This window comes from Manis pentadactyla, chromosome 2, assembly GCF_030020395.1.
Source record: "Manis pentadactyla isolate mManPen7 chromosome 2, mManPen7.hap1, whole genome shotgun sequence".
NCBI lineage: Eukaryota > Metazoa > Chordata > Mammalia > Pholidota > Manidae > Manis > Manis pentadactyla.
In genome coordinates this window covers 18227066-18371244 of record NC_080020.1, presented here as the reverse complement: position 1 = coordinate 18371244, position 144179 = coordinate 18227066, and the positions used below count along the sequence as shown (strand labels likewise).

At 45.5% G+C, this 144179-nt stretch overlaps 2 long non-coding RNA genes across 2 annotated transcripts; one reads left to right on the top strand and one right to left on the bottom strand.

Annotated features, from left to right (window-relative positions):
- Nucleotides 1-59408: 59408 nt before the first annotated feature.
- Nucleotides 59409-64130, bottom strand: LOC130680228 (uncharacterized). The gene is made up of 2 exons (XR_008993237.1): nucleotides 63692-64130; nucleotides 59409-59444 (listed from the first exon to the last, which is right to left on the bottom strand). It is a non-coding gene; the product is annotated as an uncharacterized LOC130680228 (long non-coding RNA).
- A 14940-nt stretch (nucleotides 64131-79070) lies between these two features.
- Nucleotides 79071-124865, top strand: LOC130680225 (uncharacterized). Its single transcript, XR_008993236.1, has 3 exons — nucleotides 79071-79374; nucleotides 119855-120274; nucleotides 120537-124865. It is a non-coding gene; the product is annotated as an uncharacterized LOC130680225 (long non-coding RNA).
- The last annotated feature ends 19314 nt before the right edge of the window (nucleotides 124866-144179 follow it).

Genomic DNA, 144179 nt, shown 5'->3' with positions numbered 1-144179 from the left:
GAGTTTGGGAGTATTCTCTGCTCTTCTATTTTTTGGAAAACTTTAAGGAGGATGGGTACTAAGTCTTCACTAAATGCTTGATAAAATTCAGCAGTGAAACCATCTGGTCCAGGGATCTTGTTCTTAGGTAGTTTTTTGATTCCCAATTCAATTTCATTGCTGGTAATTGGTCTATTCAGATTTTCTGTTTCTTCCTGGGTCAGACTTGCAAGGTTGTATTTTTCTAGAAGGTTTCTTCTAGGTTACCCAGTTTGTTCCCCAGTTTGTTAGCATATAACTTTTCATAGTATTCTCTCATAATTCTTTGTATTTCTGTGGTGTCCATAATGATTTTTCCTTTCTCATTTCTGATTCTGTTTATGTGTGGAGACTCTTTTTTTTTCCTTGATAAATCCGACTAGGGGGTTGTCTATTTTGTTTATTTTCTGGGAGAACCAGCTCCTGCTTTCACTGATTCTTTCCATTGTTTTATTCTTGTCAATTTTATATATTTCTGCTCTAATCTTTACTATGTCCCTCCTTCTAATGACTTTGGGCCTCATTTGTTCTTTTTCTAGTTTTGTTAATTGTGAGTTTAGACTGTTCATTTGGGATTGTTCTTCTTTCCTGAGGTACATATGTGTTGCAATATACTTCTCTCTTAGCATAGTCTTTGCTGTGTACCACAGATTTTTGTGGTGTTAAATTATTGCTGTCATTTGTCTCCATATATTGATTGATCTCTGTTTTTATTTGGTCATTGATCCATTGATTATTTAGGGGCAGATTATTAAGATTCCATGTGTTTGTGGACATTTTTGTTTTCTTTGTGTAATTTATTTCTAGTTTCATACCTCTATTATCTGAGAAGCTGGTTGGTACAATTTCAATCCTTTTGAATTTACTAAGGCTCTTTTTGTGACCTAGTATATGATCTATGCTTGAAAATGTTCCATGTGCACTTGAGAACAATGTGTATCCTGTTGCTTTTGGATGGAGTTTTCTGTAGAAGTCCATTAGCTCCATGTGTTCTAATACGTTGTTCAGTGCCTCTGTCTCCTTACTTATTTTCTGTCTGGCTGATCTGTCCTCTGGAGTGAGTGGTGTGTTGAAGCCTCCTAAAATGAATGCATTGCATTCAATTTCCTCCTTTAATTCTCTTAGTATTTGTTTCACATATGTAGGTGATTCTCTGTTGGGTGCATAGATATTTACAATAGTTATATCCTCTTGTTGGACTCACCCCTTTATCATTATGTAATGTCCTTCTTTGTCACTTGTTACTTTCTTTGTTTTGAAGTCTATTTTGTCTGATACAAGTACTGCAACTCCTGCTTTTTTCTCCCTATTAGTTGCATGAAATATCTATTGCCATCCCTTTACTTTCAGTCTATGTATGTCTTTAGATTTGAAGCGAGTCACTTGTAGGCAGCATATAGTTTTGTCTTATTTTTTTACTCACTTAGTGACTCTATGTCTTTTGATTGGTGCATTCAGACCATTTAAATTTGGAGTGGTTATCGATAGGTATGTACTTATTGTCATTACAGGCTGTAGATTTATGGTTTCCAAATGTTTAAGGGTAATTCCCTATCTAACAGTCTAATTTAACTCACTTAGTATGCTATTAAAAATTCGACATAAAGGTTGTTTTTTCCCTCCTTTTTCTTTCTCCTCCATTCTTTATATATTAGGCACCATATTCTGCACTCTTTGTCTATCCCTTGATTGACTTTGGGGGTAACAGATTTGATTTTGCATCTGCTTAGTAATTAATTTTTCTACTTTGTTGTATTTTTTTCCCCCTGATGCCAGCTATTTAGCCTTAGAAACACTTCCATCTATAGCAGTCCCTCCAAAATGCACTGTAGTGGTGGCTTGTGGGAGGTAAATTCTCTCACCTTTTGCTTATTTGAACATTGTTTAATCCCTCCCTCAAATTTAAATGATAACCTTGCCAGGTAGAGTATTCTTGGTTCAAGGCCCTTCTGCTTCATTGCATTAAATATATCATGCCACTCCCTTCTGGTCTGTAAGGTTTCTGTTGAGAAATCTAATGATAGCCTGATGGGTTTTCCTTTGTATGTGATCTTTTTTCTTTCTCTAGCTGATTCTAAAAGTATGCCCTTATCCTTGATCTTTGCCATTTTAATTATTATATGTCTTGGTGTTGTCTTACTTGGGTCCCTTGTGTTGGGAGATCTGTGGATCTCCATGGCCTAAGAGACTATCTCCTTCCCCAGATTGAGGAAGTTTTCAGCAATCGCCTCCTCAAAGACACTTTCTATCCATTTTTCTCTCTCTTCTTCTTCTGGTATCCCTGTAATGTGAATATTGTTCCATTTGGATTGGTCACACAGTTCTCTCAATATTCTTTCATTCTTATAGATCCTTTTTTCTCTGTGCCTCAGCTTCTTTTTATTCCTCTTCTCTAATTTCTATTCCATTTACCATCTCTTCTACTATAGCTAATCTGCTTTTATATCCCTCCATTGTATGTTGCATTTCAGATATGGAATTTCTCAATGATTGAATCTCCATCCTAAATTCATCCCTGAGTTCTTGAATATTTTTCTGTACCTCCATGAGCATGTTTATTATTTTTATTTTGAACTCTCAGGAAGATTGGTGAGTTCAGTTTCATTTGGCCCTTTTTCTGGGGTTTGTGAGATTTTCTCTGAACCAGGTTCCTTTGACATTTCATATTTCTATGTGGCGCTCTAGTCTCTGGGGCTGCTTAGGCCCTCGAGTGAAGTTGGGGGTCACAGGGGAGTGGCGCTGGTGCACTGTTTGGTGAAGTCTGCTCTTTTCTCCAGGGGTATGCAGTCTGGTGCAGCCTTCTTTCCTGTTGCTCTTTCAGGATTAGTTGTATTAACTATATTTTCATATTATATGTTGTTTGGGGATGAGGTCTCTGTCTCACCTCTCACACCGCCATCTTGAATCGATCTCTCTCTATCTGGATAACATAATGGCTAAGAACATTTGAATTTCATGTTGAATCAAGATTTTGCTTTTAGTCTGGTTCTGTGATGTTTAACTATTTCAATTCTTTAAGCTCATTTTCTTTCATCAGTTTCCTTAGAAACAGAGACTTAGCAAGGGTTATAGTTTTAGCAATTTTGTGTGTGATTTCAGTAGAAGGAAAGTTGCAGGAATTGAATAGGACAGGGAAAGGATCGAAGCAAGCCAGTGATCATATCTAGAGGTTAACTGCTGCACCCCATGTTACAATCTTTTCAATTACACATTAGAGTCAGACCTACAGTGGGGCAAGGCAGCTGATCTTTCATATCCCAATTTATTACTTAGTGATACCACCCAACGGTAATCATAGCCTTCTGAAGCAACATTAGCATCTACCATACTCAGTTTCATTATCTATAAATGGGCATAATTAGATTATCTCAGTCATATGATTGTGACACAGTTGACTTCCTTAGTGAGAAAGCATTCAGTTTTAATAAGAAAAAGAAACTCCAAGTATAGTTTGACCAAACAATAAGGAGAATTATCTTTAGTTACAAGAGCTTGGAGGTGGAGTTGTCCCAAAAGAGTGGGGATTCATTCTGTTCTCCATGAAGAGCCTTGACTGAGGATTACTTCTTGTCAGGGTCACCAAGTTGTGGCAGTAAATGTAGGTGCCATACTCAGAAATGATGCCCAGAGAGAGACACCTGGCCTCTCTGGGAGTCACCCAGCTGATATCTCTCTACAGAGAGATATTTCTCTGTAGTGGGTTGAATGTTGGCCCTCAGAAAGCTATGTCCACTCTCTAATTCCCCTAATTTGTGAGTATTAACCTATGATAAAGGATGGGTATATTGATTTGGAAAAGGATATTTGCAGAGGATGAATTTATTCTGTATTATCTGGTTGGTCCTAAATGTTATCACATGTACGCTTTTAAGTTTGACAGAATGGAGAAGATACAGGGACACGAAGGGAGCCTTGAAGAAACTCATCAACAGGATATGCTCCTATCAGGATGCTTCCTACAAAAGCAGCAGTGTAGCCATGGAGACAGAATTTGGATTGATTCATCCAGTATCTGATCACTCCTGTCCTACAAGAATGTTATTACCTCCAGACTCTGATGGGTCACTTGATGACCCTAGTGTGTATCTATGAATTGCTGAATACAGTTCCTTCTTTTTCACTTTGTCGAAGTTGGAAACGAATGAATAAATTGTTTATCTTGTTTGTTATTCTTATCATTGTGTTTCTGAGATACAATCATGTTGTGTTTAACAGTTAGCTACTGAATTTCAATACCCCTTTTTTTAATGATCTTTATTTTATATTATGTATGGTGTCATTTAAAAAGGAGCTTTTGAAAATTCAAAAGATATGTTGCTTTTTTCTAACTTTATTGAGGTGTAACTTACAAAACTATATACTTAAGGTATAAAATGTGATGATTTTATATGTGTCCATTGTGAACTGATTACCACAATCAAATTAATGAATACATCCGTCACCTCACCTACATACCATTTATTTCAGTTAGAACACTTAAGATATACTCTTTTCACAAGTTTCAAGTATACAATAGTGTTATCAAGTGTAGTTACCATGCTGTACATTAGATCCTGGAACTTATTCATCTTACAGTGAAAGAGTGTACCCTTTGACTTCCATCTCCTCATTACCCAAACCCCCTGTACGTGGAAACCACCATTCTATTCTGTTTTTGGATCACATTGCAGAAATAGGTTGAAACTGTAATTAAGTCTCAGTTTTGGGGAGAAATTACTCTATTTTGGTTCATCATTTCTTTTTTTTTAATAATGGTTTCTTTTGCTGTACATATTCTTTCTAGTTTGATGTCTTTGACCCACTTAGTATTTTTTGCAATTACTACCTGTGCTTTCAATGTCATAATTGTTGCCAAAACCAAAGTCAAGGAACTTTCTACCCATGTTTTTTCTAGGCATTATATGGTTTCAGGTCTTACGCTTAAGCCATCAATCCATAATTAGTTAATTTTTGTGAGTGAAGTAAGAGATGATTCTGATTTCACTCTTCTGCATGTGGTTATGTGTTTTTTCCAACACCATTTATTGGAGAGACTATTAATTTCCCCTTTGTGAATCCTTGGCTCCCTTGTCAACTATATACGATTTGGATAATTTCCAGGCTCTCAATTCAATTATTTTGGTGTAGATGTCTGATTTTATGCAAGTACCACACAGTTTTGATCATAGCTTTGTAATATAGTGTGAAATCAGGAAGTCTGGTACCTCCATCAGAAGTGTCCAGAAGTGATTTCAGGCTTCCATAGGAACTTTAGTAGATCTAGGGACAAGCTGGTTTGAGCCCAAACCTTGAGCAGCAGTAGGAAAAATATGTAATGAAACCCCTCCTGGGGATAAAGGAGAAATCTTGTGCTTTTACCTCCCTGCTCTGTACTAAGTGAGGGGAAGAACCATGGAAAGCACTCCTGTACCATTTAAAAAATGCCTCTTTTTTTCTGTGGTATTGCATAACTTGCAAATGCCAAGCAACATTGGCTCTAAGAGCTACATTGTTTGGGAGCTAGTCTCTGAATTCTTCCATAAAAGTTGGGGCCTCAGGCATGTGTTCCAAACCCTTCACTCCTCAGGGATGAGCTGTGTTGGGGATTCTCTCCTGGTTGCAAGGTGCTATGCCAGGGGTGGGCTTATGGAGTGAGTATCAAATACTGGCTGCATCAAGTATCTGTCTCCGCAATCACATTACCTTCCCCTTTCATCTCCTCCCCTTCTATTTTATAAGAATACATGTGGTTATACTTAGTGCCCACCCAGATAATGCAATAAAGTGCATCTTCTGCAAAGATCCTTTTCCCAAATAAGGAACATTCAACCTTTTATCATATTTGTTAATCACAAATTAGGGGGGTTTAGGGTGTGGGCATCATATTGATGCCCACAATGTAACACACTACAGATGTCATTTGGTGGAGCCCATTGAAAGGCCTATTATCATCTGACAGGAGAAGGACAGCTTTCTGTCTCTGGGCATCGTGTCCAAGGTGGCATCTGTATTTGCTGCCACCACCTTGTGAACCTGAGGAGAGCCAGTCTTAGGATGAAATCACCAAGGAGAGGAATGAGGAATCCCTACTTCCTTAAAGTTTTATTTGTTCCCATCTCTGAAACCTTTGTAAGGACAGGCAACTCTGTTTATTCTTTGACCATACTAGAGATAAGTATTTTTGTTCTTATGAGAACTGCAGGCTTCCTTACTGATAAAGTTCAAATATCTCACCATCATCTCAGCCCACTGAGATGAAATAATTATGCCACTTTTATAGATAATGAAACCGAGTATGGTTGAATGGTTGATGTTAATGTTGCCTCAAAGGAATAAAGTTTGCCACCGGCTGGTCTCCATAATTTTTAAGTTGGGATATGAAAGGTGAGCTCCCTTGCCTCCACTGTCAACCTAACTGTGGGTTTCCGTGGACATGGTTCTATCACAGGAGTGGGTGTAAGCCTGTCTCTAGACATGACCACAGCTGCACTTCCATCCTGCCCTACACTATCCACCTTCTACAACTTTCCTCCCTCTGAGAGTCACCCACCAAATATTAATGAGCTTTAACCCCTGCGATTGAGTCTGCTTCTATGGAACCTGAGAAAAAATTGAATAAACAACTGAAGTAATTTGTCAAACATAATAGGCAAAAGTAATAGTCAGGTTTCAACACCAATTTAAAACACACTTGCCCATTGTTATCTAGTCATTTAAGAGCATTTAGTGACAAAAGAGTCAATCAATCTGGTTTTCCCAAGATTCCTGTAACCTTGATTCATTCCAGAAACTCGGCCTAAGGTAAATGGCACAGTACAGAAAAGAAGGCATCTTACTGACAAGCTTCCTTAAGGCACCCTGCAGGTCACTATTCCTCAGATTGTAGATAAAGGGGTTCATTACTTGGGGAATCAAAATATACATAACTGAAGCCAGTGAGGTCTTCCTGAAGGAGCCATTAACTTCAGATTTAATGTACACTCCAATAGCTGTGCCATAAAACAAGGAAACAATGGACAGGTGAGACCCACAGGTGGAAAAAAGTTTATCCTTTCCACCCCCAGATGGCATTTTCAAAACAGAGGAGACAATTTAGCATAAGAGAAAATGACCCCAGACAGAGGAACACCCCCAAATAAGCCAGCCATAAAATATATCAGGATGTTATTGATGGAGGTATCTGTGCAGGCCAGCTTGATAACCTGAGCAAGTTCACAGAAGAGGTGGGGAATTTTTCAGGTCCTCGCAGAAGGACAGCCGCAGCACCAGCAGACTGTGGAGCGGGGCGCTGGCGGTGCTAATGGGCAGAGAGAGCAGAGTCAGCAGGACACAGAGGCGGGGCTTCATGAGGACCAGGTACACCAGTGGGTGACGTATGGACACACAGCAGTCATGGGCCATTGCTGCAGGAAGAAAACTTTCCAAACCACCAAGAATCAACACAGAGCAGGTCTGGGTGAGGCAGCCCATATAACTTACATGCTGATTCTGTGTTTGGATGTTACCAGCATTTGGGGAATCGTGGTTGTGCTTCAACAGATGTCAGTAAAGGACAGGTGGGAGAGGAAGAAGTGCCTGGGGGTGTGGAGGTGGGATTCCAAGCTGACAGCCAGGATGAGGAGCAGGTTCCCCAGGATGGGGACCAGGTACACAGACAGGAAGAGCCCAAAGAGGAGGGGCTGCAGTTCTGGACCCTCTGTCAATCCTAAGAGAAGGAATTCTGAAAATTCTGTGTGATTTCTGGGTTTCATGTAGTTAATAAATCTGATGGGAAATGCGGTGAAAAAATAATAATAATCTCCAAATGAGCAGCAGTAGCAGCATTTGGAAACCTGTTGAAGTGCTAATTCTTGGTGCCACTGCAGACTTCATGTGAGGAACTCAGGGAAGAAGACCAGCAGTCTATGTTTTAGCCAACAGATGATTCAACGGATGCTATAGTTTGAGAACCAGTGCTTACATAAAAATGTTTAGAACACTCTGTATATTGTGAAGCAGCTGATTATTCAAATCTTTCCCTTTGCTACTTTCTCCTTCCATCACCATCTCTCACACCACCTCTTCCCTCCACTCCCTCTATTGTCCCTTATTTTTACTGATCATCAACTCTGTTGTACACCCTGTGGCAAATGCTGGACCTAAGACAAAGAGTAAGACCTGGAATTTCCTTGAGAAATATGTCTTGCCTCAAATAAATAGAGGGGATGAGGCTGTCTGCGCTCTCCTGTCGAGTGTGCTGCCCACCCTGCGGCACACCTCCGAGTCCTCCAGAAACCTCACTGTGTCACTGCTGAGTTATACCATGCTGCCACTAGGGTAAAGTGAGTTTACATCCTGGACAAGAAGTACACAGTTCATTCGTGGCAAAGAACTCTGAACTCAGATGATCTGACTGATAGTGCAGAATTAGCATTCTTAAACTATCCCCCAAATTTCATAAATTCCCTTTAATAGTTTCATCTTGAAAAATGCCTTAAAGCTCTTACCTTACCTACAAGCTATGTCTACCTCCACCAATGAGAGCGAGTGTAGCAGGTTATGGCATCCACCCAAGTGTACCCTCTGCACACCTGCACATAGGTTTAAAACTTTTATCTATAAACTTGAAGCTCATAGAACTCCATGAAAATGCTACTCACCTGCATTAATGATTCCTTCTGAGAGAAACTGGACAATTGTGTCACTGATATTCTCTAACTCATTTCCGCTAAGGCAATAAGTGGTATATCATTTTTTTTAAATAATTAAATGAGAGAAAGAATGAAATGCATAGGCTCTTAGGAAAATAGATGAAAATAGCAACAATTGGTCTTTGGAAGGCAGAGACTTATAAGATCATGCAGACATGTATGATACTTATAATCAGGTGTCCTACAGGATTGTCCCTATAAAGCGGGGTCTTCACTCTCCTGGGATGACACAGGGGACCACGACAACCTTTATCATTTTGTGTATGACTTAGACCCACACACTCTGAATTTAACACAAACCAGCACTTACTTTGTGAATGGGGAAAGGTATTTGTATGAAAAGCCTGGTATGTCCTTATTTGTATCATGGGAACCCACATAGAACCTTGTGATGCTGCAGTGATCAGCGGTAAACAGGAGAAAAGCGGACAGCACAGCCTTCAGCAGGCGGGAGCTTTGCGCCGACATTTCCTCTTGTGTGTGTGGACTTTTGTCCATGAGTAACAGCACCTGGTGTATTTCTTTCCTCACAAGGAAGCAGGAGGGGTGAGGTGAGAAAGGACAGTAGGAAAAGAATGCATCCCCACCACGATAACTGCAGATGTCAGGGAGAGTTGATGAGCTGAAACGCCGACTGGGAACACTTATTTCAGTGACAGGGAGTGAAGTGAACATTAAGGATAGCGATATTCATTTGCTTTGGACGTGCCGAGATATACAGCAATTAAAGCAAATTAAATAATAAAACAATCCAGATACCTGAATTGATACAGGTAATGAAAACCTATTAAAATCTTGTATGACAAAAAGTCTGCAGCATAAGGAAAATTTCAATATATATTGAAATCTCTCAGGTAATAATCCATAATAAATATAAACCTAAGCAAAACAGAAAACAGAGGTAACAGTGAAGGGCTGAGTTTCCCACTAGTCAACATTATCAAATTCACACACCTCACTGTTCTCATTTTGAGTGTTTTTAATGCAATAAATAATATAGATATATGTGAAACCTTCCATAATGTATTTGCACAATATTGATAATTTTCCTTCCCCAGGGGAACCATAACTTCATATATGTTGTACCCTGTAATTTTTATGATAATTTTATTATCATTCTATAAATAAGTCTTTCTTTTGCATTTTAAAAGCTTCATTCTTTTGCATTTTAAAAGCTTCATATAAATGGAACCATACAATCCATGTCATTTATAATTAGCATGGTTATATAATTAACATTTTTCAATTAATGTTTATACATGTAGTCTCACTTCATTGATTTAATTCCCAGAGAGAATTCTGTAACTGTATTGTTACATCAGAATGTATTTCTCCATTTCCTAGCTGATAGGTATTGTGGATATTGCCTTTTGTCCTTTGCATGTTTTTGAAGACATGGGAAATCTAAAGTCATGCATGAGGGTTATCTTCATATCCTAGATGATGCGTTCTTTGGGAAAAGAGGAAAAAATATGGGGATACATGACATGTACCTCTGTAAGATATTATTTTGTTCCTTTTTTAAAAAGATCTGAAGCTGATAAAGCAGAATGTCAACATTTGTTAATTCTGGAATGAATTGGTAGGTGGTCATTTTTTTATTATGTCATTTATTTTTACCATCTCTGCTGTTCTTGTATATAATATTTCTTTATTTTATAAATAGAAGTAGGTGTACTAGAAGGTAGCCCTCTAGATCTCTCTGTATCTGGAGTTTCTTCCCTGCATCCTCAAGCACAGCTACAGGATGACACAAACACACTTCTGTGCAATGGTGCATCAAGAGCCAGGAATGGAGAGAAAAGTAAAAGCTTACCAAAACCCTTCCCATGATAACACAAGAATTCGAGTCAATGCCAGAAGTTTTATATGAGTCAGCAAGTTTCAGAAGCAGCAGATTTCTGCTCAGAAGGAAAACAGGTTCTGCCTATTTTAGAAAAATGGGTAGACTAGGAGATTGAGAACTGGCTGGGGAATGGCTTCAAAGGCACATGAAAAGTACTTGTCAACAAGAAGACAGGCTGGAGTCCATGGGACACTTGGTTTTGATCATTCACACATGTCCTGTCCTCATTGTTTCTCCTGGATGACACTATAGTAAAACCTGTCCTCATTTCCAAAGCACTAACTAAGGGACTTTAAGTTACCTGGCTGATATCGTTGCAAAACAATACTTGGCAAGTCAGCTGTGCATTAAGATGTACCATCTTTACTGAGGAAGGGCAGAAACACAGTGAGGCATGGGGCTCCTGGTCAAGAAAGATCACCCTGCATGCAGCATGAGCAAGAGCTTCCTGACTGGGTGAGGCTCTTGATGGCAGCAGTTGCAGGCTGACTTTTTATTGTCTCTACATCCCTGAGGGACCAATATCCGCAGCCCTTCAGTAGGCTAATATTTTCAGTGTCATTCTGCTCCCTGGAGCTCTGAAAATCCATACAGACCAAGACAATGCAAGAGAAGAATTCATGATGGCTGATCTATAACATATTACTGAAGGACATGTTATAAAGAAAACCTAAATAAAGTGAAAGCATATTCTAATTTTTGGAGAGACATACATGAAAGCTTTGTAAAGAATCAAAATAGGTTTATATACTTCATGAAAATTCTGGGATGTTACTGTATTCGAGAGATTTTTTAATTGATATGAAAGAGTGGAAGAGAAAGAATATTTGATTTGGTGGCAAATGAGAACAAAGTGGAGTAACTACTCTACCAATACCAAGACCAATAATGGGGATATGACAACTAAAATGGGATGGTTCTAGAGCAGAGTGAAACCAGAGCAGTTGACACCTGTGTGCATGTGGCAATTTTATCGAAGATCCAAGCCTGGGACAGACTCTCAGGGAAAGGTGGGGCCACCCAGGAAACATCAGTGTGGGCTCCTCAAAAGCCTACAGGTTTTAAGACTCAAAGTATTTAAATACAAATTCCTTAGCAGGGAATGGTTTTGTTGAGTGGGAAGTCTTCGTAACATAAGATTATCAGGATACCTGGTAAAAGAAATTTGCCAAATTCCTTAACTTTCCCAAATCATGTTGGCTGATTACCCCCACTGGGAGACCAAGAGAATGCTATGCTTCTCTCCATCTCTTTTTTTGAAAAAAATCTTTATTTAAGATGTACAATAGGATGATTTGATATACACACAAAATGAAATTATTACATGTGTTACTAATGAACACATTCCTCTCCTCACATAGTTGCCATTTCTTGAGTGAAAATTGCACCTGAACTCTAAGCCAAGGCTAATCCTCTGGCTGTAGGGACACCCTTGCTTGGCTTTGTCCCCTACCCTATATTCTGTCACTAACATTCTCCTGAGAACATTCCCCATAAAACAACTAGAAAGAATCCCTTACTCCAGTTCTACTTTGACGGAACCTGCCCAAAAAAGCAAGTTCAGAGAGTTCACATAAATTTCCCAGAACCGCAACATTAGAGAAAACCAAAATCAGTTTTCAAATCTATGATTAGCTACCCTGCGTTATTATGCTAGTGACCACTGTACTTAAGAACTTGGTAGAGTCAGCCATTCTGACTCACCCGTATCCCAGTATTCCTGTGCTTTGACTCATTGTAGCTCAAACCCAAGACAGATGACACAATACTCAAAAAGAGATGTTCCTCAGAGGAGTGTCCTCAAGGCCCACTTCATATCCCTGTTCCTCAGACTGTAAATAAACAGGCTCAGCATTGTAAGGAAGATGGCACACATCACAGGCGTGACTGCAGGGTCTGTGGAAGAGTAACAGCGGAACTAATGAATGCCCCAAATGCTGTCGCATAGAACAAGGAAACAATGCACAGGGGAGACCCACAGGTGGAAAACGCCTTAAGCTTTCCCTCCAATGATGGCATTCTGAAAATGGAGAAGAATTTGAGTATGAGAGAACATCCCAGAGAAAACATCCCCAAATAAACTAGCCACAAAATATATCAGGATGTTATTGAGAAGGGTAGGACCTGAGCAAGTTCACAGAAGAAGCAGGATTTCCAGATCCTTTCAGAAGGACAGTGCAACCCCATCAGACTTCATGAGGGCATCCATGATACAGGTGACCAGGGAGAGCAGAACCAGCAGGCCATGGATGCAGGGCTTCACGATGACCATGTACCTCACTGGGTGGAATAATGGTCATAAGCCACTGCTGCAAAGAGAAAGTTTTCCAAGCCTTCAAAAATCAGGATGAAGCCAAGCTGGGTGAAGCGGCCGCTGTGGCTGATGGATTTGCTCTTTGCCTGAATGTTCACCAGCATCTTGAGGACTGTGGTGGTGCTGAAACAGGAGAGTGAAGACTATCTGGGAGAGGAAGAAGTACATGAGGGTGTGGAGGTGGGAATCAGAGATGATGCCAAAATAATCAACAGTTTTCCCAGCACAGTGACTAGGTATACGGTTAGGAAAAGTCCGAAGAAGACAGGCTGCAGTTCTGGGTCTAGGAATCCCAAGAGGAGGACTTGTGCTACAAATCTGTTTCTCTGATTCCATGTTGTGGATGTCTGATGGGAAAATTTGGGTGATGGGACACTTGACAGATGTACAAGGATCCCTCGTTATAAAACATTCTGGCATCTGTATTGTGAGCTGTAGTGAATATTTCTTATCTTTTCCTTTGCTTTCCGCCTTCTCTCCATCTCTCTTCCTTCTCAGCCTCTTTTGTCTCTGTCCTCCTCTTTCTTACATTACCCAATTACCCAAATATTATGTACTCTTTTCCCACACTGTGACAACTAATAGGAATAAGATAGGCAACAACATGTAGCTTTTTCCTTGAGAAACTGCCAACGTTCTGATTAGCAAGCTGGAATCTCAAAACAACGTTAAATCTGGGTTTTTCCACAGAGTTTCTCAAACTGTGCCTGCAGGCTTTGTTAAAAACCCATATTGCTGGCTCCAAACTCAAGAATATGAAATTCGGAAGATTGGGTATGGGGCTGAAAATTTGTCTTTCTAGCAAAATCCTAAATGTTGCTGCTTCTGGCCTGGGTTTTACTGAGGAGCATACATGTAATCATAGATGGTCATCCACAGGTTGGAGCAGATCCAGTATAGTTAATGAGGAAAATGGTGATCTGATTCATTAATGCTCTTCAGGGTGAATTGGCTGAGAGTTCCAGTCCATGACTCAAGGCTTTTCATTTTCAATAGGTTATCAGAATCTGTCCGTTTAGTTCCCCGTTTCTGTTTCAGTATGTCATCACAGGATTCTTACTACAAAACCCTTGCTATGATTGCTTAATTAATAACTATGTTAACAGACATCATAAAAATGAATATAATAAGTACTACAAACCGCTCACACTACTGTCAGTGCAGCGTCTATTGCCAGGCATCATCCTTAGCTCTTTTCTCCTACTAACTAATTTTATTCTCTCTACTGACCCATGAGCAGGTGTTCTACCATCTTCCTGTTGACTCGTGACCTCACACAAAGAAAAAGGCCAAGTGGCTACAAAAACTTGACACTCCAGTAAGATGTGCTGGAGGATTTGATTGCAGGCTTCCAGACTTTGAAGCTAAACTCATAACATCCCATGATGTAAACTCTGACTCCTGCAGACTGAGGAATCCTGAAGGGCTGATTGCATTTCATCACTTGTCTTTTGAAAATTTTCCCCTGAAAGTACAAGTGCTTTCCTTGATTTTGAGGTTCTAATTTCTGACCACATAGGTAGTACGTGGCAGGTGACACCATCAAAACAGGATCCACAGTCAGAACTGGAAACTAAGTTGTATGGTTGGTACGTCAATGAGATTCACTTTTCTCCCAGTGTTAGAATATTAGAACATTCTGATAAGGTGATACACAGCACATCACTGTTTTTTCCCACCAAACTGAAGAATTGGAGATAAGAAGAAATGCACAGGGCCTGGAAAAGAATGAAAAAAAGATTTTAAAGTGTCACTTTGTTTAAAGCAGAATCCTGGGATTAGAAAGATAAAATCTGCTGACACAAATGTCCAGGCTGAGAGGAGTGTCACAATAGTAAGATGAGAGAGAAAATTGCCAAATTAGCTTTAGGAGGGAAAAAGGAAATTGAGGAAGTGTATCTGGATATTTCAAATGCCCTGTGAGTCATCAGAATTACACACACACACACACACACACACACACAGTAGTGTATGAAATAAATACATGCCCACTCTTTTCCGTTTAACTGCCAATCACATTTTTACATGCAAAGCGATAGAAAAAGACTACATATCAATTAAAATTTTAAACTAGAAGAGTAATAATTCTCTCCATTAATAGGTAATTATTTCTAAATCTATTTTTCCTTTTCTTTTCTCCCTTCCAAGTTGGCCCATTGAGATGTGTCCCTGCTTTTCATTTCCCTCTTTTTATGGTGGACTATGGAAATAATTAATCACTTGCTATTCAGCAGTTTGATGGATTCTTTTTTTTTTTTTTGACACTTCTCTCTCCATTGTATAATAGCCAGCCAATGTTAGGGGAAAAAATGTTGAGAGCCAATCATGGAAGTTCAGATCCTTGCTCTGTGTTAGGCCCCATCAAGGTCTGGGTCAGGCAGAGCTGGCCACTTGTTTCCAAAGAAGTCCTTAGTTTATATATTAAGAACAACTCAAGGACATTCCTTTTTCCTGTGTTTTGGTGAGTTCCTGAGAATATAGTCATTGGATCACCTAAAACGGGCCAGAGGTAATTGGCTATGTCCTGGGTATTTCAATGGGCCTGCCAAATATCTTTATGAGCCAACGTTTTAGAAAAAATCTTCAAAGGTGTCTCTCATGTGAACAGCAGGTTAGGACATAATGTCTAAAACTGAATGGACCTAGGTGAGTTCTGTTTCCCCTGTGAGAACATATGGGTGCTTCACATGGAGTCACAAAAACAAGGAGCCATGAAAACAGCCATCAAGATTTCAACTCAGACATACATGAGTTTCTGTCTCTGGGACATTTTAAAACATTTTTTAAATGAAATAAGAAAATAATTTCATTTACAATAGCATCAAAGAATAAAATACAAAGAGTTTAGGAATACATTTTAAAAAGTATTGTAAGATTTGTTCACTGAAAACAGAAAGCATTGTTGAAAGAAATTTTAAAAGACCTAAATACATGGAAAAGCATGCCATGTTTATGGATCGTTAAACTGGCAATACTCCCTGAAATGATCTACAGATTAAATGCAACCCCTATCAAAATCCCAGTTTACTCTTTTGCAGAAATTAACAAATCGGTCCTAATCTTTATATGAACTGCAAGGGACCTTGAATAGCTACGCCAATATTGAGAAAGCACAGAGCTGAACTCCATTTCTCAATTTCAAAATTTACTACAAAGCTACAGCAATGTGAGAATACTGTCACTGGTCCAAACTCAGTAAGTGGGCACAGAGACAAAGAGAACAGTGGAACGAGGCTCTGCTGGTGGTCTTGCAAGTTCGGGTGCCTGGTGAGCAGGACCAGTCAGGGGGTTACACCAAGCAATTTATTCCTTACCACGCAAGTCTCTCTGTGGTTCCTCATTGGCTGAGTGTCACAGGGTTCACAGCCTCTCCTGGACGTCACCTAAGCAAGTTATATCCATATTAGGCTTTCTTTACATTTGTCTTAATTTTATTGGCTGGTTCAAAACATTTTCTGCATTTTTCTGAACTGATGCACAGCCCACTCTTTCTCAATCTCCCTCCCCCTCCCAGCCGGAGTGACTCCCTGGTACATGTTCTGACATGCAGGCTTCTTGTCAGTACACTTTTGTATAAACGATAAATTTCTCTGGGAACAAATCACATTTAGCTTTATGCCATTTCTAACAGGTGACCAAAAACAGTTTGCCACCGGCATAAGGATAGACATACAATGGAATTGAATCTAGAATCCAAAAACAAACTCATGCAATCATGGGCAACTGATTTTCAACACGGGTGCCAAGACAATAGGGAAAGAATAGTCTATTTGACAAGTGGTGTTGAGACAAATAGTTATCCACTTACAAAAGAATGGAGTTGGTCCCCTATCTAACAACACAGACAAAAATGAACTCAGAACAGATTAAACACATATATGTAAGAGGTAAAATTATAAAACTCTTAGAATAAAAGAGGTGTAAATCATGTTGAACTTGAATTAGGAAAAGTTTTCTTAGATACGGTACTAACAGCACAAAGAACCAAATGAAAAAATTTCATTGAGATTCATCAAAATAAAAAATGGCTGTACTTCAAAGGACTGTGTCAAGAAGGTGAGAAGGCAACCTGCCAAATGGGAGAAAATATTTGTGTATCAACAGCCCTTCTGAGTCCTCAGCTCTGGCGGCTAGGACTCCTCCTACTCCCCGCCACTCTTTGGCTCAGAGTAGAGACTCAATGGAACACGCAAGCCAGTTGTTTCAGTCCCGCTGGGAGGACCCCTGGGGATTCACACTAGGTGAGCAGGCACTCCAGAAACACTATGGACAATAGCTCAGAAGCCTCTGACTGCACTGGGAGGCATCTGGCTCCCTTTCAGTGGGGATGGGGGTTGCCCAGGGCAGGGCCAGGTCCTTTCCTCAAGGCCCTGGACTCACAGGGTCTGAGAGGCCTGGCCTTGCTGGGCAGCTTCAGACCCCAGACCAGGCTCATTCTCTTGTTTCTGGGCAGCCTCAAAACCAAGGGAATAAGCCTACAGAGAAGAACCAGGCAGGCCCCAAGGCCTGGCACCAGCATCCTCCACGGAGCTCCAGGGGTTCCCGCTTGCCCAGCTGCAGAAAGCTCCCCATCTTCAAGGCCTCCCTGCAGCCGCCTGCCGCCCCTGCTGAGTCCCAGCTACCTGCCCTGTTTCCCACCTGCTGTGCCCCGGGAGCCCACGTGACAGGCCTGGGTGCGGTGGGGTCAGGACCCAGGTCTGAGGGGAGACCCTTCCTGCTGACCATGTGGCTGACAAGACACACATCATTGCCCCATCCAGAACGACCTTCCAGGGAGGTGCACCAGGGGAGGCTGAGTCACTGCAAAGAAGGGTGCTGGATGTGACCGTGACCAGTCCAGGAAACTCTGCAGACACCCAGGACTCCTGCCCCCTGAATCTCCTCACCTAGGGTAGGGAGTTCAGGACCCCAGCCCAGGAGGAGGGAGGACCCTGAGGACACCCAGGTGGGATTCCCTAGATGCACCCCACCCTTGTCCTGTGGCAAACAGTGTGGCTGCTGGTTCAGGACCTAGGCCCCCAAGGTCATTCCCCCAGGCTGAATCCTGTGTCCATCTCACTCTCTTCTCACTCTGGTCTACTCCCTATCCTACCCCCTCATGTGGGTGCCATGCTTGGCACAGCACTGGGAACATGCCCCAGGTGGCCACCTCTCCCAGTGAGCACACACTCATATCTATAAGCCTGGTGAAACACCGTATATTCACAGCAGGCAGCTCATGACTGGGAGGCTTCTTGGAGGAGGTGGCACTTGAGATGGACCTGGAAGGGTGGAGGAAGCAGAGATGGGGTAGGGCTTCCTGGAGGCTGGAAAGGGCTGAACAGCAAGGCACAGCACAGAGAAGGGAAGCCTGTGACTGTGAAGGGAACCAGCACCTGCACGGAGGAGCTGGAAGGCAACAGCCTGCATTCTTCTCTTTCACAACCTCAATTGCAGCTGGACTGTATGCACGCAGACGTGGCCCTTTGTGGGGCATAGGGAGCCTGTGTGGAGCTGGCAGGCCAGCCCCTGTGGCCCAGGTCAGACAGGAGCCTGAAGCAAATGGGTGCCAATGCCTCTGCCCTGCACCAATCTTGCCCACTGATTCTTTGCTCGTCCGGGTTGTTCGCTATGAGACAACTTGGCGCAGAAGCCTGTTGATCTCCGTGCCTTGCCCCCGAGGTGCCTCACATGCTTCATCCCGGCCCAGCCTTGCCCCAGGCACCTGTGGCTGGGACCCAGTGCATCCCAGGAGCCAGCACGGCTCTGGGCACTGGGCCTGGGCCTGGCAGAGGGCACGGACGGAGACTGTCTCTGCTGCACTTTCTGTTCCCTGCTTCACAGAAACCAAGTCTGGGAAACAAGTCTGCCCCTTGCCACTGGTCTGGCCAAAAGCTAGGCTGGGGGCTCTGTCCTCTGCCCCTGCCGCCACTGTGCAGTGCAGGCAGTGACAGGACACCACTAGGTGGGAGGGAGGGTGGGGGATACCATGAGGGGCTGGAGAGGGCCAAGGGGATGGGGGGTAGTGATGGCACCACGGCAGAGGGGAATAGGAACCTGGGGTCATCCTACCAGGCCATTTCACCCTCCCTCTGGGTGCCCCTCCTGCCCTTATGCACAGTCCCTTCTGTGGGTGAAATGAGGGTCCTGTGGCCGGGATTCGATTCTCACCTTGGTTGGTTGGCTAGCTCATTACACACGTGTGGGCTATATGTTGCTATTGACTCTATATAAAGAGCTCTGCCCAGTTCTCTGGGTGACACGGTGGCAGGGCTGCAAGGCTGCAGGAGAACAGAGCAGAGGCTGGAGTGGTGGCAGCACCAAGGACAGAGGCCCAGAGGATGGCTGTGCGGGACAGCTGTGTGGGCTTAGAGGCCCAGACGCATAGACCAGCTTGCTGCATGCAGACTTGCTCCGAGTGAGTGGGATTCTAGTGACTGACCTGCAACCATGGAAATAAAGTTGGATATAACCCTTTCACCCCAAGAACATTTTGCTGTCATTTTCTTTGGTCACATTGAATCCATACTGAACTTGCCCAGGGCTGAAACCCATTGGCAAGACACCTCCCTACATCTGCCAGCCTCCTCACCACACCAAATTACCATCCCTCCTCCCTTAGGAAAATAAGGCCCCATCATGGAAACAGACTTGAACCCCTAAAACATAAGCCCGTCCTGCCCTGTCCCCAGGTCACCCCAAGGCACCACCTGTCCTGGGCTCCCTTAACTCAGACCTGGCCTCTGCAATCCAGAGAGATGGGGAAGGAAGTGGACAGTGACCCCATTCGGCAGGCTGCCCCTCAGCCCTCCCTTCTGGGGACCACCGGCCCACCACTCCACACCCCAAACCCTGTGGTTCTTCCCCAGGTTCCTTGCAGTCTCCCCAGCTGCAGGCAGCTGGTGGACCCTGGCTGGGTCCTCCAGGCTCAGACCCCAGGCAGCAGCAGCTCTTGGAGCAGGGCCTGGCCAGCGTGCGGAACCCTGTGCTGCTGGCCCCGCCGTGCATGGAGCCCCAAACCAGGTGGACAGGCATGTCCTCAGGCACCATATGGCACTGGGGCAGACTTCATGAAGCTCTAGTCTGCTGGAGATGCACGCTCAAGTCTTGTGGGCTGGGATGACAGGGTGTCTGGGATTTGCCTGGAAGCCTCGATGGGGGAGGGGCTGCACGTGAAACAAGTCTGGGGAGTTGGTTACTGTGGGGCCGGACACCAGGGACACGGAGATCTCTGAACTACACTCCTTACTTCAGTGTATATTTGAAATTTTCCATAATATATCATTTATAAAAATAGAGGAAATGTTGTAGGAATGGTGGCAACTACGAACAAGGAGTCAGAACACCAAGCCGTTTGGCAAGGAGCAGTTTATTAGCACCGGCACTGGCTCTGCAGGTTCCTACCCAAAGGCTGAGCCCTGGGCACAGCGGGGCAGTGCCTGTTATACACTCACCACAAGGATAAAGGAGAGTCAGCCCCCAGGAATGTCGCACTGGGAGCTGTTAGTGTCCTATAGGTTCAGCCAGAATGCTAGTTGGGTTTTAACCCATCTCAATAAAGGGTACCCAGATACCTTGTTATAAACTAATGGGCCTACATGACTATGATCAACAAGCTGTTCCATATCACTGGGTCACGGTGGGGGTACATTGTTACACTGCCTCAAACTCAAGCACCCTGGTATTCCTCTACGGTCCTGAAGCCTTAAAGAAACATTGTCCCTTTTCTTAGCTTGGCTTCCTGACGCGGTCCGGCGGCGCCGAGTGGAGCAGGTCCTGAAGTGCGGTGAAGGGGGGCGAAGAAAACAAAGACAGAAAGAACTGGGAGGGCTGACGCTCCTGCGCGTCGCCAGCAAAGCTTTATTGGGTACTACACGATTTCAGAAAATAGTCTTATCCAATAAACAGTCAAGCACAGTATTGACGTCAGCGGTAGCCGGGCAAAGGCAGGCACAGCAGGGCTCCTTCAGTTGCTCCTGGAATGCGTGAACAGGATGCTCTTTATTCTCCATTCCCGCCACATCAGCAAGTGGGGGAAGGGCATAGCCCGCTCCCAACAGCTTCCTACCAAAAAACAAGTTGCATGGCTGCGAAAGGGTCTGCAGAGGCAAAGCCCATTGCTGTGTGGACAGACAAAGGGACGTGGAGCCAGGGGGCTGGCTGCTGCAAGTACAGCTTGTTGGCCTGAGGCCCCTCAACCTGAGACTTGGTCTATGCCAGGCCCCATGCTGTCCTTCCCGAGCCTGACCTGCCCCTACCAGCGAGGGGCCTCTGGAATGATCTGTGACTCTTCTCTGGAAACTAGGTCAGTCTCTGGGGTGCCACTCACTAGGCTATGGCAGAGAGAGGACTGCACCGTGGGAAATGGGGGTGCAGAGAAGGCCAAGGCCTCCTCACCGTGGGGGTGGGGCACAGTGTCTCTGCCACCTCTGGGGGACACACAGTGAAAGGTCCTCCCGTGAGAAGTGACCCTACCACAGGCTGTGGGAGACCCCCCCGGCCCCCTGCCATTCCAGTCCCCTCTTACTAGAAGTCTTGCAGCCGTGCCCTGCGGCTGCCACCTTCCTCACTCGGAGCCCCACCACCCAGCTGCAGGGTTCCTTCTTCTTACTTGTCTCTGCACAAAAGTCACTGTGTGGCCTCTGTGACCCTGGGCTTCTCCTCGTCATCCAGTCACTCACTCATTCATCCATGCTTGTGTGCTAGTGCTGTCGGCAAATGCCAGGGAGGGGGGAGGAGTGCTGCTAAGGTTAAGAGTGGGGGGCGGCAGGGGCACAGGCTGAGGAAGCACCCAGCAGCACACCCTCAGGGCCTGGCCGTGCCTGGGGACATGGGACACGACCTGGAGCTGTGGCCAACCTTTACTACCTGCTGTGTCACTGCAGGTGCTTGGGACTGATTCAGTGGAACGCAGCAAGAGACAAAAGAGGAGCCCGGATTGGAAGTATCAAGGAGGACACAAAAGCCGCTGGCCATAGCACCTGCCTGCCCTTGGCCTCTGGCCTCTGGCGTCCACCCCAACCTGGGCCCTGCCTGGCCAGGGAGGCTGCAGACACAACACAGGCCCAGGCCTGGGACGCAGGATCTGAAGGGTACCCTGAGGATAGCTGCCTACTTCCAGAAGCTAGCAGGCAGGTACACGGCAGGCAGGTCGTGTCATCCTCTGGTCAGATGGCCACTCAGGACCACACACCAGCACACGCTGGCCAGTGGACAGAGGCCGCAGGACTTGGAGTCACAGCTCTGGCTTCCAGCCATCATGGGCACCTGCCCTGCCCTGCAGACCCCTCAGCACCCAGACACTCCCCATCTTCAGCCACACTTTCCCTTGGATCTCCTCCTGGGACCCTTCACCCGACACCCCACAGAGCCTGACAGAGGGTCTGGCCAAGCCAGGTGCTCAAGCATGTCCATGGTCCTCTCCACATAGAGATCTGGCCTGAAAAATGTGGAGCTATGCCAGGAGGGAGACCCTACCACAGGACAGCAAGGGACTGTGGGCACCTCCGGGTCCTGAGGGGATCCTGCAAACTTCTGAAGGGTCCTGAGGAACCATGGCTGGCCTCCTTAGGCTGCTCCCACTGTAGATCCTGGTCACACTGTCCGGCCCCCAGCACACCCACAGATGTAAGAACACCCAGCCCAGCAAGGGGGCAACCTCACCCATGCCCCGTCCCTCCTCACACCACCCCTCCCTTCTCCAGCAGCCTCTGCCCTGGCATACTGAGGGCCAAGGCACTGGAGTGCCTCAGAAGCCCTCACCCCAGGGCACCTGTGTCCCCAGCCTGCAGCCTGGGGCATTTGGACTCTGACCAAAAACAGGATTGCCCCACCTGCAGCATCACCGCCCACTACGCCCTCACCCAGGAGGTTTTGTGTAAAACTGCAGTATTTCCAGAATCTCTCACCTGGCCTTAGTACATCTCTGTATCAATAGGTGTTTCCTAGGGGGCAGAGAAGCAGGCCGTCTCCATATCAATAGGTAATTATGAGGGTGAGCATGGGGCATATCTGGACTGGAAGGGGGGTCTCTTCTTCTGCAGACAGTTGTGAGAGACTCAAGATGACTGCTTATAAGAAATGAATGGGTTTCTCCCACTTTTTTTTTTCCTCCTTTTGACTGATTTCGGTTTCAAAGGTACTTTACTCTGGGATTATCCCCCTGGAGTTAGAGGTCCTCCAGGGAGAACACAGCAGGGGCTGGTGAGGCCCAAGACGCCCCTGGGCTGAGGACACCTTCCCGGCTGACCCCCGCTGTATCCGGGTAGGCTCCCCACCCGGGCAGGCTCTGGATGGGCTGCCAGCCTGCTTCCTGGGCTGTTCGGAGCCCCTCTGGGGGTGGCAGGGGCAGAGGGTGGCCGTGAGTCCCACCTCTCCCTAGCCACTCCCTGCTCTTGCTGCCCCGAGTCACTCCTCCGCCCTCCCTGGTCTCCTTCCCCTCTCTCTGCCAGAGGCTTTCTCCGAATGGAAAGCAGAGCAAACTCATTGCATTCCTGCCAGGAGGCCCGCTACTGGGCCTGCTCCTGGCCGGCTGAGCCAGAGCCGGAGGTGGATCTGAAGAAGCCCCCTGCCCTGCTCGGGCAACAGAGGCAAAGACCCCGGCATCTCCTGGTTCATCATCTGGCACACACAACACAAGGGAGCCACAGCATGTGCGATGAGCAGTTTTTCTGAGAGTACAAAACAGCTTGAGGAACAGAATAAACCACTAAATCTCGGGCAGTGGTTACCTCCACATGTACTGACAGGGAATGTAATAGGAACAGATTCTCATGGGGACTCATTTCTGTCATGTTTTTAATTTGTTTAAGCATTAACATGAAAACAGTGAACTGAGTATCCTATCCATATGGAATCTTGTTCAGAAATTTATCAAGAATCTGAAGAAGAGAAAAACCATTTCCCTACTTGGAAGCCTGTGTCTGGAATTCAGAGGTCTTGGGGCTTTCTTAGGGTCACCATGCCTGCAATGGAAGTCAATGGAAAAGTCCAAGAAAACCATCCAGGCAGGCTGACAGAGAGTCAGACCCTTCAGGAATGCAGGGTCAGGGTGCCCAGCCAGGCGGAGGACCATGACCAGCTAAGGTGCCTGCTGAGAGCAAAGGGCGCAGGAAATGGACAAAGGGGGCCAGTGATCAGCACCTCAGCCATGGGAAGGGGACCCTGCAAACACAGGCGCTTGACTGATTTCTTTTTGTTACAAATAAGTTTCACCTTGTGAGGATTTAGTAGTTAAATTTACATGAATCTAAAACAAAATCTCCCGTGAGGTATAGTTCCAGGAGGAGGGGTTCCCCACCCGGGGCAAAGTTTCCTATGAATTCCGCGAGAGCAAAGGAAAGCAAGGGCAAGAAGTTGGAAATTGAAAAGTTTATTCTCACAGCTCAGCCTTTCCCAGATCACAGCAGCGGCTCTCCGAGCCCCCTCCCCATCCGCACAACTCCGAACCCCAGCCGTCCTGCCCTCTCCCCCGCCGCCCAGAAGCCCCTCCCTCCAGGGCGCCCTCAGCCCCCACCCGACAGCCGGGAGGCACTCTGTAGGTGGTCCCTGGTGACTAGCAGGAGCCTGACCAATTACACACCAGGTCAAGGAGGGGAGAATAGGTGTTTCCTCTCCCCTACCCTGCACAGGCAATCCCATGACTGACTGGCCACTCTGCACCCAGTAAAAAACACCCCATAGATGTGCAAATAGGATACTTATTCGGGGAGGCAGGAATCCTGCTCATAAAGTTCCATTTTCCCCACCACATGGGACCCTTCCTGCAAGCATGGGTCTCTTTGGAGTGACTCATTATGGTGAAACTTGTTCAGTCAATGAACACCCAAAGATGCAACTAACTGTCACCTCCTGACACTGGGTGGGCACAGGACTTACTATTCCCAGAGGCTGGGTCTGCTGTCAGGAGCCGCAGCCCAGCAGGCGACACCCCTCTGCCCTGGGTGCCGTCCTCCCGGCCCTGGATTAATGCTGGGCCCTGGCACTTTCCTTTCTCACTGGAGGGAAAGCAGATACCCACCAGACTTTTCTTTCCTGGAAAAATCACTCTCCTGGATGCTGGACCACCAGGAAGGGCCTGAGCTGTTGGAACCAGGATTTATCCTGAGTGCTGACTGTCCTTAAAAGCACTCCCAGCAGAGGCCAGCCTGCAGTGTGTCCCTTTCAGTCATCACAAGATGCAGTTACCTCAGAAGCACCACCAGTTCATCAGAAGGCCCTCGCTCTTAGCCACTTTTTCCAGGGGACGATATTCACCATACCAGGTGAGCCATTACCTGCGGATCACAAGGTGGGCACTTGGAGTGAGCTCAGAGCATCGTGTGTTTGCCACCCAGAGAGAAGCGTTTCTGTATTTTACTGGAAAGGCTATGTCCATGCATGTCCACAGAGCATCAGTTTGGTGGTCTTGCCCTGTTGGACCCCCTGCCTATGACCGTCTCATTCCACATCTTTCAAACCTCCCAACAGGAAAGCTTCACACTCCGAAGATATGACCACAGCCCAAGACCATGGAAGAGAACACAGCCATCCCTGGGCTGCACAGTGTACAGGCTCACACCGACTGCTCCTTTAGGACATGGTGACAATACAACTGAGCACTGAAACTGGTGATTGTTGAGACCATGGAGCCCAGAACCACATGGGCCTGAGGTCACCCTGGGCAACATTCGCTGATGAGGACGATGGTCCCTTAACCTGGCAGCGGCGCTCACTCCATGGTCTATCAGGCCTCAGCCATGGAGGAGGGGCCACAACACGCCTGATGGAGAAGCTGTGAGGCAGAAAAACAGATACAAGCGGGGTGGAGAGAGAATAAGGCCAGTAAATCCCACTAGAAGGGACACAAAGAGTTAACCAGTTAAAAATAGAGAGCCAGAAAAGACTCAGAGTTAATGAGTTAATCAGTTAAAGCTCCAAAGGCCAGGAATAACTTGGAATGTCCAAATATTCCCCAGATCAAGAAAAGTATCCCAGCATAGCCCAGGTCTTCACTGTGTCAATTATATTATGCCATTGTAAGATTTACTTTATCCTGCTAGAAGGCCCAGCTTATTCTTTAACTTAACCTATATGTTGTTTTTCCTCCTCCAGCCCCTAATCAAGTAACTTGCAAGCTGGGCAGGAGGCAAGCATCATGATTAATTTAGCAAACAAGCCTAGATATAAACAGCACAGCAAAAACAGGAAAGATTCCATCTTAAAGCTAAGATTGCATTTTAAAACCCAGGTAGTTAAGAAGTAAGATTCTTCACATACGCAAATAAACAATAACTTGGCCCGCCTCTGGGGTAGGGCAGGTAATAAGTTGCCAGAGGGAAGCTGCTATCCTGGGGAGGAACTGGATCAGTAAATTTCTTGTGTTCAGTTAATTTTGCAAAATGACCTGGAAGACTGATAATAGAAGAGAAGAGAATAATGTCTTTCATCAAAGATAAACACTTTGAGACCACTTAAGTCAACATCCCCTAGCCCTTTGTCACATTCCTAAAAAAAATCCTTAAAAGGGGGGACCCCCAATCTTTCAAGGCCTGCCTCCTCTCTGAGGTCACCTGCTCTTTTTCTCAGCCTTTCAGGGCGCCCCTTCTCTCTGAGGATGCCTTTCTGTACTTTACTGTTTCTAAGGGTGCGGGGGCCACTTTCTAAATACGTAACTTTGAACTTTTACTCCGCTTCACTGCTGTCTCTGCCCTTCTTTATTGCAGCTGGGTCAAGGACCAAGGGAAATGAACCCCACCCCCCAACAAAGTCAGGGGCCTTCTGTGGAATTTCTGCCCTAAGACCAATTAGGTATGCAGGGAGACCAGAAGCCCTAGGTCACCGGGAGCAGTGGGTTGAAGGACTGAGGCCTCGTCTTAGCCCTAAAGACCACCTCACACATCTTTCCCTGGTAGGAAACACACAGGAAAGGGAACTTGGAGGTCAAGGACAGGATTCCAGGAAGATTCGGATCTGGGAGAAGGGTGATCATGGGGCCCCTAAGGGGACCTGAGGACGGAAACTGCTGCTGCCTCAAGCCCTTCTTTACAAATGCTCTTCCTCTGGCCTTGTGCTTTCCACAGGCACGTTTGGGTCTTTGTACATCATTTTCCCCCTTTAGTGCTGATGCAGTTTCAAGTACTGAGCTAGAAAACTACAAGTTTCTAACATTTGCTCCAAAGGAACCTCAGTGAGAAAAGCAGGAAATGTTCTTGCAGTCTCCAAAGTGCAGACAGGCAGCACTACTCTGGGTCAGGACATGGCCCCGGCAGGTCCCGCAGAAAAGAACCCACGCCAACCCACCAGGAGCACTGAGGGGCTGCTCTGCCACTGACCCAGGCGAACGCTGGAATGGACCTGTTCCCTGAGGAAGGGGGACCAGAGGGGGTCCTTCAGCAGCCAGGGAGGGGACTGGCCCTTCTCCCTTCTCAAATGTGTACTGAGCTGACTGCCCAGGGCATTTCTTCAAGGAGGAACATGACATTCAGTATGTTTTTAAAATGAGCCCAGAACCAAAAAGAGCCCCATGCCACAGCTCCAGGCTGTGAAGAAACATGACTTTAATGTGCTATGATTCCAACATTATTATCACATAAATACCACCATCAGGGGGGGCAAATTGGGGTAGGGTAGAGAGGTCAGGGGGTTGGGGAGGGGCATCCCCTCTCAGGAAGTTTACTTCCAGCATTTTCTGGGTCCTCTGAAGCCCATTAGACTGGGTAGAGCTAGCCCAATGCACCCCCAGTGTAACCTTTGTGCCCCCCAACTGAGGAGAGGCCTCACATAAGCTGCTTTCAGAGTTTCATCCTCCAGTGAAGTGGGGCTCCAAGTTGGGGTCCAGGATGCTGAACAAAAGAGTCAGCTTAGCTTGGGGAGCTACCCCCCAGTATCCCACAGCTCCACCTGTCCCCACTGCCCTCTGTGCCCTGGCCCTGTGCTGAGCACTCTGCCAATCAGCAGCACCCACGGCTCCCTGCCACGGGAGGGGTCATGAGCACCACCCACTCACAGAGGAGGAAACTGAGTCCCAGAGAGGGAGGGGAATCACAGTACTGAGCGGACTAGTTAGCACTGAAGCTGGGATCCAAGCCCTGCCTTTAGGGACTCCCTGCACCCAGGGAGCAGCCCCTGACCCCCACACCCATGGCCAGAAACTCATTAGCCCTGAGCAGAATGATAGCCAGTTTTTCTGGGTCCTGAAGAACAGTGTCTTTCTGCCAGCCCTCTGGCCTGGGGGCTCCGGCTGGCAGGACAGGATGTAGCTTCAGAACTGAGGGGCACCCCTGAGCTCCAGGAGCTGCAGCTCAGAGGGCCCTCTCAACTCCTGCCGGCAGCTGTAGCCCACACCAGACTCCTGCCTGGCTCCACCTCTTCTCATCATCGAGGGACTCAGTGGTTTGGAACCAGGACACAAACTGCTTCTTGGGCTCCAGGTTATCCAGACTGGCAACCTCCTGAAGCAGCAGGATCTCACCCACTGTTCTGAATTCCTGGGGCAGTGGAAGGCTAGGATGCATACAGGGCCTGGCCGGGGACCCTGTAGAGAGGCCTTGTGGAGGTGAGAAGCAGGGAAGAGGTGTCCCTCATGTGGGAACCCTCCTTCCATCCAATGCCATCCAGCCCGGCCTGTTCTCACAACTGGGTTTCTAGCTCCTCCTTCAGGAAGGTGGCCTTGATGCCACACCCTTCCCCCACCTACCAAAGCCTTGAGTGTCCCCAGCTCTGGGTGTCTAACCCTCCCAAGACATGTTAGACTCATGGATGGGCCAGGGGGTGGGGGGTCCCACCCAGGGGGTCTGTGATTCCACATCCCATGCCCACCCCAGAGGTAAGCCAGTTACCTCTTTTTCTGGAAATTAATCATGTCTCCTTGGAAGGCAGACAGCCAATGTCTATCAGAAGCAGTACCCTGAGTCCAAAACAAGCCCCCATTCCATCCTTTCTTGAGTTCACTGCCACTAGAGCCCACCAAGGGGCAGGACTGCCCATAAATAGCACCTGGGCCAGGCTCTGGGCTGAGAAGCGTGGACAGGGGAGCTGACGCCAACCCTCTCAGGACAGACAGGGTGACTGAGGCCTCAGGCAGGAAGGCACCACCTGCCCCTGAAGTGCTTCCTGCCATTAAGGGGCAACATCCCACCCCCTGGGCAGGGCCTGAGGGAGAGGCCAGTCCTGCTCAGATACAGCCTCCTGCAGCCCTGAGCTCCACCCGTCCTGGGGCCAGTGGAACCTGACACCTGGAACTGAGGCTTAGGTGGACCCACCGGGCCAATCCTCTGTAAGACGACCAACTCCTGCAGTGGCTGGGAGGCTCTCAGGAGGGGAGGTGGCCAGGCGTTGAGACCTCTGGCCTAAGTGGGGGCTCTCTCCTCTGCGCCTCGGGGTCCTGGTCCCTCTGTGCCCCTCTGAGCTCACTCACCTCTAGATAACCATCCAGCAGGTTACCCAGCAGCAGCAGGTGAGAGAGGAACAAGCTCAGGAAGGGACCCATGCCCTGTGCCACTGGGGTGGGGTGGTGATTAGCCCTCACCTGTCCCAGGGGCGCCCATAGACCCTCTCCTGAAGCCCTCTCCGCCCAGCCATCCAGGGCTCTGACATGAACTAGCCCATGCTGAGCTGCCTCCTTCCCTCCCATCCATTCCCTTCCTGGCCCCTCCCACAGCTGCCTTTAGCAATCCCAGGGTCTGAGGTCCCTGCCCCTCCCCAGCACCCAGCTTCTCCAGCCCTCCTGGCCACTCCAGTGCAGGAAGTTCAGGGCCTCTGGCACCAGGAGCAGGTGCTGGGGGCACCTCCACACCCCTGAAACTGGCCCCTCTCTTCTTATCTGTTGCTGCCTGACCTGGGACCCCCGGGCCCCCTTCCAGTTTGGCCAAAATGGAGGTCACATCCTGCAGGGTCGAGAACAGGTCAGGGAGGTCATATTCTCCTCCCATGTGTCCCCTGCAAGAACCCAGACCTTGGTTCCTGGACATCTGGCCCAAGTCACCTGGTACCGTGCAGCCCCCTCCTCTGGTAGGCTCTCGCTCCAGGGCAACCCCAGCCCCCTCCTCCAGCAGGCTCTCGCTCCGGGACGACCCCGGCCCCAGCACACACTCATACTCAGAGGCGTCCTTGTGCTGCGTGACCTGCCAAGGCGCTTCCTCATCTGCAGTGTGAAGGGAGCGCCCTCTGCCTCCCAGGGTTCCCTGGGGAGCTCAGTGTCACCTGACTGTCACCATGGCTGCCCTCCGCATCCAGGCGGAGTGGGCACAAAGCCCCAGCACATCCTCTAACCCCTGGGAGGCAGGGTGGTTACCCCCGTGCCCAGATGAGAAGCCAAGAGCACAGGGGGGCAGGGGCTGGCTCAGGAGCCCCAGAGGAGAGGCAAGCCCTGCCCAGTCAGGGGCCCCATCCCCGCTGCTGTCCCCACACCAGCCCAGCCCTGACAAGGGGCCTGTCCTCTGGATTCTCACTGGGTGTCAGGTCTCCAGCCAGATGGAGCTCAGAGGGTGAGAAACAGGACATCTCATGGGCCTGCTAGAGCCAACCCTGCCCTCCAGAGCCCCCCAAGAGTCTGCCCCCAGGCCAGGCCAGACTGTAGCCAAGGCCTTGCCCCTGGAATCCCCTCAGAGCCCTCCCTACCCGTCCCCCGTCCTTCCAGACCACCAGCCTCTACTTACCTTGAGAAGCCACTTCCTGCTCACCCCCTTGTCTTTGTCAGTTACAGTCTTGTACTTTCTGGAGCCCTTCCTGAGGAGAGGGGAAAGGAAGAAGAAAGGAGGCAATAAGGTAGCGGGCCAGTGGGGCAGATCCCTTTTACTATGAACCCAGAAGATCCAACAGCCTGGACGAGGCTTTCCGCCAGGGCCCTGCTGCCTGGGGTCTCCGTGGCCTGGGGAGGGGGCTGTATGTTGTCACCTGGGGCCTCTGTTCCCATTTCTCCCAAGTAGATCTGCTTTGGCCTCTGAGACCTAGTGCTGCAGAATGCTGTTATCTCCAGTGTGATTCAACCCAAACCTGACATTTAAGGAAACTGATTCCTGCAGAGGAACTGCTGGTCTCAGTCCCAGGGAGGCTCCAAGAGTCTGCCATCCAGGTCATTCCCTGTCCTCTGCATCCACCACCTCCCAGGATGTCCCAGCTGACTGTGGGGACACTGCCAGTTCTGAGGTGGGGGTCCTGGTCCATTCAGGTGCCCTGCTGGGGACAGACCTAGCCCCCAGGAAATCTTCTATCCAGATGTTTTTAAGCTGAGTGATGGAAGGGCTCTGCGGAGCTGGGAGTGGGGCCTGCTTTGCTGCTTCTGTCTCCTCCATGGACGTCTGTCCTTAAGGAGACAAACACCCAGGGAGCCCAGCACACCTGGGCCCTGGTGAGCAGTGCTCCTGGGAGGAGGATTGTACCTCAACCCAAGGAATGAGCCAGGTAGTGAGCATTCCACCCCTGGGACCTGCAGGTCCAGGTCAGCATGCCCCTGGCAGGAGGGGCCCAGGGACTGTGCATGGTCAGACCCCAGGCATCAGTAGAGAGCTGGGAAAAGAGAGGGGCAGACACCAAGATGCACTTGTGGGCCCTTCCACAGGACACCTTGGCCACCCAGATTCAGACTCCACTACCCTGGCCCTGTCCTAGGTCATCATCTAGGTATCTCTAAAGCAAGTGTTGGTGATGCAGTCAGCTACAGTGTCAGTCTGTGACGATGGTGTAGGTGGCAGGTGCCAGGTGCTCACTGTCCCCCTTATGTGGCTGGTACCAGATGGAGGCCAGGCAGCTGTAGGTCTCCACTTCCATGAACAGCTCCTGGGGAGGACAGGGAGTGTCACCTGGCCCTGCCACAGCCCAGCTCTGTCCATGGTCCCCACAGTCCCAGGCAGGGTCACTGTTTAGAGCTGGAGCTCAGGAAGCTGAGGATGTGGTTAAGCCTTGTGCAAATCAAAGGTTTTGTACCCATTCACTGAGGCACCCAATACAGGATGCACAGGGCCTGGTATTGGTGGTGAAGGGAGCAAGGTATTTGCTCCCAGTCACCCTCACCTTCTCTTGCAGAAGAAGGTGGCTCACCTTGGCTATCCTGGGCATCTGACACCCATCTGCCATCCCTTGGGTTCTGCTCTAAATTCAGATGAAGATTACCCAAAGGGAACTACAACCAGGGCTTTTGTCTGCTTGTCTCCCATGGAGTCAGGTACAAAGCAGAGGCCTAATTGCTAAGACTATGGAGGCCCCCTGGTTAAATGGAAGAAGGACCTAAGGCTCTGGCTCCCTTCCCAGCACCCCTAGCCAGGCTCCACCTGCCTTCCCTCTGGTCCTCAGACCTTCCTTATTGGTCTGCAAGGCCACCTGTGCAGCAGGTCCCATGCCAGCCCTTCTGTCCCTGTGTGGACAGTGAAGGCTTGGGGGTTAAAAGTTCCTAGGTCACATGGTGAGAAAGTTGGGAAGCTGGGACTTGAGCCCAGATCACAAGAATTCACATCAGGGAAGGGCAGGTCTGGGGCAGCTGATGACACAGAGAAGGCCTGCCACCCGCTGGGGAGGGAACACCAGGATGGTGGGCTCCTCCTCCCTTGGCAGGTCCTGGGTGGTCACACACAGGGTCTAGTGGGCTCTGAGGGCAGCTCCAGCTCTGCCGTGATTAGTGAGGCTGAGGCTGCCACTGGGCTTTCCTCCAACTCTGCAGGTGACACCGGCCCCAGATTCAGCACACGGAGCACAAGGAGCGCCAGAGCTGGCTCAAAAGAGCCGGCCCTTCCTGTGTCTCTGGGGCCAGGTGGGGCTGCTCATGTGGTTCTGGAGCAGGACACAGAGAAGGGGTCACTCACGTAACTCATTCACCATGACTTCCCAGTGACTGGAGAGACCTCACTGCCTTTTGGGGAACCCCAGAAAGTCTCCTGGCTGCAGCCCGTACCCTTCCAGTTCTGGCACAGTGGGCCCTCGCTGCTCCAGCTGGACCTGCAGGAGGCGGACCTGGTCCTCCAGGTCTAACCCAGGAAGGCTGCCCTGCATTAAGGCCAGCTGGAGCTTAAAGCCGGGAACATGCTGGGGCTCCCAGAAATGGTGCACATCCTGTCCCAGCCAGAGGCTCTTGATGGAAGAGACAGCCACGGGGGAGGCCATTGGGCAGCAGAGTGAGAGGTCTGGCCTTTCCTGCCATGCTGCTCTCCCACAGCACCCTTGTGTGACCCTGCCTGTCCATGGGTCAGTCCCTCCCCACTCCTGACCCATGTGTGTCTGTCTTGAGACCCCATCCTTCCCTGTCCTCCTGAATAGGAAGCTCCCAGACTTCAGCTGACATATGGAAATTAAAAGATACATGAGATGCTGGTTTTGCTGGTCCCTCCCCCACCCAAACCCCCTTCTGTGCAGATGGATGGCCCTCCTGCGGGACTCAGTGGCACTCAATTTTCAGTTGCTCCTCTGGCACCTCATCCTGTCCCCTGTAACCTGTAACACAGGTGGCCATAAGGGCATCAAATGCGATGTACGGTGCCCAGGCGAGATTGCCTGACTCCGACAAGGACGCAGGCACAGGGTAGTGCCTGCTTCATTCACGGTGGTGCTGTGTCTCACAAAGAGCCTGCAGGTATTGTTGCTGAAGGGAGTCCTACCAGAACCTTTCCGGAAGCCCCTCTGCCACACTCAGAGATCCCTAATGTGACCCCAACGAGGACAAGGATCAGGACCAGCCAGATGGAATCTCAAGCCTCCTTTAAAAAGGCTGCTTTCCGTGTGCTTCCCAACTCGGCAAGGCATCAGGCAAGGGAGGGGTGAGGCAGATGGTTTTTCATAAGAAGAAAAAAGTTAATAGCCTGGAAAGGCAGCATGACCTGCAGCCCTTCCTGCAGAGCCAGGCACCAGGTGTACCCCTCCAATGACTCATCCCATTTTCCCTATGAGCACCCTAGGAGGCTGATCATCTGCCACCCCCTTTCAGAGGAGCAAACTGAGGCTCAGAGACATGTGGAGACATCCAAGACACACAGAGGGCCATGGGCAGACCCCAAATTCTGCCTCCAAGATCAGGCACATAGGGGCATCTGCATAAACCTCCTGCCAGGGAGAAGAGGGTAGGTCACCCTATGGGCAGAGATACTTGGTCCCTGGCACTCACATTTTCATCCTATCTTCTGTGACTGGGTTTTGAACTTGACCTATCTGCCAAGTGTCCAACACCTAACCATCTGCTGTCAACCAGCAAGGTTCCCCCTCCTCCCCTGCCTTCTGTCACCTCCCCTCCCCACCCCACCCCGACATACACAGGGGGAGAGGCCAGGGGTGGGGGTGCGGCCTGGAGTGATCTCCTCCAGAGGTTAACACAGCAAGCACAGGGAGAGAGGAGTTCACAGGGAGAAACTGACACCCAGTCCCACAGCCCAGAGGCCCAGGAGGGCACCAACCATGCTAAGCATCTTCAGAGCCAGTGCCCTGGGTATGAAGTAGTAAGAACGGCACTTTTTCTCCCAAGGCCCTGCTCCCCAGACACAGAGCCCAAGTCTCATCCTGAGAAAACCACCAGGCCTACCCAAACCATGAAACAGTCCACAAAGAATCTATGGAGCACTCCTCAAAAATTCCAAGGTTAATAAAATCAAAGTTAAGCTTAGAAACCAACAGTCAAGGGCAGTGTATGGACATGACAAGGAAATGCAACATATCCTGGATCAAACTGTGGGACAGAAAAGGTAAAACTGAGGAATCTGGGTGAAGGATCTACTTTAGATAAAAATGTATCAGTATTGTGACCATACAAGCCTATAATGAAAGAAGGGACCCTCCATATGGGCTACAAGGCAGATCTCTGCAATACCTTCACAGTTTTTCTCTAAATGTAAAATAGCTCTAAAGACACATGTTTACTTTAAAATACTATATTTTTTCTAAGACCTCTTACTAATTTAGTTCTAATATATTCGTAGCAATACCACTTTTGTTAATAGATTATAGAAAACAATGTCCTATCATATCAATATATATCTCACACATTCTATGTTAGGGTAACAAAGATATGTGTACAATTTTTGGATAATGTCTTAATATGCCTGGGTGGCTATAACAAAATACAACAGACTGGGTGGCTTAAAGTGGAGGGACTTATTTCTCACAGTTCTGGAGGCTGAAGGAGTGCCAGCCAGTCCGGCACCTGGTGAGAGCTTTCCACCTGCTTGCAGACAGCTGCCTTCCCCAGATGTTCTGGCCTGGCCTTTCTTTGGTGCCTGTGCACAGCCAGAGGGAAAGCAAGCTCTCCAGCGGCTCCTCTTATAAGGATGCTAATCTTTTGGATCAGGGCCCCACCTTTACAACTTCATTTAATCTTAATTATTTCCTCACAACCGCTGGATTGAGTTAGGGCCAGGAGAATACTGGCCTTGGTGTGAAAGTTTGATCAGGAGGTGGCCGAAGCTGTAGTTTGCACATGAACCTGAGCTCCTAAGCAAGTTGCTGCTACCTTTTAAGAGTTAGCTTGCCCTGGGACAGGCAATCTCTCCCCATACCTTTATGGCCCCCAATACCAGAGCATCAAGAACACAAAAATAAAAAAACACAGTTAGTTTAATAAGCCCTGAGAGGACTAGATACCAAGTGGAATCGATGCAAACATAGAACAGATGCAAACACTCGGTTCATCCCATACAGATTACATTATTATATTATTATTGTTTAGCATGACTGTGTACTTGGTTTGCTCTATAAACATCTGGCAGGGAAAGATACAGATTGTACAAAATCAGGTGTGTTCAACGAATATAAAACTTAAACAAAATATGTGGATATACCCTCAGAATTTAAAAATAAACAGTAAGAAAGGGAAAAAAATGAGAAATCAATGAATCACCAGATGAAAGGACTTGGGGGAAATGGGCCTCTAACAAAATAAGGACATGGTAGATATCCTAATGGCACCTTTGAGATGGAAAGGTTTACAAAATTAGACAAAGTGATTTGAGATTTTGAATTTCTAAGAAATTTTAAATTATTTTAAATAATTTATCCAATATTCAAAAATCAGCTACTGATTTGGTTCTTGAATATTTGGATGATTCAGATTCTATGGAAATGTTATCTTAAATAATGTTAAGAAAAATGTACTACTAATAGTAGTTATTTTCAGAATTACTACTGTGTTTCAATCTTCTAAAAGATATTCATGAATTTTGCTTACTAAAATGTTGTCCAAGTTTGGAAGTCCCCTTAATATACATTTATCTAAGGAATACTACTCATAGTGGGGTACTAGGAATTAAACATATATAAAAAACATTTTTATATAAAATATATATTATGTAAAATTTCATATAAAATAGACTATATTATAAATATACATATTATACATATTTTAGATAGCCACTGAGTCATGAGATATTGTCAAATATGGCAACACTTTCCATTGCAAGCCAGCTATGTTCAGAATTATATTTTTTAAATTATTACTGATTGGTTTGCTCCCATTAAAGCTGGGAAATTAAAGATAATAAATTATGGTATGGATGTAAATAACATTTAGCTTACACAATATTGTGAATTTTTGTTCACTACTGTCAATATTTCCAATTATCATTTCAACTGCTTACGCAAGAGCTCACACGTACATGCATGCATGTGCACACGCACACACACACACACACAACAAATCATGGGGCTCCAGGGTCTATGAACTATAATGACAGCTGTAGACCCAATCATCATAATTCTGCCTTAATTCTGTGCTGGCCTTTGCAGGAGCCGCTGCAAAACTCAACACAGTAGTCTAGAAAATGCCCACATATTCATACCACTCTTCTTTCCGCTCAATTCCACTGTGTCTTTAGGGACCTGTCATCCTTTCCTAACACCTGATAAATAATTCACTTCCTTCCTAGAGCTAAAAGCAGGTAGGACCGTTGTAGGAATCTGCTGAGCACAGGTCTCGAGTCTATACTGAAGGATGGGAGAAGGTAGTGACAGCTCTGTGCTGTCATTCAACACTTCCCCTGAGCACCTCCGATGCATCCAGCCCAGCAGCCAGAAAAAGGCACTCACCATTAGACCAGCAGATTCTGGCAGGGGGCAGTGGCAGGAAAGACTTGGAGTGTGCTCTCTACTGTTTACCAGGTGGGGAAACTGAGGCCAGGATTAGCAGGTACCAGGGCTCAGGGCCACAGACTCCCAGCCTCAAGCTTATGTCACTGGGCCAGCAGGCGTGGCCATCTCCAGCACAGGAGTCCCCACATGCCCATAATATAGATGAGAACCTCTGTCTCTCTGAGAGGAGGCATGGAGCTCCCCAATCCCACCCTGATTTGCTTCCTAATCATGACATTGATCTGAGCCAAAGAGTATCCCTTTCAAGAAGATGGAATTGAAGGCTTCCAGCATATGCCAAGGCAGAGGTGGTACTCCTCTCTAGGGACATGTGGCAGAGAGGTGGGATAAAGGGGTTTCAGGAGTCTGTTTTCAGATCAGCCCCTCTCCATCCCCCAGCAAAGAAAGGGAAAAGCCACCACCATGACCACCCAGTCTGACACACAGGGGCCCACAGAAAACCAAATTCCTGGAGTCAGCACAGTTTAACAGCTGCAGTGTGATCTCCACTGCCTCAGCTCCACAAGGGACTCAGCCCGTGCCTCTCAGTTTGGAAAAACCCCTGCCAGGGAAGAAGGGGCTGGACCAAAAAGTCTCTCAATCACCACATCTCCTGCGGCAATGGGAGCTCCACTTCCAGAAACCTCACTTCCTGTCTGTCTTACTGTTTTGGATGTAGGACGATAATTCTGCATTTAGGGGAAAATTTTCCAAATCTTGAAATTTAACAAGCAGACTGCTGGCTGCTCTGATAACATTGAAAAACAAAAGGATTTTCTAAGTAACCTTTCCCATTTTCCAAATAACAAACTCATGTAATCCATTCTCTGCTGCCTCTGGTGAATAAGATGAGAACTAGTTTGAAGTCATTGGTAATTTTTGACTTTTAAATTCAAGTGCTGTAGTTTTGGGGACACTTTCTTCATTCACAGCTCCTCAGCTGCTGCTGTGCAGAAGCTAGACCCGCGGCTCTGTCCCACACCCATGGCCATGTTCCTGGAAAGGCAGGTGAGGCCAGTCTTCCCTTCCTAACCTGGGGCCTCTGGGGCTCCTGCATTCTCTCCACTTCCCCATTTCCCTTCTCTGGGCAACATCTGCCACGACTTCCTCTTCATGAAGTGCTCCAGTCCCCCTGGCTCTCTCCAGAAGCCCCTTCCACAGACTTCTCTCTCTCCAAGTTTTCCCCAGGACACTACCAGGCAGGGGCTCATGGGGCCCTCCCTCCTGCTGGCCCAGAAGCACCGTCCCTCATGTCTTTCTGGCACAAATGACAAGGGACAGAGTGCCCTCCTACAGGAAAGGACTAAGTGGGTAGACAGACCTCTCTAGAGAGAGCAGGACAGACACCCATTTGCTAAAGCCCAATTACACTGCACTAGTAAAAGGTGAGTTTCTCCAGGGATGCATTTAGAACCATACATGTAGAAAATGTTCCTTAGCCATGTCAGATACATTTGCTCACGACAAAGCAAGGGAATCCCAGGAGTGGGGGGGCTCTCGGAGTCCACCAGGACCCCGCATTTCCCCAACGAGGCCCCACCCCCGCCAGGTACACCCACCCTTTTGTTCAGTGAGGTTTGTCCAGGAGTAGGTGAGAAGGGGCTGGCTATCTGCAGGGCCTGGGTGAGCGCCAGAAGCTGTGGACCCTCACGAGCGCTCCTTCCCAGTGGCCCCACCTCCCGAGTGGAGGAGATTCTCTGCCAGCGAGGAGGGGCAGGGGCCTGTCATTTCTAAGCAAAAACACACCTTGGCCTGTTCGCCGGCGGCATCTGCACAAGTGGCCCTGGCCAGCTGGACCCAACTCGGCACCGTCCAGGCCCAGCGGCGGCCGCCCCTCTCATCAGGTGGCACCCAGCCGCCACCATCTGATTCATTCCCACCCCAGTCTCCCCAAACCTTCCTGCTTTCCGAGTTCGCAGGCAGGTGCAGAACCTTGGCGTGCCCTGCCCGCGCCATGGCTCCATCCGTCCGGTGGCCCCATCACCATCGGGCTCAGACCCCCCATCACAGGCCACGCAGCGCGGAGTGGGGCGCCGAACCGGACGCGCGCCCCCAGGACGCCTGAGGAGAGCAGGACCCCAGTCTGGGCGCCCGCCCGAGGATCTGGGGGTGGCGGCCGTGCGGCCGTGCGGCCGTGCGGAGGATGGGCACTAGGGCCGGCGAAGCCGCGGGGAACGCAAGCTGGGACCAGAGGGTCGCTGGATCAGTACAGCAGCTCGCCTCACCTGTACAGTTGGGGTCCCACCGCCTTGTCGCGCGTCGCCCTCTGACGAGGAGCTATCGGGTCGGCCGCCCAGGCGGCCCTAAAGGTTGCGGCCCGCGCTCCTTGGGCCAGCGGCCCGGCGGGCGCTGGGGGCCGTTGGGGGCCGTACTGGGGCTCAGAGCCCGACCGGCAGCGACGAACGGGCTCCGCAGCGGGTCGCAGAGGGCGCGGCCCCGACCAGAGCTGCTGCCATTGCTGGCGCGCGCTCCTAAGGACCACTGAGTGGGCGCCCGCTCGGCGTGGCGGGTGAGGGGAGTCAGAGTTCCCATGGCAACAGGCCTGTAGGCGCCTCGCGGCACAGCCGCGGAGCGGGAAAACTGGATGGGGTGCCACCTGGGACCTCCGTCCCCGTCCCGGCCGCGCCCACCCTGGGACTGCGGAGGGTAACAGGAAGGGAGGCCCCAGCTGCGCCTGCGCCTTCCCACTCCCCGTTCGCTGTCTCGCTGGATCCCCCATGCGGGGCGGCGAACTTGGAAAGTGTGTTCCTGTGTCCTGCGCACCGTCGAAACTGCTTCGTCCAAGGCGTGCAGCCTCTGTGGCCCCTACAAGGACCAGCTCGGGGACACCTCCGCCACTCCCCTGCCGCCCCAGACCCAGCCCTGGACAAGTGCCCGCCTCGGGGGAGGTGCCTCTGTCTGAGGGAGCCTGACGCAGAAACTGGGGTCTTAAGAGAGCCTGTGCACTCCTTAGCCTGCACCACCACCCGCTGCACTGCCCTGTGCGCAATGGAAATCTCAGTACATTGTTTCTGGATGGAAATAATCATTCCTTCCGTGGGTTCTCATACTGAATGAAGGATGACATTCCCATTGGTATGCTATTATCGGTATATAACAGGAAATTTTGAGTGGCAGTTCTTTATAGTTTTTTATAGCCAGAAACATGTTATGGAAAAGAGGGTCAGTGGAGGTTTTGCTGCCAGGGTTGAACAGTGTAGGGAAAGCACAAAATGACCGATCCAGGCACAGATGCCTGTGAATGTGGGCCTGGTGCTATCCAGGGAGAAACCTGGGTTACCAAAGAAAGGGTAACTGGCCTGCGTGACCATCAAGGGCAATCCAGAGGGCTCTGCTGGAGACATGGCTGGCCTCGGGCCTCAGGCAAGGACTTGAAATGCATGAGCTCTGTGCTGTGAGTAAGGCAGATCTTTAAAACTAAATCCCGGGAGAAGAAATACCGGGGCAAAATACCTCTAAAAACCTAAATCAGTCAAAGGGAGAAATAAAGTTTAAAATCTGTTTATTGCTCACAAGCTGCAGTCCTGCCCCATCTCTCTTTCCTGCTCCAGCAGAAGCGAAACCGACCCTCCCCTCACTTCTCAAGTACAGATAAGCCTCCTTGCCCAGGTAATTACCCATTGATATGGAGATGCACTTCTCTCCACACCTGAGGAATGATGCAAATGCACTAAAGCCACACTTCTTTCCATGCCTGAATGCCTATTGATAAGCAGATGTACTAAAGCCAGGTGAGATATTCTGGAAATGTTACAATTTTACCCACACTGGGTAATCCTAATGGAAACAGGAAATAAGACTATAAACCCCAAAACAATACTTAAAAATCATATGAATATAAGAATTGTTAATATAAGACTACCAGAAGAAATACAAGCTATTCAAACTCCAAAAAACTTTATTTACCAGCACCAGTTATGTGGCAAACACTGTTTTACATGTTTCCCATACATTCTTTGTTTCTCACAAACCTGTAGTGTAATACTTAGAAATTTCAAAAACTTTTTTCGTCAGTGACACTCACTTCATTTTAACACTGCTTTCCCCATTAGTAGGTCTAATTCCAGGGGGGAAAATCCCAGAGTAAAGTACTTTTGAAACCGAAATCAGCAAAGGGAGAAATAAAGTGACAGGAACCCGCTTATATCTTACAAGCAGTCATCCCCCGTCTCTCACCACCAGGCTACAGAAGAAGAGGCTCCACCCACCCTCTCTGGTCCAGATATGTCTTGCTCACCCTTGTAATTACCTATTGATATGGAGATGGCCTACTTCACTCCTTGGAAACACTGATTATGGAAATGCACTAAGGCCAGGCAAGAGTTTCTGTGAAATACTGCAATTTTACCCATAGCCCACACCCCCTGACAGAAATCTCACCTTAAAATCTACTCATTCACCATCTTTCACAATGGCAGCTGTGCAAGGAAACTGTAGGATTGCAACCAGACTAATGTCATACAATAACAACAGCAATAAAATCATGATAATCCTCAGTGGGAGGATTCAGCTAGGTTCAGAGTCCTATGCAGATTAAGGCCATAGCTCCCCCAGTCCACAGGTAGTCAGTAGCTGAACAGGTAGGGAGTTCAGAGCAAACATCACTCAGCAACTGCAGCCAGGGGTGGGTCCAGGCCACAGGGACTGTAGAAGAAAATAACCTCAAGAGTGATAAGATACATGTTTTAATGACACCAGCATAGGTATATCTTATCCATCAGGTAGGATGCATGCAAGAGAGTGATCCTGTGATAGGACAGTGGCAGGAATGGAATCTCTCCTGGTCTAGTATACCAGAACTTCACCCCCCTCCCTGTGTAAGTGACAGATGGGTCAGTATAGAGGGATACAGCAGGTACATGCACTGGCCATAAAGATAAAACAAAACTTCCCTGTAAGGTGCTCTTACCTCCTAATGTTTTGGGTACACTACCATGATCTTTGGGGGCCACTCTGCTGTTACTCCAGGAATACACATGAGGGCACCTTCCAGGCCTTTTCCCCAAGGTGCCAGAAGAGACAGCCATCACTGGTCCATGTGTTGAAATGTCCAGGGCCACATCTACTCAACAGAGTCTCCAGAGTTAAAGGTAGTAGGGGCTGGCAGCAGGATGGTGCTCTGCTGGCCAAATCCTGGCTTCAATAACTCCTCTTTGGTTTGCATATACAGTTGTACAGGAGAGGTAGCAATGTGTGTTAGCATATCCACAGGGCTCAAGGCTCCTTTTCAGGGCTTCTCATTCAAATATAATAGCACTGTCTATAAATGAACTGAGCAGCCCCATAGACGATTGGTGTCCAACTTCATGGCAGATTTCAACAAACCATTGTTCCTCTCTATCATGCCTGCTCCTGTAGAGTTATATGGGACATGAAATTTCCACTTTATTCCTACTTGCTGAACCCATTCTTGTAAAACACGTCCAGTAAAGTGGGTGCCTTTACTGCTCTCAATCACCTGTAGCCAGCCATAGGCTGCAAAGAGGTGCTCTAGGCCCCATTTGGTGGGTTGCTAATCTGCATGATGTGCAGGAAAAGCAACCAACAGGCCAGTAGCTGTGTCCACACAAGTCATGAAATACTGATATCCTTCTGATATGGGCAGAGGCCCAAGATAGTCTATATGCCACCTGACAAGGGGTATCAGCCCCTTTACTATAGTTCCATGTTGCTGCAGGACTTGGTGTTAGCCCTCTTAGAGCACACAAGGCACTCCTTCCAGGCTTTGCTGACTTCTTCAAAGGTCAATGTCAAGCCCCACTGACAGGCTACAGTCCACACTGTCTTTTGCCCCATGTGCAACTAACACTGATACAACCATTGGGCTACATCAGAGGCAGGCTTTCCTTCTAGCCAGCACACCTGGGCCAATGTGTCTGCTTCATCATTCCCTGTGGATGCCAAAGGCAAATGGCCAGTCACGTGATATATGGTAACAGCCCTAGTTGGACCAGAGGCCCATAGGTTTGACACAACTCTTGCCCCCAAAGGGGCTGGTGACCAACCACCCAATTGGATGGTACCACAGAGTCAAGCCCCAATAGACAGCCCACCTGTAAGTGCAGACAACTATAGGAGAGGCTCCTGGGTGATCACAAGCCACACTGCCCACAACTCGGTCCATTAAATGCTCTTCCCATCTCCATCCTCCATCCATATTGTCTTAGTCTTAGGTTAGAAAGCCACACCCCTCCACTTAGGGGGCTGTTCACGACTGGAGCCGTCTGTATACCAAGGATCTTCAGGTATAGGGGCTTTTCCTATATGATAAGTACTCTTGGCTACCAATGGCTCAAAAGCAAGTTCTTTCTGCTTTCCACTGGTATATGTTACTGGCCCCAATAAGTGTTGGAGTTCCCCACTTAAAGGGACAGTAGAGAGGATTCTATGCTTCTGTAAATATGAACCCCATCTGACCAATGTAGGCATCTGTGCCACGCCACACTGTGGCCTTTGGGTTCAGTCTCACACCCACCCTGCGATGAGATAGGTATTTATTACCTTGGTTGGACCTGTTCCAGTGATGGAGTGATGGGCTCCATAGCTAGCAAGGCAAGGTACACAGCAGCCAGTTGCTTCTCTGTCAAGGTGTACTGGACCTCAGCTCCTTTCCATAGTTGTGACCAGAATCTAATGGGTTGGCATGTCCATTCAAGCCACTGCTAAAGACCCCATGCATAACCATCTTTTGTTACATGAACATCTAGCTCACAGGGCCTTGTTGAGTCCATTACACTCAAGGCCTGCATGGCACTGACTGCTCACTTAGCAACAGTAAAAGCAGCTCCACATGTTTAATCCCAGTTCCACCTGATGCCCTTTCATACCAACTGTTATGAGGGCTTCAGCATTTGTGCCAAGTGCAGGATAAACAACCTCCAGTAGCCCAAAAGTCCCAAAAACTCTTCTAAGACTGCCATAGTGGTAGGGGCAGGGAAAGCCTGGAACTTGTCTATGACTGCTTCAGGAATAATGTTAGTTTTACCTGATTAGACAACCCCCAAAATTTTACAGACAAGCTAGGTCCCTGAAGCTTATTGCTGTTCACAGCCCATCCTTTCTCCTTTAGATGTTGCAGCAGTCTAGGAACTGCCCCTCCTAAATCTGCAAGAGAATTGGACATGAGCATAATGTCATCAATTAGTGGTACAGCCACACATTTGTGGTTTCTTCCATGTGGTCAAGTCCTGGGCTACAAGTTCATGACAGATGGTGGGACTGTGGAGGTATTTCTGTGGAAGGACAGTGAATGTCCACATGAAGGCAAACTATTTATGACTTTCCTGTGCTATGTCAATATAGAAGAAGGTATTAGCAAGGTCCACACATAATGATGCATCCCTAGTTTGTGACTGAGGGTGTCCATAAGGGCTGCTATAGAGGGGACAGCAGCATGCAAATGAGGTGTGACTTTATTAAATTCCCTATAGTCCATGGTCGTATGCCAGGAGCCATTTGGCTTTTTCATTGGACACACTTGGGAATTAAAAGGACTATGAGTGGGCTTTATGATGCCCACCTTCTCCTGCAGATTTACTCCAATTTCCTTGTGCCCACCAAACAATTTATACTACTTAGTATTTGTCACCCACTGAGTTACAGGAAAAGCTACACGTGGGTACTTAGCATGTCCCCTCAGAACTGCATTAATCACACATACCCTCAATCTAAATTCACCTGCAGTGGTCTGTAACCACAGGCCCTGTAGAATATCTACCTCAAAAATATATTCACAGATGGGAGAAATGTACATAGTATACTCCTGTGGTGGTAAACGCCCTATCCCCAATGGGATTTGGGCTTTCTACAGTCTAATTGTCTTACCACTATAGCCATCTATCTTTGCAGGTGTTCCAGGAAAATTATCAGGATTGCCATAAATAAGAGAACATTCAACTCCAGTGTCTACCAGCACCAGGACATGTTTTATATTCAGAGGGACCAATGAATTGCCAAAATTCTACATGTGGCCTCCAGTCCCCACCATATTCCCCAAGTTGGGGACATTGACCTCCCCCAGTTGAACAGCAATACCAAATTGCTATCCTGTGTGGGTGAAAACCCAGGCAGAGCCTGAGTACTGTCCCCCAGGAAGTCTTTCAGGGACACAGGCAGGACATGGGGCTTTGACTCTGGCTTCTGTGTCCCGGACCTCAGTGGCTGGAACTGCTGCTCTGGCTTTAATTGGTGCCACAGTTCTAACAAGGTCCTGTTGGGCTTCCCATCAAGTTTTTCTTTCACTCCCCCAGCCTTTATCAAATCAACCCACATCTGGGTCCTTGAGATCTTCATGGAGCCCTTTGCACCTCTCCTTTCCGTCATAGCCTGTACTTCCTTCCATGCTCCTATTGTTTCAACCTCCCCCAGATCTGCTAGAGTAAGAGTAGCCTCACTTATGGGTTGCCCTAGGTGGCGGGCAAGAATAGTCACAAGAGACCCAAAGAGAGATTGGGGAGCTATATGGAGCACCAGATTTCTCATTCCTACAGTGAACAACTCCTCATCGGGGCCCTGGGGGTCCATATTATAGATAATATTTTTCATGCCCAATTCCCATAACACCTGTTGGAGCTCTGCATACATTTTCCAGCTAGTGGGGAAGTATGGTAAATCACCCTGATTAGGCCAGACTGCCCTGAGGGCTGCTGTCAGCCAATCTAGAAGCGCCCGATTCCCTGAGGTGTGACAGGCACTTTGCAAACCACTGCCAGAGGAATGGGTGAGCAGTCATGGAATCCAGTCTACTCATTTCAGAACCCAACATTACAATGTTTTCCACCCCCATATCCCAGAGATGCAAAAGCCTTGTAGGCAGAGGCTCTGATGGCTTCTGCCAATACCGAACACTATTGTCCATGAGCTCATCCCCTGAGAAGCCTGCAGTTGTTGTGTTTTTATTTTCTTAATTACGACTGGGTGGGCCTTTAATACAGGAGAGGCTGTTGCAGTGGCCTTGGCAACAAGTCAGCCCTCAGCCCCACCCTTTCACCCTCTCCCATCATCTCCTCTACCATCTTCAGGGCTAAAGGTACCACTCTTTAACCCCCCTTCCCCATGACATCCTGCAACGTGGATTCTCCTGATGTCTCCTCCCTCACTGCTGCTAACAGACACTTGACCTGTCTTCTCAGTAACTGTGTCTCTTTCTTAAGGGCATCCCATAGGGAATTGCCCAATTCCTCCAGGCAATGCTGAAGTGTCTCTCTCTCCTACCAAAGTGTCTCTCTCTCCTCGATAACACTTTCCACTATCTCAAGAAAAAGGGATCCTACAATCCCAGATGCTACATGGCTACTCAAGGCCTCTAAGCAGTCTTCTACCTCATGGAGGGCTAACTGTGCAGCTTCCCATGTCTCCACCCTTCCCCAGTTCTGAGGAAGGCCCCACCACTCTAGGAGGTACTTTACCCTAAACCAATTCCCTACTAGGGGCTCCCTAATTTGAAGCTCCACAGTAAGGGACTCCCAGGTGAAGATGCACCCTCTACCACTGCAACCACTGGGGCCTCCCCACTGTCCAGAGGGGGGTTCTGAGCATCTCCCCCACCACCTCTAAGGGAAGGCCACCCAAGGGTTGCACCTATGTTGACAGATTTTGTGTTCAGAGGTCCTGCCAACTACTGCCAGATGTAACTCCAGGGGGAAAATCCCAGGGCAAAATACCTTTGAAACTAAAATCATTCAAAGGGAGAAATAAAGTGGGAAAAACCTGTTTATTTCTTACAAACAGTCCTGCTCTCCCGTGTCTCTCATGACCAGGCTGTAGAAGAAGGGCCCCATCCAACCTTTCTGGTCCAGATATGCCCTCACTGGACCTTGTAATTACATATTGGTATGGAGATGGCTACTTCTCTCCACCTCCTGGATTCATCTGTTGATGGAGATGCACTAAAGCCAGATGAGAGATTCTGGATATATTGCAATATTACCTACAGTCACATTGCTAGCAAATAGATGAACTAGAAAGCAGTTTAGGACCATTTGATTCCAGGTTTTTTATTTTAACTAACACAGCAAACATTCTTTGCTATTAATTTTAAACATCTTTTTGACATAGAACCAACTATTTAAGATGAAGTAAGAATCATGGGAGGTGGAATAGCATTGTTTTAGGCAGGGGTTATATCTAATTTGCCATTGTATCCCATTTATCTTTGTATCCACAGAGATTTGACCAGCAAGTAGGTGGTGTCACTGAGTGAGGCCCAGGTGGTCCAGATTCTCTTAGGAACTTACTTCCTTACACGTGATTGGGCTCTTTGGTGTTGTTACCGCTGCACGTGTGCCCCCTAGTGGTTTGAGATTAAACGCAGGTAGGGGCCAAGTATAAATCACCCCTCTGCTGTCATTGCCAGGGTTGGTATAGACTCCACCTTTCTGGCTTCAGAGTGTATTTTGTGACCAAATGGCATTACCTGTATTTTAGGTCAAGTTTTAAGTAGGGAGAAAGATCCCTGGGGATTTCATATTGAAGAAAAACATAACACTGAAATATTTAAAATGCAAAAAGTGTCATCCTACTCCAGCGTCCAGCTTTGGACTGTAGGATTTGGACAAACAGAACCTTATGAAAGTAAAATCTGCATTGGCAGAGCAGCTGAGCCCGAGCTGTCCGACTGTTTGGATGGCTAGCACCCTTTCTTGCTTGAGGCCTGAGCACAGGATGGGGTTCAGGAGTGCATTTTTAGTAGTAAACTGTGGATAACCAATTCCTGGGACCAGTTGTCACTGAGTCCACAGTCATTCATCAAGAGCGGCTCTGGTTGGATATTTGGATGACATCATTTTCAGCCAGAGCGGTCTGTTTCACATTCTGCTGTCAAACTCTAATAATCTTTTGAAGTCTCAAGCTAGGAGAAGAGAAAGACATAAACACTATTTTAGTTGTCCTGCCTTGAGTTTGTTGGATAGTAAGATCTAACTTATTCTGCTAAAAGTGACAGTTTAAAAAGATAGGTTCTGTCATTATGTACAGTTTCACATATTTAAGGATACCTTTTTCTTATTTTGTAGCTGGGGCTGCTCCTGAAAAGTGGTCATAAGATTTCTCTTTATTCCTCCTTATTCCTTAAAGAACAAATGACCAAAACAACAGAACTGAAACCAAAGTAAAGCTAGAACCCACCAATCCCAACTGTATCTTCAGCAGGTCAGGTTGGGGTCACGGGCAAAGCCAGCCGCAGTAGGAGGAGAAAGAACGGGGTGCACTCTTAAAGCCTGCCTCAGCTCAGATCCTCCTTGTGGATCCAGCCTGTTCCAATCCCATTTCTAAAAGATAAACTCCCATGTAGTCGGAATCCATCCCTTGTCCCTTTCCGAAATGCAGAGAATCTGATTTTAAAAGGTCATGCACCTGAAGACCTACCAACCAGTTAACATTCACGGTCAGCCTCACCCCCTCTGTCAGGCCATCCGGTGAGGGAGGGAGGCAGACCATTCTCCTTGCTTTCCCTTAGTTATAAGCAATTTAAAAAGCCCCTGAAATGTTGAAAGTGTTATGCCTTTTCTTTTTGAGGGGTATGAAAATAAGGGAATAGCTGGGATTGTGCTCGTTTGCCTGGAGAAGGGAAATTTTGAGTAGAAGCCCTAAGTGGTAGATAAGCAGCATAATAAGGCAGTAGACAGGCCGTACCCCTTTGGAGGGCACACGGTTTAGGGTTGGCACCTAAGTGGGACTTGCTCTTGGAAGAAAGTGCCCGAGGGGAATGTGACGCTATGTGGCTGCCATGGCTCGGCGTCTGTAGGCTTCCAGGACTCATCTGCCTCCGTCAGGGTTTTCATCTCTTCGCTCTTACCCTTCCTTGTTATCTAGTAATAGGAATGATACAGAAGGAGCATGTCTCACTTCTGCTCAGGCCATCGCTGGGTAGGAATGAAATGCTTCCTGAAAGGTGCTTCTATATATGGTCATTTTATAGCACCTTGACTGTAATAGGCAGAATCTCTCCAGTAGGCCTGTACTTCATTCTCTAGTTATAAAAGCCCTAGAGGGCAGGCAACACAAAATAACTTCTGGCTCTTTCCAGATGCTTTTCCTGGAGTTCAGGGTTTGTGGGCACCGGGTCTACTTTCCAATTTACTGCAGGTAACAGTTCTACCCAGTATTTTGACACAGCATGAAAAGTGTCAGTTGATCTGCAATCTCCAGTAGCTCTGTTCTCATTGCCTGATCCCATGGCCACCTGTTCTAAGTGTGTGTGATGGCAGCACCCACTCCTGATAACCCCATCTCTGAGTTAATGAGGGCATATGGCTTAAGTAGAGATCCCAATATATTTATTTAAGCATAAAGAAAACAAGTCAGTTTTTCTTTCATGTAATGTTTCTGAGAGTGAGAGGTTCGGGCTGACGGGGATGGTTTTGCCCATGGGTGTTTACGGACCCAGGTTCCTCCCCTCCCATTTCTCTGCTCTCCCTTGGAGTGTTCTTCTCATCTGCAGCATCACAGCTGGGTTTCTGACACGTCTGGTCCATAGGAAAGGGGGAACATCATTTTGTCCAGAGCAAACCCCTTCCTTATAGGTGATGTAGAAGTCGCCTGGTCACTGGTGGTCACATCTGTTGGTGAGAACTTGCCATGCTTACATGCAGAGGCTGGGAAGTAATGTCAGTAGGTGAGCACTCATATGCCCCACTATAACTTGAATAATATAAGAGGAGAGTATGGCTTTTGTCCTTTGTCCATTTTTCTGCAGGGTTATATGCCTCGTTCATTTATGGAGTTCTTTATGTATTCTGGATTTTAATGTATTTCTGGGGATATAGATCACGTCTTTCAATCTGTGACATACCTTTTCATTTTGTTCATGGGGTCTTCTGTTATACAGAAAGACAATATTTTAATATAATAAAATTGGTAAATCTTTGTATAATCCTTTGATGCCACTGTATTTTTATGTTTATAGATTTGGTTCCTGATGCTATATATCAATTTTGTGGCTGCAGTACACAGGAGAGACACCATGATTGATAGGTCCTACAAGCACTTAATTTACTTTATGGTCAACTATTCTATTTCAATTTAAAAAAGAAACATGTTATTTTAAGTAGGAAAACTAAAACTATCTGTTTGCTGCCTTATTTCAACATTTATTTTATGATTTGACAAGATTTATGATTATATTTTCCAACTAAACAATGAATAGTGCCAAAATTATTCATTTATTGGAATACTGTCTGTGGGTAAAATAGTAACTTTTCCAGAATATCTCACCTGGCTTTAGTATATCTGCATATCAATAGGCGTTCAGAGGTGGAAAGAAGTATGGCTTTAGTGCATTTGCATCTTTCCTCAGGGGTGGAAAAGTTCATCTCCATATCGGTGGGTGATTCCCTGGGCAACAGAGGGCTTATCTGTACCTGAGAGGTGAGGGGGAGGGCTGGTGTTGTGACTGCTTGAGCAGGAGTGAGAGATGGGCCGGACTGCAGTTTTGTAAGCAATAAATGGGTTTTAAACTTTATTTCTCCCTTTGACTGATTTTGGTTTTTAGAGGTATTTTGCCCCGGGATTTCCTTTCTGCAGACTTACACTGTCTTAAAATTCATTTTGAATCTAGGAGACTTTGATAGTCACAGAAATAGGGGGGTCAGATTGAAGTGCTGATCTGAGAGATAAAAGATCAAATTTGGTGTGAAAGTGAGTGTTCAAGCTGCTGAATATGTCAGGATGCAGTTAAAATATGGTCTGCAACTCAAGCGAGACATTATGGCTCGAGATGTTGATTCAGAAATCATGACCTCCAGAGGAGGCTCTTGAAACCTGGGCACACTAGTTGAGTTCAGAGAACATACTGAGGCCTGGGTCTGCATTTAGAGGTCTTCAACCAGCTGAGGAGACAGATAGTACATCATTAATCTTTGTTCTGTTGGATTTTTCCCAGAGGAGAGCGCCACCCTAAATCACTCACAGAAGGCGTCTCTTGATGCAATAAGCAAGAGGAATTTATTCAGGAACCAGCTAGCTGGGGTCCAAGTGTCAGCCCGACGCAGCGGGTCTCAACAAGGACCTCGAGCACTCAAAACCAAGGGTTTATATAGCATTTTCAAAACACTTAACTCTTAGTAATTTTCCACAGCTGCACATTATCTTTGCAAGACATACATCCTGGGGTTAAGCGAGAGCAAGATAAGACCACTCCTCAATTGTTAGGGAGGTTCTGCACGACAAGCTTGGTATGTAGGATTAACTGACCAAGGTTAGCTGACTGAAGGCCACAGCTGCCCCCATCCCGGTGTTCATGATTAACTTGTTTTCCAAGGCCTTACCCAGTTCCAGTTTTTTTTTTTTTAAGTCACAACTTCAGAAAACTGCTTCTAGGCCCTTAAGATGGCTACTCTTATGCTAACTTATTCTCATTCTTACATTCCCCTCTTCTTCTTGTAACTATTTCAATCATGAAATTAGAGGTCATCTGTTTGGTAGTGCAATAGGGGAAAGGCACAATATGAATGGCGCAGTCTTAGCTTTTGAGGGTTGTCTTTGTCCAGCTGACGTGGTCATCTTGGAATAGAGTTTTTGAGAACAGTGCGAGGGTCAGCTAAACAGCGTTGGTGTCTCTGGACGCGCACCTGGTCACTTTAGGGGTCTTCTGGTGATTTTTAAGCTGGAGAGGATTCTCAGTAGGTTGGGCTCTCCACGTGAGATGGTCGTCAGCTGTCTCGGCTGAGACAACGGGTTTCACATGAGATGCGTGGATCCAGGTGGCAATCTTACTAACTTTGACTGCTGTTGGGGTGGTCAGTAACACTAAGTAGGGTCTTTTCTACCGTGGCTCGAGGGTCTGTGCTCGGTGCTGCCTTACAAACACAAAGTCTCTAACTTGGAATGGGTGGGCTGCTTCTGGAGTGCCGGGCTCGTAGACTGCTTTTAGTTGGGTCTACAATTCTCTTTGGACTGCCTGGAGAGCTTTTAACTTACTATATAAATCGCGGTTGTCAGTCTGGGTAACGGGGAAGGGGTCTTTGAATATTAAAGATAATTTCTTTCCTTGATTTCTCTCTGGGACACTGGCGCCTTGGTTCGGGTGCACATCAAAAGATTGCATGTCCAGCCTCTAAGGTGGGCTGAGATATTGTCTATTTGCTAAAGAATCTTGCTTTTTACTATGCCGTCTACAACTGGGTCTGCATGCTAAGTCAATTGCTCAGCTTGCAAAATTACTTAGTCAGATCTGAAGGAGGAAAGACAGCACACAGGCCTGGGCCTTTCAGTATGCTAAAGTGAATCTTATACACGATTACAAATGACTAGCATAATAAAACATGTGCTACTCTTCTCTATCTGGGGAACATTAACCAATCTCACTGAAGAATGATTCTAGAGTTTCATGTTTAACATAGTTCTAGTAGGGGGGAGTGTAAGAATGAGAATAAGTTAGCATAAGAGTAGCCATCTTAAGGGCCTAGAAGCAGTTTTCTGAAGTTGTGACTTAAAAAAAAAAAAACTGGAACTGGGTAAGGCCTTGGAAAACAAGTTAATCATGAACACCGGGATGGGGGCAGCTGTGGCCTTCAGTCAGCTAACCTTGGTCAGTTAATCCTACATACCAAGCTTATCGTGCAGAACCTCCCTAACAATTGAGGAGTGGTCTTATCTTGCTCTTGCTTAACCCCAGGATGTATGTCTTGCAAAGATAATGTGCAGCTGTAGAAAATTACTAAGAGTTAAGTGTTTTGAAAATGCTATATAAACCCTTGGTTCTGAGTGCTCGGGGTCCTTGTTGAAACCCGCTGTGTCGGGCAGACACTTGGACCCCAGCTAGCTGGAATAACAATAAACCTCTTGCTTGTTGCATCGATCTGCCGTGGCCTTGTCTCCTCACTGGGGGGGGGAAGCGCAGACCGGAATAAGGCCGTTGGGTCTTACATTTGGGGGCTCGTCCGGGATCGCATGCCCCCCCCCCGGAGGAACGACAAGCCAAGGATCGGAGGCTTGCCCTGGCCAGGTATTACTGTGTTTGTGTCCGTGTGTCTCTTGTCAAACCTGTAAGAACGTTCTGTGTTTAATCAGAAAGTGCCTTGCCGGCTGGTGAGTGCACCCAGTGTTTTTGTTCACGAACAAGCCTGAAACCTGTATAAAGCCTGTGGGAGCTCCAATCTGTGTCTGGGTCGGCATAGACTTAGGTAGACGCGCTGGCAGGTCGCCGACCAGGGGTCTTGGGAGACGTCCCTTGCCCCCGTCTGGAGGACGAGGTCCTCATCTGTGAGGAAAGTCGGCTGCCACTGCAGTCCGACAGGCCCTCAACCTGTGGGAGCTCCAATCTGTTTCTGGGTCAGCATTGACTTAGGTGGACGCGCTGGCAGGTCGCTGACCAGGGGTCTTGGGAGACGTCCCTTGCCCCCGTCTGGAGGACGAAGTCCTCATCTGTGAGGAAAGTCGGCTGCCACTGCAGTCCGACAGGCCCTCAACCTGTGGGAGCTCCAATCTGTTTCTGGGTCAGCATTGACTTAGGTGGACGCGCTGGCAGGTCGCTGACCAGGGGTCTTGGGAGACGTCCCTTGCCCCCGTCTGGAGGACGAGGTCCTCATCTGTGAGGAAAGTCGGCTGCTGCTGCAGTCCGACAGGCCCTCAACTTAACTTTCAGGTTTGTCTCCGCGGCCGCGGCAGATTCTTCTCTGTAGGCGCCTGGTTGTTGTTTGTCGTGTTTGTTTGTCTTAAGTCTTTTTGACAGAAGAAATGGGACAGACGCAGACGACCCCCTTGTCTCTCATGACAGACCATTTTTCTCAGACGTTAGGGAGAGAGCTCACAATTTGAGCACGGACATCAGGAAGAGAAAATTTCGTGTTTTCTGCACCTCAAGTGGCCATCCTTTAATGTTGGCTGGCTGCCGGAGGGAACCTTAATCATTATGTCTCAGTCTGTATGTTTGTGTGTCTAAGTGTGTAAATGAAAATATCTTTCTACCTCCGGATGGTATTAATGAAATTGATTTAAAGACAAGCGCTTGTGAAAATTGGGCATTCTAAAACTTCCAGAAAATCTGATAGAAAATGTTAAGCATTAATGCTAATTTGGGTTTGCCTGAGGCGGGCGTGTCATTGTGGTTATCAGCAGCCAAAGTTTACTTAAAGTCATTTAAGTTGATGTTACCAGTTAAACATTTCAAGAAAAGGCTTGAAGAAAAGCTTGACTTTGTCTAATGTTTAGTAAAAGTTTTCTAAGTAATCTGGCATAGTTGCTAAAAATAAGTAAACAAGTGTAGCAAATAAACATCTTAATAATAATACTGTATTAATGTATAACAGTGTGTATGTATGCAAACAGCTTGAGAATTTTTGTGGTAACCAAAATTTTTAAAGTTTGCTAAGTTATATAGACATATTTTGTGCCTAATGAGAAATTGTGTTGTAAAGCACATTTCCAAAAATGATAATATATGTTCATAGATGAAGAATGCTAGTGTAACAGTTTACGGTGGCCTGTTTTTCAGTGTTCACTGAAAGTTAAAGTATCAAATGATTTTAAGTTCTAATGAAAACTACTTAAATAAGGAAAACATTTCTCTATGCTAAAAGATGTATGTTTTAATAAGAGAAAGTATAAAGAATGGAAACTCATCTGCATGCTAAAGAATGTGTTTTTTGATAAAAGAAAGTAGCTTTGTTCTAAAGTGCAGCTGTTTATGTTAGAGAGGGACGGAGAACAGAGACAAAGAGAGAGCAGTGTGGTGCAGCAGCGTGGTGCCTTTTGTTGTAGTGGATCCGCTCAGCCTGTTGCTTTGGAGAAAGGTCAAGATGTTTAGAGATAAGGCGGGACAAACCCCGGCAAGCCCAGGCATAATTCTCACCCGTTTATGTGCTTAAGACCATGGGGCAAATGAAGAATAAATTACTATATTCTTACAGATATAGTCATGTTATGTGAAATTAAAGCAAGTGAGTCTTGATATCAAGTGCACAGCAAAATTAGAATTTTGTTTCCAGTTAAAAAAAAAACAAAAAACAGTTTTCTTTAACTGTTAGTCTGCTCTTAATGTTGAAAGATTGCAAAGAGTTCTCTAATTGTTTTATCAAAGCAGTTTCTCATGCTTAAAGTCTCAGTGAGTTGCCAGAATATTTTTTTAAAAAATAAAATCTTAATATTAAAAAGACTAAAAGCTAAAGTTTGTTAACAACTGTGTAACCTTTATTTGCCTTTGAAATATTTTGTTATTGAAAACGATTGCATGGCATGAGAAATTGAATTATTTATTCCTTATTTTTACAAGTAGAAAAATCTCTCTAACCAACAAATGATTAAAGTTGTTACTGATTATTTGTTTTCTTAATTTATCCTCCTAAGCAGAATAGTAACAAAGCTTTTTTTTTTAGCTGATTAAATGCACTTAGTTAACAAACCAAAATTTATTCTTAAAAATTAAATTGTGTAGAATCTGGACAAGATTATGTTTCTCCCAGAAAAACAGGTTTCACTGTAAAAGTTTAGATGGGCAAACGTGTGACCACTTTTGAGGAAAGTTGTAATAAATTTTTTTGAGAACCACCAGGTCTTCTTGTTTAATTTATATGCTGTAGATATGTTTGTATGTTTTAAAAAACATGGAGGACTCTCCATATTTTTTAATGCAAATGATCTTATAAGTTGCTATGCAAATTCTATTAAAAGCTCTATCTACTATTAAAGAGTAAAACATTCTTGAAGCTTTCAGGGAAGACCTGTAGACTTAAGCACTTTCTCTGGTTTTTTGTATCTGGTCTTGGACACTTATGCTGAGTTATGTTCTTATTATTTTCACTGTTTGTAAGCTATTGTATATAATCTTTAAACCATCCAAATATCCAGCATACATTTCCATGTCACCACAACCCACTATTGATGCCATGAATGAAATAGCTGGTTAGAAAGCCAAAAGTCATCATTTCTCAATCCCTAAATGAAGAAGTAAGATGCCTGATCTCTTTCATCTCAAAGCATATTTCTGGTCAAATCTGAATATCTGTGTGAAAGAAAGAGACATTTAAATTTGAGATTCTGCTTAAACTTTTAAGTTGAATTTGACTATAGCCATATTCATTCTTTGTATGTATCTCTAACAGGTCTTTTGTATGCCTGGTGATATTATAATCTGCCTTGAGTTTGGACAGTTCTTTCAGCTAAATGTGAATTCTTATTGTAGCTTTTTTCCCCTCCTGAAGATGAAAGCAGAAAAATCTACCATCTGCTACCATTCTCTCAAGAATGCTTGGTAACATAGATTATTTTGACTTTGTATATATTGTCTTTAAAAACTGACAGCAGCAGTCTCCCCTGCTGCCCCACCTTTTTAAGATATCTCATTTACTGTGCTGGGTATATAGACAATAAATGTGTAATGATAGACAGTTCTAAAAGAATTAAATGCAAAAAAGTGCTTTTACCTCTAGTTAACTCTGATATTTTCCAGAGGGCCCCTGGAACATGTCAGAAGAATTTTTTCTCATTAGAGAAAGTATTTGACTAATTTGGCTTATTTATCTGATATATATATATATATTTACCAAGAAAGCACTGTCAAAGAGAATAATGCTAAACTTTGTTACTGAATGTTTTGTATTACAGAAATATCAGAATTTCCTTATATCAACCGTCTTACAGTGAGCTCTCGTCAGATCTTTGACCATTGTCATTTGTAAGTTTTTTGTCATTTATAGTCACTGTTTTGTTGTTCCTGGACTGGTAAAGAACTGGATTTCAGCAGAACAGGTATTAGTTGCATAAGATTACATAAACTAAAGAAAATAGTTTTGTGTCTTTTTGTTTCGAATGTTGCTGATAGTGTTTTGAGCTTGTTCTCTTAAGCTGACAACAGTTTAGTAGATGGCTGTCTTTATAAGCAGAATTGAGACATCCTTCTCTCTACCTGATCCCTACAGAGTTTAAAAACTTTTAGTGACTGTTTTTGTATTCCATGGCAGTATGTTTATTTGCACGAGTTTAGTAAGAATCTGCTTTCCTTGTGAGAAGACTAATTAAAAACACTGGTTATACTGCCAGAGCTTTGGCTAGAATGTCATACCTGAGAGACATGTGCATGGACTCAGATGTGAACAACTTTAAAGAACTAAGATTGACTTTATAGAGCCAACAAAGCCCCTTGGAAGAACTAGCCTAGTACCTTGCTTGCAGAGTTCCCAGCAGCCTTCCCAGGTGAGTAAAGAAGGTCGCTTCCTGGCAGGTGCAGAGACCTCGAGAAGAGAAGAATTCATCCAAATCTACAGGTACTGCAGGCAAAGCCTGATGGCAGGTCTGGCTTGGCTGTCTGGCCTCAAGAGGCCTTTAAAAGTTCAATCTGAGATTCCTTGCAAAAAGTTCCAGCAAAGCATATTTAAAAGACCCTGTGTAATCAATTGCTCTTCTTGCTGCACTTGTGCAAATAATCAAGCCAGCTGTTAATTATTTTCTTAACCTGGTTACTTCTAATAAAAATGAAAGTGATTTTAAAGTATTGTTTCAATAATGCAGCCTCCTTCCAGAATAGAAAATCCAACTCCAGATGTTGCTACATAACCTAATAACACAATTTGTTTTATCTTGCCTAGAAGCCACAAAACAGCAAATAGTAATAGAAACGAAACCCAAGATAGAAGCGCCAGCCTTCTGAAGCCCTCTCAACTGACCAGTGATAGAGACCTAGCTGCACCCTTTACTGCGCCCCCTTCTCAGCACGAAGCAGCCAGAGCGGTCATCGCCCCTTTTCCCTAGCTGCAGCTAGAGTCTCTACCTGTAAAAGAGAGAATGAGACAGGGACCATAGGCTTAGACAGAATAAAGTAAGAGCCTCTAGAAGAGGCGGGGCGAGATATTTGCAATCAGAGCAATGTAACTACATGCTAGAGCTCCCCCCTACTAGAACTATGTTAAACATGAAACTCTAGAATCATTCTTCAGTGAGATCAGTTAATGTTCCCCAGATAGTGAAGAGTAGCACATGTTTTGTTATGCTAGTCATTTGTAATCGTGTATGAGATTCGCTTTAGAATACTGGAGGGCCCGGGCCTGTGTGCTGTCTTTCCTCCTTCAGATCTAAGTAATCTTGCAAGCTGAGCAATTGACTTAGCATACAGACCCAGCTGTAGACGGCATAGTAAAAAGCAAGATTCTTTAGCAAATAGACAATATCTCAGCCCGCCTTAAAGGCTGGACATGCAATCTTTTGATGTGCACCCGAACCAAGGCGCCAGTGTCCCAGAGAGAAATCAAGGAAAGAAATTATCTTTAATATTCAAAGACCCCTTCCCCGTTACCCAGACTGACAACCGCGATTTATATAATAAGTTAAAAGCTCTTCAGGCAGTCCAAAGAGAAGTGTAGACCCAACTAAAAGCAGTCTATGAGCCCGGCACTTCAGAAGCAGCCCACCTGTTCCAAGTTAAAGACTTTGTGTTTGTAAAGTGACACCGAGCGCAGACCCTTGAGCCATGGTAGAAAAGACCCTACTTAGTGTTACTGACCACCCCAACAGCAGTCAAAGTTGACAGGATTGCCACCTGGATCCACGCATCTCATGTGAAACCCATTGTCTCAGCCGAGACAGCTGACGACCATCTCACGTAGAGAGCCCAACCTACTGAGAATCCTCTCCAGCTTAAAAATCACCAGAAGACCCCTAAAGTGACCAGGTGCACGTCCAGAGACACCAACGCTGTTTAGCTGACCCACACACCGTTCTCAAAAACTATTCCAAGATAACCACGTCAGGACAAAGACAACCTTCAAAAGCTAAGACTGCGCCGTTCATATTGTGCCTTTCCCCTATTGCACTACCAAACAGATGACCTCTAATTTCATGATTGAAATAGTTACAAGAAGAAGAGGGGAATGTAAGAATGAGAATAAGTTAGCATAAGAGTAGCCATCTTAAGGGCCTAGAAGCAGTTTTCTGAAGTTGTGACTTAAAAAAAAAAAAACTGGAACTGGGTAAGGCCTTGGAAAACAAGTTAATCATGAACACCGGGATGGGGGCAGCTGTGGCCTTCAGTCAGCTAACCTTGGTCAGTTAATCCTACATACCAAGCTTATCGTGCAGAACCTCCCTAACAATTGAGGAGTGGTCTTATCTTGCTCTTGCTTAACCCCAGGATGTATGTCTTGCAAAGATAATGTGCAGCTGTAGAAAATTACTAAGAGTTAAGTGTTTTGAAAATGCTATATAAACCCTTGGTTCTGAGTGCTCGGGGTCCTTGTTGAAACCCGCTGTGTCGGGCAGACACTTGGACCCCAGCTAGCTGGAATAACAATAAACCTCTTGCTTGTTGCATCGATCTGCCGTGGCCTTGTCTCCTCACTGGGGGGGAAGCGCAGACCGGAATAAGGCCGTTGGGTCTTACAGGAGTTTCAGCATGTAGTTACATTGCTGATTGCAAATATCTCGTCCCGCCTCTTCTAGAGGCTCTTACTTTATTCTGTCTAAGCCTATGGTCCCTGTCTCATTCTCTCTTCTACAGGTAGACTCTAGCTGCTGCTAGGGAAAAGGGGCGATGACCGCTCTGGCTGCTTTGTGCTGAGAAGGGGGCGCAGTAAAGGGTGCAGCTAGGTCTCTATCACTGGTCAGTTGAGAGGGCTTCAGAAGGCTGGCGCTTCTATCTTGGGTTTCATTTCTATTACTATTTGCAGTTTTGTGGCTTCTAGGCAAGATAAAACAAATTGTGTTATTAGGTTATGTAGCAACATCTGGAGTTGGATTTTCTATTCTGGAAGGAGGCTGCATTATTGAAACAATACTTTAAAATCACTTTCATTTTTATTAGAAGTAACCAGGTTAAGAAAATAATTAACAGCTGGCTTGATTATTTGCACAAGTGCAGCAAGAAGAGCAATTGATTACACAGGCTCTTTTAAATATGCTTTGCTGGAACTTTTTGCAAGGAACCTCAGATTGAACTTTTAAAGGCCTCTTGAGGCCAGACAGCCAAGCCAGACCTGCCATCAGGCTTTGCCTGCAGTACCTGTATATTTGGATGAATTTTTCTCTTCTCGAGGTCTCTGCACCTGCCAGGAAGCGACTTTCTTTACTCACCTGGTAAGGCTGCTGGGAACTCTGCAAGCAAGGTACCAGGCTAGTTCTTCCAAGGGGCTTTTTTGGCCCTATAAAGTCAATCTTAGTTCCTTAAAGTTGTTCACATCTGAGTCCATGCACATGTCTCTCAGATATGACATTCCAGCCAAAGCCCTGGCAGTATAACCAGTGTTCTTAATTAGTCTTCTCACAAGGAAAGCAGATTCTTACTAAACTCGTGCAAATAAACATACTGCCATGGAATACAAAAAGTCACCAAAAGTTTTTAAACTCTGTAGGGATCAGGTAGAGAGAAGGATGTCTCAATTCTGCTTATAAAGACAGCCATCTACTAAACTGTTGTCAGCTTAAGAGAACAAGCTCAAAACACTATCAGCAACATTCGAAACAAAAAGACACAAAACCATTTTCTTTAGTTTATGTAATCTAATGCAACTAATACCTGTTCTGCTGAAATCCAGTTCTTTACCAGTCCAGGAACAACAAAACAGTGACTATAAATGACAAAAAACTTACAAATGACAATGGTCAAAGATCCGACGAGAGCTCACTGTAAGACAGTTGACATAAGGAAATTCTGATATTTCTGTAATACAAAACATTCAGTAACAAAGTTTAGCATTATTCTCTTTGACAGTGCTTTCCTGGTAAATATATATATATATATCAGATAAATAAGCCAAATTAGTCAAATACTTTCTCTAATGAGAAAAAATTCTTCTGACATGTTCCAGGGGCCCTCTGGAAAATATCAGAGTTAACTAGAGGTAAAAGCACTTTTTTGCATTTAATTCTTTTAGAACTGTCTATCATTACACATTTATTGTCTATATACCCAGCACAGTAAACGAGATATCTTAGAAAGGTGGGACAGCAGGGGAGACTGCTGCTGTCAGTTTTTAAAGACAATATATACAAAGTCAAAATAATCTAGGTTACCAAGCATTCTTGAGAGAATGGTAGCAGATGGTAGATTTTTCTGCTTTCATCTTCAGGAGGGGAAAAAAGCTACAATAAGAATTCACATTTAGCTGAAAGAACTGTCCAAACTCAAGGCAGATTATAATATCACCAGGCATACAAAAGACCTGTTAGAGATACATACAAAGAATGAATATGGCTATAGTCAAATTCAACTTAAAAGTTTAAGCAGAATCTCAAATTTAAATGTCTCTTTCTTTCACACAGATATTCAGATTTGACCAGAAATATGCTTTGAGATGAAAGAGATCAGGCATTTTACTTCGTCATTTAGGGATTGAGAAATGATGACTTTTGGCTTTCTAACCAGCCATTTTATTCATGGCGTCAATAGTGGGTTGTGGTGACATGGAAATGTATGCTGGATATTTGGATGGTTTAAAGATTATATACAATCGATAGCTTACAAACAGTGAAAATAATAAGAACATAACTCAGCATAAGTGTCTAAGACCAGATACAAAAAAGCAGAGAAAGTGCTTAAGTCTACAGGTCTTCCCTGAAAGCTTCAAGAATGTTTTACTCTTTAATAGTAGATAGAGCTTTTAATAGAATTTGCATAGCAACTTATAAGATCATTTGCATTAAAAAATATGGAGAGTCCTCCATGTTTTTTAAAACATACAAACATATCCACAGCATATAAATTAAACAAGAAGACCTGGTGGTTCTCAAAAAAATCTATTACAACTTTCCTCAAAAGTGGTCACACGTTTGCCCATCTAAACTTTTACAGAGAAACCTGTTTTTCTGGGAGAAACATAATCTTGTCCAGATTCTACACAATTTAATTTTTAAGAATAAATTTTGGTTTGTTAACTAAGTGCATTTAATCAGCTAAAAAAAAGCTTTGTTACTATTCTGCTTAGGAGGATAAATTAAGAAAACAAATAATCAGTAACAACTTTAATCATTTGTTGGAGAGATTTTTCTACTTGTAAAAATATAAGGAATAAATAATTCAATTTCTCATGCCATGCAATCGTTTTCAATAACAAAATATTTCAAAGGCAAATAAAGGTTACACAGTTGTTAATATTAAAAAGACTAAAAGCTAAAGTTTGTTAAGATTTCATTTTTAAAAAAAATATTCTGGCAACTCACTGAGACTTTAAGCATGAGAAACTGCTTTGATAAAACAATTAGAGAACTCTTTGCAATCTTTCAACATTAAGAGCAGACTAACAGTTAAAGAAAACTGTTTTTTGTTTTGTTTTTTTAACTGGAAACAAAATTCTAATTTTGCTGTGCACTTGATATCAAGACTCACTTGCTTTAATTTCACATAGCATGACTATATCTGTAAGAATACAGTAATTTATTCTTCATTTGCCCCATGGTCTCAAGCACATAAACGGGTGAGAATTATGCCTGGGCTTGCCGGGGTTTGTCCCGCCTTATCTCTAAACATCTTGACCTTCCTCCAAAGCAACAGGCTGAGCGGATCCGCTACAACAAAAGGCACCCCGCTGCTGCACCACACTGCTCTCTCTTTGTCTCTGTTCTCCGTCTCTCTCTAACAAACAGCTGCACTTTAGAACAAAGCCACTTTCTTTTATTAAAAAACAAATTCTTTAGCATGCAGACGAGTTTCCATTCTTTATACCTTCTCTTATTAAAACATACATCTTTTAGCATAGAGAAATGTTTTCTTTATTTAAGTAGTTTTCATTAGAACTTAAAGTCATTTGATACTTTAACTTTCAGTGAACACTGAAAAACAGGCCACCGTAAACTGTTACACTAGCATTCTTCATCTATGAACATATATTATCATTTTTGGAAATGTGCTTTACAACACAATTTCTCATTAGGCACAAAATATGTCTATATAACTTAGCAAACTTTAAAAATTTTGGTTACCGCAAAAATTCTCAAGCTGTTTGCATACATATACACTGTTATACATTAATACAGTATTATTATTAAGATGTTTATTTGCTACACTTGTTTATTTATTTTTAGCAACTATGCCAGATTACTTAGAAAACTTTTACTAAACATTAGACAAAGTCAAGCTTTCCTTCAAGCATTTTCTTGAAATGTTTAACTGGTAACATCAACTTAAATGACTTTAAGTAAACTTTGGCAGCTGATAACCACAATGACATGCCCGCCTCAGGCAAACCCAAATTAGCATTAATGCTTAACATTTTCCATCAGATTTTCTGGAAGTTTTAGAATGCTCAATTTTCACAAGCGCTTGTCTTTAAATCAATTTCATTAATACCATCCGGAGGTAGAAAGATATTTTCATTTACACACTTAGACACACAAACTTACAGACTGAGACATAATGATAAGGTTCCCTCCGGCAGCCAGCCAACATTAAAGGATGGCCACTTGAGGTGCAGAAAACACGAAATTTTCTCTTCCTGATGTCCGTGCTCAAATTGTGAGCTCTCTCCCTAACGTCTGAGAAAAATGGTCTGTCATGAGAGACAAGGGGGTCGTCTGCGTCTGTCCCATTGTCAGTATAACAATAATTAGACACGTAAAAGACACAAAAAACAAAGACACACACAAATTAGACACACAGCAGCCGCGTTTAGTTCTCCTCAGAGTCTCAAACAGAAACCGAAAGGAATCAGAGGGTTGATACTCTCGGCGCCCAAAAACCAACCCTATCTCATCAGGTTCACTTTGCCGGAAAAACAGACGGGAGGCTACCAGGCGTCCCTGGCCCCCCAACCTCCCCGAGGCGTCCCCCAGGGTTGCAGCCTGCGGTGCTCCTAGTACGTCTACCGACCGCAGTCGCGACCCCTTACGGACCGGGACGGCTGCCAGACAACGGGTACCCTTTCAGAATTCTGACCGGTCTCACTGAAAAACAGAAAACAGAATACAGACAACCCAAGGCGCCACTAATCTTACCTCTTCCTCCAAGAGCGACTTCGGGAGTGAAGCGGGGTGAGCGCAGATCCCGGACGAGCCCCCAAATGTTGGATTTTTCCCAGAGGAGAGCGCCACCCTAAATCACTCACAGAAGGCGTCTCTTGATGCAATAAGCAAGAGGAATTTATTCAGGAACCAGCTAGCTGGGGTCCAAGTGTCAGCCCGACGCAGCGGGTCTCAACAAGGACCTCGAGCACTCAAAACCAAGGGTTTATATAGCATTTTCAAAACACTTAACTCTTAGTAATTTTCCACAGCTGCACATTATCTTTGCAAGACATACATCCTGGGGTTAAGCGAGAGCAAGATAAGACCACTCCTCAATTGTTAGGGAGGTTCTGCACGACAAGCTTGGTATGTAGGATTAACTGACCAAGGTTAGCTGACTGAAGGCCACAGCTGCCCCCATCCTGGTGTTCATGATTAACTTGTTTTCCAAGGCCTTACCCAGTTCCAGTTTTTTTTCTTTTAAGTCACAACTTCAGAAAACTGCTTCTAGGCCCTTAAGATGGCTACTCTTATGCTAACTTATTCTCATTCTTACAGTTCATACCCTCAAGAGATACATGATAGTCTTCTAACTTTACAGACAAGTCAATTGAGGCTGAGAGAGATGACTTCTATACAGTTGTCTAGTTAATAGTTGGTGAACTGGTACATGAGACCCTGTCTTTATGACTCCAAAGCCTGTAGTGGCCTATTTTATCTCCCTGCTTACAGGAGGTAAAAGCGCATTTCACTAAGGAGGAAGTGCTTGCAATTTTAGAGTGCCTGGCGGCCTGTGGACGGCCGGGTTTTAGTTCTGCTGCCATCAGGATGGCGGTGGGAAGCGCCGTGCTGGGGGCTGGGTGTCCGCGAGGAAGAGCAGTGATGGAGTGCAGTCACTCTGGAGTCCCACTTCATTAAAAGGAAGACAGGAGGAGCTTAAAGGACCAAAATTTTTCTTTCTTTGGTTTTGGGGCAATGATGCACAAAGGCCTAAGTAAATTTCAGGAAAAGAAGGATGGGAGGACAGGGTCATGAGAGTGGAATTGCATCAGGAGCACCAGGGAGGGTGATGCCTGTTAAGAGCTAGAATGCTGCATGAAAGACAGAGTGGATGCACTATTTTAAAGAGAAAAGTGACATTAGGGATGCTAAGCAGTTAGGCTGCCTCCTGAGAAGGTGTGTGTGAGGTGTTGGAGGTTGGAATCTTGAGGATAATCTATAAAGGCAGTGGAGTCAATGTGGTGAATTATTAAGCTTTTTTAATGGCTAATAATTAGAGGGTGTATTTATCATTTTAAAGTAATGGTAATTTCAATTTGTAAGAGTAAGGTTGGAGGTACCAGAGGGAGGGGTGAGCACGTGGGACACTGATAATGTGCAACCAAAGTCCCCGGCTGCTGCCCCCTCCCAACCTGAAAAATGTGCCTTAGGCTAGCCAATCCTCCCGCCGCTGTAAATCTAAGCTCTGCCTCCCCCTACCTTCTTTAAAAACTCGTTGCCTGCCCTGCTGAGCATGACTTCCCTGGCCTGCGATAACCAGACCAGAGAATATCACCCAGGAATTGCACTCAAATAAACTGCCTGGCCCTTTGTTGCCTCTCGGCACCTGCTTATTTCGGCTAGAATTTATCTTACAGTAAGTTGTAAAGAAACTTTTTTTTAATGAGTCACATTAAAATACATTTCTATAGATGAAATGCTATAATCCTGAAAATAAGGTTATTACTAATAATAAGTTATACTAAGATGAAACGTCTGAGTCAGTTTAAGTTGGTGCAATGTGTTCTTGCATATACAACAACAATAGTATTATACAAGGCAGTAAAAGTAGTATGACTCTGTTCTGGCCTCCTGGACCTCATTCCACTGTGTGCATGTGTGCGCACACACAACACCAAGCAATTCTTCAACACAAGCAAGGTGTGGGAGAACTCAATTCTGATACTGTCTGCCTGGAGAAGGCACCAGATTCCCCACATTAAGGGCTTCATCCTACAAGAGTGCCCTCCACCCCCAACGCCAGACCCTGGTTGCAAGCCCCAGGCTGTTCCCAAGCCCCAGGCTGTTGGCTGTTCCCTGTGCTTCTGACCTTCTGGCTACAGATTGGAGGTTCCCACAACCTCTCCCTTAGTCAATTAATTTGCTAGAGCTGCTCACAGAACTCAGGAAAACACTTCTTTTACCAGAGGATGTGGTAAAGGATACAAGGTAACAGCCACATGAAGAGATACATAGGGCAAGGGTCAAATAAAGAAGCTTCTATCTTTGTGGAGCTCGGGCCCTGGCTTGGTGGCACATGAAGGTGTTCTGGTTCCCCAAGCATAGGAGGTCTTTGCAACAGAACAGCAGAATCCAAGACAGTGATAAGCTCTTCTCAGGGGGTTTTGTGAGGGCTTTGCACAGTCTGAATGGACTAAATTATTGGCCAAAATCAGGTTAGAGAACATTTGAGTGCAGCTGGATTGAAGACTAGTAACTAGGGGAAGGGCAATTGACTGTAAATAAAATTCAGAGAGCTTAGCACAAAACTCTGGATGGAATCTTGCTATTCAGTAGTTTTAAATTTGAAGCAATACCTCTGTGTGTACTTGGGGTAAAGTGTGTCTGGGGGCTTAGGTGGTTGTAGGACAGAGTAATAATCTAACACATTTCTCTCCTCTCCTCAGACAAGAACAGAATTATTACCAGTATGTTGTTCTAGCAGAAGAAATAACTAAGCTTTTACCATAAGGATTGATTTTTTTATATTTATCTGTAAAATTAAGTCTATAGTCTTGTTCCTACTAAATGGGTTCTGGACCTCATTCCGAAGTTGGGTGTTGGAGGCTCCACCCTCTTCTCCAACACCATGCAAATTCTTGGACATCAGCACGGTATCCAAGAAGTCAGTTCAATTCTGACATCATCTATCCAGAGGTAGCATCAGATTCCACAGGTTAAGGTTCCTACAAGACTGCTCCCCCTTCCCTGCTCCAACTTCAGACACCAGTTGAAAACCCAATTTATTTCCTATTTTTCTGACAAACTGGCTATGAATCAGAGGTTCCCAGGACTCCCTCCTCAGGTTTGATTAATTTCCTACAGCAGTTCACAGAACTCAGAGAAACATTTTACTCACTAGATTACCAATTTATTATAAAAGGTATGATAAAAGATACAAATTAACAGCCACATGTATAGATACAAAGGGCAAGGTCCTGGAGGAAGGAGGTTCTGTCCTCATTGAGCTTGGGGTTTAGCTTGGTGGCATGTGGAAGCATTCTAGTTCCCCAGGCTTGGAAGCTTTCTGGAAAAGGACTGCCCTCTTGGGTATTTAAGGAGGCTTCATTACATAATCATGATCTACTAAGCCACTGGCCATTGGGTGATTCAACCTCTAACCCCTCTCCCCTCTGGGGGAGGGGAGGGTGCGGTATGGGGGTAGGACGGAAAGTTCCAACCTTTTAATCATACTTCGGGTTCTATGATGACCAGCCCCCACACCCAACACCCCTTCTCTAAGCTACCTCATTAACATAACAAAAGATGCCCCCTATCACTCACAACACTTAGGAAATTCCCAGGGTCTGGGGAGCTGTGAACAAAGAACTGTGGACAAGGACCAAATATATATGAGAAAAATTCTTTTGGTTATCTGAGTGAGCAAAAATATATTTCTTAAAAATCACAATATTACTTACCCTTTTTTCACTCTTTAAAAAAGAAGTACAGGACATTGTAACCTGTCTTTGTATAATTCAGCTTTTGAAGTCTTGAATTTTTTAGACCTTATTTAAAAGACAGAAATTAACTATAAAGTGATCCATTACTTGAAGTCTCCTATTTTTTGAAATGCTGTCTTTCTTTTGCTTTGGGCACATCTCCCTCCTCATTTGTCTTTCGCTGGCTTCTGTAGATACTTTCCCACCTTTGTAATTTGGGTCCTCAGGTCCCAGTTGTCAGTGTGTCCACTTTTCTCTCTGCTAACTCCTGGGGATGCTCGTCACTCTGACAGCTGGGTCCTGTCTGTGCTAAGGAACCCCACGTTCATATTCCTAGGACTTACCTTTCTCAGAACTCTGGACTTGCCTGTCCATCTGTCTGCTCTACATCTCCATTTGGAAGTACACTAGACACCCATCACCCCCACGTCCTGTCCCCGTTTGAAAGATTTGAAAATTTTCAACATAGAAGAGTAGGATGAGAAGTAAAACAGCATTTCCCACCACATTTTGCCCCCCACTAACCCTGCTTTCTTCTTTGTAGCACAGATCGTTTCCTGGCAGTTCATTTGGTGGTTTCCCTCCCCATCACATGAGCTCCATAAAGGCAGCACTGTTTTCTTTTTTTCTGCTTTCTTTGGATTGATATTTTCCTACTAATTATAATTATTTTGTTTTTAAGATGTTTTCCCCTAAGATTCAGACCACATATTTACCCTATTGAACTTAATTTTGAAAGACATCAATGAACAGTTCTGATTGTGCTGGGTAAATGTTTTGGGATTTGCTCAGGGATTAGTGTTGGGATTCATGTCTGAGGCTCACGATCAGGGGGTGTGACCCGGGCTTGGGTCCGATGGTTGTAGTTCTTACATTGTGGTTTTCCTCAGGGCTTTGTGGTGTGTCATCAGGTTTTCAGGCTCAGGCTTTCTGGGCTAGGGTTATGTTAATAATCTAGAGCCTGGGCCCGGTCCCCTGGAGGTTGGCCGGGCCAGGCTGCACCGCTAGAAGGGCACCAGTGGGTGAGGGGGATGCAGGGTGCTGTGGCGGGGGAAGTGACGAGCTGCCCTTTGCCATCTGCCAGGCATGGGCACGCAGCAGCCCTCCTCTGGCCACCCACCGTTGCTCAGTGGCCGAGATGTCAACTGCTGGTGCCCATGGCCTGCAGGCCACCTACCACCGGGTCCTCGATAAAGTGGAGCTTATGCTGCCAGAGAAATTGAGGCCATTGTACAATCACCCTCAGGTCCCAGGTCATTTTTTTTCTGGGCTCCAACTATGAAATGGATGCAAAAATCCACAGCAGAGTGTTAGCAAACCAGATCCAAAAATACATCAAGAAGGTCATCCACCATGACCAAGTGGGATTTATTCCAGGGATGCAAGGATGGTACAATACTTGTAAATCATCAATATCATACACCACATGAAAAAAAAGAATAATAAAAACCACATTATCACCTCAATAGATGCTGAAAAAGCATTTGACAAAATTCAACATCCATTCATGATAAAAACTCTCAACAGAATGGGCACAGAGGGTACGTACCTCAACATAATAAAAGCCATATACAACAAACCCACAGCCAACATCATACTTAACAGCAAAAAGCTGAAAGCTTTTCCTCTAAGATGGGGAACAAGACAAGGATGTCCACTCTCACCATTTTTATTCAACAGTACTCAAGTTCAGAGTCACAGCAGTCAGACAACATGGAGATAAAAGGAATCCAAATTGGTAAGGAAGAAGTTACACTCTCACTATTTGCAGTTGACATGATATACATAGAAAACCCTGAAGACTCCACCAAAAACTACTAAAACTAATAACTGAATTCAGAAAAGTTGCAGGATACAACATTAATACACAGAAATCTGTTGGATTCCTATAAATGAACAACTAGCAGAAAGAGAAATCAGGAAGACAACTCCATTTTTAATTGCATTGAAAACAGTAAAATACCTTAGGAATAAACATAACCAAGGAGGTGAAAGACTGTACTCTGGAAAGTACAAGATGATCATGAGACAAATTAAAGAAAACACCTAAAAATGGAAATCTATCCCACACTCATGGATGGGAAGTATTAATATTGTCAAAATGGCCATCCTGTGCAAACAGTTTACAGATTCAGTGCAATCCCTATCAAAATACCAACAGCATTCTTCAATAAACTAGAACAAATCGTTCTAAAATTCATATGGAACCACAAAAGACCCCAAATATCCAAAGCAATCCTGAGAAGGAAGAATAAAGCTGGGGAAAGGGGGAATCACACTCCCTGACTTCAAGGTCTGCTTCAAAGCTACAGAAATCAAAACAATTTGGTACTGGCACAAAAGCAGACCCATAGATCAATGAATGGAACAGAATAGTGAGCACAGATATAAACCCATACATACATGGTCAATTAATATATGATAAAGGAGCCATGAATATACAATGGGGAAATGGCAGCCTCAGAAACAACTGGTGTTGGCAAAACTGGACACCTACATGTAAGAGAGTGAAACTGGATTACTGTCTAACTCCATACACAAAAGTAAACTCAAAATGGATCAAAGACCTGAATGTAAGTCATGAAACCATAAAACTTATAGAAAACATAGACAAAAAATCTCTTGAATATAAACATGGGCAACTCCAAGAATGGACTAGTGGTTACCAAAGGGGAGTGGTGTGGGAGGGCGGGTGGAGAGAGAGGGAGAAGGGGATTGAGGGGTATTATATTTAGTACACATGGTGTGGGGGATCATGAGGAGAACAGTGCGGCGCAGAGAAGGCACATGGTGGATCTGTGGCATCTTGCTGCACTGATGGACCGTGACTGCACTGGGGCATGGGGGTGGACTTGATAATATGGGTAAATGTAGTAACCATGTTGTTTTTTCATGTGAAGCCTTCATAAGAGTGTATATCAACCATACCTTAATAAAAAATTTTTTTAAATATGATTGACAAGTTCACTTAAACCAGTGACTACCAGACTGACTACCAGAATCATTCAGGAGACATCAAATATGCAGATTCCTGGACTCACCCAGGATTCTGATTCTGTGTCTGCGATTGGGTTGAGGGAACCTCTAAGTTAAAAAACCCTCTGGAATGTGAACAAATTTGATACTTGATGACTTTAAGGAGTCATTGCTCATTTTCAAAGTATGATGATTTTAGGAAAATATATGTTTCTAAGAGTCCTGACCTTCTAAAGATACATCTGAAACACAAATGATATGTCTGATTTTTGTTTTACAATGATCTGGGGACAAGGGATGAGGGAGAGGATGTGTGAAGTAGACCTGTGATCACCGCTGGGAGAGGGGAGGGGCCCAGGGCCTTCTCTGATCATGCTTATGTATGTCACTGAACCTTTTCTACAATAAGAAAGTTACCCAAAAAATGCACCCCTAGGGAATTCTTTCAAATTTTTTTTTCTACAGGTAAATTCCCAGAAGTGAAATTAGTGGGTCATATGGTATCTCCATTTTTAATTTCTTGAGGAACCTCCACACTGTTTTCCACAGTGGCTGCAACAGTTATGTTCCCTCCAGCAGTGCATGAGGCTCCCTCTTCTCCACATCCTCTCCAACACTTGTTATCTCTTGTCTTATTGATGCTAGCCATTCTAACTGGTGGGAGGTCACGTCTCATTGCAGTACTGATTTGCATTTCCCTGATGATTGGTGGTGTGGAACATCTTTTCATGAGTCAGTTGGGGCCACCTGTATGTGTTTGGAAGGTCCATTTTTTAATTGTGTTATTTGGTTTTTGTGGTGTTGAGTTGTATGAGTTCTTTATATATTTTGGATATTAGTCTTATTAGATATATAATTTGCAAATATATTCTCTTACACAGTAGGTTTCCTTTTCATTCTGTTGATGGTGTCCTTTGTTGTACAAAAGTTGTTTATTTGATGTTATCCCACTTGCTGTTGATTATCTTTTGGATGGTGGCCATCCTAACCGGTGTGAGGTGATATCTCATTGTGGATTTAATTTTCATTTCTCTGATGATTAGCGATGTGGAGCATCTTTTCATGTGCCTGTTGGCCATCTGAATTTCTTCTTTGGAGAAATGTCTTTAGATCCTCTGTGCATTTTTTAATAGGGTTATTTGTTCTTTGGGTGCTGAGGTGTGTGAGCTCTTTATATATTTTGGATGTCAACCCCTTATCAGATATGTCATTTACAAATATATCCTCCCATACTGCAGGATGCCTTTTTGTTCTACTAATGGTGTCCTTTGCTGTACAGATACAAGTTTTATAGTTTGATATAGTCCCACTTGTTCATTTTTGCTTTTGTTTCCCTTGCCCAGGGAGATATGTTCATGAAAAAGTTCCTCATATTTATATTCAAGGGATTTTTGCCTATGTTTTCATCTAAGAGTTTAATGGTTTCATGGCTTACATTCAGGTCTTTGATCCATTTTGAGTTTACTTTTGTATATGGAGCTAGACAATAATCCAGTTTCATTCTCTTATATGTAACTGCCCAATTTTGCCAATACCAGTTGTCGAAGAGGCTGCCATTTCCCCATTGTATATGCATGGCTCCTTTATCATATATTAATTGACCATATATGCTTGGGTTTATATCTGGGCTCTATATTCTGTTCCATTGATCTATGGGTCTGTTCTTGTACCAGTATCATATTATTTTAATTACTATAGCTTTGTAGTATTGTTTGAAATCAGGGAGTGCAATACCCCAGCTTTGTTCTGCAAGGTTGCTTTGCCTATACAGGATCTTCTGTGTTCCATATGAATTTTAGGCTTATTTGCTCTAGGTCTGTGTAGAATGCCATTTGTATTTTGATAGAGATTTTGCATTGAAACTCTAGATTGCTTTGGAGAGCACAGCCATTTCAACAATATTAATTCTTCCTATCCATGAGCATAGAGTAACTTCCCCTTTACTTGTGTCTTCTTCAATTTCTTTCATCAGTGTCTTATAGTTTTCAGATATGGATCTTTCATCTCCTTAGTTAACTTGATCCCTAGGTATTTTATTCTTTTTGATGCAATTATAAATGTGATTGATTTCTTAATTTCTCTTTCTGTATTGATTTTGTATCCTGCAACTTCACTGAATTCACTCATCAGTTATAATAGTTTTTTGGTGGTCTTTAGCATCTTCTATATCTAGTATCATGTCATCTGCAGATAGTGACTATTTTACTTCTTCCTTACTAATATGAGTGCCTTTTCTTTGTTTTTCTTGCTTGATTGCTCTGGCTAAGACTTCTAGTACTATGTTGAATAGAGTGTTAAGAGTGGGCCTCTTTGTCTTATTCTTGATCATAGAGGAAAAGCTTTCATCATTTTGCCATTGAGTATGATGTTAGCTTGAGTTTCTCATATATACCCTTTATTATGTTGAGGTATATTCCTTCTATTCTCACTTTGTTGAGAGTTTTTATCATGAATGGATGTTAAATTTTGCCAAACATTTTTTCAGCATCTATTGAGATGATCATATAGTTTTAATCCTTTATTTTGTTAATGTGGTATATCACACTGATTGATGTGTGGATATCAAACCATCCTTGCATCCCTGGAATAAATCCCACTTGGTCATGGTGAACATGCATGATTCTTTTAATGTAATTTTTAATTTGGCTTGCAAATATTTTGTTAAGGAATTTTGTTTGTATGTTCATCAGGGATATTGGTCTGTAGTTTTATTTTCTGCAGTGTCTTTGTCTGATTTGGTACTACGGTGATGCTGGCCTTACAAAATGAATTTAGAAGCTTTCTTTCCTCTGCAATTGTTTGGAATAGCTTGAGAAATATAGGTACTAACTCTTCTTTAAATGTTTGCTAAATTTTCCCTTGAAGCCTTCCAATCCTGGACTTTGATTTGTTGGGAATTTTTTATTACCACTTCAATTTCATTACTAGTAATTGGTCTATTAAGATTTTCTATTTCTTCCTTGTCGTAGTCTTGGGAGATTGCACGTTGATAGGAATTTGTCCGTTTCTTCGTGGTTGTCCAATTTGTTGGCATATAATTTTTCACCTTATACTTGTATTTCTGTGTTGTCAGTTGTAACTTCTTTCATTTCTGAGTTTACTTATGTGAGTCCTGTATCTTTTTTTCTAGTGAATCTAGCTAAAGGTTTATCAATTTTTTCAAAGAACCAGCTGTTAGTTTCACTCACCTTTTGAGTTGATTTTTCATCTATTTCATTTACTTCTTTTCTGATTTCTATGTTCCTTTCCTTCTACTAACTTAGGGCCTTTTCTTTTTCTAGTTCCTTTAGGTGTGGGGTTAGTTTGCTTATTTGAGATTTTTCTCTTTTTTTTTTTTGGTAGGCCTCCAACTCTATAAACTTTTCACTTAGAACTGCTTCTGCCACATCCATAGATTTTGAATTGTTGTTTTTATTTTCATTATTCTCCAAGTACTGTTTATTTCCTCTTTGATTTCTTCACTGACCCATTCATTGTTGTTTAGCAGCATGCTGCTTAGGCTCCACATGTCTGTGTTTTTTCCAGTAATTGACTTCCAGATTTATACTATTGTGGTCAGAAAAGATGTTTCCTATGATTTTAACTTCTGAAGTTTTTTAAAACTTCTTTTTGTGGGCTAACATGTGATCCGTCCCTCTCTCTCTTTTTAAAACTAAATTAACAACACTGACCTAGATAGCCATGGGCTAGGCTAAGGGAAAGGTTGGTTATTTAGCTTTCTAGGTTAATTAACTAGATTAATTTTCATATGCAAGGGCTACCATAGGAGGTAATCTACCCCAGAAATATTGCCATTTGTGACTTTATTATATCTCTTTACTTTAATTTTTGTTTGAAGACCATCCTGTAAATTGGTATCTCTGTAAGAGGGCTTATGATTTGTACAATTATTGGATTTAAATATTTCAAAATTTGATTAATTTATTGCAATGTAAAATTTATTGGTTGCTAAAAAATTAAACCACCTATAGGTTATTAAATATAGTTGATATAGTTAATATAGTTGATATCTTTGTCTCATTTGTTCTTCTGTGATGGGTTAAGCTCTTAATCTTTTTCCTGTTATTTTCCATTTCCCAGAGCCAGGAATAGGTTTATTATATTTGGTTAGAACATGGTTTTCATATTTCAAAACATTTTTTTTTATGCTCAAAGCTTAATTAGAAATTTAAAAATGTTATTTATTTGTTCTCATATATTTATTCCCATTACATTATACTTTAAGATTTCAGTTAGATTTAAGTTTTAGAAAGAAATATTTAGAGTCATTTGTATATCAGTACATATTTAAATAGGAGCCCTTACTTTTTAAATGTATAGCTAAAAATAATCCTTAAGAAAACCTAAAAATTAAATATAAAGTGGAAAATAAATTTGAATCAATGGGCTCATAGATGATGCAAAAAGTTTTTCAACCTCACCCTCTGTAGCTTTGTTTAGCTTCAATGTCGTCTTTCATGCTACATCTCAGTTTCTGTGCTATAAGGTGTGGATAATAATGAATCCCACATGATTGTACTTCCGAACAGCATTTCTTGAATAGGACTTAAATACTATTTCTTAAATTTATCAGAACTCTGCAGTATACTGAGAATAGAAGATGGATATTATGTCTACTTATTAGTCTTTTAATGTATTATCGAAATTAACATATGACTCTGCATATTATGTTGGGGTCTTGAACAATGACAGTTAGTGGGAGGATTTGGCCTGAAAATGTTCATGGCCTAAATACATACTGTAAGATAAATTCTAGCTGGAATAAGCAGGCAAAGAGAGGCAACAAAGGGCCAGGTAATTTATTTAAATACCCCTGTGTGAGGTTCTGTGGCCTTCTTGTCACAGGCCAGAGAAGTCACACCAGGTTAGGGAGGTGGGGGGCTTATAAGGGATTAGGAGGGGAAGGAGTGGGCAAGCTATCCTAGGGGGTGTGGAGAGGTATGATCGGCTAAAGGTGACATAACAGACAACTAGAAACTTTTTTCCTTCCAAGAGGGAGGAGGCTGACATACGGGTCTTAGTTGGCACATCAGGATGGAATTCAGGGAGAGCTGTTCCCTTTCCATATATGGCACGGACTTTGGGGTCTGGTCTGTTCTCCCCCTATGGCATCTCTCTGTTCTGTTTGCATGTCCTTGTTTTTCCTTTCTTCAGCCTAACATTCCAGCCTTTTGGTCATAATGGGCGATGACTCAATCTGGCTACTTCCGGCTGACAAGGGGCATCGTGGGGGTTTGAGGCTGGTATTAGGCTGAAGGAGGGGGTTCAGTGGGAAGAGGTGCGTAACGGTGAAGTAACATCTGGTTGGTGGTGACTCAGGTCATCTGGGTTAGCTGCTGTTGGAGGAACTTGAGGACACAAGGGGCAACTAAGAGTAAACTACAAACTGTTATTAAGGGGCCCAGTAAGGGCATTAGCCAGGCTATTATGGGGGACTGGAATTCTGGATCGAGTTTACATCTCAATGACTAGTATTAGGATTTAGTATAGATAAGACTGCATTATCGAAACAATACTTTTCTCTAAAATCACCCTTATTTTTATTAGAAGTAGCTAGATTAAGAAAATAATTAACAGTTGGCTTAATTATTTGCAAAAGTGCAGCAAGAAGAGCAATTGATTACATAGGCTCTTTTAAATATGCTTTGCTGGAACTTTTTGTAAGGAATTTCAGATTGAACTTTTAAGGGCTTTTTGAGGCCAGAAAGCCAAGCCAGACTTGCCATCAGGTTGTGCCTGCAGTACCTGTACATTTGGGTGAATTCTTCTCTTCTCTGAGGTTCCCAAAACATTCTTGAGGTTCTTGCATCTGCCAGGCAGTGACCTTCTTTACTCACTTGGTAAGGCTGCTGGGAACTTTGTAAGCAAGGTACCAGGCCAGTTCTTTTAAGGGGCTTTGTTGGCTTTATAAAGTCAATCTTAGTTCCTTAAAGCTGTCTGTTCATATCTGAGTTTACACACGTGTCTCTCAGGTATGACATTCCAGTCAAAGCCTTGGTAATATAACCAGTGATTTTAATTGGTTCTCTTATAAGGAAAGCAGATTCTTATTGAACTTGTGCAAATAAATATACTGCCATGAAATAAAAAAATAGTTACTGAGAGTTTTTAAATTTTGGAGGGATCAGGTAGAGAGAAAGATAAAGTTTCAATTCTGCTTATAAAGGCAGTCATTTACTAAACTGTTGTCAGCTTAAGAGAAAAAGCTTAAAACACTTTATCAACAACATTTGAAACAAAAAGCCACAAAATCATCTTCTTTAGTTTACTTAATCTTATGTAACTAATATTTGTTCTGCTGTAATTTAGTTTTTTTACTAACTTAAGAGTAATAAAACAGTGACTATAAATAATAAAAGACTTACAAATGACAATGGTTAAAGATCTGATGAGAGCTTACTGTAAGACAGTTGACATAAGGAAATTCTGATATTTCTGTAACACAAAACATTGAGTAACAAAGTTCAGCATCATTCCTTTTGACAGTGCCCTCCAGGCAATTAAGCAGGTAATTATATATCAGATAAATAAGCTAAATTAGCCAAATACTTTCTCCAATGAGAAAAAGGTTTTCTGACATGTTCTAGGGGCTCTCTGGAAAATATCAGAGTTAACTAGAGGCAAAAGCACTTTTTTGAATTTGATTTGGGAAGTTGTTAAAAGTTTTAAGACACTTGCTTAAATAGGACCGTAGGTTGCTATGAAGCAACACTTAACTAATTAACTAGAATGACAGCAAAGTACTTCAAAGGCAAATAAAGAAGGTTACAAATGTTAGCCTGAAGAAAGGAAAAACAAGGACATGCAAACAGAACAGAGAGATGCATAGGGGGAGAACAGACCAGACCCCAAAGTCCGTGCCATATATGGAAAGGGGACAGCTCTCCCTGAATTCCATCCTGATGTGCCAACTAAGGGGGTATTTAAATAAAGTACCTGGCCCTTTGTTGCCTCTCTTTGCCTGCTTATTACGGCTAGAATTTATCTTACACATACTAGTTCCAAGAGTCTTCATTATTTGAGAATTATAGGTATTCTATGGATTTCTAGTTGCTTTGAAACCTTTGTCAACAAACTAATGTTGGTTGGTACAGTCTATGAATCATAGCTTGGATATTAGTATACTACTCACCCCATACAAATGGGGATATTTAATGAGAGTTAGAAAAACAATAATAATTACACTGATTTAGAGCCTCCCATGTGTCCTGCATTGATTGTACTGAAGGCATTTTACATATGCCATATATTTTTATTATTACAAAAAAAAATGCACTGCAGGAAGCCCATACTTCTTTTATGAATTTTCTCATTAGCAATACTACATATAACTACTTTGGACACCAGCAATCTTAATTGCCAGGTTTGCAAACTAATTCTTTACTCCACGAGTCAAGTCATTATTGGTAATCAGGAATAAAGCCCTTACTGTTAGAATTCAGCTGACACTGTGGCTGATGTCCCACATGACGTGTGTGGACCCTAGCTAGGCAGTTTCCAGCTGTATGGACACCGTGATTCTCACACCACCACCACCACCACAACAACAACAACAAAAAAAACCCCATCTTGAGTCTACAAAGCAGCATGGGAACTTAAAGGCATAAGGGAATACAATGCCAGAACATGCAGATGCCTTTCATATACATACGCTTTTTTGCAGGTCACCATACTTTAATTCTGAGAAAGAACACTAGAGATATGTTGAAGAATTCGTTCCCTCATGGCACTGGTTCAACACCTTAGGCTTCTTTACTGAAAAGCATTCTTATGAGGCTGTCCTGTACCAGTGCCGCAGAGAAGAAAGCTGAAGGCCAGCCCCAGCAGGGATGACAGAATTCTTTTCTTCCCTACAAAAGAAGTAATCCAATTGGTAGAAAGGAAAATTATCTCCACACTGGAGAAGACAAAGCGATGACAAAAAATAAATAGGCATTGTCAAATAGAGCTCACTATTTTCATTACTCATCTTGGGTATTTTAAAGATAAAGGCTTTTTATTACAGCATCACAGATAATATGGGACTGGATTGGCACTGCATGGGGAAAGTAGTCTCCTCCACCGTATTCTGCAGCGAGAATTTGGGGGGGGAGGCACAATTAAAAAGAAAACATTTAATTAAATATCCCTTAAATTTACAAAACTTGCTCTTTAATTTTAGGTCTCCCCAACCACTGAGACGCATAGAGGCCTTAACATCGTGTTGCTGTAGCCTTTTCCCCCAGCAGTGAGGCCCACAGACGACTCTCCCTCTGCTGCTACTTTTTATTTTAACCGTGTAAAATCCTTTATCTACGTCTCTGTAGCGTTTGCAGGCAAAATTTGAGAGATGCGGTTTCTGAGCAGCTGCACACAAAGGGAGCGGGGCGCTGCAAGTTCCCACGTAATGACAAATTTGAGACGGCAGTGCGGGGACTCGGGCGGCAGGCCGGAGCCTCCAGGCCCCGGAGGAGGATCTCGGACGTCGTGGCGGGAACCAGGAGCACGGTAACGGGTACTCGAGAGAGAGCCGCTGGCGAGGACGGCTGCGAGGGCCCTGGGGCGCACACGGGGCGACCGCGGGAGTCCGCGCGGCGCGCGCGTGGACAGGACCCGGCGCGCCCGGGGGCGTCCGCACCTGCCGTTACGCAGTTGCCGGCACAGCTCCGACCCTGCGCTTCCGGCCCCGGCACCCGCGCGCCCGCCGGCGCAGCCGCACCTCGCAGAGGCCGGCCCAGGTGCAGCGGGAGCACACCGGCCTGCGGGGCAGACGCGGGGCGGGCGTTGGGCCCAGAGCCGCAGCAGGAGCGGGAGGGGCGCGCGCCGCGCGGCCGGCGCCGTGCCCGGACCTGAGTCGCGCGACTCCACACGCGGCCGACCCCGCGGCGGCGCGGGCCGAGGAGCGCGGCCGGGATGTCGGCGGGCGGCCGCCACGAGGAGCAGCGGAAGCTGGCCGACATCATCCACCACTGGAATGCCAACCGGCCGGACCTGTTCGAGACCAGCCAGCCCATCGAGGTGAGCGCGGCGTTGGGCCCTCCGGACCACGCACTCCGGGGCGGCGCGCGGTTACCTGTGGAGGGGCCGGGGGACCGGGTGCAGCCTCGGGCCGTGGCGCAGACGGGGGCCCGTGTGTGAGGTGCGGGCCGGTTTCAGAGCTTCCAGCGCCGGCGGTGGCCCTATGCCGCCCGGGGTCTGGGTCGCCGGCCAGGCCGGGGCGTGGCTGCGGACGGGATCCCCGGCCCGGGGTGGGACCGCGAGCGAGGCTGAGGGCCGGCGCCGGCGGGCAGGGGTCTGCGCCCCGAGGCCGTGCGGAGCTGTGGCCGACTCGGACCTCTGTCACTAGGGCGAGCACGTGACCGGCGGTGTTTTACTTCAGGGGTGAAAACTTCTGGGTTGTCTTGGGTGAGTGTAGAGTAAACACCAGGAAAGGAGTTGTGTTTGCGCGTATTTGCTGGTAACGCCGCCGGGAATTGAGCCCAGGTACAAAGGCAGGTTCTCCCTGGGCGCCGTCGCTGCGGGTGGCGGGACAGCGCCCTTCCCCGCCGGGCTATAGGCGCGTCCGCGGACTGGGTGTGGCTCGGGGCCAGGCCTCGGGCCGGGGCGGGACGGTCTGGCCTGGGCGGGGGCTGCTCGGGGCCTGCGGCTCGCCCGGGGGCGGGGCCGGCCAGTGCTGGGCGTGCTCCCGAGCAAAGGAGCAAATCACACCTGCTGGCCCGGGACAGCGGTAGTTGTTTATACCGAAGCTGCAGTCGGAGTCCCAGCAGTTTTACAAAGCAGGATTGAGTCCAGCGTCTCTGGGACGGGAGAGGTTATGCGGGAACAGGTAGAGGTTGAAGAGTCAGGCCGCAAGGGTTTCCCAGCCGGCAGAGTATAGGCTTGGGTTTCATTCTCGCAGTTGCTGAGAAGCTTTAACAAGACGAAGTGTACCTTACACAGGATTGTGCCTCTAGAAAATTATTTAATAACATCTATTTTTTATTCTAATTGGTAATTGACAGTTAACATTTGCTGAGATACCAGCTTTTATGCGCCAATCATGTTTGGCCAAACATTCTCATGAAATTGAGTATCATTAAGCCCTAGTTAATATTTTTTAATAAACTTGACTTTTACTTTTTCAACTTACTGGTTTTGCCTGTGGTGGGAAGAAGTCCTTGTCTTCATGGGTAGAGCCATTCCTCTTAATCCTTAGTTGAATGCTAATGTAAACTTAGTAGTTCTAAGTTTAATTGGATTACTGATGGGTTAAGTTACTTCTGATTCACAACTCATTTCTCAAATGACTTGAGTTACGTGCTAGTAGTTGTATTCCTTCGGACTTACTAGCATTCTTTTGAAAGGTGATATGCAACAGGTGATATGCAACACTTTAGCTTTCAGGATTATGTTGTCTTTCAGAATGAGTTCATTTTTCCTGTCTCTGGCTATGAAAATTCACATGTAAAATATTATCTTGGCACATAGTTGTTTTGTTTTTCTGTTTAAATAGATCTACTTATGATTTTTGTTTTGTCTTGAGAGATTTCCAAAGTCTGGTTGTGAAAAGGAGTATTTTTTCAGTTTAGTAATAATAGATCACTGAATTTAGTTTTGGGGATTTTAGACTGAGTTAGCATTTTAGAAAATCCTAAATCAGAAACATATTTTAGTTAGTTGTTTTCATTAAAGTCTATTTCTAAGTACTCAATTGAAATTCTCTGTTTTCTTCGAGATATGAGTCACTGGTAAAGTAAAACTGGCCTGTCATTTGAAGAGCTACTTATTTCAGTTATTCAGCCTGTGTAAAGTTGCTGTGTACATGTGCTGAAGCAAAGCAAAGGTTGAAGGACCCTTTTTGAAAATGATTATGAATTTCTTTAGATCCTCACCACTCCCCTCCCCCTCAATTACAACTGAACATGTCTGTTTTTAGAAATGATTCTCTAGGATTGTATGGGAAAGGTTTTCACGAATAAATTACTTATTTAAGATGTCCATATGTAATTTTTCTTACTTTCATTATGTAGCACCTACTTCACACTTTGTATTTTGGTTTCTGGAGAAGCTTTGCATACTATTAAATTTATTATGGTCTTGAAAGTGAAGCTTCGCATTTAACATGTTATGTCTTTGATTATGATGTAGGTAAACTTAACAATAATACTCTAATATTTCAAGGCTATTGGTTTCAATCTGCTTTGTCTAAACTGTGTCTAAAGTTTTTTACCACCTAGTGATGAATTTTTACTCTTATTTGGCCAGCAGAAATCATACTACATAGTTTTCTACAGGAATGAAATCCTTACAGTGGCATTTATTATGTTCAATGATTGTTGAGCTAATTTACTATAGGATGTGATTTGCAGGAATATGATTTAAAACATTCATATATTTGTATAATCTTTTTATGCAAGTATATGAGGGTATAATTGTTGTGGTTTATTATCCTTTGTTTCCTTTTTGGATGGGGTACAGTAACCAGTATCTATTGCCAAATTTTATAACTCCATTAATCATCTGTGATTGGTGGTTTCAGGCAGCCTTGATAACCTCTGATAATTCTGTGGTTTCTCTATTTAGGAAGATGATGAACTTGGCTTCTGGGATTATATTTAGTTTTTTAAAGAAAATTGGAAAACGTTTTAAAGTCAACCTGGTTACGTTTGCTTTTTCTTTTTTTTTTTTTTTTTTTTTGAAGAATTATGTTTACTAGGCTCCCCCCTTCACCAAGTACCCCCACATACCCCTTCACAGTCACTCTCCATCTGTGTAGTAAGATGCTGTAAACTCACTACTTGTCTTCTCTGTGTTGCACAGCCCTCCCCGTGTCCCCCACGCACTATACATGCTAATCGTAATGCCCTCTTTCTTTTTCCTCGCCCTTATCCCTCCCAGTCCCACCCATCCTCCCCAGTCCCTTCCCCTTTGGTAACTATTAGTCCATTCTTGGGTTCTGTGATTCTGCTGCTGTTTTGTCCCTTCAGTTTTCCTTTGTTCTTATACTCCACATATGAGTGAGATCATTTGGTACTTGTCTTTCTCTGCCTGGCTTATTTCACTGAGCATAATACCCTCTAGCTCCATCCATGTTGTTGCAAATGGTAGGATCTGTTTTTTTCTTATGGCTGAGTAATATTCCATTGTGTATATGTACCACATCTTCTTTATCCATTCATCTACTGATGGACACTTAGGTTGCTTCCATATCTTGGCTATTATAAATAGTGCAGCAATAAACATAGGGGTGCATCTGTCTTTTTCAACCTGGAGTGCTGCATTCTTAGGGTAAATTTCTAGAAGTGGAATTCCTGGGTCAAATGGTAAGTCTATTTTGAGTATTTTGAGGAACCTCCATACTGCTTTCCACAATGGTTGAACTAATTTACATTCCCACCAGCAGTGTAGGAGGGTTCCGCTTTCTCCACAACCTCGCCAACATTTGTTGTTGTTTGTCTTTTGGATGGTAGCCATCCTTACTGGTGTGAGGTGATATCTCATTGTGGTTTTAATTTGCGTTTCTCTGATAACTAGCAATGTGGAGCATCTTTTCATGTGTCTGTTGGCCATCTGAATTTCTTCTTTAGAGAACTGTCTATTCAGCTCCTCTGCCCATTTTTTACTTGGATTATTTGCTTTTTGTTTGTTGAGGTGTGTGAGCTCTTTATATATTTTGGATGTCAACCCTTTATCGGATCTGAATGGTTATAACCTCTTTTTCACCTTTGTTTTATTTATTTCTTGTAATAACTGGGTAAGGTTTATGTTCCATAGTTGTGAGCTTGTGAGTCTTTGGTAGAGTCCTTGTCATTGTTTAGTATCTTAAGTTGAACCTGCATCCAGACTAGCTGCTGTCGTCCTCCTGCCAATGAACAATGATTTTACTTTTTATGCCACTTTTAGACTCAGTGGAGTGTAAATGTTGCAACTATAGGCCTTTCTGGAACTATCAAATTTTAATTGTGGTAAATAGAGTAGCAGAAGTGGGTCTTTCATATTCTTATAAAACTATAGTAAGTCACACAGCATGTGGTACCGAATTGGTGGGAAGCTTAAGACAAAAAGGTTTAAGGTTATGTCAGTAAGGATTTAACTGAGCAATCGTAGTGTGCATTGCATTATTATTAGGTCTTGGCTGTTATTCAAGTGGCATGGGTTAATCTGCTTATAAATAGTTTTACCAGACTTGAGTTTTGGTGTAATGTCTCAAAACGCTAGCAAGTAATATAGCAAGTATTTTGATATAAACCTGTTTTCCTTATTGTAAATGTAAAATGGATATGTAATATTAATGGAGCATTAAACTGACCTCTTAATTAAAAATAATTTTCTGGTTAGGTAGAGTCTATTGATTTTTGTTCAGAAGTTTGCTATTTCTATTAATCTCCCAGCTGATTGTATTTAGGACATACTCATTCACCTTAAAGATGCCTAGAATGAGGATGAAAATTTGCTTTACCTACATTTGCACTTACAAGTTAGGCACCTCACAGTGTGCCAGATCCCACAGACCCATTAACCATTTTTCCGGTGTGTCCCAAGGCTGTGGCGAACACTGCAGGGGGGCAGGGCCTGAAAATGCAGGGGTGGGCTTCTAGTTGGTCTCCCCACAAGTGTGAGCAGGCATGTGGTCAAAGCTGGGCCATCTTTATGCCTGAGCAGAAGCTGTTTATTAACATTTCTATTCATATATTAGGGGCTAAATAAAGCAGGCTGAGAGCTGGTAAGGGGGATGTCTGTTTGCCTAGCTCAGGTAATCTGGTTGAGGCTTTGTTCTAGCAGCCAAATAATATGTATAAAACTTCATTCATTTTGGTATATGTGATGGACCAATGCCATATTATAATTTAATTGAGAAAGTAAATGTATTTTATAAGGTAAAGGCAAATACACGTGGGAGCATTTCATTTATAAACCAGGAATGGATTTTCCTAGTATAAATTGATTTCAAAAGATGAGGGTAACTTGGGAGTTTTACACTCACAAGTTTATAAGTGTGTGTCATGAATGAAATTGTTTAGAGGAACTGAGATCAGATAGTTTACTGTGACTGGAATGTAGCCAAAATTTCTATACTTGTACTCAAAAGAAACTTATTGTTAAAGAAAATTAAATTGTGTGGCTTATAGAAAATGGGCTGTGTGTCTTGCCAATGGGTTTCAGACCTGGGCAAGTTCACTATAGATTCAATGTGACCAAAGAAGTGACAGTAGAATGTTCTTGGGGCGAAAGAGTTATATCCAACTTTATTTCCACGGCGGCAGGTCAATCACTAGAATCTTGTCCACTCAGAACGAGTCTGCATGCAGCAAGCTGGTCTCTGCCTCTGGGCCCGTCTGGCCACACAGCCGTCCTCTGGTCCTCTGGTCCTCTGTGCTGCCACCACTCCAGCCTCTGCTCTGCTCTCCTGCAGCGTTGCAGCCATGCCACTGTGTCACTCAGAGCACTGTGCAGGGCTCTCTATATAGAGTCAATAACGATGCATTGCCCAGACATGTGTAGTGAGGTAGCCGACCAGGTCCGGGTGAGAATCCTCACCACAGGAACCTTCATTTTATCCACACCGTGAAGACAAACTTCTGTTGCACTTGTTTGCATTGCTGTTTTGAGGTTGAATACACACAGTATGCTTTGCTCTGTAAATGCTGTCACTACACTTAGTTGGGGTGACCTTATGGAACACTTCCATGAGTAATAATTATATGAGGACAACAGGCATTAACTGGGGTTGTCTCCGTTAACTCCAGGTGTGAACAAGGTGACGTCGCTTTAACCTTTTCTCAGTTCCTCAGGTGTCAAATTTCTAAGACGACCTTAGCAGATGGGACAAGACCATTTCACAGCCATCTTCACCCTGGTAGAGCAGTGGCACACTGAAGAGGACACTGCACTCTTGCATCTGGCCCTGTCACTGCCTGCAGTGTGAGCAGGGTGATGGGCTGTTCCTCCAGAGGTAGTCCTGCTTGATCCTAAAGCTCCTTGAGAGTTGTTGTGTCTTGTACAGAAGAGGGCTGGACCCCCAAAATTAAGACTGGAAAAATGCTCATGTGCTACTGTCAGGTAGTTCATTGGTCAGAGCCATCCATGTGGCCTGGTTCATTCAGTCATAGCTCAGAGTTCTGTCCTGGCTTGATTTCATGCATGTTCTGTTAAAGGAAAATCAGACTTTGCTCTTTGAAAATTTAAACTGCTTGTTCCTCCCAAGAATGTAGTTTCTCTTTACCCTTGTTTGCTAATAGTGGTACTTTCTGTGGTGACCTACTTATTATTTCTATTTCCTGATTTTTACAGGAGAACTAACAAAGTTCCCGTCTTATAATTTCTTTTCGTGCTTTTGGTACTGAGACTTGAGATGGCCAGTTTCCTACCCTCTTGCTTTGACTAATTCCATAGGTTCAGTAGAGAATAGAAACAAGAGCAACTGTATGATGACTGTTGGACACAATCAAATATTTAACCAATTCTTAACATGTGCAGCTTCTCCTATATACATGCTAATGTAAGATCTATACATCAGGTAGATATCTTTCAGATATGTTATTTTTAGATGGGTGTTGATATAATGACCTAGGGAAATTTCAGAGTGCCCTGGACTTCTAGAACACTACTTAGGAAATATACCATGATTTCATGTGAGTTTACAATTTCCCATGATTTTACATGAACCCTTTAATGAGTTCTTTGGTTACATTACATTACATTTTTCACAATAATGAATTTTTTGTGTGTGTGTGTGTGTGTTTCTACTGTGATTTATTAAAGTATTTAAAAATTCTAAATGGTGTATAATCAATATATCAATAATGAATTTTTGTGTTGGCAAAAACTTGGGGTAATTATTAAAAGATGTTGATAATAAAAGTAAGAATCAGTTACGTGAAGGCTTTCAGTTTGAGCCTAAGTTCTTTATTTTCATTTGTGGTACTAATTCTCATTTGGAAGATTCTTTTAAATATTTTTCATAGTCTGTTACCGAAAACCTGCTTCTCTGTCTTGCTCTTTGAATGGCCTGTGCATGATTTTGTGCCATCCTGCAATCACCGATTGGAAGATACTGGTTCACTGAGTTAGTGGATTTCCCAAGTGTTGATAAGTATCTTTAAACAATTATCTATTTGTTCATTTCACCACCAGTCAGAAAAATCTTGAGTATTGGGAAGCTCTCAAGTGCACAGTGGTGAATGCATGTTTTCAAAACACTGAATTTCCTATCAAAACTTAAATTTTATTATTGGCAGTACTTGAAGGGACTGGCTTGCTTCTCTCAGTCCTGAGAAAATGCCTGCCAAAACCCAGCCCCGAGCAGCTGCAGTGTGCCATTCACTCAGGTGAAAATGGTGCTCCTGGAAAAGAGTGGTGCACTGCGTGCACAGCTTCTGCAGGCGCCAGGCACCTTCTGTGGGGAGGCCCCGTGGGCTTTCCCACTGGCCCAGGTAGAAGTTCTTTCTGCTACATCCCATCTGGGCGCACAGGCTATTGAACAAGAGTGCACTCAGGAGTCAGAGTTCAGGAAAATTCATCACTTTTTCTGTTTCATTAAGGACATTCTTAGCAACTGGCCTTTTTAAAAAGTGTGAGTGCATAGCAGTGAAAAACACCTGACTGTTAGTATCTGATACCGCTGCCTGGATGCTGTACTGTGTTTACCTGCCAGCACCTCAGACCGGAGCTTACCTGCTGACAGCGAGAGAGGGTGATGCTGTATATTAGAATGACAGGAGTTCGGCCTCAGGTGGACCCCAGGGATTCCTGGACTAGAGTTTGTGAGCTGCTGCCCTAGAATATTTAGTGATGGGTTTTAAGAATTTTGGTTTGGGCCAATTTTTAAAATACATTCTAAGGTAGATATTAAGTCTATATTCGTGGTATTTTTCCAAAGTAGGGCTACAAAATTATATGTAACATTTAAAATGTGAATGTAGGGTTCATTATGACAAAAGGGTAGATTTCAACATATCTTAATTTGTCATTTTGCATATTATGTATTGCTTGTTTTCTATATTTATAAATCCAATTTTAATTTTCACTTACCAGTAATAAGATGTGGGCATTTATATTTTTCTTAAGTGAGGAATGCTGGCCATCACCTAGCTAACATGGTGGTCCACAGAGTTTTATTACTGCAATTCACTGAGGATGTGAGTAGGCCACTCTGTTCATGGGTTGATTTCTTGTTCATAGAACAGTCGTATTTAACGTATGCGAAGTAACGAGGTAGGTACATGTGTTGTTCAATGTGGTCTTTGTCTCCTGGCACTGCTCTGTGCTTTCCGTCTCCCCAGGCATCAGCTCTGAGTCATGCCAACCTTTGACCATGCCAGGATGTCTCTCTCTACTGTTGTTGGTTGTATTTTCCCTTAGCTTTAGTATATTTACCAAGATGGATAGAAAGATAAATGCGCAAGCACAGATACATTTGTTTTTATGAATTCACATATTTATATTTTTATATGTATATGTATTTATATTCCAAAACTTGCCAAACAAAAAACCATTTTAATATTTCAAAATAATATGTGAATATATTACTTTTTAAAATGCACATGGCAAACAGACAGCATTAGTAAATTATTTTGCTGATATACTATTTTTAATCACTTAGTGAAACATGTTTATTAATAATCATTGTTTTAATTTGTCAGGGTAATAAAATACAGATAAGAAGTCTTAATTGCTGAATAAATGAATTTGTAAATCAACTAAACTTTTGCTTCTAGAGGAAGAGGCTACCAAGAGTACCATGGACAGTTTTTACCACATTTAATGTTCAGAACCTTGAATACTTAAAAATGTGTTTTTAAGTTTGGCAAAGGTGGCCTTGTTGAGTTCATATACAGTTAATGTGTTTTTATGCCAAGCTTGGTGATTTCAGTTTAAAAAGTAATTTTTTTATTGCCTTCATGAAATTGTTACTTGGGGTATATCAAGGACAGTAAAATAAAGAAGAGTAAATCTGGAAAAGCATGAAAAAATTTTATGATGTTATTTCGTGGTTTATTTTTCAAGTATGTCCTTGAAAATGTAGTTATATGTGAAGGAGTTAATGCATTTATAGGCATACCTCAGAGATTTCAGGTCTAGTTCCAGACCACAGCAATAAAACAAAAATCACAATGAGGCACGTCAAACGAGTTCTTTTCCCAGTGTGTGGGAAAGTTATGTTTAGTCTGTACCGTGATATATTAAGTGTGCAATAGCATTATGCCTATAAAAAAGCAATATACACACCTTAATTAAAAAATACCTTATTGCTAAAAAATGCTGACCATGATCTGAGCTTTCAGCAAGTCATAATCTTTTTTCCGGTGGAGGGACTTGCCTGCATGTTTACAGCTGCTGACTGATGAGGGTGGTGGGTGCTGAAGGCTGGGGTGTCTGCGGCAGTTCCTTCAAGTAAGACAGCAGTGACGTGTGCTACGTTGATTGCCTCTTCCTTTCGTGAATGATTTCTCTGTATGCTGTTTTGAAGCTTTTTACGTATAGAATTTCTTTCAAATTTGGAGTCAGTCCTCTCAAAGCTGCTGCTCCTTAATCAACTAAGTTTATGTAATATTCTAAGTCTTTTGTGGTCATTTCAGCATCTTCACCAGGAGCAGATTCCATCTCAGGAAACCACTTTCTTTGTTCATCCATGAGCAGGAACTTCTCATCTGTTCAACTTTTACCATGAGATGTAGCAATTCAGTCACATCTTCAGGCTGCACTTGTAATTCTAGTTCTCTTGTTGTTCCCCCCACACCAGCAGTGACTTTCTCCACTGGAGTCTTGAACCTCAAAGTCATCCAGAGGGTTGGAATCAACTTCTCCCAGACTCCTGTGAGTGTTGATATTTTGACATCTTCCCATGAATCACAGATATTCTTAATGGCATCTAGAATTTTTGAATCCTTTCCAGAAGTTTTTCAATTTACTTTGCCCAGATCCACCAGAGGAATCACTGTCTGTGGCGGTGATGGCCTTATGAAATGTGTTTAAAAAGACTTGAATGTTGAAATCACTCCTTGATCCGTGGGCTGCAGAACAGATGTGTGAGCAGGCATGAAAACAGCATTAGTCCTCTCTGCCTCCATCAGAGCTCTTGGGTGACCAGGTGCATTGTCAGTAAGTACTCATATTTTGAAAGGCATTTTTTTCTGAGCAGTAGGTCTCAACACTGGGCTTAAAATATTCACTAAACCATGTTGTAAATGGATGGGCTGTTACATCCAGGCTTTGTTGTCCCATTTACAGAGCACAGGCAGAGTATATTTAGCGTAATTCTTAAGAATCCAAGGATTTTTGGAATTCCCAGTGAGCACTGGCTTCAGCTTAAAGTCCCCAGCTGCATTTGCCCGTAGCAAGACAGTCAGCCTGTTCTTGGAAGCTGTGGAGCCAGGCATTGACTTTCCTTTCCAGCTGTGAAAGTCCTAGACGGTGGCGTCTTCCAACAGAAGGCTATTCCACCTGCCTTGGAAATCTGGTGTGTAGTGCAGCTGCCTTCATGAGTTACCTTAGCTGGACCTTCTGGACAACCTGTTGCAGCTCCTCCACCAGCTCGTGCTGCCTCACCTGCACTTGGATGCTGTGGAGACGCTTCTGTCCTTAAACCTCATGAACCAACCTCTGCTGGCTTCAGACTTTTCTCCTGCAGCTTCCTCCCCTCTCTCAGCCTTCGCCACATTGCAGTCAGGGCCTTGGTCTGGATGAGGCTTTGGCTTCAGGGAATGCTGTGGCGTGGTTTGATCTTACATCCAGACCACCAAGGCTTTGTCCCCGTTAGCACAGGCTGTTTCACTTCCCTGTCACTCACTGGAGGAGCACTTAAATTTCCTTCAAGACCTTTTCCTTTATGTGCACTCTGGCTGGCTGGCGCAGGAGGCGCAGCTTTTGATTGAAATGTGAGACGTGTGACTCTTCTTTTCACTTGAGCAGTTAGAGGGTATTGTATGGTTATTCATTGGCCTAATTCCAGTATTGTTCTGTCTCGGAGAACAGGGAGGGCCCAGGAGAGAGAGAGACTAGGGAATGGCTGGTCAGTGGAGTGGTCAGAATACACACAAAATTTATTAAGTTCACTATTGTATCTGAGCATCCCCAAAAGTTATAGTAGTAATACAGAGATTGCTAATCACAGATCATCATAGCAAATATAATATTGAGAAAGTTTGAAATACTGTATTGCCAAAATGTAACACAAGCTTGAAATGAGCAAATGTTGGAAAAATTGCGCTGATGAACTTGCTCAAGGCATGGTTACCACACACCGTCAGCTGTAAAGAAGAAATGTCACTGACTGGGAAGTGGAATAAAATGGAGTCTTACTTCACTGTAGTAAGATTATATATTAAATTTTTTTCTATTTTGAAAATAATGTGCTTATTTTAGACTATTTGGAAAATGCGTAACATGTGCCTGTAGGTTTAGTTGTATGTTATTCGTTATTTGCATTTTTAGCCAGTGGTGAGGCCTGTTTCTTAACCAGCTGTGTGTCTGTCAAGAGTCCGGTTTGTGAGAGCCTATGGGTCGTTCTCGTGGTGAGCATGGTAGTCTCCTTGTGAACGCTCCCTGCCATTGTACCTGTGAGCACTGGGCGGCTCCCTTGGCCCTTATAGCAGCCCTGGGGGGCAGGCGCTGCTGCAGCAAGGAAACCAGGGCTCAGGGCGGCCAGTGCTTGCTCAGGGGGATGCAGTAGTAAGGTGCGAAGCAGTGGTTTGAACCCAGTCTGAGTCTAGAAGCTTCTCATAACCACGTGTTTGTAGGATTAGAAGTTTAAGACTGCTGTACTGAAAGCAGTGTTTGGAAGTTTTATGGGAAAATAATTTATAAATAGAATGGTTTAGCACTTGGTTTTAAAAAGCTTAGGGATGACAGTGACACATTTTCTGTTTTATTTATATTGTATATTATGTGCATATATGCTGTGTACATCTAATATATACATGTATACATGGGTGTGCCGAGTGTCATCCTGACTTTTTAAAGTCCTGTTGCAGCTTTCATCTTTGGGATGGATGATTCTATTTTGTACCAGGGTGGCACATGCCATACTTCATGTTTTAACTGTAATGCAGACTGGAATCCCTTTTATCTTGAAGAGCAACCAAGAATTCAAGTGAGTGAGGGGTGCGAGGCAATCTGATGGCTTCATACATAGTTTTGCTGTGCTTCAGGGAAAGAAAGGTAGGCAGTCTTCCTGCGGCTCTGGCCAGATGTGTTGTAACCCCTGGTCGGACAGTGTGGCTGTGATCTGGAGTTGGTAGGACAAGTCTGCGCCCACGGTTTTGCTTCGTCCCTTTCCCTCTTAGCATGCTTCCTGTGTTGGCGTGGCCCCAGCCCTTTCCTGGTCTGTGCTTAAAATTAAACAACAGATAAGACTTGTTGGCTCTCATCATGGTTAGGGCTTAGCTACTTAAATTTCATAAAGTTCTGTTTGCACATTAACTAGCAATTTTCCCCCAAGTACCCTGAATTTCAATGGAGACTTCCAGAGACAATCCATCGATTGTCACTAACAATTCTGACATCGATCTATGGAGGAAATGTTTGCCATTCCCAGACCAGAAGGGGAAGTGCTAGATGAAACAGCAGGTTTGGAGAACAGCGTCATGAACCTTCGATCATACAAACTCACCTCTTTGGTCAGGAGTCTGTTTTCTCTTACAAGAAAGAGTAAAGCATGGAGGAAGTTTCTCGATGGGAAGTGTACTTTCTTTAATGAGTCAAGGACTCTGAGTAATGGATTATAAGGACCTCCCCTCAGTGTACAGTTTGTGTCAACAGCAAACAAGGTGTCCTCCTAACCTGTTGTCACTGGGTAACGATGTGCTGTAGCCTCACCCTTTCACCTGTCATATTTTACTTATATTAGTTTGATGAAGTGTTTGCTTTTCGAATTTTGTGGCTCATATTGTAGCATAAAATATCATTCAACTTTATAAAGTTGTTTCTTGTTTCCCCCACGTGGCCCCTAAACCACCAAATGCTGCTTGTCTGACTTGTACAGCTTCAAAACAAGTTTCTGATGTGCCAGGAGTGTTTACATTCATCAGTACAATGACATTTTTAGACATTTTGTCTTTAGTGTGTAATTCGACATGTAATTTGCCATCTTGTTGAGAAACTTTGCAGATTTTTCATTAATAAAGTGATAATTTCACTTTGCTTCTGCCTCTGAGCAAAGTTTTGGAGCTAGTGAGGCTTCTATATTATGGGCTGCGCAGTGTGAGAAGTTGATTCTGTTAAGTGTTTGTGTTTTAGTGGCTTAGCCCTGTGAAAACTGTGGGCACTTGAACGTTTCTCTTGGCTCATCTCAGCCAGTATTCATTCGTTCAGAGCAGTGTTCACTGAGGGCCTACTGTGTGTTAGACATTGTTAGGGCCTAGGTCTGCCCTGAAAGGATGCAGTAGTCAGCTCTCTCAGGGAAGGATGTGAACAGATGCACCCCCACCATCCCCAATGGACCCTTTGTGCCTGAGAGCTTGGGCACTAATAGCACTGACGCAGTGGGGCCTGATACCAAGCTCTGGCCCTCCCACTCACTGTACGTGGCCCTGTCTCCATTCCAAGGCCACTCATTTAATTGTTACCTGCTGTGTGCCAGTCACTGTGTAAGTGCTGAGCTGGCAAAGCTTACTGAGCACAGGGTCCTTTTCTCAAGTAGGTCCTATGTTACAATAGCAAGAATATGGTAAATGCTCTGTTTGGGTAGTGGGGAGCAGGGACATCTGTGTAGACTGTTGAGGTGAATTTTTAGACGTTAAGGAATTTTGTGGAATTTTCTATGTGAATAACATGCAGAGCATCCCCGGTGGAGAGCCTCATTCATTCAGCAAATACATATTCATCTAGTACCTGTCATGCAGAGGTGAGCAAGAGAAATGTTTGTCAGGAATGCCGTTGGCAGAAGATTATGTACCAGTGAACAAGGATAGTGTGTTCAGAGCTGGGAAAAGGGGAGCACTGTGCAGCATACCTATCCTAGGTTGGCAGGCCAGCCAAGCATGACCAAGTGCACTACCGTAACGCGTGCTGTGAATCCTGAAGAATTTATAGGGAAGAGCACGGGAAGAGGTGGAGAACTCACTTAGAGGTATTCAGGCCAGTTGGAATTTGTGTGTGTGCCATGAAAACGGAGGCATGTCTGTGACCTGCAGGTCATCCTGTTCCTAGTTACCGCTCCTCCCCATGGGGGATCGTGGTTCCCTGCCTCGTTGGCATCAGCCTTGAGCACGAGACTGGCCTTGGCAGGTGCATCCGAGCCATAGCTGCAAGTCCCCTTCCATGGGCCTGTCATCGCTCTTCTCTCTCCATGAACTAGTGTCCCAGGCTGGGACTGATCCCCTGACATTGGTGTGAGAATGAAGACTGGAGGATAGTTCAGCTGTCCACACAGTGGGATGTTGTCCTGAGGAGGAAATGAAACTTTGTGGAAAGCCACTGAGATCTTGGGTTTTCACAGCCTACCTAGTGAGTAAAATACTGTATGTGTCTGTGTGTGTGTCCAAACAACTGTGCCTCCTACTCTGTCTGGGCCTAAGAGCCAGTTGCTGTGAAACTGGTGGTGGTAACCAGGGCCAGTTTCTAATGAGCCTTGTGAGCCAAGTTAAGAATGTTCCAGATGAAGGAACATGGAGGTTTGCAGCTGAGCACGCCCTAAGCACATGTGGAGGCAGGAGGTGTGGGGTGCCTGGGTCACCTGGCACTGTCTGTGGCAGGAGGCCTGCCCTAAGGCTCTCATTACAGAACCTGGACTCTGTATTTTCTCAGTCAGGCACTCTAGGTGACAGCCTGCGTATGCCAAAGGCCCAGTATTCCTTTTCAGCCCCTTCCATCTTGATCGTCTTCCACCTCCAGTAATGTTTTCACACACATGAACTCTCAGGCAACTACCACTGTCTATAAATAAATTCCAAAAAGCAATGCAAAACCATGTTTCATATTGGTGGCTGATCTTGGATGAGAGGAATTTAGGAAATGGAGTAGATAATGAATAGTAGTAGCATAAGAGAGGCAAGAAAAATAAACTGAATTCTAGGGATCCAGTAGGACTTAAGTGACCTTGGGTAGTTGGCTTAGAGTGAAGGTTTGAGTAGAGATAACTTGAGATTCTCTCTCAAATTAGCGTCTGTGATGGATTTAACTCAGAATTTTATCAGACATACAGAAAAGACATAATACACATTCTCCTTAAACTTTTCCAAAAAAGAAAAGAGGAGGGTATACTCCCAAACTCATTCTATGAAGCCAACATCACCCTAATACCAAAACCAGGCAAAAACCCCACCAAAAAAGAAAATTACAGACCAATATCCCTGATGAATGTAGAGGCAAAAAAACTCAACAAAATATTAGCAAACTGAATTCAAAAATATATCAAAAGGATCATACACCATGACCAAGTGGGATTCATCCCAGGGATGCAAGGACGGTACAACATTCGAAAATCCATCAACATCATCCACCACATCAACAAAAAGAAGGACAAAAACCACACGATCATCTCCATAGGTGCTGAAAAAGCATTCAACAAAATTCAACATCCATTCATGATAAAAACTCTCAACAAAATGGGCATAGAGGGCAAGTACCTCAACATAATAAAGGCCATATACGATAAACCCACAGCCAACATCATACTGAACAGCAAGAGGCTGAAAGCTTTTCCTCTGAGATCGGGAACTAGACAGGGATGCCCGCTCTCCCCACTGTTATTTAACATAGTACTGGAGGTCCTAGCCACGGCAATCAGACAAAACAAGGAAATACAAGGAATCCAGATTGGTAAAGAAGAAGTTAAACTGTCACTATTTGCAGATGACATGATATTGTACATAAAAAACCCTAAAGAATCCACTCCAAAACTACTAGAACTGATATCAGAATACAGCAAAGTTGCAGGATACAAAACTAACACACAGAAATCTGTGGCTTTCCTATACACTAACAATGAACCAATAGAAAGAGAAATCAGGAAAACAACTCCATTCACAATTGCATCAACAAGAATAAAATACCTAGCAATAAACCTAACCAAAGAAGTGAAAGACCTATACCCTGAAAAACTACAAGACACTCTTAAGAGAAATTAAAGAGGACACTAACAAATGGAAACTCATCCCATGCTCTTGGCTAGGAAGAATTAATATCGTCAAAATGGCCATCCTTCCCAAAGCAATATACAGATTTGATGCAATCCCTATCAAATTAACAGTAACATTCTTCAACGAACTGAAACAAATAGTTCAAAAATTCATATGGAAACACCAAAGACCCCGAATAGCCAAAGCAATCCTGAGAAGGAAGAATAAAGTGGGGGGGATCTCTCTCCCCAACTTCAAGCTCTACTACAAAGCCATAGTAATCAAGACAATTTGGTACTGGCACAAGAACAGAGCCACAGACCACTGGAACAGATTAGAGACTTCAGACATTAACCGAAACATATATGGTCAATTAATATTTGATAAAGGAGCCATGGACATACAATGAGGAAATGACAGTCTCTTCAACAGATGGTGCTGGCAAAACTGGACAGCTACATGTAAGAGAATGAAACTGGATCACTGTCTAACCCCATACACAAAAGTAGATTTGAAATGGATCAAAGACCTGAATGTAAGTCATGAAACCATAAAACTCTTAGAAAAAAACATAGGCAAAAATCTCTTAGACATAAACATGAGTGACCTCTTCTTGAACATCTCTCCCTGGGCAAGGAAAACAAAAGCAAAAATGAACAATTGGGACTATATCAAGCTGAAAAGCTTCTGTACAGCGAAAGACACCATCAATAGAACAAAAAGGTACCCTACAGTATGGGAGAATATATTTGTAAATGAAAGATCCGATAAAGGCTCGACATCCAAAATATATAAAGAGCTCACCCACCTTAACAAACAAAAAGCAAATAATCCAATTAAAAAATGGGCAGAGGCAGAGGAACTGAACAGACAGTTCTCCAAAAAAGAAATTCCAATGGCCAACAGACACATGAAAAGATGCTCCACATTGCTAGTTATCAGAGAAATGCAAATTAAAACCACAATGAGATATCACCTCACACCAGTAAGGATGGCTACCATCCAAAAGACAGACAACAACAAATGTTGGTGAGGTTGTGGAGAAAGGGGAACCCTCCTACACTGCTGGTGGGAATGTGAATTAGTTCAACCATTGTCGAAAGCAGTATGGAGGTTCCTCAAAATGCTCAAAATAGACTTACCATTTGACCCAGGAATTCCACTCCTAGGAATTTACCCTAAGAATGCAGCACTCCAGTTTGAAAAAGACAGATGCACCCCTATGTTTATGGCAGCATTATTTACAATAGCCAAGAATTGGAAGCAACCTAAGTGTCCATCAGTAGATGAATGGATAAAGAAGATGTTGTACATATACCAATGGAATATTATTCAGCCATAAGAAGGAAACAAATCCTACCATTTGCAACAACATGGATGGAGCTAGAGGGTATTATGCTCAGTGAAATAAGCCAAGAGGAGAAAGACAAATACCAAATGATTTCACTCATCTGTGGAGTATAAGAACAAAGGAAAAACTGAAGGAACAAAACAGCAGCAGAATCACAGAACCCCCGAATGAACTAACAGTTACCAAAGGGAAAGGGACTGGGGAGGATCAGTAGGAAGGGAGGGATGGGGGGGTATTGAAGGACATATTATGATTAGCATGTATAATGTGGGGGTGGAAGAAAGGGGAGAGCTGTGCAACACAGAGAAGATGCTGATGGACAGTGACTGTAATGGAATTTGTGGGGGGGGACTTGGTGTAGGGGAGAGCCTAGTAAACATAATATTCTTCATGTAATTGTAGATTAATGATAACAAAAAAAAAAGAAAGAGAAGGGGGATTACTCCCTGATAGGATAAAACTAACTGCAAATCAACAATTAATGCATGCTTTACATATCCTTAATTTTGATCTTTTAAAGGGTGGCGGATGATCAGCTATGGAGGTACATTTTTCTGATAATATGTATTTCTCTTAAAAGAAAAAGCAGTTCCTGTGTGGTGATCTCCAGTAGGTTCTTCACAGTGGTATAAAGGTCATATCAAAGTGTGGGCAAAGGGTTTGTTTGTGTATATACAGAGGATCAAATCCTAATTTGGCTACCCAGAAAACGAACTAAGATACGATATGAAGAAGAACTTCCAACAACAACATCCTCTGGAAGAGTCATTCCAGAAGATGATCATCAAAAAACTTCAACAAAGATCCTGGCGCTGTTGCAGTTGTAGCTGCATCCATCCCACCCGTTCCTGGACTTACAATTGGAATGAAGAAGGAGATATCTAAGCTGGCCTGTGCATACAGTAAAACAACAAATTTAACTGGATCTATACTGTCAGAACTCAACCAAGAATTAGGAGAAGTGCAAGTTACAATGCTCCAAAATCATGCGACTATAGACTATCTACTGTTAAAAGAACATATGGGATGTGAACAATTCCCAGGAATGTGTTGTTTTAATTTGTCTGATTTTTCTCAGACTACTCAAGTTCAGTTAGACAATATCCATCATATCACTGATAAGTTTTCACAAATGCCTATGGTACCTAACTGGTTTTCTTGGTTTCACTGGATATGGCTGGTAATTGTAGGTGTGCTTTTGTTATGTATCTGTATTCCTGTTCTGTTAATGTGTGTACGCAGTTTAATTAGTAGTTTGTTAAAACCTATACATGCTTATGTTACCCTACAAGAAGATATGTCAAAGAAATAATCTATCTTCCCATGTTTTCTTCCGTCTGCTACTTCTATAGCTTTTCTTCTTCCTTCCTAATTACAACCCTTTAATAAAATTCGTGCCTCATGTAGAAAATTACTGAGTATCATAATTCTTTCAAGTGGTAAAGATACCTCAAGACAAATGCTGGGCATAGAAGCCACAGGGCATAAATGTGCAAAGAAGTAAAAAGCTAACCTTTTCAAAGAATATTGCTTCTCTCTCACTTACCAACTTTACATTTCCCTGTATGGCCCCAGAAGATGACTGGTTAGCCAGAGACGGGTAAGATTCCTCAAGGGAGGAACAACCTAAGACAGGCACAGTCACAGGGGGGCCATCAGGTGAGAAATTGGGATCAACAGAGGTGAGGCTTAGAACCTCACCCCCCCGTTCTGAGAGAAATCTTCTGCATCCATGGATGTTTTGTTGCCCTTGTCTAGCTTGGATTAATGCTTAATCTATAGGCACAGACCTGATCATCTACATTTGCCCTCTTATAGCACTAAATTATGTTTACTACCTTTATCTTGCATCTACATACCACTTCAGCATTTTATTAAAAAAAAATAATAATAAGGGAGAAATGTGGGATTCACATATAAATCAAGTATAAAAATCAAACGAATATCTGCCTTGATTGTTTATAGTTCATGATGCGTGATCAAAACTGAAAGTTTCTGTGATATGACTGCCCTTGCACTTTTCACCATCTAAGAACTTATTCACTATGTAAGAACTTGTTCACCATGTAAGAACTTGTTCTTTATGCTTCAGAAGATTGGAGACTGTTGAGAATTAGGCTTGGGGTTGATGAATGATTGTGCATTGAGTCCCCTATACAGAATTATATTGTTGTTAACAACCATTTGATCAATAAATATGAGAGATGCCCTCTCAAAAAAAAATTAGCGTCTGTGAAAAATATCAGGCCTTCTCATCAGAAACTTAGTCTCTGCTTCCCGCCCATTCTGTACTGAAACCGACATGTCTGCTGACTTTTCTCCAAACTACCCCCATCCAAGGCGCTAGACACCAGAATGTCACCTTCACAGTTTCTGACCCCTCCACCCCCAGTTTTGGAGGTGGAGTTGCTTTGGGAAAATCTGCGTAAAGCCAAGAGCGTGATGATTTTACTCTAAGAATTAGGTACAAAGCTTCGTAGAGCCATTTCTTTCCCAAGATGAAGAATGAGTCATTAACACCTAAGTACATTTTTGAACACTAACACCTAAGTACATTTTTGAACATGGGCTCTCACACAAAATGTGAGCTGTGATGATGAGGAGCAGGCTGTGTGTGCCTCAGTCTTTGCATTTTGAGTCTACAGTGGAGGCGTGATACACACAGTAGATAATTGAAGAATGCATATACTAAGAAATTGATGAATGTTGATTAGTAAGGACATGGCTGTTATGTACAAACTTGATAGGGTAAATTTGAAGCCTTTCAAATTTGAGGCTTCAAGAGTCTGGCCCTATTCTTCGGAGCTTGTGTACATTTCTTGAGAAATTAAGTAACTCATCTTACAGCAGAAGTGTGTTAAATTTGTGTAGCTCCTTACAGGTGTGAATCACTTGCTAGCACACTGGGAGAGATGCAGCTTTGTTCTGGACACCCGCTGCTGCTCACTTCATGCTGTGGTTTGTTCACATAAGTAGAGCCTTTGTGTCAGCGTTTCAGTATCTGGTTCATTTAAAGAGAAAAACCTACCAGGGATAGTGGTGTCGAAGAATAAAGTAAGCTTTTTCAGGTGAGTAGTAACTGACCTATTTTTATTCAAAAGGACACAAAAGACAAGTTTTGTCACAGGTGATACGGACAACCTATTTTACTAAGATTTATGTGGATGAAGAATTAGTTCATGGTTTTTGGATGGAGCCTGTAAGGTATCTTGGAAGGTCTTCTTTTTCATCCCTGCTGTCCAGAGACTCCCACTGTTATGAGTTACAGTATCTCCTCCAGTTTTATTCTGTACACTCAGAAATGAAGGTGTGTGTATTTGTACTTTATTTTACAAAATGGGGTCATATATATTCTTTTGTAACATTTTTGGTTTCTTCAAGAATTTCTTATGTGTATCTGTCTATAACAAAAACTTAAGTATGTATATAAAATCTTGTTTTTAATAGCTACATAATATCCCACATACTAGTCATTTCCCTAACTGTTATTCACAAACAACACTTTGACTATATCTCCAGAATACACATACAAAAAAAGATTTCTAGAAGTGAAATTTGAGTTAAAAGGTTTTACATACTGATAATTTAGATGGGCTCTTCCAAATTACCTTAAAATGCTTTTTCAGTTTATAGCCCTACTCTTGTGGGCATGTTTATTTAGCTAACACAATATTGTGAATTAAAATTTTTTCCAGTCTGACAGGTAAAAAGTCATAGGTTTCAAAATTCACATAACCTGGTCCATTGTGGAGATGGAGCGTCTTTCCTGAATTTACTGTCCGTTAAACTTCATTTTTATGTGAAGTACTTTTTTTTTCTGTTGGGATATGTGTTTGATCTTTTTGATTTATGAGAATGCTTTTTATAAAACATATTATTTTTTATCCTATGTTTGCAAATATTTTTTCCTAGTCATTTTGGTCTACTGTTTTATGCTCTAAGTAGATATATTTTATTCATTCCTTTGTTTTTTTATTTTTAGGGTACTGAAGAAGTAACTAAAAAACCAAAGTAGCATTTATTTTTAAAACCCTGAATATCTTAGCTTGAGTTACAGCTGACAGCTTATACCTTACCTTTCTGCTTCTGTTTATGAACACCATATTTATCAGACTTGATGTAGCCTTTTTTTTTAAAATCAGGCTCAAACCTATTAAACTCTTACCACTGGACTTTATAGTGTCACAAGGAAGCTTGCCTATATACATAGGTTTGTTTCTGAAATCTTTAAATGTTGACCAGTTTGGATATTTTGCTTTAAGTCTGTCATTTTCAGTTTGAATGTTAAAAACAAAATTAATTATAACATTTTTATTTATTTCTGCATTGAGAAGATTCTCGAACTGTAGGGATATATTTTTCTTTATTTGTAATAAATGTACTTAAACAAACAAAACTCTTCCAAAAACTAGCGTTTGAACGTTTAGGAGTTCAAAAATAAGCAGTGAGCAGAGGTGGAGCCAAGATGGCAGCATGAGTAGAGCAGCGGAAATCTCCTCCCAAAACCACATATATTTTTGAAAATACAGCAAATACAACTCTCCCTAAAAGAGAGACCAGAAGACGCAGGACAACAGCCAGGTTACATCCACAGCTGCGAGAACCCAGTGCCTCGCGAAGGAGGTAAGATACAACCCGAGCACCGCTCACCCCAGCCCCCCATGAGAGGAGAGGAGTCGGAGCGGGTAGGGAGAGGGAGCCCAGGACTGCTAAATAGCCAGCCCTAGCCATCGCACTGGAGTGCAGACACAGTGTGTGCGTGGGGTGCTGGACACTAGGGAAACAGGACAGTAAGACCTGTGAGTGGGTCCCCGCAGCCAGCACCCCTGGGACAAAAAAAAGCGAGTGCTCATGTAAGAACTTGTTTGTTATGCTTCAGAAGATTGGAGACTGTTGAGAATCAGGCTTCGGGTTGATTAATGATTGTGCATTGAGTCCCCTATACAGAATTTTAATGTTTTTAACAACCATTTGATAATAAATATGAGAGATGCCCTCTAAAAAAAATGACAAAATGATAAATTTTATGTTATATAAATAGTGGTGAAGCTGTACAATTACTGCCATGGACTGTACACTTATAAATGACAAAATGGTAAGTTTTATGTTATATAAATTTTACCACAATAAAAAATAAATAATTTTCTATATATGTATATGTGTGTATATATATATATATATACACATATTATATATATATATATTTTAAAAAAAAGAAAAGCGAGTGCTTTTTGAAAGTCTTAAAGGGACAGGGACCGCACAGCTGGACGGGAGCATCCTGGGACACTTAGCTGCAGCTGGGAATCCCGGGGGACTCTGGGCACCCTAACCCCCTGTGCAGCAGGGCGGCTCGGAGGCCCCTCACGGAGATAAACAGCCTCCCGGCCATTTCCCCTCCAACACGGCTCTGCCATATCGGAGGAGCAGCCAGAGGTAGGCCACGCCCACATCAATGGCGGAACTGAACTACATAGCGGCCGGGCAAGAATCAGAGGCCCAGTCTGAGTGCAGCTGCCCAGCACAAGCCACTAGAGGTCGCTGTTCTCCCAGGAGAGGAAGGCCACAAACCAACAACAAGGGACATTCTCCCAGCCATCACTTGCCCCAGCTCTGCAAACTATCTCTATTGCCATGAAAAGGCAAAATCCAAGACAGACAAAAATCACAGAGACAACAGCTGAGAAGGAGATAGACCTAACCAGTCTCCCTGAAAAAGAATTCAAAATAAAAATCATAAACATGCTGACAGAGCTGCAGAGAAATATGCAAGGGCTAAGGGATGAAGTCTGGAGGGAGATTATAGACGTCCGGAGGGAGATTACAGAAGTGAAACAAACTCTGGAAGGATTTATAAGCAGAATGGATAAGATGCAAGAGGCCATTGATGGAATAGAAGCCAGAGAACAGGAACGCACAGAAGCTGATGCAGAGAGAGTTAAAAGGATCTCCAGGAATGAAACAATATTAAGAGAACTGTGTGACCAATCCAAAAGGAACAATATCTGCATTATAGGGGTACCAGAAGAAGAAGAGAGAGAAAAAGGGATAGAAAGTGTCTTTGAAGAAATAATTGCTGAGAACTTCCCCAAACTGGGGGAGGAAATAGTTTCTCAGACTACGGAAGTACACAGAACTCCCAACAGAAAGGACCCAAAGAGGACAACACCAAGACACATAATAATTGAAATGGCAAAGATCAAGGACAAGGAAAGAGTTTTAAAGGCAGCTAGAGAGAAAAAGGTCACCTATAAAGGAAAACCCATCAGGCTATCATCAGACTTCTCAACAGAAACCTTATAGGCCAGAAGAGAATAGCATGATATATTTAATGCAATGAAACAGAAGGGCCTTGAACCAAGGATACCGTATCCAACACGATTATCATTTAAATATGAAGGAGGGATTAAACAATTCCCAGACAAGCAAAAGTTGAGGGAATTTGCCTCCCACAAACCACCTTTACAGGGTATCTTAGAGGGACTGCTCTAGATGTGAGCACTCCTAAAAAGAGCACAGAACAAAACACCCAACATATGAAGAATGGAGGAAGAGGAATAAAAGTGGAGAGAAATAATCATCAGGCTGCGTTTATAATAGCTCAATAAGTGACTTAAGTTAGACAGTAAGGTAGTAAAGAAGCTAACCTTGAACCTTTGGTAACCACAAATCTAAAGCTTGCAATGGCAATAAGTACATATCTTTCAATAATCACCTTAAATGTAAATGGACTGAATGCACCAATCAAAAGACACAGAGTAATAGAATGGATAAAAAAGCAATAACCCATCTATATGCTGCTTACAAGAGACTCACCTCAAACCCAAAGACATGCACAGATTAAAAGTCAAGGGATGGAAAAAAGATATTTCATGCAAACAATAGGGAGAAAAAAGCAGGTGTTGCAATACTAGTATCAGACAAAATAGACCTCAAAATGAAGAAAGTAACAAGAGATAAGGACACTACATAATGATAAAGGGCTCAGTCCAACAAGAGGATATAACCATTATAAATATATATGCACCCAATACAGGAGCACCAATATATGTGAAACAAATACTAACAGAATTAAAGGAGGAAATAGAATGCAATGCATTCATTTTGGGAGACTTGAACACACCACTCACTCCAAAGGACAGGTCCACCAGACAGAAATAAGTAAGTACACAGAGGCACTGAACAACACACTAGAACAGATGGACCTAATAGACATCTACAGAACTCTACATCCAAAAGCAACAGGATACACATTCTTCTCAAGTGCACATGGAACATTCTCCAGAATAGACCACATACTAGGCCACTAAAAGAGCCTCAGTAAATTCCAAAAGATTGAAATCCTACCAACCAAATTTTCAGACCACAAAGGCATAAAACTAGAAATAAATTGTACAAAGAAAGCAAAAAGGCCCACAAACACTTGGAGGCTTAACAACATGCTCCTAAATAATCAATGGATCAATGACCAAATTAAAATGGAGATCCAGCAATATATGGAAACAAATGACAACAACAACACAAAGCCCCAACTTCTGTGGGACGCAGCAAAAGCAGTCTTAAGAGGAAAGTATATAGCAATCCAGGCATATCTAAAGAAGGAAGAACAATCCCAAATGAATAGTCTAATGTCACAATTATCGAAATTGGAAAAAGAAGAACAGATGAGGCCTAAGGTCAGCAGACGGAGGGACATAATAAAGATCAGAGAAGAAATAAATAAAATTGAGAAGAAGAAAACAATAGAAAAAATCAACAAAACCAAGAGCTGGTTCTTCGAGAAAATAAACAAAATAGATAATCCTCTAGCCAGACTTATTAAGAGTAAAAGAGAGTCAACACACATCAACAGAATCAGAAACGAGAAAGGAAAAATCACAATGGACCCCACAGAAATACAAAGAATTGTTAGAGAATACTATGAAAGCCTATATGCTAACAAGCTGGAAAACCTATGAGAAATGGACAACTTCCTAGAAAAATATAACCTTCCAAGACTGACCCATAAAGAAACAGAAAATTTAAACAGACCAATTACCAGCAACAAAACTGAAGCAGTAATCAAAAAACTACCCAAGAACAAAACCCCCGGGCCAGATGGATTTACTTCAGAATTTTATCAGACATACAGAGAAAACATAATACCCATTCTCCTTAAACTTTTCCAAAAAAGAAAAGAGGAGGGATACTCCCAAACTCATGCTATGAAGCCAACATCACCCTAATACCAAAACCAGGCAAAGACTCCACCAAGAAAGAAAACTGCAGACTACAGACCAATATCCCTGATGAACGTAGATGCAAAAATACTCAACAAAATATTAGCAAACTGAATTCAAAACTACATCAAGAGGATCATAGACCATGACCAAGTGGGATTCATCCCAGGGATGCAAGGATGGTACAACATTCGAAAATCCATCAACATCATCCACCACATCAACAAAAAGGAGGACAAAAACCACATGATCATCTCCATAGATGCTGAAAAAGCATTCGACAAAATACAACATCCATTCATGATAAAAACTCTCAACAAAATGGGCATAGAGGGCAAGTACCTCAACATAATAAAGGCCTTATATGATAAACCCACAGCTAACATCATACTGAACAGCGAGAGGCTGAAAGCTTTTCCTCTGAGATCGGGAACAAGACAGGGATGCCCACTCTCTCCACTGTTATTCAGCATAGTACTGGAGGTCCTAGCCACAACAATTAGAGAAAACAATGAAATACAAGGAATCCAGATTGGTAAAGAAGAAGTTAAACTGTCACTATTTGCAAATGACATGATATTGTACATAAAAAACCCTAAAGACTCCACTGCAAAACTACTAGAACTAATATCGGAATTCAGCAAAGTTGCAGGATACAGAATTAACACACAGAAATCTTTGGCTTTCCTATACACCAACAGTGAACTAATAGAAAGAGAAATCAGGAATACAGTTCCATTCACAATAGCATTAAAAAGAGTAAAATACCTAGGAATAAACCTAACCAAGGAAGTGAAAGACCTATACCCTGAAAACTATAAGACACTCTTAAGAAAAATTAAAGAGGACACTAACAAATGGAAACTCATCCCATGCTTGTGGCTAGGAAGAATTAATGTCATCAAAATGGCTATCCTGCCCAAAGCAATATACAGATTTGATGCAATCCCTATCAAATTACCAACAGCATTCTTCAATGAACTGGAACAAATAGTTCAAAAATTCATATGGAACCATCAAAGACCCCGAATAGCCAAAGCAATCCTGAGAAGGAAGAATAAAGTGGGGGGGATCTCGCTCCCCAACTTCAAGCTCTACTACAAAGCCACAGTAATCAAGACAATTTGGTATTGGCACAAGAACAGAGCCACAGACCAGTGGAACAGAATAGAGACTCCAGACATTACCCCAAAAATATATGACCAATTAATATACGATAAAGGAGCCATGGACATACAATGGGGAAATGACAGTCTCTTCAACAGATGGTGCTGGCAAAACTGGACAGCTACATGTAAGAGAATGAAACTGGATCACTGTCTAACCCCATACACAAAAGTAGATTTGAAATGGATCAAAGACCTGAATGTAAGTCATGAAACCATAAAACTCTTAGAAAAAAACATAGGCAAAAATCTCATGGACATAAACATGAGTGACTTCTTCATGAACATATGTTCCCAGGCAAGGGAAACAAAAGCAAAAATGAACAGGTGGGACTATATCAAGCTGAAAAGCTTCTGTACAGCGAAAGACACCATCAATAGAACAAAAGGGTATATCCTACAGTGTGGGAAAATATATTCAGAAATGACAGATCCGATAAAGGGCTGACATCCAAAAATATATACAGAGCTCACACACCTCAACAAACAAAAAACAAATAATCCAGTTAAAAAATGGGCAGAGTAGCTGAAAAGACAGTTCTCTGAAGAAGAAATCCAGATGGCCAACAGACACATGAAAAGATGCTCCACATCGCTTGTAATCAGAGAAATGCAAATTAAAACCATAATGAGATATCACCTCACACCAGTAAGGATCGCCATCATTGAAAAGACAGTCAACAACAAATGTTGGCGAGGTTGTGGAGAAAGGGGAACCCTCCTACACTGCTGGTGGGAATGTAAATTAGTTCAACCATTGTCGAAAGCAGTGTGGAGGTTCCTCAAAATGCTCCAAATAGAAATACCATTTGACCCAGGAATTCCACTTCTAGGAATTTACGCTAAGAATGGAGCACTCCAGGTTGAAAAAGATGCACCCCTATGTTTATCGCTGCACTATTTATAACAGCCAAGATATGAAAGCAACCTAATTGTCCATTAGTAGATGAATGGATAAAGAAGATGTGGTACATATACACAATGGAATATTACTCAGCCATAAGAAAAAAACAGATCCTACCATTTGCAACAACATGGATGGAGCTAGAGGGTATTATGCTCAGTGAAATAAGCCAGGCGGAGAAAGACAAGTACCAAATGATTTCACTCATATGTGGAGTATAAGAACAAAGAAAAAACTGAAGGAACAAAACAGCAGCAGAATCACAGAACCCAAGAATGGACTAATAGTTACCAAAGGGAAAGGGACTGGGGAGGATGGGTGGGAAGGGAGGGGTAAGTGTGGGGGGAAAAAATCATAGGGATAAAGGAAAATAGTACCAGCTGTGCTAAAGGATGTATTAACTATCTTATCTGTGGTCATTATTTCACAGTCTTTGTGTAAGTATATATATAATTCATATGTATATCTCTATATAAGTTGTACACATTAAAAAAAATAAGCAGTGAGCTTCCTCTAGAAATTAGCCTTATTGTTCATTGTAAACAGGTAAGGTTATCTGACTACTTAGAATTTCCTTCTAATTCATTTGGTATTTGTTGTAGTGATAAAACCTGTGTTTTTAAAACATGTCATTTCTACAAACATCACAGTAAAGAAAATAAATTATAGGCAAAACAGGATAAGGATAATTATCATTAAAAAAAGAGGCAGTTTTATCTTCTGGTGTATTTTATAGGGTCTTCTGCTTGATTTGGGGAGAGGTGGAGACTGGAGTGCCTAGTAAGTGGCATTTCAGGGGAATGGCTCATTTTAAAGGCATAATTGGAACTGGAGGTAGTGTAAACTGAACTGTTCACCCGCTCTTCCCTGATTCTGCCTCGGGACAACAGTGATTGGAGTCTGGCTGTTTGGTTCTTGGGAGACTGTCATTTAGGAGAGTGGAGCATGGCTATCCTCTGCTGTCAGTCTTTTAATTTTAAAGACTTAAGTTAAATTTTAGAGCTTTCCCATTGCTCTTTCCCCAAGGGGGCCCAGCCCTTGACTTCACCCAGACCTCTCATCCAAGTCACCAGGGGCCTTCATGCTGCTGAGTCCAGTTGCCATTTATTAACCTTCTGATACACAGCAGCAGGATGGTGATGATGATTTAACTGGGTCCCATCCTCTAGGAAATTATTTCTCCACCAGGCGGGGCCTGCTCTCCTTTGAGCGGAGGGGACTCCGGCATTTGACCGCCAGCCTCCTCTGCTCCACACCTCCTCCTAGGTGGGGTCTTTGCCTCTCCTGACGTTAAGTGCTGATGTCCCAAATTTATGTATCTCAAGCATTGGTCATCGCCCTGAACCTAACATGTCCAGAGCTGGTCTCTGGTCTCCCAGCAGTCCACAGCCATCTGCTTTTCCAGCAGCCTGCCGTCTGAGTCAGCATCTGACAGGTCCGTTTTATCAGGTGCTTAGGCCCACACCTTGCAGTCAGTCTTCACTCCTTCCTCTCAGGCCTCCCATCTCATCTGCAAGCAAGTTCTGGCAGCTCTACGTGCAAAATAGTTTTGTAGTCTAAGCAGTCTCTGTCTCCACTTCCTGCTACTGCCTACTCCATGTTCTCACCCCTCACCCTGGGCTGCTGCAGTGACCTCTTACCTAGCCTCTTTTTCCTTTTTCATTCGTTCTCACCATTTACCTTTGCCCCACTCTGTTCCCCAAATAGAGATATGCTTCTCAACCTGAAGTTAAACTGTAGTTTTTTGTTCTGACTCTCCTAGGGCTTTATATTACTCAAAGTGTACCTTGGCCTCCAAAGTCCAGGATGATGCCTTTTCCCCAGAAATCCAATGGTATTTAGCCCCTCATTTTGCTCTAGCCACGGTGCTCTCGCTCTTTCAGATGTGCCAGGCAGGCTTCTGCCTCGGGGGTCTTTGCCGTCAGTCCCCTGCTTGCACTGCTCTTCCCTGCAGTCAGGCTCCGCCCAAGTGTTCCCTCCCACCTAGCCCCCAGTGACTGTTGGTCCCTCTGCTTTACTTAATTCTTGTGTCACTCCATGTGTCATTCATGTATCTCCTGCTAGATTGTATTCCGTGAACAAAGAGAATGTTTTGTTCATAATTTTTCCCCATTGTCCAGAATTAGGGAGAGGAGGAGGGGGATGGGAAGATGGTGATGGTGATGGGGAGGATCATGGGGAGGATGGTGATGGGGAGGAAGGTGATGATGATGATGATTTAACTGTCAATAAAAACATTCTATCTCCTGGGCTTAATGTCTTCTCTGGTTTCTAAATTGCAGTTTTTACTTCCTTTTAAAACATTTATGAGAGCTTGTTATTCCCATGTTACTGAATGTTTAAATTTAAAAAAAAATTTTTATTGAGGTGTGATTGATAAACACTCTTATGAAGGTTTCACATGAAAAAAAATGTGGTTACTACATTTACCCATATTATCAAGTCCCCACACATACCCTAATGCAGTCACTGTCCATCAGTGTAGTAAGATGCCACAGATCCACTAAGTCCCTTCTCTGTGCTACACTGTTCTCCCCGTGATCCCCCACACCATGTGTACTAAATACAATACCCCTCAGTCCCCTTCTCCCTCCCTCCCCACCCACCCTCCCACACCCCTCCCCTTTGGTAACCACTAGTTCATTCTTGGAGTCTCTGAATCTGCTGCTATTTTGTTCCTTCAGTTTTGCTTCATTGTTATACTCCACAAATGAGGGAAATCATTTGGCATTTGTCTTTCTCCGCTTGGCTTATTTCACTGAGCATAATGTCCTCCAGCTCCATCCATGTTGTTGCAAATGGTAGGATTTGTTTCTTTCTTATGGCCGAATAGTATTCTGTTGTGTATATGTACCACATCTTCTTTATCCATTCATCTACTAATGGACACTTAGGTTGCTTCCATATCTTAGCTATTGTAAAAAGTGCTGCAATAAACATAGGGGTGCATATGTCTTTTTTTTTTTGAGAGGGCATCTCTCATATTTATTGATTAAATGATTGTTAACAACAATAAAATTCTGTATAGGGGACTCAATGCACAGTCATTAATCAACTCCAAGCCTATTTCTCAACAGTCTCCAATCTTCTGAAGCATAACGAACAAGTTCTTACATGGTGAACAAGTTCTTACATAGTGAATAAGTTCTTAAATGGTGAACAGTGCAAGGGCAGTCATATCACAGAAATTTTCAGTTTTGATCACGCATCATGAACTATAAACAATCAAGTCAGATATGATTATTGGTTTGATTTTTATACTTGATTTATATGTGAATCCCACATTTCTCCCTTATTTTGTTTTTTTTTTTTTTTAATAAAATGCTGAAGTGGTAGGTAGATGCAAGATAAAGGTAGAAAACATAATTTGGTGCTGTAAGAGGTCAAATGTAGATGATCAGGTCTGTGCCTATAGACTAAGTATTAATCCAAGCTAGACAAGAGCAACAAAACATCCACGGATGCAGAAGATTTCTCTCAAAACGGGGGGGTGAGGTTCTAAGCCTCCCCTCTGTTGATCCCCAATTTCTCTCCTGATGGCCCCCCTGCAACTGTGCCTGTCTTAAGTTGTTCCTCCCTTGAGGAATCTTACCCATCTCTGGCTCATATGTATTTTTGAATCTGAGAACATGTATTCATTGGTTATATTCCAAGGACTGGGATTCCGGTGTCAAATGGTATTTCTATTTTGAGTTTTTTGAGGAACTTCCACATTGCTTTCCACAATGGTTGAACTAACTTACATTCCCACCAGCAGTGTAGGAAGGTTCCCCTTTCTCCGCATCCTCGCCAGCATTTGTTGTTCTTAGTCTTTTTGATACTGGCCATCCTTACTGGTGTGAGGTGATATCTCATTGTGGTTCTAATTTGCATTTCCCTTATGATTAGTGGTGTGGAGCATCTTTTCATGTGTCTGTTGGCCATCTGAATTTCTTCTTTGGAGAACTGTCTCTTCATATCCTCTGCCCATTTGTTAATCAGGTTATTTGCTTTTTGGGTGTTGAGGTGTGTAAGTTCTTTATATAGTTTGGATGTTAACCCCTTGTCAGATATGTCATTTACAAATATATTCTCCCATACTGTAGGATGCCTTGTTGTTTTGTTGATGATGTCCTTTGCTGTACAAAAACTTTTTAGTTTGATGTAGTCCCATGAGTTCATTTTTGCTTTTGTTTCCCTTTCTGGAGGAGATGGGTTCAGGAAGAAGTTGCTCATGCTTATATTCAGGAGCTGTTTGCCTATGTTGTCTTCTAAAAGTTTTATGGTTTCATGACTTACATTCAAGTCTTTAATTGATTCTTTCTATTGTTTTATTCTTCTCAATTTTATTTATTTCTGCTCTAATCTTTATTATGTCCCTCCTTCTACTGACTTTGGGCCTCATTTGTTTTTGTTTTTTTTAGTTTCATTAATTGTGAGTTTAGACTGCTTATATGGGATAGTTCTTCTTTTTTGAGGTAGGCCTGTATTTTTGAGTTTGCTTTTGTGTGTGGGTTTAAACAATAATCCAGTTTCATTCTCTTGCATGTAGCTGTCAAGTTTTGCCAACACCAGCTGTTGAAGAAGCCGTCATTTCCCCATTGTATGTCCATGGTTCCTTTAACATATGTTAATTGACCATATATGGTTGGGTTTATATCAGGGCTCTCTAGTCTGTTCCATTGGTCTATGGGTCTGTTCTTGTGCCAGTACCAAATTGTCCTGATTACTGTGGCTTTGTAGTAGAGCTTGAAGTTGGGGAGCATAATTCCCCCTGCTTTATTCTTCCTTCTCAGGATTGCTTTGGCTGTTCGAGGTCTTTTGTGGGTTCCATATGAATTTTAGGACGATTTTCACTAGTTCGTTGAAGAATGCTGTTGGTATTTTGATAGGAATTGCATTGAATCTTTAGATTGCTTTAGGCAGAATAGCCATTTTGACAATATTAATTCTCCCTATCCATGAGCACAGGATGTGTTTCCATTTATTGGTATCTTCTTTAATTTCTCTCATGAGTGTCTTGTAGTTTTCAGAGTATAGGTCTTTCACTTCCTTGTTTAGGTTTATTCCTAGGTATTTTATTCTTTTTGATGCAGTTGTGAATGGAATTGTTTCCTGATTTCTCTCTCTGCTAGTTCATTGTTAGTGTATAGGAATGCCACAGATTTCTGTGTATTAATTTTGTATCCTGCAACTTTGCTGAATTCAGATATTAGGTCTAGTAGTTTTGTAGTGGATTCTTTAGGGTTTTTTATGTACAATATGTTATCTGCAAATAGTGACAGTTTGACTTCTTCTTTACCGGTCTGGATGCCTTTTATTTCTTTGTGTTGTCTGATTGCCGTGGCTAGGACCTCCAGTACTATGTTGAATCGAAGTGGGGAGAGTGGGCTTCCTTGTCTTGTTCCTGATCTTAAAGGAAAAGCTTTCAGCTTCTCACTGTTAAGTTTGATGTTAGCTGTGGGTTTATCATATATGGCCTTTATTATGTTGGGGTACTTGCCCTCTACACCCATTTTATTGAGAGTTTTTATCATGAATAGATGTCGAATATTGTCAAATGCTTTTTCAGCATCTATGGAGATGATTATGTGGTTTTTGTCCTTGTTTTTGTTGATGTGGTGGATGATGTTGATGGATTTTCGAATGTTGTACCATCCTTGCATCCCTGGCATAAATCCTATTTGATCATGATGAACGATCTTTTTGATGTATGTTTGAATTTGGTTTGCCAATGTTTTGTTGAGTATTTTTGCATCTATGTTCATCAGGGATATTGGTCTGTAATTTTCTTTTTTTGTGGTGTCTTTGCCTGGTTTTGGTATTAGAGTGATGCTAGCCTCATAGAATGAGTTTGGAAGTATTCCCTCCTCTCCTATTTTTTGGAGAACTTTAAGGAGAATGGGTATTAGGTCTTCACTAAATTTTTGATAAAATTCAGCAGTGAAGCCATTTGGTCCAGGAGTTTTGTTCTTATGTAGATTTTTGATTACCAGTTCAATTTCATTGCTCGTAATTGGTCTGTTCTGATTTTCTGTTTCTTCCTGGGTCAGCCTTGGATGGTTGTATTTTTCTAGAAAGTTGTCCATTTCTTCTAGGTTATCCAGTTTGTTAGCATATAATTTTTCATAGTATTCTCTAATAATTCTTTGTATTTCTGTGGTGTCCGTAGTGATTTTTCTGTTCTCATTTCTGATTCTGTTTATGTGAGTAGACTCTCTTCTTTTCTTGATAAGGCTGGCTAGGAGTTTATCTATTTTCTTTATTTTCTTGAAGAACCAGCCCTTGCTTTCATTGGTTCTTTCTATTGTTTTATTCTTCTCAATTTTATTTATTTCTACTCTAATCTTTATTATGTCCCTCCTTCTACTGACTTTGGGCCTCATTTGTTTTTTGTTTTTTTAGTGTCATTAATTGTGAGTTTAGACTGCTTATATGGGATAGTTCTTCTTTTTTGAGGTAGGCCTGTATTGCAATATACTTTCCTCTTAGCACATCCTTGGCTGCGTTCCATAGATTTTGTGGTGTTAAATTATTGTTGTCATTTGTCTCCATCTATTATTACTTGATCTCTGTTTTTATTTGGTTATTGATCCACTGGTTATTTAGGAGCATGTTGTGAAACCTCCATATGTTTGTGGGATTTTTCATTTTCTTTGCATAATTTATTTCTAGTTTCATACCTTTGTGATCTGAGAAACTGGTTGGTACAATTTCAATATTTTTGAATTTACTGAGGCTCTTTTTGTGGCCTAGTATATGATTTATTCTTGAATATGTTCCATGTGCACTTGAGAAGAATGTGTATTCTGTTGCTTTTGGGTATAGAGTTCTGTAGATGTCTGTTAGGTCCATCTATTCTATTGTTTTATTCAGTGCCTCTGTCTCCTTACTTATCTTCTGTCTGGTTGATCTGTCCTTCAGAGTGAGTGGAGTATTGAAGTCTCCTAGAATGAATGCATTGCATTCTATTTCCCCTTTTAATTCTGTTAGTATTTGTTTCGCATATGTGGGGGCTCCTGTGTTGGGAGCATAGATATTTATAATGGTTATATCTTCTTGTTGGATTGTCCTCTTTATCATTATGTAATGTCCTTCTTTATCTCTTATTACTTTCTTCGTTTTGAAGTCTATTTTATCTGATACAAGTACTGTAGCTCCTGCTTTTTTCTCTCTGTTAGTTGCATGAAATATCTTTTTCCATCCCTTCACTTCTAGTCTGTGTATGTCTTTGGGTTTAAAGTGAGTGTTTCTCTCACTGCCTCTGTCTTTTGATTGGTGCATTCAGTCCATTTACATTTAGGGTGATTATCAATAGGTATGTACTTATTGCCATTGCAGGCTTTTGATTTGTAGTTACCAAAGGTTCAAGGTTAATTTCCTTACTATCTAAGAGTCTACCTTAACTCACTTAATGTGCTGTTACAAACACAGTCTAAAGGTTCTTTTCTTTTTCTCCTCCTTTTTCTTCCTCCTCCATTCTTTATATATTAGTTGTCATATTCTGTATTCTTTGTCTATCCCTTGATTGACTTTGGGGATAGTTAATTTAATTTTATGTTTTCTTAGTAATTAGCTGTTCTACTTTATTTAGTGTAGTTTTATTACCTCTGGTGACGGCTAATAAACCTTAGGAACACTTCCATCTATAGCAGTTCCTGTAAAATACACTGTAGAGATGGTTTGTGGGAGGTAAATGCGCTCAGCTTTTGCTTATCTGGAAATTGTTTAATGCCTCCTTCAAATTTAAATGATAATCTTGCCAGATAAAGTAATCTTGGTTCCAGGGCCTTCTGCTTCATGGCATTAAATACATCATGCCACTCCCTTCTGGCCTGTAAGGTTTCTGCTGAGAAGTCTCATATTAGCCTGATGGGCTTTCTTTTGTATGTGATCTTATTTCACTCTCTGGCTACTTTTAATAGTCCGTCTTTATCCTTCATCTTTGCCAGTTTTATTACTATATGTCTTGGTGTTGTCTTCCTTGGGTCCCTTGTATTGGGAGATCTGTGCATCTCCATGGCCTGAGAGACTATCTCCTTCCCCAGATTGGGTAAGTTTTCAGCAACTACCTCCTCAAAGATACTTTCTATCCCTTTCTCTCTCTCTTCTTCTTCTGGTATCCTTATAATGCGAATATTGTTCTGTTTGGGTTGGTCACACAGTTCTCTCAATATTCTTTCATTCTTAGAGATTCTTTTTTCTCTGTGTGCCTCAGCTTCTTTGTATTCCTCTTCTGTAGTTTCTATTTCATTTATTGTCTCCTCTACTGTATGCAACCTGCTTTTAATACCCTCCATCGTGCTCTTCAACAATTGGATGTCCGACCGGAATTAATTGCTGAGTTCTTAAATATCTTTCCTCCATTCACATGTTGATGATTTTTATTTTGAACTCCCTTTCAAAAGAGTCATAAGGTCTATGTCATTTAAATCTTTCTCAGGGGTTATATTAATTTTACTCTGAACCAGGTTCCTTTGGCGTTTTATATTTGTATGTGGCGCCCTCTAGTGTCCAAAAGCTCTACTCTAGAGCTGCTCAGCCCCTGAATCAATGTTGAGGGTCGCAGGGGAGCGGTATTGGTGCCTGGGGTGAGGAAAGAGCTGTTTCCTGCTTCCCGGCTGCTATGCCTGTCTTCACTGTTGAACCAGTGGGCCAAGCACACAGGTATAAGCTTTTGTCCAAGAGCAGCTGGAAACGGATTCCTGCTTTCCACAAGCGGCTGGAGTCTCAGTCTCCCCAGGAACTCTACCTGTATTAACTTTCCAACCCCATAATCACGCGAGTATCATGAAAGCAGCATGAAATGTAGGTTTGTGCTCCCAGAGCAGATCTCCGGAGCTAGGTATTCAGCAATCCCAGGCCTTCCACTCCCTCCCTGCTACATTTCTCTTCCTCCCGCTAGTGAGCTGGGGTGGGGGAAGGGCTCGGGTCCCACGGAGCCACAGCTCTGGTACGTTACCCTGTTCCGTGAGGACTGCTCTTCTCTCCAGGTATGTGCAGTCTGGCGCTGTCCTCTTTCCTGTTGCTCTCTCAGGATTAGTTGCACCAACTATATTTTCTAATTTAGTTCAGTTTTAGGAGGAAGCCTCTGTTTCTCCTCTCATGCTGCCATCTTTAATCCACTCTGGACTTGCTTTAAAACCTGTATATGAAGCTTTAAGCAGCTCAAATGTGGAGCCTCTGATTTGGTCAACAGAAAGTCAAAAGACATTCAAAACTCCTCAACCAAACCTAATGACAGCACTGCTTTGGGCCTACCTGACCTTAAAAAGGAATTTTAACTCTGTGTGCATGAGAAACGGTAAACTGGATGAGCAGTGCTGATACCAGTGCTGGGCAATGTGCCACAACTGGTAGCACATCTGTCCAAACACATGGACACACTGTGAGGGGATGGCCTCCCTGTCCATTAGCAGTCGCTGCCCCTGTGACTTACTACAGGGGGCAGAAAAGCTCACTTTGGGTCAGCATAGTGTCGCCGTGCTCCACATCAGGTCCTGACCTTGAACAAGAAGGAGGCTACTGGCTGACAGTAGGGCAGCTGGGGAAATAGCAGGCCATCTTTCTTGACAACCCCAAGGAGAAGTTGAACACTGTGTCTACTCTAAACCCTGCCAGTCTATTGCCTGCCCAAGGAAAGTAACCATTATGGCATGACTGTTTGGACATTTTAGAGACTGTCAACTGGCCCTTGCCAAAATGAAATTGGGACCTGTTTACCGATGGAAGCAGCATCCTGGAAAATGGACACCAAAAGGCTGGAGAGGTGGTGGTCACAACAGAGCAGGAGACAGAGTCAGCAGTGCTGCCATCTGGAGCCTCAGCTCAGAGGACAGAGCAGACCGCCCTGACTGGAGCCCTCCAGTTGTCTAGTGGAATGAATTTATGTAGACTCTATGTATGTGTTCATGATGGTGCATACCCGAGGGAGCAATGTAGGAAGAAAGTTGTTAACAGTAGGAAGTAAGAACAAAAACTTTGCACCTGAAATACTAGCCTTGTTGCAGGCAGTGGCTGAGGCTGAGCAGGTGGCCATCGTGCACTGTCCAGGGCACCTACAACTGGGGAGCTCTGTGGCCCGAGGAGACTAGGCAGCATTTAAAGCTGCACAGGCAGCAGCCAAAGGGGACTCCTTTTAAGGAGCCCTGCTACCTTAGTGAGGTTTGGACAGATTCAAACCTCATACAGAACAAGAGTGGGGTTTTGATCAGTGGGATGAAAATTCTACATGAACGTTGAACTCCCAAGGACTACCATTGCTGCCAGAAGCCTTTTGTCACACCCATAATGAGACAGTCACAGAACAGTGTTCATTATGGGTGAGATGCCCTGATGGACTTAGTAACCCCATGTTTGAGAGGGCCTTACTTTTAAAAGACTGTGCAACAACTTACTCAAAATTGACAGTTATGCATCCACAATAACCCTAACATTGAGAGACCCCCATTGGAAAAGGGGGTACAACATATGGGACATAGTCCTTTGGAAGACTGGCAAATGGACTTCACCCAGATGCTGAAGACTACAGGGACCTGCTAGTGTTGGTCGATACATTTTCAGGCTGGGTTGAAGCTTCTCCTGCAAGAATGGAGAAAGCCGCTGAGGTGGTGCAAGCCCTCATCAAGGAAGTAATCCCTAGGTATGGGCTCCCAGATTCTGGCTTCAACCACCCATCAGACTGACTGTTGGATATGCCTCCCAAGAGCCAGTTCTGCAATGGGGCACAGTGATCCTTTAGAGCATCTGGTATGAGTTTCTCTGCAGCTCCTGAAGGGCACTGGTGTTCTCATGTTTCACATGTACTCTCATGTCTTGAGTGGAAATAGCTAATTCCCCAGGGAACACATGAGTAATTTATCTTGTTTCACTACACCTTTGATTACAGAACTTGCCCCAGTCTGTTTTAAGGGAGAATGGGTATTTCTGCTCCTAAAGCTTCCCACCTGGATCTACCTGAGCTTAGAGGTCTGTTTATGGGTGCTCAAAACAGTGTCCCATTTCTAGTCCCCAAATCATATCACATTCATGACCTGGTGTCTTCCTAAGTTCTCTGAATTCACTGGCTGGCACCTTGGGGCAACGGCATCATCGTTGATAACAACTGGTGCATGCCTTCCATTTTAAAAGCCCTGATTTTCTCCCTGAATCAGCAGAAAGTACTAGAAGAACTTGGCCATCCACATTCCCAGGAAAACGGAAGGTGAAAATTGACAGGGATAACAGAGGAAAACTGAATTAAATCTCTGGGTTCAGAATTTAACACTAACTTGAAAAGGAGCTCAAGAAGCCCCCAGAAACTTTGTGACCACTAAGAGGGGTCAGGTTCTCTTTGTTCTCCCTGTTTTCTAAGTCTCAGGGTCAGAGGCATTGCAGAAAGTTGTTTTGGCAGAACCCAAGTCATCCTGTCCCAGGGCACTGAGGAGGAACCACTAAGAGAAACAAAAAGCAGTTGAACTGGTACAAGAAAGTCTGCTTTGATCTCCTCCAGTGGCTGCTTTGTGTGTCTATGAACACCACAGCCTCTCTCCCAGGATGCCGTTAGATGCCCTACGTACTTGTGCTGCAGGAGGACAGAGGTTCTTAAGGCACAAGCCTGCCACTCTGTCATTTGCTGCAAATTAATTCCTTTCCTTTTCTCAAATCCTTGCCATTGTGATTTGTGAATTGACTTTGGTGACAAGGACCAGTTTTCAGTAACACTGAGGTCTGAGAGGGTCCCTGTGAGGGTGTCTGGTTCTGTGAGGATCTCTTTAAGGGTCATTCAGTGTGTGGGAGGGTCTGTGAGGCTCTCTGTGGGGGTCTCCATTGCAGACCTTACCACAGTCATGGCAGAAGGGCACAGGGGCTTGTCTGCCCTGCTTCCTGCTGTCCCTTCAGCCCCCGTGTGTGGCACTTATACTGCAAGGGTGTCAGTCCCCTATGCTCCCATTCCCAGGACTCACCTCTAGGGGCCTGTGAGAGGACACAGCTGTCCTGTGCCTTGGGGTCCCTGCTGTGCCTCTCACCTGACCCGAGGTGGGTCTCTCTCTCCCTGGGGTCCCAGTCCCACAGGCCCTGGCTGGGCTCTCATGGGGGGCCCCTGGAGGAGCCAGGGAGCTGCACGCAGAGGCAGGACCCAGCTCCAGGGAACAGTGCAGCACCAGCTACTGCACCCATTTGACTCCTTCACCCCAGCCCACATGGGGGTGGGGGGGGTCCTGACAGGCACGGGGCAGGGTCGTTCCATGGTCCCTGCAGCTGGCCCACTGCATGTCTGCATGTAGCTTAAAGTTGGCATCACTCCAGCTTTCCCATGGGGACTGCGGTGGAGGGGTGTAGGCTGGAGCACAGCACACGGGCCATCCTGGACTGCACCCTCATTCTGAACAGGTCACTTTCAGCCTGTTGTGTGACAGACCCTGTGTGATGGCCTCTTCCCCCTCCAGGCCCTGGGCTGGGCAGTGCTGGAAGCCATGTGAGCATTACTGTGGGACCCCAGGCCCATCCCTGGCCCTTTAATGTCCCCTGGGAGCCTTCCTTGGGCCACATGTGGAAGTAAATCAGAGACCTTGAGTCAGTCCTGAGGTCCCCAGCCCTGTTCAGGTTTATTTAATATATCTTGGGAAAGTCAAGCTTCCCCACCTGTGGGAGCCCAGCCCGCTGTCAAAGGTCCACGTGGAAGCTCTTGGGCTTCGTGGGCTGGTGTGTGTGGAGACCCTGGGTGGGCCACCATGCAGGAGCCATGGGCCCCCAGCTGCTTCCCCCCTCTGGGGATGGTGGTGGGTCTCCAGAGCTCCTCGGTCCCTGCACGTTTTGGGGGTGCACTGTGCTATTTTGCCGCCTTCCTCCCCTCTCCCCCCTAGGTTCAGGGTCCACCTTCAGATGATGAGTGCGCACAAGCCACAGCCTTGATCCCTGATTCCCCAGAAGGGAAGGTGTGGACCGGCCCTCAGCGCCTCTGTGCACCCCACCCACACACCCTCAGTGCTAGGAGTGCATCTTCTTTCTGCTGCTTCTGAGTGGGAGAAAGGTGGAGTGAGGGGGACGCTGAGCTACAGGGACCCTGGCCCACCACAACCCCGGCTTCATCAGAACAGACGGGGCTGCTGGGGCAGGTGTCACCTAGTCCCCACCAAGAACTCTGGGTGGGGAAGGTTTCCTCCACCTCTGCTCTCAGGCAAGCACTGCCCAGGGCACTGATGGGAACTTGTCAGACACTTTCTGGAGCCTGAGGGGAATTTCAGCTTCTGTAAACTTCTCTCTCACAGCTGCGCAAGTTCAAGGTACAGAGCAAGCAGTGGGGCTGGCCGAGCCAGATCCTGGGGTTGCGGGGCACCTTACAGGTTTTCCTCATCTTGACAAGTCCAGGATGCTTTTGTTTGTTTTGTAATGAGGCTTTCATGGAAACCTAAGGTGCACCGAGGGCAAGGGGTGCGGGTGGGCATGCCACGCCACAGGCATTCTCAACCTCCCTTTCCATCTCTCAGGAAGCCATGGTGGGTATGTGGGAAGAGCAGACCCTGACTCCTTTCCTTCCCCCAGCAGGACACAGACAGAAGCCACCACCTCTCATGAGAAAAAAGCATGTATTTTGGGAAATGATGGAAGTTGAGGTAGGAAGAATCCATCAGCAACTAGAGGATGTACTGACATGAGAAAAAACAGTTTCTCTCTGCACTGTATGGATCTTTTCTTGAAGAAAACTTGTCCTACCAGGAAACATGTGTGAATCATGCTCTAGCTGAATAGGTGACACATATTTCTGAATCACTTGCAGCCTCGGGAGGTAGTGGGTACAGGCTGAGGCACCTGCCGCCTTTGGCCCATGCTGGCTGGGCACCCCACCTCACGGGGTGGGAAGGCCTCATTGCTATCTCGGTGTCTGGCCCACTTGCTCTTGCCAGGACTGCTGTGGCCCTTTAGGGTGGCTTGGTGATTGCAGGCTTTATCTCCTATCACTCTCCCTTGCTCTTCATAGGAGAAAAGATTGTGATACCATGTTTGCCTGCTGGAGCCTGGAATTTCCCTTTCTGCCAGTTTAACTCCAAGGGAGGATGTCCATGTGGAACCGTGGTTTTCTCCTCTAGGATCTGTCCCACAGCTGTCACGATCCCAAGCCTTGGCGGCCCTGCCATCTGGAACAGATCTGCTAATCCCTTGTCCCTGACTCTGGACAGTGACTGACGGAGGCCTGTCTTTTTGCTGGGAAACTTGACTGGAGAGAATCCCCTGCAGGAAGTGCTTTATCGATTTTGTAACGTGGCTTTCTGGAGGAGCCTGTTCCTCCTTCAGTCCAAGCTGGCAGGACTTGCTTCTTAAGGACTGTGCTGATTCCTTATCCTTATTCTTTAACATCCCATTGTGTTGGGAGGCCCTCAGTTCTGCCGATCCTTTTTCAAGCTGTACTTGGTCAGACCTCCCACAGTCCTTTACATCACCAACGGGGGCAAACATTTTGCTTTGGCTCTTACCCTGCTCCTCCAGCCTCAAGGACCCCTGGCTGCTCTGATCTGAAGCCCATCTATGCAACATGATGTCGTCTGACATGGGTGAAGCTGACGTGTCCCCACTGGACGTGCTCTGGGAGCTGCACAGAGATCTCTCAGAAGCCGAGCTGTCTGCAGCAAGAAACGCACGGGAGTGGCAGTGCTGAAGGAGCATATGAGCATCGCGGTCCTGAGGAGGCTCACCAGGGCCGCTGTCCTGAGGCTGCTTCCCGGACTCTACCTTCTCGTGGAGCTCAGAGTCACTGTGGTGTGCATCAAGGCGTGGCTCTTCCAGATCTTGAATCACGTGCTTTACACCAGGCAGTCTTGGGATTTCACTTGTCTCTGGAGTCCCTGATCTACTCAGATCCACATTGTTAATTTGGGAGTGGGCTGGCACACAGGATTCCAAGGTGATTTTCCAAGCAGAGGCCTCCTCAGCCGCCACCGACCCCCCATCCTCTTCAGCACTTGAAGACCCAGAGCTGCGCTCCAGTGCTGTTGCCCTGTGGTGGGGGTGTCGCGTGGCCCGGCCTCTGCTCTCCCCCCCTGGCTCACTCCTGGCTGTGGCTACACCGGGGCTCAGCTCCAGGCTGGCTCTGTGGGCCCTCATGGCCATCTTGCTGTGCCACATTCTGCCTACAGACATGCACGTGGAGGTCTGAGCAGGTGACCTGCTCTCCTGTGTGGTCAGAGGGGCCTCTGAGGACATGTGGCCATCACCAGGTGGAGTCTCTCCCTGGGCCTTGTGGATTTCCTCACACATAGGGGAGGGGACAGGGAGGGGACTCACTGGGCTGGGAATTGACTCTTTCCTTATTGCTGCCTCTCCCAGTGGGGACTGAGGATTTTCCAAGAGCTGGGAAAACGTGGCTTTTGAGTGGGCCCCAGGAACACAGGTAGCTGAGCAGGTACAGGGAGAGCAGAGAAAGGGCGAGGGTTGAGGGTTTTTCAACTTAAAGGAGTTTATGACCTTAAGGATCTTGAGGGGTAGGCACCACCTGCACCTCTCCAGAAGCCTTGTAACGTGTGCTTCCAGATTCTTTTGTATAGGTGGCTTGAAGATGGTGAACCCATGGGAGGTGCTCGTGTCGGGTCCCTGTCCCTTGGAGGGTGCTGGGTTCTTCCTGGCTCCCCTGTGAGTGAGTGATTCTACAGGAAGGTCCAAGGCCTGGTTGACAGCAAACATGGAGGGATGAACACCCCCAGGAGTCGGACACTCACTGTTCTTCCCCAGCTTCCTGCCCGAATGGGCACTCAGGATCTTTTCTGGAAACATCTTGCCCGGGCCCCATGTGGAGGACCTCATCAGGCCCCTTTCTGGTTCTGCAGAGTTAGCTCTTGGAACCCTCACTGGGGAGCTGGCTGAGCCCCCGTACACCTCTCCCTGTTTGTCTGTGGGGTGTCCCCAGAATGAGACCTCTGGTGCGTGGTGGGACAGGTGGTCTTGGTGGGATGTGCACTGTGAGGAGGTCGAGAGGCTCCAGGCTTTGGCATCTGCCTGACGCCTGGAAGGGGCTGGAGTGGGAGAGTTTGCACGACCAACGCCTGAGATGATTCGGGTGGGAGGAGCCAGCCGGTGGGCATGTGGGGACAAGCTCCGTGGGATGGTTCCTAGTCGGAGTGCCATTGAGTCAAACAGTATGAGTTGGGGTGGAGTTTGGTGGTGGGACAGAGCAGGCTATTGGAGGTTGAGGGCAGGGCTCTGAATCCATAGGATTCGGTGGGGAAGGGGAAGGAGTAGGTAGGAAAGGCTCTGGTGGCTGAGAGTCACTCCGGGATGAGTATGAATGAATAGAACCTGAGGAAGTTATCACGCCTGATGAGGTGGTGGAGGCCCGAGGTGGAGAGCGTGTGGCCGGAGGAGCCAAGGAAGCCGAAGGGCACATGGCAGGAGCAGTACTTCCCACAGGCTTCCCACACGGCCAGTGGGCTCCCGCAGGCTCTGCTTCGTGCCCCTCGCTGGGGTAGTCTTGAAATAAGTTCTGAGAGTCACCCTTGTCAGGGAGCCTCCTCATGTGGCTGCAGAAGACAGGAGTCAAGAGCTGCAGCCAGGGCCAGGGGGGCCGAGCAGGCCAGGCAGGGCTGGGTGCCTGAAGCCCACAGCCCTCCAGGTCCCCATGCTGACTGCACAGTGTTCCTGCTGTCCCTCAGGTCTGCAGTCACACCTGTCCCCACATCTGCCCCACCAGGTCAGTCCCAGGCTGCCTGCAGCCCTGGAGTCCCGTCATAAGGCTCTGGGAGGAAGGAGGACCCCGAGGAGAAGGAAGATTCTTTACCTTCTCAGAAGAAGTAACAGGTGCTTCATCTCTTCTAGGTCACGAAGGGATTCTTTGCAAACTGGAAAGCAGAAGACAGGGTCATGGTGGTGAAGGCAGGGACCTAGGGGTCTTATAGGAGACTGAGTGCCATGTCCCTTTAGGGGAGACACTGGGGAGATTATAGTCTGGAGCCCAAGCCTCAGTGTCCGAGGCCACAGGATCCCTGAGGGCAATGGGAATACTCACAACAGGGAGTGCTTTGTCATTTGCAAAGTGCTTCTACATCCATTACCCCCTGCAGCCCTCACAGCCACCCTGTGGCGGGGACAAGGCAAGGGCCACCTCACAGAGGCACCTGAGGGAATCACCTTGTGCACACGTGGACCTGGAGTTCCTCCTCCCAATCCGGGCACTCTGGGTCTGCTCCAGCCCACCGTCCCTGCCAGGCAACACCCGCCTCCTGGCCCTTGCAGCTTTGTTCCAGCACAGACCCTTGGGAATGTCTGGGTTCTGATCATCTACCCAAGATCCCCCTGAGACAAGGACCATGGGTTTAGACAGAGTAGGGTGAGGGTCTCTGGAAAAAAAATGCTACCAAAACTTCACCAATTAAGTAAAGCCAGAGTCACATTAATTCTCTAAAGTAGAAATATCAAACTAGGAATATAAGCATTCTTCAGTGAGATTAGTTAAAACTAAAAAGCCAGGAGCAACTTGGCCTGGAAGTTTGAATACTCCCCAGATAAAGAAAAGTATCTCAACATAGCCTATAATTTCACTGCATCAATTAAAACATACCATTGTAAGATTTACTGTAGCCTGCTCAAAGGCCCAGCTTATTTTTTAAAATTCTATTTTGAAGGTAAAATCACATTTTCATCAATCAAACAATAACTCAGCCCATCTTGGAAGCAAGGCAGGCAGTCTTAATTGATATGCTCCCAGATCAAAAAGCGGCTATCCTGAGAACGAATCAGAGCAGGAAATTTCTTGTATTAAGCCAACTTTGAAGAATAACCCACTGATAAGAAAGTTAGTATCTCTTTAAAAATAAACATTTTGGGACTGTCTGGCAGGTGTGCATCCCCTAGCCCTTTGTCTTTCAACCACCTGTAAATCCCCAGACAGTGCACCACCCTGGACTCTCTTTCTTTGTCCTCTTACTTTATCTCTAAATAAAAGGCTCTCACTTGCTCTCCTATTTTGAGTGATTGTGAAGTTCATTCTTGGACTCCGTAAGGGCATCACCCCCAGCCCCACCCACTGGCCTCCTCAGGGGCAGCGCAGAGCTGGGCCCTCAGGCAGGAGGGAGGGAGGCTGACTCAGGGTGCACAGGGCCGGCTGGCGGAGAGGCTCACCTTTCAGAACTGCACTTCTTTTTTTACACTTTTTCTTTCCACTTGGCTCCAGGTGATGCTGAGGGACCAAAAACATGACAGGCTGGGACCAAGGCTCAGCTCCGCAGACAAGCTGCAGAGGCTCGGTGTCTATAAACATGACTTTGTACATTTACCTAATGGGCCTTGAGGTTTCCTGGCCTTGTACTGATTTCTAAAGGAGATAAAAATATTTTCCCTTTTCCTTCTTTGAAGAATGTAAAGAGGGATTTTCTGTGTGAGACCTGCCCTGGCTGTCTTGCTACAGTATTTCTGTGCTCAAGAAACACACGTATGCTCAGACCCACAGGCCCCTCTGAGCTCCGTCAGGCTGTACTCTGCCTCCCAAGGCCAGCACCCCACCGCAGCCCCTGCTCAGGGGCACTGTGGGCTCAGCACCGCCCTCGGGTCAGCCTGGACGAAGCCTTGCCCTTAGACCCCTGCCCCAGGCAGGTGCAGCTGGGGAACCTGATCAGGGGCCTGTCCTCCCACAGACATCAAATTCTTAGGCTCTGGGCCGCAGCCACTGGCCACTGGGTTTGGGATTTGGGCCTGGAGCCCTTTGGCCCACCTGGCTCCTGTCTGGGATATTTGGATAGATCCTCCTGCCGGAACTCCTGGCCGGCCTGGTTTATGCCTAGAAGGAGGATCTTCTGTTCTTTCCTGAGATGTTCTCTTTCCCATCCCAGGAACCTCTACAGCTGACTCCAAGAAACAGAAGTAATAATAGGAAAGAGAGAATCATATTCTGTCAGGTCTTGGCCCAGGGTTCCTTACCTTCCTGATGTTTCTATGTTTCCTAGGCGGTGGGGAGGATGGATCACTTGGCAGGAAGGGGAGTAACAGGAGGAAGAGCCCCAGTCCACACAGGACGGTGAATATGGTATCAGTCACCCAGGAAGTGGAACTGAAGCTCAGCCAGGTAGCTAGAACGCTTTTCAGAGATAGGAGAGGACTCTCCATCATCTGAATCGCACTGCTGCCCTCAGGCAACTGACCTCTGCGGTGTGCTGGGGTACAGCACACCAGGCTCACATCACTGAGCAATGACCTTGTCACAAAGGGCTCCTGAGGGCGGGGGAGGGGACAGAGGAGCAGGCTGGACCCCAGCCCATCCCCCACCTCCAGCCCCACAGATCCCTCCACCCTTTTCTAAGCCTTCCAACCCTGGAATTGAGATAACCTGAGATTCTGTTCTGAGATCTTTACTTGAGATTTCTACTTGAGCTCCATCAATTTCATAGCTTTAAAAATCTGGAGTTGTCCCTGGAATTTGGTTAATTGCTAGGGATTTTTATTCTCAGGATCCCCTCTGTGCAACTCCAACATTTCCACATTTCTGCCTTGTGTCACATCAGCTGAGGCATAGAACTCAAATTTCTTTTATGCTGCTTTAGCAATGTGAATTCTAAAAACATTTTGAAATTTTTATTTCAATTTTTACTCTTTTTGACTGTAGGGACTTCAAATTTATTATTCAAATTTTATAAAGTTGAATAAGTATAAAACAAATAGAAATAGATAAGCCTTCAAAGTACAGTTTTCATAAGTTTCCAGCACTTTTGTTTCTGAAATCAATAAAGGTTAAACTACACAAAAACTTCTGAACATTCTGCATACACACCTACACACATCCATTAGAAAAATCAATCCAAAAGTTTCAAACCTTGAGAATCAAGCATTTCTTTCAGTTCGAAAAGGCTTCCTTCAGTAATTATTGTAAGTAGAACTTCTAGTGAATTCCCTTAGTTTTTGTTGAGTTGGGGATATATTTATTTTGCTTTCATTTTTGAAAGATTTGGTAGATATGAAATCTTTGAAGTCTTTTTTCTTTCTGCACTTTGAAACTCACCTACACCCTTTCCTCCATTGTTTGTTTTTTTAATTGAAGTATAGTTGATACACATTATATTGTTTCAAGTATACAACACAGTGGCTCAACAGTTACCCTTATTATATCCTCACACCCACTAGTACATTGCTATCTGTCCATATAGAAAGGTGTTAGAGAAACATTGGCTACATTCTCCATGCTGACTTCCATCTCTATGACAAACCTATGATGGAGATTTTTTTTACCTCTTTATCCCCTTCACCCACCCCAACCCCTCCCCCATGCTAACCGCCAGTCACTTCTCAGTGTCTCTGAGTATACTGCTGTTTTGTTCATTTTGTTTTGCTTTGTTTTTAGATTCCATGTGTAAATGAAATGATACAGTGCATTGTTTGTGATCGGAAGTCTGTGCTTAATTTTCCACTTACTCATTCCTCTTACCCTGATATTTTCTTAACTTTGTCTTCCTCCTCACTTATTGAATTTGTAAAAAATTTAACTTAGGCTGTTGCTGGTCTCTGAAGATTATTCTCAAGTCATGAACACAGAGTTTCTCTTTACCTCTGGTGATAAAGAACCAGGGGCGTATGTGTAATTGTTTTGTTCATTCACCGCTTCTGCTCCTCACACGATGGTAATGCTGTCTGCTCACGCTCAAGTCAGGTGCTAAGAAGGCTTGCTGGTGAGTGTGTGCACGTGTGACAGGAGCTCAGGGCCTGGTGGCCGCTGGATGTGCTGGATCCTTTCACTGCACATGTCAGCGCCTGGAGGTCTTTTCTCCAAAGAAGGCACCGACGGGGCAGTGGGAGTCTGCCTGCCAGAATTCCAGGAGCTAGGTAGGGTGAACATGCTGGACAGACATGCCCTCCAGTTCCTGCTTCAGGGAGAGCCAGCCCGGCTGTCACTCCTGCCTGAGCGTCAGGAAGCCCCTGCTCCGGGCCGCCCAGGGCCTGACCACAAACACCTGCCTTCTGAGGTGGCTGCTGAACTTGAGCAGCACTGGCAGGCCTGCTCAGAGTGCAGAGAGCAGGGGGTCAGCCCAGCGTGGCAGGGAGCTCTCCATGTCTGTCAAAGCCCCCGGTTTAACTCTCCGCTGAGAGTGACCAGTGTCTGGAGGCTCAGTAAGCAGTGGGTTCTATTTTCTGAAACCCAAAATAGCAGTCTCGGCAGACACCATCACTGCCCACATTGCTTGCAGATCTGTGACCCCCACTGTATGTACCTGTGGCCACAGGAGAACATGCCCGGAGCAGGCTGCAGCCAGACTGGGCAGGAGCAGTGGGTCTGCTTCTGAGGGAGCCTGAACTCAGACACAGTCAGTCTGGAGAGAGTCAGCCAGCACTAAGCTAGTAGCCCTGCCTGCGTCCTCTTAATACAGCTGCCTGGAGCACTACCTGTGTGCATCCATTTGGAGGGGCCATCTTCTGGGATCTCAGTGTTGCTGCCCATGTGGAATGAATACCTATCCCCACTGCCTGCTTGTGGTTCACCCAGCACTGTGAAGTGGGTCCTAATCATCAGAGAAATGCAAATTAAAACCACAATGAGATATCACCTCACACCAGTTAGGATGGCTGCCATCCAAAAGACAAACAACAACAAATGTTGGCGAGGCTGTGGAGAAAGGGGAACCCTCCTACACTGCTGGTGGGAATGTAAGTTAGTTCAACCATTGTGGAAAGCAGTATGGAGGTTCCTCAAAAAACTCAAAATAGAAATACCATTTCACCCAGGAATTCCACTCCTAGGAATTTACCCTAAGAATGCAACAGTCCAGTTTGAAAAAGACTTGTGCACCCCTAGGTTTATAGCAGCACTATTTACAATAGCCAAGAAATGGAAGCAACCTACGTGTCCATCAGTAGATGAATGGATAAAGAAGATGTGGTACATATACACAATGGAGTATCATTCAGTCATAAGATGAAACAAATCCTACCATTTGCAACAACATGGATGGAGCTAGAGGGTATTATGCTCAGTGAAATAAGCCAGGTGGAGAAAGACAAGTATTAAATGGTTTCACTCATCTGTGGAGTATAAGAACAAAGAAAAACTGAAGGAACAAAACAGCAGCAGAATCACAGAACCCAAGAATGGACTAACAGTTACCAAAGGGAAAGGGACTGCGGAGGATGGGTGGGGAGGGAGGGATAGGGGAGAAAGTGGGGCATTACGATTGGCACACATGGTGTAGCAGAGGGGGACACGGGAAGGGTAGTATGTACAGAGAAGACAAGTAGTGATTCTATAGCATCTTGCTACGCTGATGGACAGTGACTGTGGGGGAGGTGTTGGAGGGACTTGATAGTGGGGGAAGTCTAGTGGCCATGGTGTTGTTCAAGTAATTGTACATTAATGATAATTTTAAAAAAGACCTGATCAAAGAGCTGGGAAAGGAGAAGCCCAAAAGAACCCAAATGGGGGCCATTAACCCCCACTTCACCAGGGGCCACAGTCAGGGGCCCGATTTGCCTCCAAGTCCCTGGGCTGACTCAACTCCTCCTCCACACCTGGGTCCTGGTGGGTGGCCAGCACAGCCCACCATCTCTCTGCCATCTCCATGGAAGACCCCCGGCCAAGTGGTTTCAGCCCCTGCCACCTCTCAGGGCAGAAGGTGGCCTCACCACTTCAGGTGGCCAGGGAAGCAACTTCTGCTCTTCCAAGCAGCACCAGCAGTGACTGGGCAAGAGACCCAGAAATGCCAGAAGAAGGTGGCACACCAGAAGAGAACTGTAAGAACTCTGATAATTAAACTGTCACTGGAACTGCAGCCCATGAAAGGAGGTCAGAGCCTAGACATGAAATTTAAAAAGGGCAACTGCCTGCTAAAATAGATTTAAGTGGCATTAATGGTCTCTTACTATAATAACAAAATGTCCAGGATACAAAAATTCAATCATACCAAGAACCATAAAAATCACATTTAGAGTGAGAAAAAACAATGTCACTACAGAAATGAATATGATGTTGAAGTTATTTTAGCAAGAGTTTTTAAAACAGTTGTAATAAAAATGCTTCAACAAGCAATTACAAATTCTCTTGAAACTTCAACTCTATTCTAAATGCATTTTAAAAGTAGCTTATTAGAAACATCTTGTAAATAGTGTCCATAGTCACTTTAATAGAAGTGGGTCCTAGTAGGGATTTACTAATAAAGAACTTTTTAAAATGTATCTTATAAGTAGGTTGTTAAAGCGTCTTGTAAGAAGTGTTCACAAACTCTCATAAAAGTAGAAAATCTGTGATTCCCTTCTCAGTGAAATAACACTGCATCCTTCTGCTTACTCTATTATTATATAAAGAGCCATTAAGTCTGTTAAAATAAGACAGAGAGAACCAATAGAAAATCATAAGCAAAGTGGAAAAACAGACAACTCTTGAAAGAAGCACCATTAGCCCATAAGCCTGGTTTTAAAATCTCTTTCTACACACTGGCCCACTGAGGCCACTTTTGGACTGCCAAAGCCACATCCTTGTCATGAGCCAGGGACCTGCTGCCAGGTGAGGTTGGGGTAGTGGAGGCCCCCGGGCTTCAGCAGTGGTGGCCTGTGTGACTTATCCCCAGGAAGGCTGTGGGTGCCTTACGCTCTGCTCCCTGTACCTCCTCTAGGGGGACCTCCTGCCACAGACCAGGTGCGAGGCTGGCTGTGGCCTGCATGCTATGCCCTGCTGGTCACCACTGCCCTGAAACGGGCACTGCCGCTCCACAGCCATGTAGCACTGGCAGCTTATCTGTAAGTGTTCCCAGAAGAGACCACCTCTCAGAGCGGGAGGACACTAAGACCAGGGAGGTGAGGAAGCCTTTGCAGCCTCTTCCTGGGTCCCCTTCCTCCAGGCCTTGATAGGCCGTGGACTCGCACCTGGGTCCTACGGCCTCTGCCCCGCTCCGAGCGCCTCTCGTGCCCTGCCTGCCTGACAAAGGGCTGTGCACATAGCTGGCCAGCAGCATTCCCAAGTCACCTCAACAACCCTTGTGTACCTGCTGTGCACCAGGCTGCCAAAAGTTAGAGGTATGGAAAGAAACCAACCTTACTGCCAATCCCCTTTCCAGGGTCTAGGCCATCTCTGGTGCCAGAAGTGCCCAGGAGGAAAACTCTGCAACCAGACTAAGCTGGATGGTCCCACATCATGTCTCCCTGGGCACTCCTGCCCAGGCGAGGGCCTGCTGTCCATCCCCCATCCCATGTTGATTGAGAAGCTGCCCTCAGCCCTTCCAGCATCTCTTGGCTTTTGCAAGGGAAGGTTCTGGTAGTTGGGGTGGATGACATCCCTTCACAGTGGCCTGGCCACACTGCAGCCCTCTGCTTCCTGCCCCCACTCAGATGAGGACTGGACCACTCACCGTCCTGCAGCTGCTTTCTGATGGTGGCGCTAGGCCAGAAGGTCACAAGGGACAAAGTGGCCCAGGCTTGTGCAAGTGGAGGGAGGTGGGGGAAAGGAGGGAGGCGCTCCCAGCAGGGCACGGAGTAGGGGAGCGCTGTGTTCTCCAGCCTTCAGAAGCCCCTCTTCCCACCCCCAGCCATGGCTCCCTCTCCCCAGATACACCCTGGTGCTCCTGGCCTGTCTTGTCCTGTGCTATGAATAGCTGCTGTAAAGGAGTTCTGCTTACAACGGTTCTTCCTGGGGAGTGTTTTGCAATCCAACCCTTTTGTTCTACTGAAAAGTAAATCCCACCTATTCCTGCGTGGGTCTTGGAAGCCAAGTTCTTTGAGCAGGCATCTCCTTACCCCCTTCCCCATACAGACAGAGCAGCCAGCTGCCTGGGCCTAGAGGCCCCCTTCCAGCCTCCAGCACCTTGATTTCAGCAGTGTCCTTCTCTCTCCCAGAGCACTTTCTGAGAAGCCCCCAGGGCCACCCATGTGGGGGACTGCCAGTTGTGCCACCCGGGGGCCTTCTGTGGCAGAGCAGGCCTGGCTGGGCCCCAGGGGCTGTGCAGTGCTGCTCACCCCTGTGGGCCTAGTTCCAACACCTCCACCCCGGTGAGTGCAGGCACCACTGGGCCTCCCAGAGGCCTGAGCACAGAAGCCTGGGGGATAGGGCGGGATGAGCTTGCACGAGGAGAACGACAGAGGGCTGAGGCCCAGCATTTGCCCTCCAGGGCTCCCTGCCCGGTGGGACACACCCCTAGGACAGCCAACGAAGACGGGATGAAACTACTGCAGGGAAGAGCGGACAGAACCACCAACATAAAACATGGCCGAAAAAACATGAAAAGGCAAAAGAAGGGCCACAGTATCTACTGGCATTTCCAGCTTCCACCGGATAAGTGGCCAGATACAAATATATCATCAGCTGGAAAAAGCCACAGCTGGGCTGACAATTAAGGACATGAAGCAAAGCCACCTTTGTATATCTTTGTGCCCACTAATCATCCAAAGCAAACACAGGTGCCAAAGAGCCCATCTCCGCCCGCTGCCCGGGCCCAGCTGCGAGAGCTGGTGCAGCGGGCCCCTCTGAGCCAGTAATTCCAATGTGACCACTGATGCAAAAATATTCACAACTTCACAAATTTGAATAGCAAAAACAAAACACACAAAAAAATCCCACAAAAAACACCACCACGGCCCATAATAGGAAAATATCTAGGCGGAGATACAGCATCTCAACCCAGTGGGATAAAGGTAACTGTTAATGATGGTTGAGTAAGGATACTTATTGATACGCGAATAACTGACCAAAGGGTAGATAGCTGCTGTACCTTACCACAATTAAAGCTGTGTATCAGTACTTCTGGCAAGTAGGCAGAGAGCTGGGATTGCTTAAGCTATTTAACATTAAAATTTGTTTCATTTTTCTGAAAAGTTCAACTCCCAGAGCGGTTCCCAGAGGGAAATGTAGGCACAGATCCATGTGCACAGGTAAGCAGGAATGGCCAGGCTCAGCCACGCGGGCTTCCTCAGAGGGTCCCGGGGGCAGCCCCGGTGGAAAGAAGCTAATTGCTCTCGACTTTGAAGCCTCATCAAGCTCCTCTTCCTCCAGGTGGGACTCGGCTTTGGTGACCTCTGCCCCCCTGGCCACTTTTGCCCAGCTGGCACCTGGAATGCCGAGAGAGGGGCATCAGACCTAAGCTGGTGCCTGCCCTGCCACCAGGGCTTTTCTGTGCCTCAGTGGGCCAGTCTGCCCCAGGGGCCTGTGCGCACCAGGTGAGGTGCCCAGGTGTCCCCCAAAAGCCATGCAGGAAGAATACCAAGCAAAGGGTGGCCAGGCCTGCACCTCGGCTCTGGTCCTGGGACCCTCAGGCCCTGAGGCAAAGACATGTTGCAGAGAGCCCAGGGGAAGTGTCCCGGGCCAGGTCAGGGAGGCTGAGCTTGGCCGAAATAGGAGGGAGGCAGGGTAGAAGCTACTGGGTGGGGCTTCCAAAGGTGGTGGGGACGTAAGCTGTTTGGATTAGCCCAGCCCCTGAGGCCCAGGTGCAGGGGGAGGAAGGACGGGGAGAGCAGGGGACAAGGGGGTGTTCACAAATCCAGAGAGGACACTCCTGCCCCCTTAGCCCAGGAAGGTCTGTCTCCTTGATAGAAAGCACAGCCTTGTCTGTCCTAGGGACACGGACTACACCCAGGGACTCTGGGACAGAGGGGCGCCTGCACAGCAGGATATCCTGGGCTCAGTGGGGAGTGAAGTTTTGGCCCAGAGAGATGATAGGTGGACACTGCCCCCCTCTGCCCTGCCACTCACTGCATCCTCCCCTTGACTGAATGGTGGAGGAGTATTTGAAGATGTGGATTTAAAGGGAGTTAAGTTATTAGCTCATCCGGGACCCCCACAGCGCCTGTTCCCATCAAAGCCTGTGTCTGTTTGGCAGGCCCCTCATGGAAAGGAAGGCAGAGAGCTGAGCTCCCACCCCCAAAAGCGGACCAGGCTGCGTGCTTTCTCTGCTTCCAGGGTTTTGCTGCCCAGGAGGGGCACAGACTCCAACACCCCTCAGTGGCATGTGGGGAGACCTTTTCCCCGAGGGCCATGCTGCCCAGAAGACTCACTGGTGGCCACTGATGGACAGTACAGCAATGGCTCTGCTACTTGGACTGGCTCAGAAATCAGAGCAGAGTCTCTGCAGGACCATCCACAACATGGTGTGGCTGGGCTCTGGGACAACCAAAGCCACTTTGCTTTCCAGGCCAGGAGAGCCACCCGGAGAGGCCCTGGCCCCCTGGTTATTATTGTCCCCAGAGCACTGGCTGCCTCCTCCTGCCCTGCCCTCCAGACACGTCCCTCCATGGCAGGGCTGAAGCCAGGCCCAAGGCTACCAGCCAGATTTTGCAGGTGAGGTGATAGTTGCTGATGGGGTCTCTCCTGGGAAGACAGGTCAAAACCATGTTGTGGGGCCTGAGGAAGAGCAGGTCACGAGAAGCCTCTGCTCTCTGCTGGCCTGGGGTCCAGGAAACACTGGTGAAGGAGCACAGGGCCTGCACTGAGCAGAAGCCATGGCGATGCTCCTTGCTGTGGGAAATCACCTACCTCAGTTTCCCCAGGTGCTGATGGGAACACTACGAGTGTACAGAGGTGTCATGGCAAAGATTAAATAAGACAGCACGGAAGGGCTGAAATAAACGCTCACCCTGATCGAGGCTGAGAAGTGGCCCCACACAGAGAGTGGGTTCTGGGGAGGAGCCGAGGGCCTCACTGCCGAAAGTGAGGGCATGAGGGTTGGGGGCATGAGGCCACAGGGCCTCCGGTGTGGAGGGTGGTGAAGTGCAGAGCTAAGCAAGGGGGCCATCACGTGACAATCCTAGGGCCTCAGGGAGCAGGACTTCCTGCTGCAGTGATGGCCCCGGCAAGGCCTCCTGAGGCCTGGCCTGCACGACCCAGGGCTGCCTACGGGGTTCTCCATGGCCAGGGCGAGCGCCAAGCTCCAGGCCACGCCCAGGCTGGGCCTCACATGGACACCAGTCCAATGATGCTTGTGGGCAGCCCCTCCCCACCAGGTCCAAAGCAGCCAGGGAGGAGGTCATGGGGCCCAGAGGACTATCCCCAAACCCAGCCTCCTTCATCCTAGGAGGCAAGGTGACTTCATCTTGCTCTTGTCACATCAATGTCCTTGTAGTTGTGACTTTCATGCAAGCTGTATGACCACCTATGTTTAGAAGTGCGTTACTCTGCCCTCCACTTCCACCCTCAGCTGCCTGTTTAGGAAGTAAGGCATGCTCCCCCATTTCCTACTCTCAGACACGCATGCAGACATGCACTCAGGCATGCTTCCTCAAATCTGCCCACTTTGGAAACAGCCACAAACACAGGGTCATTCTTCCTGTAACATAGGAAGAAACTCCTTGGAGTTTATCAGCAGTGTAACTGTGTGCCCCATCCCATTCCACTAGTGGGAATGACAGACTTGCCCAAGATAGGACCAAGTTTTCAAAACAAACACCAGGGAAGCTGATTCCAGCTGCCCAGCTCCCCGTCCAGGCTGGGCATGCAGCCTCCAGCTTTCCAGTTCAGTCCTGCGCTCCCCTTTTTCCAGGACAAGCCAAATGCTGGCACCCATACTCTCCTCACCTTTGAGGTGCAAAGCAGGGGTCCACCCAGTAACCTAATTAATTCAGAAGGGGACAGTCTCAGGCTCTATCAAAGCCCCTGTGGAGGTCAGGACTGGGGGGACCCTGAGCTTGAGAGCTGCCTTGGCAATCGAGGTGCCATCACCAGCGTTGTCTCTTCCCTTTGATAAATATCTTACTGCAGAGCGTGTGTGAGGTGGGGGCTGCTGACTGAAAGGCTTTGGTCTGTGGAGGGGTTGGTCTGTGATCTCACCCACTCCTGACCTTGGGCAGGAGCTGACATCACCCACCCCAAAGGAGGCATCTGGCCCGTGGCAGGGGGGCCCTGCCATCCAGGTTACTTCTGTCCAATGGGCACAGGGAGCCCCTCCCCTGCCCTGTGGGCACCTTCTCAGACGGGTGAGTGTCGCCAGGCCCACAGGGGACCCAGAGCTGGCTTCCTCCTGGTCTTCTGCCCCATACTCACCATCTCACCAACAGCATTCCTCTGCCACAGAGTCATGGGCCTTAGCAGGGTTTCCACCTGGTCTGTGAAGGCACAAGTCCCCCAACCAGTAGTAGAGTGGGGAGGGAGAGAACTGGCCAGAATAAGAGCAGGTGGTGTGGGTGCTGGAAGCGTGAGGATACTCAGCCCTGAGAGGGAAATCCATTAAGGATCCTGCTTGTCTGCCTGAGCCTCACTTGAGAGTAGAGACTCATGTCCCTGCCTTTAAGAACCTCCCAGCTCTCAAAATTAGATACCGCAGAGCAAGGGGACAGCTGTGGAGCCAGTGGCTGCTGGGCTGCAGGATGTTCTGACTGCAGCTGTCAGACCCAGGGGTCTTCGGCCCCGGGTAGCCTGAGCTTGAACTGAGGACTAAGATGGAGAAGGACAACTATAGCCAGGTGCCTGTCTTAGGAGACAGAGACAGAGAGACGGGGGTGAGGGAGACCTGCGAGCTTTCCTTCGGGCATCTGCCAGAAGGCTGCCCTGGATGCCTGGGAAGCAGGAGTCACAGTGAACCTAAGAGGAGAGATGGAAAGGCAGCCCACAAGGCAAGTGCCTTGCCTGGACGTGGCCCTCCTCCTAAGAGCCTCCTGGTCCCACTGCCCCCAGCGTGTTTCTCCCTGTGGCCTCTGACTGCTTGCCCTGCCCTTCAGGCCATTTCTGTGCTGGGTCTGGCCTCTCTACTCCATCTGGACCCTGCTACCCCGGCTGCTTCTGTCTGGCAGGAGCCTCTTTCCCAAGCCCAACAGGTAAGGGGACAGGAGTGGGCCCTGCATTGGCTGGGTGCCCAGAATGGGATGGGCATTTGATGGCGGGAGGAACTGGTGTGGGGCAGTTTGAGGACAGAGGGGAGGTGTGTGAGCAAGCGGGGCCCGGAGGTCCCTCTGGGCCAGAGTGCGTAGTGGTCTGACCACTGTTCCCAGCCACGGCCTCCTGTTCTCACACCACCGGCAGTGTCTGCCGCGGCCCTCCTGCTCTGCAGGCCTCTGGCTCTTGTCACACCTACAGCTCCAAGCCTGCCTCGGCCCCACCCAAGCCTCCTGAGTCCCAGTCCCCTGGCCTGATGACGGGAACGTTGTAGAGCTGCGGGGAGGGTGCAGGTGTCCAGAGTGGTGACGTGGGAGTGTGGGCCTCATCTCCCGTGGGGCACGGCACCTGCACCTAGTGGGGAGGGGAGGTGCAAGGTGAACTCCCGGGGCCGACCCTCTGTGCCCAGCAAGGCACAGGTGAGGCAGAGGACATCCGGGATGCCCATGTCACTCTTTTGGTCCCTGGCCTTGATCTCAGAGCATGTTCCTCGTGCCCTGGGAACATCTGACAGGGTGGCGGTGGTACCCGCTGTGTTGAGCTGCAGCATGATTGAGGGCCCTTGAACCGGATACAGGGCCCTTACAATCCCTCTTCTGGGGCCCTTCAGTTTGTCCAGGAAGCATCTGAGGCATAAGTTCAGCTCCCAGATGGAAGGATGAGCTCTGGGGGTTCTGGAGGGGCACAAGAGAGCAGGAGTCACGCCCCTTGCGGGGGCTGAGACAAGCTAGGGAGCAGCGGCGGCTGCTCGGCCAGGACGGCCCACCAGGGACAGGCCCAGCTGTCCTGCTTCATTACAACTACTCATGAAAGCAGTGCTCTCTAAACCTGTTTTATTAAAAAGAAATAAACAATTACAGCATATTTTCAAGAGACCACTAGACGGAATGTCAGAAGACCAAGCTTTGAGTCTGGGCAGAGCAGAGACACTGCACAGACATCACTTATGATCTCAGGATGTCATCCCAGAAAAACAGTCATTATTCTTGCCCACCTACCAAAGAGGGCTTTTCTGAGGCTCTGATATTATTTGTGTAAAGCACATTCTTTTTGATCTGGAATGTGCTACACAAGCCTTAGTTATCAGCACTATTTTTTTCTAAAACCCTTGAACCTCTTACCCAAACCCAAGGCCTCATCTGGTCCCTGTGGCCCCACACATGCCCTACTGTGACTGGGCCTGCACCCCTCCCTCAGCCTCCTTCCTCTCCTCAGGCCACTCAAGCAGGGCAGCCCCTGTCCCCAAGGCCATTTGTGCCCCAAGGGGACCAGCCTTCCCCAGCCTTGCCTTGCTGGCTCCAGCAGACACCTGACACTGCCAGGCCTCCTGCTTCCCCTGCCCCAGAGGTGGGTTCCTGGGCTGCAGCCTGGGTGAGGCTGGGTGGTGGGGGCTGGCACAGGCACTCCAGGCTCAGCCAAGGGGCTTGCAAACCGCTGTGGCCGCTGAGGAGCACATGGATGTTCCCTGCCACCGTCCCAAAGTCCCAGGGAGACCCAGGACCTTCACAGGGGCTGAGCCCAGAGTAGCTGGCCTTGAGCAACAAATTTCATACAGTCTATAGCTTTGTCTTTAAAATTCACAAGAGTTTTTCTATTCCATAACATATCCATGTTGACTAAATAAAGATTTAAAATTCCTTTAACCAATATGTTACAAAATTTGAGCCCCATGCCTCTCAGTAATGCTGACTGAAAATGAGTCCCCCATATTCTGTGTCTTTGTGGACCCCAGGCCCAGGGCCACTGTAAGTCCCCGGAGAGGAAATCCCTGGGCAAAATACCTCTAAAACCCAAATCAGTCAGAGAAATAAAGTTTAAAATCTGTTTATTGCTTACAAACTGCAGTCCAGGGCAGTTTCTCTTTCCTGCTCTGGAAGAAGCAAAACCAGCTCTCCCCCTCCCCCCTCAGGTACAGATAAACCCTTGGTTGCCCAGGCAAGTAACCATTGACATGGAGATGAGCTCTCCACCCCTGAGGATATGCAAATGCACCGAAGCCATACTTCTCTCCACCCTTGAGTGCCTGTTGATACGTAGATATACTAAAGCCAGGCAAGATATTCTGGAAATACTACCATTTTACCCACAGCCACACAACCTGGGAAGTCTGCATGAGTGATTGATGAGGTGGCCACTCCTCTGGCTAAGGCCAGGGGTTTGCCAGGACAGGCCCTGAAAGAGGGCTCAGCTGCACTGTCTCTGCCCACCTGTGAGCCCAGCTGGACCCCAGCAGGCTGGACTCCTCCTCTGAACTTTGCTTTTCAGGCACCCACCGGTTCCCCTGCCCTCCGGGCTACTACAACCCAGACCCACTAACTCAGAGCCTGGACAGCTGCCTGTCCTGCCCTCCAGGCCACTGCTGCGGACAAGAGAATCTGACCCGGGCCTCCAGGCTCTGTGAGCAGGTGTGCCTTCCAGGCTCCCAAGCTCCCCCCATCCCTGCACTTTCCACTTCTGTCCCTGGACCTGGGAGGGAGCCTGGACTACCTCCTGGAACACTGGGAAGGGTGGGCCTCCCAGCCTCCGCTGTTCCCTGGAGTGGGCCTTTAAGAGCTACCCTCCTATGGGTCTCTGCCCCAGGCTGACTCTGTGTGTTGGCAGCGTGGACTGCCTGCCCCTTCGGCCTGGACAACTACACCAGCACCGATTTCCTGTGCCCAGCCACGGCCACAGGGGAATGTGCCCAGTCGGCTCCTTCTGCCCCAAGGGCAGCCCAGAGCCTACGCCCTGCCTGGCTGGCTGTTTCTGTGCCACCTCTGGTAAGAACCTGGGATCCTTCTCCAGCCATCATGCTGAGACCCAGGCGCAGCTGTGGTGAGGGAATGGGTATGAGCCCTGACCTGCTCTCACCAACTGTGTAACTGCAGGCATGCAGCCTCTGCTTTCCTCTATAAATTGGAATTGGTGTCTCCCGCCACCTCGTGGGGTGGTGGGGCCACATAAATCTGTGCTCATGGGTGAGTGAGCACAGGTGGGTCATCATAGAATAGCATGGAAGGAGGGCAGGTCTCTGCAGAAGCAGGAGCTTGGCAGCCCATCACTCATCCCGTCTCCCCAACCCCCAAGTCTGAGTGACCACACTTGCCGAGCACCCACTCTGACTGAACACTGCTGGTCACAGTGGACCCAATGCGAACTAGCCTCTTCCTGCCCCAGCTCTTGGCCACCCTTGTATTGCAGAACACAGTGCGACCTGAGTTAGCTGCCTATATGAATATAGTAGTTTATCCTCCATTTACCCCATGGTCCCAAGCACATAAGCCGGTGAAAATCATGCCTGGACTTGCCTCACCTTATTTCTAAACATTCCGACCCGTCTCCAAGGCAACAGGCCAGGCAGTACTTTTCCACTCTGCCCTACAAAAGGCACAACGCTCTGCACCACGTGGCTGCTCGCTCTCTCTAGGGGCAGCCACTTTCTCTTTCAGAAAATAAAATCTCTTGCATGGGCCCATGTCTCCTGAGTTGTTCTGGGGTAAGGAGGGTCGCAGCGAGATACCCTTTCACTGCCCACATGGTGGCTTACTGATGGTGCACCCAAGCCCGCCATGGTATGAGTGGGACCTGTGCCACAGGCTCAGTCCCAAGTGCAACCCAGCACAAAGGCTCCCATCCACCTCATTTAAAGCCAGTGCCACCCACTGTCCACAGTGGTGTTTGCAGATGAGACCATAGATCTCATTGAAGTCCTTTCTTTCTGCTCTCTGGCCACACAGGTGGAGGCCCCAGGACTTTCCTGGAATGACATCTGTCCCCCTGGCTTCTGCCCCAGGAGAATGGGCTCCCCAGTGCCATGCCTGCCAGGGTTTTACTCTTCTGCCCCAGTCCTAGCCAGTGAGGACCAGTGCCAGTCGTGCCCCCTGGGCCACTACTGCAGCCAGCCTGGACTGTCCCACACCCTGGAGGCAGAGCTCTGGGATGCAAGGTGAGGAGACCCTGGCCCCAAACTCAGGAACGGGGGCCTGAGGAGGGAGGAGGGCCCTGGCTCAGCCTGCTAGGCTCCAAGTGACAGACCAGTCCCCAGTTCCCATGGTCTCTTCCCAGCCCCTCTGAGGGGTGCAGGCCAGGGTGACTGCCCTGGGCACGTGGGCTGGCTGTGCCATCCCTTAGATAAGGCTCAACTGAGCACACCTCCACAGGCCCTCCCAGCCCAACCTCCCAAGGCCCAGCGCTCTAGTCCTGCCCAGCAATGGTGGCCTCCACACACTCTATAGCCCCTGCCTGACCTCGGTCTTTATCGCATTGGCCAACATCCTCTGTCAACAGGTGTCTGAGAGCCCCAACATGTGTGTTGTCCCCTCATTGTTGAAAGGGCTGGAGCCTGGCCTCAAGTTCCACAGCTGCTGTGAAGGAAGGCCCTGTCTGCCCAGGGGCCTGAAGACAGAAAGTTTGGAGATGGAGCCATGCTTATTCTGGAAAATGGCCAGGCCCCTCCCACAACTGTCTTCCGGAGTCCCCTGCTACCCAGCTTCCTGTTGCAGGGCCAGAGGCACAGTTTGTTGAGGGACAGAGGAGCTCCTCTGATCCCAGGGATGGGCCTTGGCACAGCTGCACTGGCCTTGCCCTAAGCAAAGCTCTGTCTTCCTCTGCCTGGCCAGGACCCTGAGGTCATGCTGGAAGGGCTCAGCCATGGTTCTCCATTTCCTCAGGTACATCTGCCTGGGAGGCAGCGCTGTTCCCTCACCCTTGGATGGAACCCATGGGTACAGGTGACCCCCTGACTCCCACTGCCTCCCAGGGGCCCACAGCAAGCTGCCTTGCGAGCCAGGCACCTTCAGCCCAGTGCTGGGGGCTGCCACTTGCCTTCCCTGCCCAGGAGCACCTTCTGCCAAAAGGCTGCCACTGTAGAGCCCACCACCTGCCCCACAGGTAATGAGTACCCTCAGGTTGGCACCTACCCCTACTGTCGTGGGCAGAGGGACACTGAGCATGACCACATGGACAGTCACCTCCAGGCTCCATGTAGACAGGCCCCCTGGCCCCCTGGACTTGGCTGACCCAGAACTCCATGCTTGATAGCAAGAGGTCAGCCCTCCTCCAGCTGGTGCTTCTGCTCCAGCCAGCAACCTGCCTATAAAATGGGACCTCTTTTGCTGCAGAGGGACAACACTGGTGAAAGCTGCCAGGGGAGCCACGTGCCCTGGAGACAGTGCCAGCGCCCTCCTCCACGTGGTCTGTGACTGGCCTCGTATGTCCATGCCTCCCTGCCCACTGAGAGTTCCAGGGGTGCCAAGGTGAGCACACATGGTCCAGGGAAGGACACAGGCCTGAGAGGCAGGACACGCTATCAGGCTGGCCCTGGCCCCACGGTGCAGCGATCCTGTCTGCAGGTGGCCACAGCCCATCTGCAGCGGGAGACAGAGGCTCTGTGTGGGCCCCTAGGGTGACTGCCTCCCTGAGTAGACTCCATCCTGTGCCTGCTGTCAGACTCCCTGGCAACCTGAGGGCCAGCCTGCCTTTGTGGTGCCCCTCGGGCAGCTGTGTCTCCAGAGGAAATACTGGGGCATTAGTGGGTATACATGAACCCACTCTCTCCAGGACAAGAAACTCCCTTTCTACCAGACCACACCTGCCACTCACCTCTCACTAAGTAAGGACCCATAAATCTCAGTGCTGACTGCCCTGCCCACCTGTGCACGCACTCACAGAGGCACCCCTTAGCTGCCTAGAGACCTCCACAAGAGCCCCCACCTGGCCTGGACATCTGTCCCCCTGGCTTCTTCTGCCCCAGGGGACTGCATCCCCAGTGGCATGCCTGCTGCCTGCCACGGTTTTACTCTGGGCCCTCCTCACCTCCTCCAGCACCCCTTCTATGCCCTCTGGCTGTGTGCTTGCACCCTTCAAACCCCTGTACCATAACTGATGGCTGGTTGTGGGGTCCAGGGAGCCTCTGTGGGGTCAGAAGGCTTGGTGCTCGCTCACTCCGGCCTTCCCTACAGGGCACTGTTGTCCAGCAGGGACACCTTCTGCCTTTCCCTGCCCAGAGGGAACCCTGAACCCACGGGAAGGCACTCTCTCCCCCAGGGCTTGCCAGGCTTGCCCTGCAGGGAGGTATTGTCCTGGGGAGGGCAATGGGTAGCCTGAGGGTAAGTCAGTGACCCAGCAGAGCTGGCCTGGCCTCACTGCACATTTCCCCAGGGCTCTCCTGTGGTGCTGCCACAGCGCAAGTCTGGGTCTGGCCTTCTGCCACTTCTTCCCTTGCAGCCTGCCCTGCCTTGCTCCTTAAGAGGCCTCAGCCATGTGCCAGGAGCAGGACCTCAGGGGCTACCCTGGGTTCTCATCCTGTTAGGCATTGGTGCAGGTGTGACCCTGACCAGCTACCTGACCTCCAGCCTCGGTCCCCTCCCCTGTAAAAGGGAGGATAACAGTCTCCCACCCTCCAGTGTTGTTATGGAGTGTGTGGTCCCTAAAAATCGGGCTCAGAACAGTGACAGGTACCAAGGAAGTGCATACAACTGTTCTCTCCTACCGTCACCCCCGCCCTGGATTCTCCGCTCACAGTCAAGGATACCATCACCACTCAGAGATTTCCTTGTTTCCCTGAATTTTTCCTTCCTCCTTTTTTTATTTTATTTTATTTTTATTTTTATTTTTAATTTTGCTATCATTAATGTACAATTACATGAGCAACATTATGTTTACTAGACTCCCCCCATCACCAAGTCCCCACTGCATACCCCATTACAGTCACTGTCCATCACCGTAGTAAGATGCTGTAGAATCACTACTTGTCTTCTCTGTGTTATACTGCCCTCCCCATGTCCCTCCAACCACTACATTATACGTGCTAATCGTTACGACCCTTTTTCCCCTTATCCCTCCCTTCCCACCCATCCTCCCCAGTCCCTTTCCCTTTGGTAACTGTTAGTCCATTCTTGGGTTCTGTGATTCTGCTGCTGTTTTGTTCCTTCAGTTTTGGCTTTGTTCTTATACACATATGAGTGAAATCATTTGGTACTTGTCTTTCTCCACCTGGCTTATTTCACTGAGCATAATACCCTCTAGCTCCATCCATGTTGTCGCAAATGGTAGGATTTGTTTTATGGCTGAATAATATTCCATTGTGTATATGTACCACATCTTCTTTATCCATTCATCTACTGATGGACACTTAGGTTGCTTCCATTTCTTGGCTATTGTAAATAGTGCTGCGATAAACATAGGGGTGCATCTGTCTTTTTCAAACTGGGCTCCTGCATTCTTAGGTTAAATCCCTAGAATCCTTCCCCTTTCTTTAATTTCCACAGTTCTCCGGGGTTAGGGACAGCAGGCGGGGACCACAGGGGAGACTAGATGGGCCCCCATAGGGCAGGTAGCTGGGGGGTTTCCACTGCTGTCCTAAAATTCTACATATTTATATCCAAGGACCCTGCCTAGCTGGTTACTATTGTAAGGGGGTGCTCCAGCCCCACTCCCCAGAGAAACTCTGCCTTCATCCTCAA